Source organism: Oncorhynchus kisutch, linkage group LG30 (assembly GCF_002021735.2).
Source record: "Oncorhynchus kisutch isolate 150728-3 linkage group LG30, Okis_V2, whole genome shotgun sequence".
Lineage (NCBI taxonomy): Eukaryota > Metazoa > Chordata > Actinopteri > Salmoniformes > Salmonidae > Oncorhynchus > Oncorhynchus kisutch.
The window spans coordinates 32,045,833-32,184,846 of NC_034203.2; the positions used below are offsets into that span (position 1 = coordinate 32,045,833).

The 139,014-nt window shown below is 43.2% G+C and overlaps 12 protein-coding genes and 3 long non-coding RNA genes across 24 annotated transcripts; 5 read left to right on the forward strand and 10 right to left on the reverse strand.

Moving 5' to 3' along the window:
* The first annotated feature begins 5,227 nt into the window (after positions 1 to 5,227).
* Positions 5,228 to 9,962, forward strand: LOC109874901 (uncharacterized). Its single transcript, XR_002252756.2, has 3 exons — positions 5,228 to 8,705; positions 9,191 to 9,337; positions 9,505 to 9,962. It is a non-coding gene; the product is annotated as an uncharacterized LOC109874901 (long non-coding RNA).
* Positions 9,963 to 12,597: 2,635 nt separating this feature from the next.
* homeza (homeobox and leucine zipper encoding a) lies at positions 12,598 to 19,062 on the forward strand. Of its 4 annotated transcripts, XM_020466950.2 has the most exons (5): positions 12,669 to 12,708; positions 13,664 to 13,805; positions 14,024 to 14,104; positions 15,333 to 15,442; positions 15,838 to 19,062. In XM_020466950.2, the coding sequence occupies exon 5, from the start codon at positions 15,866 to 15,868 to the stop codon at positions 17,942 to 17,944; it is 2,079 nt and encodes a 692-aa protein (XP_020322539.1). In that variant the 5' UTR covers positions 12,669 to 12,708; positions 13,664 to 13,805; positions 14,024 to 14,104; positions 15,333 to 15,442; positions 15,838 to 15,865; the 3' UTR covers positions 17,945 to 19,062. The 4 variants fall into 4 exon arrangements, with proteins under 4 accessions (XP_020322541.1, XP_031666316.1, XP_020322539.1 ...); XM_031810456.1 differs by lacking the exon at positions 14,024 to 14,104 and having other exon boundaries at positions 12,649 to 12,708; XM_031810454.1 differs by having other exon boundaries at positions 13,664 to 14,104.
* Positions 19,063 to 19,108: 46 nt separating this feature from the next.
* LOC109874899 (RING finger protein 212B) lies at positions 19,109 to 24,423 on the reverse strand. Of its 3 annotated transcripts, none has more exons than XM_020466954.2 (14): positions 24,232 to 24,422; positions 23,770 to 23,907; positions 23,604 to 23,656; positions 23,388 to 23,462; positions 23,136 to 23,242; positions 22,977 to 23,037; positions 22,819 to 22,847; positions 22,670 to 22,713; positions 22,486 to 22,510; positions 22,270 to 22,333; positions 22,072 to 22,135; positions 21,787 to 21,817; positions 20,076 to 20,164; positions 19,109 to 19,883 (listed from the first exon to the last, which is right to left on the reverse strand). In XM_020466954.2, exons 2-13 carry the CDS (start codon positions 23,873 to 23,875, stop codon positions 20,080 to 20,082), a joined length of 744 nt encoding a protein of 247 aa, XP_020322543.1. In that variant the 5' UTR covers positions 23,876 to 23,907; positions 24,232 to 24,422; the 3' UTR covers positions 19,109 to 19,883; positions 20,076 to 20,079. The 3 variants fall into 3 exon arrangements, with proteins under 3 accessions (XP_020322543.1, XP_020322544.1, XP_020322545.1); XM_020466955.2 differs by having other exon boundaries at positions 19,716 to 19,883; positions 22,670 to 22,710; XM_020466956.2 differs by lacking the exon at positions 23,388 to 23,462 and having other exon boundaries at positions 19,716 to 19,883; positions 24,232 to 24,423.
* A 2,002-nt stretch (positions 24,424 to 26,425) lies between these two features.
* LOC116358619 (uncharacterized) lies at positions 26,426 to 29,386 on the reverse strand. The gene is made up of 3 exons (XR_004206386.1): positions 29,279 to 29,386; positions 28,444 to 29,106; positions 26,426 to 28,086 (listed from the first exon to the last, which is right to left on the reverse strand). It is a non-coding gene; the product is annotated as an uncharacterized LOC116358619 (long non-coding RNA).
* Positions 29,387 to 31,648: 2,262 nt separating this feature from the next.
* Positions 31,649 to 34,221, reverse strand: LOC109874800 (uncharacterized). Its single transcript, XM_020466800.2, has 11 exons — positions 34,091 to 34,221; positions 33,747 to 33,931; positions 33,567 to 33,670; positions 33,196 to 33,287; positions 32,860 to 33,040; positions 32,586 to 32,691; positions 32,418 to 32,506; positions 32,255 to 32,346; positions 32,028 to 32,135; positions 31,868 to 31,909; positions 31,649 to 31,785 (listed from the first exon to the last, which is right to left on the reverse strand). Exons 1-10 carry the CDS (start codon positions 34,152 to 34,154, stop codon positions 31,893 to 31,895), a joined length of 1,038 nt encoding a protein of 345 aa, XP_020322389.2. The 5' UTR covers positions 34,155 to 34,221; the 3' UTR covers positions 31,649 to 31,785; positions 31,868 to 31,892.
* Positions 34,222 to 34,451: 230 nt separating this feature from the next.
* On the forward strand, positions 34,452 to 77,464 carry LOC109882580 (NEDD8-like). Of its 3 annotated transcripts, none has more exons than XM_031810462.1 (4): positions 34,452 to 34,573; positions 76,728 to 76,775; positions 76,927 to 77,009; positions 77,115 to 77,464. In XM_031810462.1, the coding sequence occupies exons 1-4, from the start codon at positions 34,556 to 34,558 to the stop codon at positions 77,230 to 77,232; spliced, it is 267 nt and encodes an 88-aa protein (XP_031666322.1). In that variant the 5' UTR covers positions 34,452 to 34,555; the 3' UTR covers positions 77,233 to 77,464. The 3 variants fall into 3 exon arrangements, with proteins under 3 accessions (XP_031666322.1, XP_020330271.1, XP_031666321.1); XM_020474682.2 differs by lacking the exon at positions 34,452 to 34,573 and adding an exon at positions 75,473 to 75,656; XM_031810461.1 differs by lacking the exon at positions 34,452 to 34,573 and adding an exon at positions 76,519 to 76,611.
* LOC116358621 (uncharacterized) lies at positions 52,601 to 55,174 on the reverse strand. Its single transcript, XM_031810460.1, has 11 exons — positions 55,043 to 55,174; positions 54,702 to 54,886; positions 54,522 to 54,625; positions 54,152 to 54,243; positions 53,813 to 53,993; positions 53,539 to 53,644; positions 53,371 to 53,459; positions 53,208 to 53,299; positions 52,981 to 53,088; positions 52,821 to 52,862; positions 52,601 to 52,738 (listed from the first exon to the last, which is right to left on the reverse strand). Exons 1-10 carry the CDS (start codon positions 55,104 to 55,106, stop codon positions 52,846 to 52,848), a joined length of 1,038 nt encoding a protein of 345 aa, XP_031666320.1. The 5' UTR covers positions 55,107 to 55,174; the 3' UTR covers positions 52,601 to 52,738; positions 52,821 to 52,845.
* On the reverse strand, positions 62,644 to 65,224 carry LOC116358620 (uncharacterized). Its single transcript, XM_031810459.1, has 11 exons — positions 65,089 to 65,224; positions 64,745 to 64,929; positions 64,565 to 64,668; positions 64,195 to 64,286; positions 63,856 to 64,036; positions 63,582 to 63,687; positions 63,414 to 63,502; positions 63,251 to 63,342; positions 63,024 to 63,131; positions 62,864 to 62,905; positions 62,644 to 62,781 (listed from the first exon to the last, which is right to left on the reverse strand). Exons 1-10 carry the CDS (start codon positions 65,150 to 65,152, stop codon positions 62,889 to 62,891), a joined length of 1,038 nt encoding a protein of 345 aa, XP_031666319.1. The 5' UTR covers positions 65,153 to 65,224; the 3' UTR covers positions 62,644 to 62,781; positions 62,864 to 62,888.
* Positions 72,717 to 75,297, reverse strand: LOC109882583 (uncharacterized). Its single transcript, XM_020474686.2, has 11 exons — positions 75,162 to 75,297; positions 74,818 to 75,002; positions 74,638 to 74,741; positions 74,268 to 74,359; positions 73,929 to 74,109; positions 73,655 to 73,760; positions 73,487 to 73,575; positions 73,324 to 73,415; positions 73,097 to 73,204; positions 72,937 to 72,978; positions 72,717 to 72,854 (listed from the first exon to the last, which is right to left on the reverse strand). Exons 1-10 carry the CDS (start codon positions 75,223 to 75,225, stop codon positions 72,962 to 72,964), a joined length of 1,038 nt encoding a protein of 345 aa, XP_020330275.2. The 5' UTR covers positions 75,226 to 75,297; the 3' UTR covers positions 72,717 to 72,854; positions 72,937 to 72,961.
* Positions 77,465 to 77,577: 113 nt separating the features above from the next.
* LOC109882577 (AP-1 complex subunit gamma-1-like) lies at positions 77,578 to 91,322 on the reverse strand. Its single transcript, XM_031810458.1, has 20 exons — positions 91,104 to 91,322; positions 90,233 to 90,440; positions 89,268 to 89,939; positions 88,939 to 89,015; positions 88,633 to 88,728; positions 88,447 to 88,527; positions 88,258 to 88,356; positions 88,052 to 88,107; positions 86,236 to 86,349; positions 85,960 to 86,100; positions 85,592 to 85,646; positions 82,555 to 82,677; positions 82,320 to 82,409; positions 82,083 to 82,210; positions 81,801 to 81,905; positions 80,233 to 80,377; positions 79,924 to 80,068; positions 79,566 to 79,720; positions 79,262 to 79,360; positions 77,578 to 79,155 (listed from the first exon to the last, which is right to left on the reverse strand). The coding sequence occupies exons 3-20, from the start codon at positions 89,395 to 89,397 to the stop codon at positions 79,057 to 79,059; spliced, it is 1,938 nt and encodes a 645-aa protein (XP_031666318.1). The 5' UTR covers positions 89,398 to 89,939; positions 90,233 to 90,440; positions 91,104 to 91,322; the 3' UTR covers positions 77,578 to 79,056.
* Positions 91,323 to 92,255: 933 nt separating this feature from the next.
* On the reverse strand, positions 92,256 to 95,535 carry LOC116358622 (uncharacterized). Of its 2 annotated transcripts, XR_004206388.1 has the most exons (3): positions 95,307 to 95,535; positions 94,436 to 94,643; positions 93,659 to 94,142 (listed from the first exon to the last, which is right to left on the reverse strand). It is a non-coding gene; the product is annotated as an uncharacterized LOC116358622 (long non-coding RNA). The 2 variants fall into 2 exon arrangements; XR_004206387.1 differs by having other exon boundaries at positions 92,256 to 94,643.
* Positions 95,536 to 96,458: 923 nt separating this feature from the next.
* On the reverse strand, positions 96,459 to 112,430 carry LOC109882579 (large neutral amino acids transporter small subunit 2). The gene is made up of 12 exons (XM_020474680.2): positions 112,292 to 112,430; positions 111,127 to 111,336; positions 107,735 to 107,939; positions 107,125 to 107,276; positions 106,782 to 106,907; positions 101,651 to 101,804; positions 101,076 to 101,199; positions 100,767 to 100,870; positions 100,258 to 100,354; positions 99,946 to 100,095; positions 99,464 to 99,641; positions 96,459 to 97,723 (listed from the first exon to the last, which is right to left on the reverse strand). The coding sequence occupies exons 2-12, from the start codon at positions 111,263 to 111,265 to the stop codon at positions 97,632 to 97,634; spliced, it is 1,521 nt and encodes a 506-aa protein (XP_020330269.2). The 5' UTR covers positions 111,266 to 111,336; positions 112,292 to 112,430; the 3' UTR covers positions 96,459 to 97,631.
* Positions 112,431 to 114,240: 1,810 nt separating this feature from the next.
* On the reverse strand, positions 114,241 to 120,381 carry LOC109882578 (protein arginine N-methyltransferase 5). 2 transcript variants are annotated; one of them, XM_031810457.1, is made up of 16 exons: positions 120,353 to 120,381; positions 118,764 to 118,882; positions 118,511 to 118,596; positions 118,112 to 118,246; positions 117,835 to 117,947; positions 117,680 to 117,729; positions 117,411 to 117,574; positions 117,134 to 117,295; positions 116,970 to 117,047; positions 116,786 to 116,844; positions 116,547 to 116,669; positions 116,151 to 116,326; positions 115,747 to 115,950; positions 115,516 to 115,626; positions 115,363 to 115,427; positions 114,241 to 115,254 (listed from the first exon to the last, which is right to left on the reverse strand). In XM_031810457.1, exons 1-16 carry the CDS (start codon positions 120,364 to 120,366, stop codon positions 115,102 to 115,104), a joined length of 1,812 nt encoding a protein of 603 aa, XP_031666317.1. In that variant the 5' UTR covers positions 120,367 to 120,381; the 3' UTR covers positions 114,241 to 115,101. The 2 variants fall into 2 exon arrangements, with proteins under 2 accessions (XP_031666317.1, XP_020330268.1); XM_020474679.2 differs by lacking the exon at positions 120,353 to 120,381 and adding an exon at positions 119,633 to 119,897.
* A 5,825-nt stretch (positions 120,382 to 126,206) lies between these two features.
* LOC109882582 (proteasome subunit beta type-11-like) lies at positions 126,207 to 129,670 on the forward strand. Its single transcript, XM_031810573.1, has one exon. It carries the CDS (start codon positions 126,469 to 126,471, stop codon positions 127,636 to 127,638), a length of 1,170 nt encoding a protein of 389 aa, XP_031666433.1. The 5' UTR covers positions 126,207 to 126,468; the 3' UTR covers positions 127,639 to 129,670.
* A 1,070-nt stretch (positions 129,671 to 130,740) lies between these two features.
* Positions 130,741 to 137,401, forward strand: LOC109882581 (proteasome subunit beta type-5-like). Its single transcript, XM_020474683.2, has 3 exons — positions 130,741 to 131,024; positions 131,656 to 131,962; positions 136,771 to 137,401. Exons 1-3 carry the CDS (start codon positions 130,800 to 130,802, stop codon positions 137,055 to 137,057), a joined length of 819 nt encoding a protein of 272 aa, XP_020330272.1. The 5' UTR covers positions 130,741 to 130,799; the 3' UTR covers positions 137,058 to 137,401.
* The last annotated feature ends 1,613 nt before the right edge of the window (positions 137,402 to 139,014 follow it).

Below are 139,014 nucleotides of genomic sequence, written 5' to 3' on the forward strand. Positions count from 1 at the left end.
TGCAAAATGAAGTCTTCTTCACCATTCCAAAGAAATCACATTTATAGTCAATATTCAGCTTGAATCCTTAACCTCCTTTACCTTGTTACTGATACAATATTTGCTAGCAATTTTCCATGCATTCCCCCATTGTATATCACCATAGATATTTGACCAAAATAATATTGCGGAGGGAATTGTAGTATCACAAACAATATTCCTAATCTGTTTATTACTACATTTAATAGTTGATGTTAATATTGCCAATTCATATATTTTCATGTAAATCTAGAGATACAACCCCCCCCCTTGGAATCGCATCAAAAACAATTGCATATTCTTTTGCGGTTATTGGAATTTTAAACTTATCAAGAAATTCCTCATATGAGAGTAGATATCCATCCTCATTCAGTAACTGACCAACCAAAATAATTGTATTCTCAAACCAGTTACGAAAAAAAGAGACTTATTTTTAAATCGTGTATCTTTGTTGTTCCATATAAAGTATCTGTGAGGGGAACAATTGTATTTATACGCTAACATCCAACCTAAAATTGCCTGCTTATGGAATTTGGAAAATTTTACTGGGATTTTATCAACATTAAATAAAATGACCTCGAAGCAAAAACTTTAAACCAACAGTGTCACGACTTCCGCCGAAGTTGGCTCCCCTGCCTGTTCGGGCGGTGCTCGGCGGTCGTCGTCACCGTCCTACTAGCCGCTACCGATCCCTTTTTCGTTTGTCTGTTGGTTTTGTCTTATTAGTTTCAACTGTGTGTATTTTGGTTTAATTAGCTTCACTATATGTAGTAGTTTGACCCGCCCTTGTTTTGTGCGGGATTGTTTTTTGTTACTCTGTTGGTTTTGGTTTCATGTTTGTATTCTCGGGACTGTTTGGTCCTGTGTTTGGGCTGGTCTGTTTGCGTGACCGTTTTTTGCCGGAGAATAAATTTCGATTTACTGAACCCTGCTCTATGCGCCTGATTCCAACCCACCACTCATAGTAGGCTGTGACAGAATCCCACACCTCTACATGGAATCAGCAGGAGCAGCCGCATCTCCTCTCCCATCGATGGAGGAAAGGATCCTCCATCATACCAGCGTTCTCCATAGGATTGGTTCGGCCATGGACCAAATGATGGAGAGGATGGATCGATGGGAGAGGAGTGGCCTTCCCACCTCATCTCCAGCACCTCCTGTTCCTGCTACCGCATCTGGCTCCGGGGCTCTTCGGCTGACGCTCCCACGGGAGTATGATGGAACGGCGGCTGGGTGCCAGGGTTTCCTTCTACAACTGGAACTGTACCTGGCTACCGTGCGTCCTGCTCCCCCCGGAGAGGAGAGCGTGAGCGCCCTCGTCTCCTGTTTGACTGGGCGAGCTCTCGAGTGGGCCAACGCAGTGTGGAATGGTCCGGACTCGGCGAGGGATCATTACCCCGAGTTCACCCGCCGATTCCGAGCTGTGTTTGACCATCCACCAGAGGGTCGTATGGCGGGTGAACGGCTGTTCCATCTGCGTCAGGAGACGAGGAGCGCGCAGGACTTTGCCCTGGAGTTCAGGACCTTGGCCGCAGGAGCAGGGTGGAACGACAGGGCCCTGATAGATCATTTCCGATGCAGTCTCAGGGAGGACGTCCGCAGGGAGCTAGCATGTCGGGACACCACCCTCACACTGGATGAACTCATTGACATGGCTATCCGTCTCGACAACCGGCTGGCTGCCCGCGGGCGTTTGGATCAGGTCCTGTCGTTTCCACTTCCCAGCCCTCCTGCCCCTATCCCTATGGAGTTAGGAGGGGCGGCTTCGAGGGGGACCGGAGGAAGAGTGTCCTCCTGCACCAGTTGTGGTCGGCGAGGGCACACGGCCGACCGGTGCTGGAGGAACTCGTCTGGGAGCCGGGAGGGCAGGCGGAGCACTACTCGATCACCTCAGGTGAGTAAGCACCAGACTCACCCAGAGCTTCCTGTCGGTCATAAGTATGGGTTAACTTATTTCCCTGCGTTTCCTCCCTCTCTACAGCAAAAGGCGCTAGTCGATTCAGGCGCAGCTGGGAATTTCATAGATCGTGGGCTCGCGTTAAGGCTAGGGATTCCCCTGGTGTCGTTATACCTACCTTTCCCCGTGCACTCCTTAGATAGCCGACCATTAGGGTCAGGAGTAGTTAGGGAGGCTACGGTGCCGCTGGACATGGTAACGCAGGGGGGTCATAAGGAGCAGATTAGTCTGTACCTTATAAATTCACCTGCGTTTCCAGTGGTGTTGGGAATTCCCTGGATAGCTCAACACAATCCGGTGATTTCCTGGCGACAGGGGGCTCTTAAGGGGTGGTCAGAGGAGTGTTCAGGCAGGTGTATAGGAGTTGCCGTTGGTGCGACTACAGTGGAGAGTCCAGACCAGGTTTCCACCGTACGCATTCCCTCTGAATATGCCGATTTGGCTATCGCCTTCAGTAAAAAGAGGGCAACCCAATTACCACCCCATTGTCGAGAGGACTGCGCGATAAACCTTCTGGAGAACGCTGCACTTCCTAGGAGTCACGTGTATCCATTGTCCCAGGAGGAGACAGTAGCGATGGAAACATATGTTGCTGAATCACTGGGACAGGGGTACATTCGGCCCTCCACATCACCCGTCTCCTCAAGCTTCTTTTTTGTGAAGAAGAAGGATGGAGGTCTGCGTCCGTGCATTGATTATAGAGGTCTAAATTCCATCACAGTGGGGTTTAGTTACCCACTACCTCTCATCGCTACGGCGGTGGAATCATTTCACGGGGCGAGCTTCTTCACAAAACTGGACCTGAGGAGTGCGTATAATCTGGTACTTATCCGGGGAGGAGATGAGTGGAAAACTGCATTTAGTACTACATCTGGTCATTATGAGTACCGCGTCATGCCATATGGGTTGAAGAATGCTCCAGCTGTCTTCCAATCCTTCGTAGATGAGATTCCCCCGAGACCTGCTCGGGCAGGGAGTGGTAGTGTACATCGATGACATCTTGATCTATTCTGCCACACGCGCGGCGCATGTGTCTCTGGTGCGTAAGGTACTTGGGCGACTGCTGGAGCATGACCTGTATTGCAAGGCGGAGAAATGTGAGTTTCTCAAACAGGCCGTTTCCTTCCTGGGTTCTCGTATTTCCACCTCCGGGGTGGTGATGGAGGATGACCGTGTTACAGCCGTGCGTAATTGGCCGACTCCGACCACGGTGAAAGAAGTGCAGCGGTTTTTAGGGTTTGCCAATTACTACCGGAGGTTTATCCGGGGTTTTGGTCAGGTGGCTGCTCCCATCACCTCACTGCTGAAGGGAGGACCGGTGCGCTTGCGTTGGTCAGCAGAGGCGGGCAGAGCTTTCAGTCGTTTGAAGGAGCTGTTCACCAATGCGCCTGTGTTGGCGCATCCGGACCCCTCTTTAGCGTTCATAGTGGAGGTGGACGCGTCCGAGGCGGGGGTCGGGGCCGTGCTGTCCCAGCGCTCGGGCGTGCCACCCAAGCTCCGCCCTTGTGCCTTCTTTTCGAGAAAGCTCGGTCCGGCGGAGCGAAACTATGACGTGGGGGACCGGGAGTTGTTAGCTGTAGTCAAGGCTCTGAAGGTGTGGAGACATTGGCTTGAGGGGGCGAAACACCCTTTTCTCATCTGGACTGACCATCGTAATCTCGAGTATATCCGGGCAGCGAGGAGACTAAATCCACGTCAAGCTAGATGGGCCATGTTTTTCACCAGGTTTCGGTTTACCATCTCATACCGGCCAGGCTCCCAAAACACCAAAGCCGACGCGCTGTCCCGCCTCTATGATACCGAGGAGCGGTCCGTTGAGCCAACTCCCATCATTTCACCTTCATGTCTCGTGGTATGGGAGGTGGACGCGGAGATAGAGAGGGCCTCACGGTTAGAGCCGGCCCCCCCTAACTGTCCAGCGGGGGCTCAGTACGTGTCGAGGGGGGTCCGGGATAAGCTGATCCTGTGGGCTCATACTCTCCCCTCCTCGGGTCATCCTGGCATCGAGAGGACAGTGCGGAGTCTTAGAGGGAGATTGTGGTGGCCCACACTGGCTAAGGACGTGAGATTTTATGTCTCCTCCTGCTCAGTGTGCGCTCAGAGCAAGGCTCCTCTGCACTTGCCTAGAGGGAAGTTACAACCCCTCCCCGTTCCACAACGGCCGTGGACACACTTATCAGTGGACTTTCTTACCGACCTTCCCCCGTCCCAGGGAAGTACTACAATCCTGGACGTTGTGGACCGGTTTTCTAAGTCCTGTCGTCTCATCCCGTTGCCCGGACTCCCTGCAGACTGCGGAGGCCTTGTTTTCCTCATGTCATCTGGCACTATGGGGTGCCTGAGGACATTGTTTCTGATCGGGGTCCCCAATTCACGTCCAGAGTGTGGAGGGCGTTTATGGAGAGACTGGGGGTCTCAGTCAGCTTAACCTCAGGTTTTCACCCCGAGAGTAATGGGCAGATGGAGCGCGTAAACCAGGATGTGGGCAGGTTTCTGCGGTCCTATTGCCGGGACCGGCCTGGTGAGTTCCAAATACTGTTCTGGTTCTTGATATACTTCAGAATCCAATTTATTTTCAAACTATTATTTAAAGTATTGAAATCTAAAACCTCAAGACCTCCTTGTTATTGGGTATTAGTGAGAATATCTTTCCGTAGATAGTGAGGCTTGTTCCTCCAAATAAAATTATAAAAAATCTTATCTAAGTACTTTACAATTTTAGGGGATAATTCAAGTGATAACAAGACATAAAACAATTTGGATAACCCTTCAGCTTTGGACAATAAAACCTGACCGTATAAAGAAAAACCTCTCAGCAACCAGAGGTTCGATTTCTTCTTTGTTTTCTCAATAATGGGGTTCAAGTTGAATTCACTCCTTTGTTTTTCATTCTCGCATATAACAATTCCAAGATAATTAACCTTATCTTTAATTGGGATACCATATACTTCCTGTAAAACACAGTCCTTGAGTGGAAATAAGACTGACTTATTGATATTAATTTTCAAACTCGAAACTAAGGAAAAATCTTCAATATAGGAAACTGCTTTAGAAATCTAATTTCTGTCTCTCAAAAATATGGTGGTATCAGCCATTTGACATAGTTTAAATTCCTTGCCAAGTGCTAAAACACCTTGACAATTCCCTTTCTTGATATGAAGAGCCATAATTTGAGAAACCAATGAAAATAAAAATAGACTAATTGGGCAGCCCTGCCTAATGCCACGGCCAATATCAAATCTTCGGGATGTCCCATGAGCTAATTTTACAGAGCTAGAACAACCACTATATAAAGTTTGGACTGCTTAAAAAAAAAAAAACACCAAATCCCCAAAAAGCATATTGCTTTGAACATAAACTCATGTTCTACAGTGTCAAAAGCTTTATAAAATACAAACATAAGAAAACTATCATCAAGGATGAGGTCATTATAGTCAATCATATCTAAGATCAACCTGATGTTATTACTCACGTGTCGACAATGCATTAAACCAGATTGTTCTTCATCATATTTACCTTTCATAAATAAAGGTAAATTAAAAATTTAAAAATCTATTATATGATGCAAGCCTTGTTTCAACCTCTTAGCAAATACAAGAGCAAATAATTTCCCATCATTATTCAACAGGCTAATGGGTCTCCAGTTGTCAATATAAAGACTATCGTTATTAGGTTTGGGAATCAAAGTAATTACACCTTGCTTTAAGGAAGCTGGTAACTCCCCTTTTTCGATTGATTCTTGGAACATAGGAAGAATGAAAGGAATCAATTTAACATTGAATGCTTTATAAAACTTGCTTATTAAACCATCATTTCCAGGGGACCTATTGTCCTTAAGGCTTTTAATACAGTCTTGTCTCAATTTCAGATAACTCATCATCACAAAAATCCCTGAAATCATAATCTATCTTCTTAGCAATGTTTGCTACATTGTCTAAGAAAATATCCATATTGGAAGTTGACTGGACTGGTGTATATAGATTCTGATAAAACTGGACAACATGCTGAGAGATTTATTTTTGTCATGCCCTGACCATAGAGAGCCTTTGTTTTTCTATGGTATAGTAGGTCAGGGGGTGACTGGGGGGTTTTCTAGTTATTATTTTCTATGTGGGTTTCTAGTTGAGTTTTTCAATGTTGGTGTTTGTTATGATTCCCAATTAGAGACAGCTGGCTATCGTTGTCTCTAATTAGGGATCATATTTAAGTATAATTTTTTTCCACCTATGTTTTATAGGATATTGTTTTGAGTTAGTGTATGTTACACCTCTTAGTTACGGTTCGTTGTTTGTTTCGTTCTGTCTTTGTTGTTTTGTTCGTTTTTAATAAATAATATGTGGAAACCATATCGCGCTGCAGCTTGGTCCAATAATTATTCAGACGACTGTGACACTTTTGGATTTTCATTGGGAGTATTTTTAATCATTCATTTACATATTTTCACCTGCCCTTTTTTCTAAATTAAAGAAATATTTTGTATTTTGCTCTCCCTCTTCCATCCATTTTCATCTTTATCTTGCTCCCCCAGCCTTTTCCTCGTAGATACAGTCTAAGTGTATTTGCAATGATAGCTCCAGTAATTCCTGATTAGTTAGTTCCGTTTTTTTTGTATGATCCATTACTCCCTTTATGATGTCACATTCTCACTCTCTTGGCATGAGCAATTTCTTTCCCCATTGAAATAGCCAAAAGCCTTATATCAAATTTCACTAGCTCCCAGTAACTTCCAAATGTATTCATAACACAGGCACAATTCCAGGATATCAATAATTCCTGCTACTTCCTTCTTAAATACTTCATTATCTAGTTAAGTCTTGTTCATTTTACAGTAGCATTTACTAACTTTTTTTGTTGACAAAACATGCATATTTATCTTTATTGAGATCCCTTTGTGGTCTGTTAAAAATCAATGGTTCAATTGAGACTATATCAACCTTGTCAGCCATTTCTTCAGATATCAGCCAGAAATCAATACAGGATTGCATAGATAAATCTTTGGTACCCCATGTAAACATAATATCTGGGCTCTTTTGTCTCCAAATATCTAGAACACCTAACCTTAGACATATATTCCTTATCTCACAAACAGAATTGCTATCCTTAGGAGGCCATCTATCTAGATTATCATGTAATACTGTATTAAAATCTCCACCCAGTATTACCTAGGCCAATGGAAATTTAGACAATTTTACTTATTTTCCTCTCAATGTCTCTAAATAAAATACAGTTACTTGACTTGTTATTGGAAGAATAAGTATTTACAACAATGAATTGAATGTGGTTGACATCTACCAATAGTATAATCCATATCCCTGTATTATCTGCTTCATGACTCAATATATGACCCTTAAAGTTGCCTTTTAAAATAGTGACACCTGCTGACCGATTAGTAGCAAATGAAAACCAAATATCATTCCCCCCATTGACACTTCCAAAACGCAGTATCTGTGGAAAAGGCATGAGTTTCTTGAATGAAATAAAAGTCAGCACTATTAATTACCCTTACAATACAAAAAAATATTTCCTTTTCAAAATATGACGGATTTCCCTGGCATTAATAGAAAAAACAGAAATGGACATTTACTATCAGTGACTATATGAAGAACATTACACTTGTTTTCACATGAATCGGGTTCTCACAAAAAGAAAAGGTCTTACTAGTTGCAAATAAAAACAGTCCTATGCACCACGCAAGTGGTTGACCTAAATTATATACATATATATATATATATTGTTTTATACAATTGCAAATAACATTGTACCATAGATTGGTAAAACGAATAGCCATCAAGATAACATTGTCAGTGCAAATTTCCCTGCCATAAAAAGAGATATAAAGTTTTATCAGATGCAAATAAAACTCAGTGCTGCACCACTCACTTGATAAATCCAGCAGTCAACAAGCTAGGCATCAGCGTGAATTTCCCTTTGATTAGCAAAAGCCATGGCTCCCGCAAAGTATGCACTTTTCCCTTCCTTCCTCTGTCATCCTCCACAGATGATTCCGAGCTTCTTTGTCAAATGCTGTCAGATCCTCAGGTTGTTCTTTAAATAGTCCTTTTTCTTTGCACTTTTCCATGTCATATCCCTGGCTGTCCTGGAGATTAATCTCATGATCACTGGTTGTGGTGGCTGGTTGTTTTCCCTATCTCTCAGCCTTCCCAGGCAGTGCACTACATCCAGAGAACCTGCAACAACATTTCGCTCCTCCTCCGCGACTATTGCCCTGCAAATGTCCTTCACTCTTGCTTTGATGTTGTCGTCGGATTTTTCTGCTATTGCATAAATTCAAAGATTCCACCTCCGACCATACCGGTCCTTCTTGTATACATTTGACTCCATTTCAGTGAGTTTTTTCTCCTGCTTTGCAACCTGAATTTTTTATATTGCGTTCTGCTGCTTCAGTTTTTACTTCATCAGCATTGAAATCAATCGCTTTCTTAATGTTAAAATCAAATGTATTTATATAGCCCTTCGTACATCAGCTGATATCTCAAAGTGCTGTACAGAAACCCAGCCTAAAACCCCAAACAGCAAGCAATGCAGGTGTAGAAGCACGGTGGCTAGGAAAAACGATACTGACAGTGTTCTTTTTCACCAAATCCATGATTTCATCTGCGTTCTCTTTGACTTTAACCGTGAGGATACGGACGATGTTGTCCTGTAGCTGGCTCAGTGATGGTTCACTTCTCAGCTTCTTTGGAAGTTGCGCTTTGGTTGGGGTATTCAGGTATGAATCACATTTACCCCATTTTTTACACTGCAAACATGAGTGAGTTTCAACAATGTCTCTTTTCTCCTTGGAGGTTTCAACATCCATTATCTCAGCAACAGTTTGGTCATGTCCTGATTCCATGCTACTAGCTATGAAGACGTTAGCAAGCTAATTTAACTACACACGCTGAAACTTTTCGATAGCTAACGTTAGCTTGTTCGTTGGAAATCGTCAAAAATATATTTCAATGGTTTGATTAATTACAACATTATTCAAAATAGCTACATTGTATGGTTAGATATCATTTGTTTGTGGAAAAACAAACAAATTGCAACTGCAGCCTAAAACTATAAACTTTGTGAGAAAATCCTAAAATTGTTCCTCAGCTAGAAGTGTTACACCCTCTCATGCCATCTTGACCCCTTGGTCAACTTTAAACAAGTTTACCAAACCCTCCATGCTTTTTATCTTGACTGTGATATTCGTATCCTATCCTCCAGTGTGACAGGCTAGCTGCAGACACAGCCATTGAGCTGAGGAGAAGGGGAGTGGCCTCTGTCAGTCTATGACCTTGAGTAGTTCAGACAGAGTTGGTGTCTCAACTCATCATCATTGAGAAGGATTCTCCACCAGGTATTGATCCTAAGGTAGATGATAAACCATTTGACAGTATTGCTCTTCAATATGAGTTTGAAAGACTGATGCTGTTTTCTTCATGATTTTCTGAATTATACATTTTCATAGGCTTTACTAGTTCTTATTATTTCACTGTAGTGACTTTGATAAAGGCATTACCCCGTTTCTCTCAATTCAGAGATGTATTTGCCAATGAAGACACCACAGAGCTGAGTGGGAAGTGCATTGTGGAGATGGCGGAAAGGTACATTACATTTACATTATACTACAGCATGTACATGGTCATGCACCGTTATACACTCAGTGGCTAGTTTATTAGGTACACCACCCCGTTCACAAAAATGGTTAGCTCCTACAGACAGTTAGTCACGTGGTCGTGGCTTGTTATATAAAGAAGGCAGGCAAGCATGAAGACATTCAGTTACTGTTCGATTAAACATTAGAATGGGCAAAACTAGTGACCTGAGCAACTTTGAGCATGGTATGATCATCAGGTCAGGCGCGCTGGTCCCAGCATCTCAGAAACAGCCGGCCTCCTGGACTTTTCACGCACAACAGTGTCTAGGGTTTACTGAGAATGGTGCGACAAACCAAAAACATCCTCGGTCCTCTGCCAGGACCTAGGATCAAGGGAGACACTCAAGTGTTTTAGTACTATATCTCTTGACACAATGATGAAAGTAATCATGGCCTCTAAACCTTCAAGCTGCATACGGGACCCTATTCCAACTAAACTACTGAAAGAGTTGCTTCCTGTGCTTGGCCCTCCTATGTTGAACATAATAAACGGCTCTCTATCCACCGGATGTGTAACAAACTCACTAAAAGCGGCAGTAATTTCTCATTTAAATTTAATTGTACCTTTTATTTTACTAGGCAAGTCAGTTAAGAACAAATTCTTATTTTCAATGACGGCCTAGGAACAGTGGGTTAACTGCCTTGTTCAGGGGCAGAACGACAGATTTGTACCTTGTCAGCTCCGGGATTCGATAATAAAGCCTCTCTTGGAAAAGCCAAACCTTGACCCAGAAAATATAAAGAACTATCGGCCTATATCGAATCTCCCATTCCTCTCAAACATTTGAGAAAAAGCTGTTGCGCGGCAACTCACTGCCTTCCTGAAAACAAGCAATGTATACGAAATGCTTCAATCTGTTTTTAGACCCCATCATAGCACTTGTGAAGGTGGTAAATTACCTTTTAATGGCGTCAGACCGAGACTGCATCTGTCCTCGTGCTCCTAGACCTTAGTGCTGCTTTTGATACCATCGATCACCACATTCTTTTGGAGAGATTGGAAACCCAAATTGGTCTACACAGACAAGTTCTGGCCTGGTTTAGATCTGATCTGTCGGAAAGATATCACCTTGTCCTCTGACAAATCAACTGTACATTTCGGTGTTCCTCAAGGTTCCGTTTTAGGACCACTATTGTTTCCACTATATATTTTACCTCTTGGTGATGTCATTCGGAAACATAATGTTAACTTTCACTGCTATGGGGATGACACACAGCTGTACATTTCGATGAAACATGGTGAAGCCCCAAAATTGCCCTCGCTGGAAGCCTGTGTTTCAAACATAAGGAAGTGGATGGCTGCAAATGTTCTACTTTTAAACTCAGACAAAACAGAGATGCTTGTTCTAGGTCCCCAGAAACAAAGAGATCTTCTGTTGAATCTGACAATTAATCTTGATGGTTGTACAGTTATCTCAAATAAAACTGTGAAGGACCTCGGTGTTACTATGGACCCTGATCTCTCTTTTGACAAACATATCAAGACTGTTGGCCGGTTCCCCTCTCCACTGGGATTCTCTGCCTCTAACCCTATTACAGGGGATGAGTTAGTGGCTTACTGGTGCTCTTCCATGCCGTCCCTGGGAGGGGTGCATCACTTGAGTGGGTTGAGTCATTGACGTGATCTTCCTGTCTGGGTTGGTGCCCCTTGAGTTGTGCCATGGCGGAGATCTTTGTGGGTTATACTCAGCATGGTCTCAGGATGGTAAGTTGGTGGTTGAAGATATCTCTCTAGTGGTGTGGGGGCTGTGCTTTGGCAAAGTGGGTGGGGTTATATCTTGCCTGTTTGGCCCTGTCTGGGGGTATCGTCGGATGGGGCCAGTGTCTCCCGACCACTCCTGTCTCAGCCTCCAGTATTTATGCTGCTAGTTTGTGTTGGGGGGCTAGGGCCAGTCTTTTATATCTGAAGTATTTCTCCTGTGTGAATTTAAGTATGCTCTCGCTTTCTTTCTTTCTCTCTCTCGGAGGACCTGAGCTCTAGGCCCATGCCTCAGGACTACCTGGCCTGATGACTCCTTGCTGTCCCCAGTCCACCTGGCCGTGCTGCTGCTCCAGTTTCAACTGTTCTGCCTGCGGCTATGGAATCCTGACCTGTTCACCGGATGTGCTACCTGTCCCAGACCTGCTGTTTTCAACTCTCTAGAGACAGCAGGAGTGGTAGAGATACTCTGAATGATCGGCTATGAAAAGCCAACTGACATTTACTCCTGAGGTGCTGACCTGTTGCACCCTCGACATACAGTGTGATTATTATTATTCGACCCTGCTGGTCACCTATGAACATTTGAACATCTTGGCCATGTTCTGTTATAATCTCCACCCGGCACAGCCAGAAGAGGACTGGTCACCCCTCATAGCCTGGTTCCTCTCTAGGTTTCTTCCTAGGTTCTGGTTTACAAAAGTTGGGAGATGCTACCACGTCTAAACACAAAATGACTGATAAAGCATACTTTGTTCAAATGAGCATTGTATGAAGAGACATGCCAGCTGTGATTTTTAGCTGCACCTAAAAACACTAACCAAATGTGAATGTATTTTGTAATACTGATAGCAATAAAAGTATCTACATTCCTATACCACTTAACACTAATATGTTGTGTCTAGCAGGGTAATTGTTATTGCATGAGTTTACTTTGGGCTCTTGTTGTGCACTGTCACGAACCAGCTTGAAGCTCGTAACAAAAGGGAGACAATGCGGAGATAAGGAATAACAAAATATATTAACTAAGGTAACCTAAATGCAATTAACAATGGGGTGTGTGTAATTTAGTGTTTTGCATGCATAAATGTGAAATCTATGAAGGTGTCTGCATGGAGAGTCTTCCCCCAATGAATCTGGAAGACTGGGACTCACTCGGGCCCAGGTGTTTCCCATGTAGCTGACGACCCTCCCAACTCCTCCCACTGGTATCCTAATAAGGAAACAAGAACAAAGAGAGAATATGGCAGAAGGAGTGGGAGGGTCTTCACAGCACTTATTTAAACAGGTATTTAAATGTTTTATTAATAGCCTCATCAGAGAGGAATGTGAAGCCAGATGTTTTACTCAGCCCAAAATCTGTACACGAAAAATAAGCCCATTGAGGTGAGGAATTTTGGTATTTTTTTGGATATCAATGAGTGTTGAATTTGGTCAACAAAAATGGAATTGCTAATTTGCTACATGAGACTTATTTGATAAAATAGAAGTTCGGAAACCTTTAGGTTGTTATTAATGTACTGATGTAAGTGAACGCACATTGCATTCCGGCAATTTAGAAAAAAACGACTTTTAATCTGAATTGTGCCTGTTGTCATGGAGATAGTCATCGTGGATATAACCAGAGGTTTACCTTGCGAACGGTTTGTGCTGAACGACATGTTTCTCCAAAACATTCTTGAACAGACTTTGAGGTATGTGTGGTGAGGTGTGGCTTGAAGTAACGTGTTTAAAGGGCAGTGGCCATGCAGACAGCGTTCCACAACCCAACCCCTCCCCGTTTTTCAACTGGTTTAGTACAGCAACGTTTCCGTTCAATTGAACGTCCCAGAGCGTAAAAACGTACTGAACGCCGCTCCACTTTAGCATGGACATTGCCATCGAGGGCTTACACATTTTATGTAGTAAACTAGGTAGGGAATCCTATGAGTTGGAAGCAATCAGCAAATTAAGAAAATTGACTAAGCCTTGCTCAATTGCGCTGCCCATGCTGTCACAGGGACTATATTGGCACAGATACAAAGATGCGTCATCTATCTCTGGCCTGTTGTTCACACGCGTCTCTGCCCTCTCATTGGCTAGAATGGTCCCACCTGATCTCGATCCTCCCGTCTGCTTTCGATGACATGTACTTCTATTGTTAGAGTGGTCACTTGACTATCTTGTCAATATAATAGACCATCGTTGGTCTAATGGAATCTGAACGTACTCTTTCTAAGCAACTAAGATAACCTTACAAACATGGCGATTGCGATTCCTATAAGTGTGTAATGGAAGAGTTATTTTGCCGACCAGTCCCAATGACCGGCACCTCCCTCCTCCAATCCCTGTCTTTGCATAGAATGGCACACCCTCTTTACCGTCACTCAGGAGATACTGAGGGAGGGGGGGTGCTCTGAGTTCCTGGTCCTCCTAGCCTCGATTTGGCCGGACACGACACACTTTCGGATTTACAGAACAAAAGCAACAACGGACCGAAGGGGGTAGGTACAGTAAGGAAACAATTTCAAACAATTAACAAATCGATTATTTAATTCTAAAGGCGTATCATATCAAGTATCAGTTTGGGTCTCAACTTGAGACCGCTACAAAGTTCTAGAATTGTTTCCGAAACGAGAACCCGTTTTGAGGTTCGACGGATAAATAAAGCATCAGGGTCAGACAAACGGTATTGTTCCCCCGTTTTGTTCTCCAACTTCAGCCATTAACAAAAGAGAAGATTGGGATATTTTGTTTTCACTTTACCCAACTCCAGAGTGAAGGGGTGAAGTACACGATTCCGGTAAGTTTTAATTTTTTGTTATTACTGAAGCGTGTCCGTGTGAGTGCGCTTGTGCAGTCTGACCATTTTAGCTAGTACGCCACAAAGGCTCAAGACATCGGAAGGGTAGGCCTATTGTCATGGCCACTACTCCAACCTGTGAGCTGTTTAACATCGTATACTGTCTTGATGTATGATATGAGGCCTGGTTACCGTTAGTAAAGCGATGAATATCTTTCTGTCGTCGGCAATATAAAATGTTAACGGGCTAATAGTTTGCTCGCTCCCTGGTTGGCCCAATCATTTTTGGGATATGAACGAATAACTTCCGAGAACCAGAGTTCCAACAGACCACAGCAGGATACATTTAGTTCGCTAATCACTTAAGTGATTTGGTTCTGGGTTTCGATACTAGATGTTCCTGACCGTCTTAAATTGGTCAACATAACTTGATCAAATTTTTCAAATACTTGACTCCCAGTTTCTTTTCCTGTTTGTTTATTATTAAGCAATCGTAGGGTTTCCCAAACTCGGTCCTGGGGCCTCCCAGTGGTGTACTGGTTGTTTTTTGCCTTAACACTACACATCTGATTAAATAATCACCTCATCAAGCTTTGATTATTTAAATCAGCTATGTAGCACTAGGGCAAAAACTAAAACGTGCATCATTGGGAAGACCAAGGGCTGAGTTTGCTGTGGTAATCATCATGTGAACTCCTAGCTGGAAGGACACAGGATGTGCGTCATTTGTCACAGTCCTGCACACTTATTCATTCATCATACACACCTGATTCCGCTAACAAACTTTCGGTATTGGTCGTCAAAGTAAGTTGAATCGGGTGTTACACTGCCAGTCTGGGACATGCACACTGCGGCCCGCCAGGGTAAATAGACCGCTTGAGTATGGGCACTTGGAATAAATCCCAGTTTTGTGTGTTTGTCAGGGGGAAATTACTTTAAATTTACACCTGTTGCATGTCTTAGTTTGCTCTGTGAATTGGCAATGAACTTATGCTTTTGGTCAGATAAGTACAGAGGTTGCACATAAATTCCTTCAAATAGCCGGTCTCAAGTTGGCCTTTTGTATATAGTCAATGCCTCTGCTTCAGATGTTTTTTAATAACGCAGGTTATTATACAATACTTTCCTATATAAATGACAATGTTTTATTTATGTATATATTTTATCATGTATAAATTGCCTACACATTGAATATGTCAATTGCTCAATCTCTTTTGTCTTTCCAAAGGTGTTTCTGCTGTGCCTCACTGCCTCTGTCAGGGGGGGTCAAACTTGATTCTGAGGACTGACGACTTGAAGGGAAACAAGGACGACGGAACAAAGCCAGTGCTGGAAAGGGTAAGAGAAGCGCCTGTGGCAGATTTCTCACACCCCACCCTCACAACACAAAAGTCAATCACCACACTTTGGTTCCAAGGGGGAGGGGAGCACAATCTGGACAGAGGGTATACAACCAGTTTCATGGTGAGACTTTGAGAAGGGAGTGTGACTTAGAGGGGGGAGGGGAAACAGCTGTCAGGTCTTTGACTTTGGGAATAGAAAGTCCTCCTCTAGATACTTTCATCTAGACTGTGACTCATATACTGCTCCTTTGACACTTTTTCCCCTAAAGCACATGACACCATTATAGTATCTAGACATTGGCAACCTCCAGTGCGATTTCTCACTGTTAATGTTATAATCAATTTATAAAGCACACAATGTATTTGATATCTTTATCATATCTCTACCAGACTGGAGTGACGGGCGGTGACATCACCGATGGCAACACAGGTTGACCGTAACAGGAGAATAGGACTGGAGGTAAACATGAAGGAGTCATCCCAGTGTGATGTCACATGGACAGAGAATGAAGGCAAGCATGCCTCCCTGCATTTCTCCAAGACTTCACACTATCAGATCACCAATGGAAAGAGCAATCTATCCTCTGACCCCAGTGCAACAGACAGTGATGTAAGTGAGGGCAGAGATGGGGGTGTTAGTTTCAGCACCAACCATAACTCTGTGGTGTGCCTACCTTTGGTCTCCGAGGGCCTGAAGCTAGTATGGACACAGTCAGATCAGACACGTGAGCTTGACACCATCCCAGAGCTGGTCCAGGCATTCAATGTGTTCCCATACCCAACATCTCGTGAGGTGAATGCCTTGGCACGGCTCTGTGCCCTGCCTCTGGACAAAGTCAAGGTCTGGTTCATGGTGCAGAGAATCAAATACGGTATCAGCTGGGCCTCAGAGGAGATTGAGGAGACGCGTCGCAAGTTGGCCGGACCTGAGCGGACTAACGACAATGCAAATGAGAAGGAGATAAAAATGAGGAATGGGTGTGGGGAAATATCTGTGGAGGCAGAGGATGATGATCAAATTAATAATGGTCTTCACTCCTATCTGCTTCACCCAAGAAAACGAGCCAGACATGAGACCCCAGAACCCTGCAAACCAGCCGCCACTGTCCAACATTTCAGTTCCTCTCTCCCACCCCCGCAGGATTCATACTACTACCGCCCTCCAGTGGACATGCCAGCAACTACCGCAACTGATGCTTCCCTGAGCCTCTCTGAGACCTCACTTGGCTCTCCACAGCAACAACGCGGACGCTACAAAAAGACCAAAGCCCAACTTGCAGTCCTTCGCAGCAGCTTCCTGCGGGAAAACTGGCCCGCAGAGACTGAGCTCCGACGCCTGCAAGAGGAAACCAGCCTGAGCCGCAATGACATCCGCAAGTGGTTCAGCGACAGCCGGTACCAGCTTAGAAATGGGCGTGGACTGCTTGGAACATCCATGGTCTATCCTCAGTTGACCACAGGAGAAGCAAAGAACGAGTCTCAGCAACTTCGACCTCTTCCACTCGTAGCACACAGGCCTCGGGATCAAGAAAATGGTGTTGAAATGCAGGGAAGGGCTCAAGAGAAGGGAGCTCGCAGCAACGGGGTGAAAGATTCACACTTCTTCCAGAACTTTCTGTCAAACAGCTTGGAGGCATTTGGGGAGGGAGCAGTGGGAGTGGAGGCAGAGGAGGACGAGGTTGCGGAGGAAGCCTCGGTTCACACTGAAACTGTTAAGGAAGAGAACGAGGCGGTGGTGAAACAAGAAAAGCCTCTACACTTTAGGGGCAGTAAGAACCCAGAGATTAAACAACCACCATCAGCCGTTACCATCTCCACTTCCCCTCCCCCCTCTCATTCTACCACCCCTTCAACTTTGACCGCTAATAAGCGTAGTTCTACTAGCACGGTGCAGAGGTCTGCTCGCTCAGCCAAAGCCTCACTGACAGCCCTGTCTCTCTCCAGTCCTTCCTCATCCTCATCTCCTCTTCTTACACCCGCTGGCCGACCACGGAAAACCAAGGAACAACTGGACATACTAAAGGAGCACTTCTTGCGTTGCCAGTGGCCTAAGAGTGAGGACTACACCCAGCTGGTAGAGCTCACAGGCTTGCCTCGTGCAGACGTCAGCCAGTGGTTTGGGGATACGCGCTATGCTGTTAAAAATGGTCAGCTACGTTGGGTGCAGGGGGTCCGTGAGCAATTCCGAGAGCAATTCCTGGCTGAACTAGCCACACAGCAAAATGGCAGTGGTGGAAACGGTTCCAGTGGAACTCCTCGGGTTACGGGTAGCCGCAAACGAAAGTCTCAAGTGAATGGCGCAACAGCACCAACATCCACTGCAGATTCCCCGGACATCAATCCGCTGGAGGTTTACCATCGCTCGACAGGGGTTCTTCATGAGAAAGACCTAGATGCCCTTTGCAAAAAATCACGAATGAGCTACCAGCAGGTGCGGGACTGGTTTGCATCTCAGGAGAGCAAGGCATTTGACCCAGAGCCCAATGTTACTGATTGAGAAGAGGAACTTGTGGAATGGTAGGGGTTGGAAAATAGCAGTGTCTCTTTTTTTCCCACTTTTTTGAGGACAAGACTGATCATGTTTTACCCAGAATTTCTCATAAATTTGACAAACTTTTCATATTGAATTACTTTGCTTTAATGTGAGCAGGTGTGACTCTTAAATGCTTAGTATCAGCACAGATTTTGCGACTGTGCTGAACTATTGCGGCATTCTCTTTTTTTTCCCCCATAAGTTTGGACTTTAAATCCTGATGGTGCTGCCTACTGTAGACAGGACAGTACATAGTACACTGGTTCAATCCCCCCCCCCCCCCCCCCCCCCCCCACATACCTATTTTGTTTGTGCTATATCATTTGTAGTCCAGTATTGTAGCAACATATTAACTGGATAAAAAGTATGTATTGGTTGGAGCTCCTTAGGTACTGTAGTTTAGTTCTGTATTTTACAGAAGTGAAACTGCACTGGAAAAACCTAAAAATATATTTTATGAGTCTTAGGGTAAAGACACTGATTAATCACTTAATGTAGAAATCATTCCTTTACAACCTACATGTCCTTCTTACAACAACCAACTGGACATCCACACAATACTTCTGAATAGACAGGTTGCACTTGAATTTTTGAGCCCTAACATTTTAGCTGTGATAATGTTTATTAAATGCATTCCTTTTCAGAAAAATTGAATTCCCATTAAAATTGTTATGCAGTTTGCACTGACCTGCAATGTTTTAAAGTGAATTTCAATGTCCACGAAGACTACAAGTTCAAACCATATTTTGGATAAACTGAAGAACTGCACTCTTTGGTCCGGTATAATCCTGTATTTTTCACTCTGCTCACCTGTCTCAATTTCTGTTTACCTGTGAAGGGCTGCAATACAGGCTTATTTTATCATTGGGTTTTCAGTTGATTTCACCTAGTCCATGCCCCAGATTAGTGGGAACAGTATTCTTCCTATATTGAGCATTTGTGTGAGGTGATTGAGGGGCAAAAGAAGGCACTGGAATTGTGTAATCCAACCAAATTCAGTTCAGCAGAGAAGGGATTGAAGCATAATAGATTGTCTTAGTCCACTTTAATCCAAAGCAATAAATAGTGTTTTGTGCAGGCCATTTTCTATACCTCTGAGAGGAAAATTACTTGTTACAGTCATCCAGGTATACGAGTAAAAGTATTTTAATCAACATTAAGCAACATTTTCTACAGTGTATATGTTTTTTCTATTAGCTATGAGAACATTACAAAGTACAAGAATGCTGAAGGAGAAATGTTTGTCTGAACACTATTCTCAGTTGCCAATCCCTTTAATTGTAGTTGTGAACAGTTTTTCAATGTTCTACTTAACTGGACACATGGCACTCATTTCAAAAGTCAGATTCTCCAGTACTTTTGTATCTTTTATATCTAGTAGTTGTGAAAGTAACACTCCAAAGCCAAAAGTGGTCCCTGAAAATTGCATACTACGTCACATATGTGCACCACCTCATTGCTCTCTGTTTCCCCTGAGTTGTTGGGCCCGTCCTGCAACCTCATTGGATAATGCTGGGCAGGCCTCTTGCTAGCTTCCACTCAATGCAAGGGCTAGAACTCAAATTGTTAAGGGGCTGGCCCACGTGGGGTGAAATGTAGGGGAAATGGTGCTGCACAGTTTCAAGAAAAGTATTTTCAAACTAGGGATTTTGTGGCTAATTGAATTGAAGACAGTAATTCTGCTCATAGATTATGCATATATGAAATACACTTTGACACATCCCAAAGCGGGAGGTTTAAAAAAATATATATATACTTTATTTGCCAAAGTACCGGAGCATGTCTTTTTAATGTTGTATTATGTTCAATTTAACATTTGCACAACTGCATCACTCGAAACAAGTAAATAAAAAAAACTGCTTCCCTGCACTTTCTGAGATCGGGGTCAGCTGTTCATCAGATTCTGCAGAAAAAAAAGTAAGAACTATGCCAAAATGCTTAAGGACACGTACTGAAATCAAAGTTGGGTCTTTGCCATTTCAACTCCAGTCACTTTAGGAGCTACTTAATTTAAAACCTAAATTCAACTGGATCTCAATTTTGTCACTGGAATTGAAATTAAGTCAGTATGAGACGGTATGAAACAATAACCTACCAGTTTACTGGCCATTTCTGAAAGGCCTTGGGGAGTGCAGTAATGACCCAGTCAAGAACTGGAAAATGTTTGGAGTCAGATTCTCAGACCTGAAAATTGGGGAGAGAGGTTTGCTCATTTAGCTTTACACGAAACTACTTTGACGACACAGTCCCAGGAATGATACTTTTGTAGTATAAAGAGACAGATCTAGATTCAACTCTCTGTTTGAGAGATGTCTCCCACACAACTCTTCTGCAAAGGATTCAGGTAGGGCAGTTGTGCTTCATAGATCTGAGGAGGTGAGGACAATCCTCCATTCGCCTATTAATTATAATGAACAAAAATATTCCAACATGCAAAAATTTCAAAGATTTAACTGAGTTACAGTTCATGTAAGGAAATCAGTCAATTTTAAATAAATTCATTAGGCCTTAATCTATGGATTTCACATGACTCGGAATACTGATATGCATCTGTTGGTCACAGATACTTAAAAAATAAATAAAAAAAGGTAGGTGCATGGATCAGAAAACAATGGGCCTCAGGATCTTGTTGCGGTACAGTTACCCAGGATTCATCCGCAAAGAGCACATTTTTCCAGCGTGACAGTAGCGATCGAAAGTGAGTTGTCCACTGAAGTCAATTTCGACGCCAAACTGCAGTCAGGTCGACATGCTGGTGAGGACGACGAGCACCCAGATGAGCTTCCCAAGACTGTTTCTGACAGTTTGTGTAGAAGTTCTTCTGTTGTGCAAACCCAGTTTCATCAGCTGTTCGGGTGGCTGGTTTCAGACGATCCAGCAGGTGAAGAAGCCGGATGTGGAGGTCCTTGGCTGGCGTGGTTACACGTGGTCTGTGGTTGTAATGCCAGTTGGAAGTACTGTCAAATTCTCTAAAATGACGACGGAGGCAGCTCATGGTAGAGAAATGTTAATTCAATTATCTGGCAACAGCTCTGGTGGAAAATCCTGCCGTCAGCATGGCAAAACTTCAGACGTCTGTGGCATTGTGTGACAAAACTACACATTTTAGAATGGCCTTTTTTTTGTCCCTGGCACAAGGTCCACCTGTTTAATGATCATGCTGTTTTACCAGCTTCTTGATATGCCACACCTGTCAGGTGGATGGGATTATTTTAGCAAAGGAGAAATGCTCACTAACAGGGATGTAAACAAATTTGAGAGAAAAGCTTTTTGTGCGTATGAAAATTTCTTTACATGTTGCTTTTATATTTTTGTTCAGTGTAATTGACACTCAACCAATTATCAGTTTCTGGCTGACTTTTGTCCAAATGAGAATCTCCCACACTACATGTACCTGTAAGAATTACCTTAATACCAGTAGATAGCATTTTTGCTGTTAGCCAAATTGCTAATTAAAGGCTTAAAATATTAACACATTTGTGAATCATTGCATTAACCAAGAGTGCAACATTATGGTTTAGATGAGAAGCTCCTGTATAGTTTGATGTGCGTTCCTTATTTTGTTTGTCTATATACTATGGTATTTACGGTACGCTAATAGGTGCACACACATGCATGAAGCAGGAACGTGGCTCTGGTCACAGAACATCCAAAGGATGAAGTAAGGATAGTGAAAACAGAAAAGTAGCAAATCTGATGTTGAAGAGCGATCTTACTACAACATTACTAATGTAAATCCACCCTTACCACTACTTTCAACGATGCACCATGGAAATGGAAATCAACTGATATTCATCAATTCTTACCGGGTGGGAGTGCTAATAATGGTGGGAGTCCCTATGAGAAGAGAGAGAGAGAAAAAAAAAATTCAGTCCCACATTAGACAGTTTGATGCTCAAAGTGATTTACAGAAAAATAGTTGTGTTGCTTGAATGAACTACCATGGTATACAATTCTATGCCAATCTGTAACCATCTGTTTGTGGATTGTTGATATATTTCTGTGACATCTTTCAAAAATGTTTGGCATGAAAATGTGCCAATTTTTTTTTTTTTTCATGACATTAAGTTAATCTGTTATGTGCCACTCACTGAAGCCACCACGCTCGTGCAGAGAGCCAAGGCTGGAGATTGATGTGGCAGAACCAGGCGGAGTCTGAGAGCGGGAGCAGGAGAGAAACATAGACCATAAGAAAATATACTTACTGGAGGAGTGTTTCTCAGTCTGCTACAGTTAAGACAGAGAAGGGACATGAAAACTGCTTTAGCAAAGAAGGAATGAAAACTCACTGCGAGGGTGAGCCTAGGGTTTCTATCTCTGAATCTCTCCTGGGTTTCAGCAAAGCCTTGGTGGCTGAAACAGTTATTGACAGGTGAAAATATCTCTGAATTTAATAAATTGAGAGAATATAGGACATTGTGTTTGAAAGACTGCTGTTAGACAGTCAGTGTGATGTGTGTATGCATACATGCTTGTCTGTGCAACCACATTCATATATCTCCTACCTAACAGGACGTGAGCGAGGGGTGACTGTAAGTGTAAAGACAGATAAGGAAAGTTACACACCATTGCTCATCTGAGGTTTAAAATGGATTGGAATTTCTCCTATTGGGGATTCATTTAAATTGTATCGTCTTGCTAAGATCTCTGAAATGCCTCTGACCACAACCCATCAACATTCATCTTTACCTGGGGAGGTAACAGCCACTGGGAGAGACATCCTTTGGGCACTGCTAGGGGAAACAGATCAGTTGTCAGTAAACGCTTTGAACTAATGAGATAATGACAACATATTGAAAATATATTTCTCAGATGTGATAAATATTTGAGACTCTTACCCATTTGTTTGAAATTGTCCAGGTGATGCCTGTGAAAAAAAGAGGAAAGTCTAAAATGAGTATTGTGACAGCAATAGCGTACTTGATTAATCAAAGTCAAAAGACAGTCTTTACTAATGCTCAAAGACATTCGATGCTAAACACACTGAAAATCATACCCTCCTCTGAGAGAGAGGTTTCTTCAACTCGGCATTCTCTCTTTTCAGCTCTAAAACTTGCCTGCATAAAGGTTATGCGAGAGAAAGAAATGTCACTGTAATTGACTGAAGTAAGACAGAAGAATAATAGTAACATACTATCAGTTGTTGTTACTGAACCTGTAACACTGATCTGTGACATCCTTCAGTCTCCTCTCCAGCTCCATAGATTTGTTTTTGAAGTAGACAATGACCCTTTCCTTCTGCCTTCGCTGGAATAGAGCAATCTGACAGGCAGATATATCATTGTTCAAATAGGTATTGCGCTGGTAGGCCCATAATAAACATGTTTAACTTTCATTTTTACACTGCTTTTACCCCGCAACTTTTCTATCAAATACACCTAACACAAAATGTAAAACAGAGTTGAACCTGTGCTATGTGCTCCAGACGAGACTGAATGAGCTTAACAGGGTCTTTGAAGAACACCTGCTCCTGAGGCTTCATCTTCCAATATAGGAAGAGTGATGTAGGGAAAAGAAAGTGTTATAAGTATGTAGAGATGAGGGACATTTGATTTACTGGGTAGGCTACATGTTGCTGCTGATGAATCAGTGACAGTCATTGAATTGAACAAATTAAACCAACCTGGTCTGAGATGGCCAGGTAATTGCAGCTGGCTCCACACACAGTGCAATGTTCTGAGGGGGAAAAAAGGCAACATTTCGAGACAACACAACAGTATGAAATAAGAACAGATCTGGGACCATAGGATGGGTGTGGGCGGGGGACAGGGAAATGACAACAGTCATACTTTTATTAGGGTTGATGCAGCCTTCACAGCAGATGTGACCACAGCTGGAGACAGCAAAGTTCTGCCCCTCTCTTCGGAAGCAGCTGTTACAGTGGAACCAGTCCATCCTAATGCCTTGTTCTTGACTAGCTCTTGAATCTTGACACAAAACCGTGGAGAGAAAAGGTTAGAATTCAGGATGACTGGATTCCATCATGATAACGTTAACTAGTTATGTTCACGCGATTTTAACCAGGTTTATTGTCTCAAGTTTGCGTATCAATTGGACTTTTGTGTCGCTAGCTAACATTAGATATGATCAATGACTGGTTTGAAACCTAGTCTGACTAGCCAGTAATGCTAGCTTAGCAGCTAACGTTACCTAGCAAACCAGCTAGCTAGCATAAGGTTGTAAAGTGATGCAGGGCAGAGAAAACACGTCAGACACAATCAAATATGACTCATTTCAATGTTGTTGACTACCTTAGTTTTGAAATGTTGACCATCAACCGAAGATGAGGAGCTGAAAAGTCTGCTTTATTTCATATTTTTACTGTAGCTACTAGTCCTGTTCCCCTGCACTGCAGGGTGTTGGTACCGTTGAATGCGCGCGCGTCGTTGATTGGTAGAGTCCTCCGTAGCGCGCTAAATTAGTAGACGTTTGGATGGTTGCCCAATTTCATCCCTTCACATGATACCGTAACCGTGCAGAGAGAAATCCCAATGAACAAAATGTCCTGGACTCCCGCTAAGATATGTCTTTGATGATAACTATATGGTTTATAAAATATTAAAAGTGTATTCCATTGTCAATATTGTATGACAAGACTGAGCAAAAACAGGTGCGCAACAGATGTATATATTTTTTTTTTTTAAGTACAAATTACATTTACATAAGTATTCAGACCATTTACTCAGTACTTTGTTGAAGCACCTTTGGCAGCGATTACAGCCTCAAGTTTTTTGGGGTATGACACTAATCTTGGCACACTTGTATTTGGGGAGTTTCTCCCATTCTTCTCTGCAGATCCTCTCAAACTCTGTCAGGTTGGATGGGGAGCATATTTTCAGACCTATTTTCAGGTCTCTCCAGAGATGTTGAATCGAGTTCAAGTCCAGGCTCTGTCTGGGCCACTCAAGGACATTCAGAGACTTGTCCCGAAGCCACTCCTGTGTTGTGTTGTCTTGGCTGTGTGCTTAGGGTCGTTGTCCTGTTGGAAGGTGAACCTTAATCCTAATCTGAGGTGCTGAGCGCTCTGGAGTAGGTTTACGTCAAGGATCTCTCTGTACTTTGCTCCATTCGTCTTTCCCTCAATCCTGCCTAGTCTCCCAGTCCCTGCTGCTGAAAAACATCCCCACAGCATGATGCTGCCACCACCATGCTCCACCTTAGGGATGGTATTGGCCAGGTGATGAGCGGTGCCTGGTTTCCACCAGATGTGACGCTTGGCATTCAGGGCAAAGAGTCCAATCTTTGTTTCATCAGACCAGAGAATCTTGTTTTCTCTTGGTCTGAGAGTCATTTAGGTGCCTTTTGGGAAACTACAAGCACGCTGTCATGTGCCTTTTACTGAGGATTGGCTTTCGTCTGGCCATTCTACCATAAAGGCCTGATTGGTGGAGTGCTGCAGAGATGGTTGTCCTTCTGGAAGGTTCTCCCATCTCCACAGAGGAACTATGGGGCTCTGTTAGAGTGACCATCAGTTTCTTGATCACCTCCCTGACCAAGGCCCTTCTCCCCCAATTGCTCAGTTTGGCCAGCTGTAGGAAGGGTCTTAGTGGTTCCAAACTTCCTCCATTTCAGAATGATGGAGGCCACTGTGTTCTTAGGGACCTTCAATTATGCAGACATTTTTTGCTAGCCTTCCCCAGATCTGTGCCTCGACACAATCCTGTCTCAGAGCTCTACGGAGAATTCCTTTGAAAAAGTGAAGGGGTCTGAATACTTTCCTAATACACTGTATAAAGGAATGCTATGACTCAAAAGGTTTTAAGTGAGGAGGTTAGGTAGCGGTGGAAAAAGTACCCAATTGTCCTACTTGAGTAAAAGTAAAGATACCTTAATAGAAAATGACTCAAGTAAAATTGAAAGTCACCTGGTAAAATACTACTTGGGTAAAAGTATAAAAGTATTTGGTTTTAAAATATACTTGAGTATCAAAGTAAATTTAATTGCAACAATATACTTAAGTATCAAAAGTAAAAGTATAAATCATTTCAAATGACTATATTATGCAATCCAAATGGCACATGTTTTTATTTTTATTTAACGGATAGTCAAGGGCACACACCAACACTCAGACATAATTTACAAATTAAGCATTTGTGTTTAGTGAGTCCACCAGATCAGAGGCAGTAGGGATGACTTCTTCAAAAAAGTATGTGAATTAGAAAATGTTCCTGTCCTGTTAAGCTTTCAAAATGTAACGGGTATTTTCCTTAGTAATGTAGTTTAGTAAAAGTAGTCAAAAATATAAATAGTAAAGTACAGACAGCCTGAAAAACTAAGTAGTACTTTAAAGTATTTTTACTGAAGTACTTTACACCACTGAGGTTAGGTATAGGCCTACTATAGTATGGAGACCGTAGTTCTGTTGGTACTGTGCTGCTGTCTGTCAGTGGCAGACAAAGTGAATGATATCACCTGGTAGCAGCCCATGCCTGACATCTGGAATGAGCTGAGACAGATGAGATGTTGGTAGAGCAAATTGTTGAACTGAAATACACCAAGATGGAACTTGCTGAAGTGGAAGTCAGCCTGAAAACCAGGTGGCAGACCTGATCAGACAGAATGAAGGTAGGGGATCTCACAGCTGCTGAGCTACATGCCTACACACTGCATTACAACTAAATAGCCTTTGTGTGATATTGATTGGTTTTGCTTGCGTGTTTAAGCACAAGATGTTGAACTGAAAGCCATTGAGGTCAGACTACAGGCAAGTGAACACCTAGTAGAAGAACTGGAGAGCAAATGAAGGTAAAATATTTTGTGGATAATAGGCAGAATCTCCAGCACACCCAAAACCGATTAGTGAAGGTGCAGGAGGCAAAATGCAAAACGCCTCAGAACACTTCCAGTAAGATCCTAAATTTATTTTAATAGTAGCTGAACTTTCAGGTAGTAAACCATCAGAACAATATTGGGAAAAGGTATATTTTGTTTCTTCCATTGTTGCGCTATTGCTCTTTTTGAAAGCATGGGTTCCTTATACAAATCATTTTTTTCTAGTATTTGTAGTGGAAATATTCATCTAGTATTTGTATTTCTGATTGTGTAAGTGGATTTTTTGGGTACTTCAGATTACCACAGGTGTCAAATTATTTCTGTCCCACTGTAGAGATATGCTCTGCAGAGCAACTGACTGAAAGCTCAGCTAATATTAAAATAAGTCATCTGACTGAAAGTGAGACTTGTTTTTCAAAATAGTGTAATGAAGTGACTTGGCTCCGGCTTCCCGTGACTGGTTAGTGATCTGTAACAAATACCTCAGTTCATAAAAGGTAGCCTTCTCTGCTAGGTCAATATAGGCCCCGCCAATCAGGACATTACCTTGACCTACAGAAACAGCTTAAATACTGCAACGCTTACAGATTCATCTGCATTTTTTAACATTGTAATAACCAAGACAACGGCACTCAATTATTTCACAAATACAGGCATTTTCAGACAGTGAAGGTACTGCAGAGTCAATCGCGGCGGTTATGAAGCACATATCTAGGCTGTCGTAGAAACAGCATCTATGAATATCAAAACGCTGGCGACTACAGACAATGCAGTGGTGCGACAACTGGAGAGAGAATTACATGAGCCTTGAAACAAGTCATCTGGTTTGAGATCATGAAGACAAGTCTAGCACAATCCATGGATTTCTGATCTCCTTTTAAGCATAGTTGAACTATACAATTGCCTAAGCGTGCTTGGTTTAATAAAAGGCTTCAAACCATTTACTAGCATCACATCGGCACAATGACCTGCTTGCAAAATTGAGTTTAAACTCATGGCACAGTCAAGTTTAATGTGCTTGACCTTAGGTTCTTGTTAGATAACAAGTGAGAATAAAACCAAGAAAAAGCAACACATTATTTCAAATCACGTCAACCATTCCAGAGTCAGGACATGCACGGTAGATGGCTGCCCATCTCCCAGGAAACCCAGCTGTACTCAGGGTCACACCTGAAACAAACACAAGTACAGTTCGGCTAACATGTCAATGAAACAGAATATACAAAAATTAACTTTGACATGATCATTTGGGGTGTAACAAAACCACGTTCACATCATAGGCCAGTGAATTGTCAGTGGTTATAAGTGGTCCAAGGACAGCATTTTGAGTTGACCTAAAAAAAAAAAGAAAAAGAGTTTAAGCATTGAAAAGGGTGGCTGGACATGCCTTTTTTCTCCCCTGACATCCCATTCTAGTGCCCTGGGATGATAAGTAAATGAATCTTTCTGCACCCCACTCAAGTCATGTAAAACCTGATGTTACTCCCCTTCTGGGACTTGCAGCTGAAGTCACAGCAGCTACAGAGTTTACTATGAGAGGGGTCATCAAGGAGGTCCCAACTGATTTTTAAAAAATTAAGTCAGGATTTAAATGGCACTGTTTCTCTCCAAATTAGAGACTTTAGGCAAGTTGAGGTCCCTCCTTTCAGTAAAAGTAGTTCAATTGAATAGGCGTATACAATATTTTTTACCCATGCCCTTGCACATAATGGCAGGCCTTCCTGCTGGTATCAAGGCCGCTGGAGTTCCAGGCCAAAAGTTTACAGTGTATATAGACCTGAGAAGAAATTAGGGATCAGTGCTCATATTCATCAGTGTCAAAATGTAAGTCACATAAGTTTACCACTGCAACGGTAAACTTGAAGGCTTGCAGAGAGACGGATTTCAGAAATGTCTTGGTTCAAATTGAGTTTGAAGTCATGCTATCCACCAGACATGTCAAATGGTTTGCCATCAATCAGGAATGGTTCGCCACATGAATCCACAGCGCACAAAGCACCAGTCACATCCTGCTGTATAACCCAATTGTAAAACTCCTTGGCGAAGAGGTACACGGAGCCCACCGGATGCAGCTCTGGTGTTGCGGTCGCCACACTCAGCAGCAAGGGCTGATGGTCCTTCTGCTCCACTGTTGCTAAGATATGGATGAAGGAGCCAAGGAGGTATTCCCTAGACAAATATGATCCAGAGAAGTCATCTGCAGGATACACATCATATGGGCAGTCTTGCATCTATTAACATCAAGCTTACTAGTAGTCTCAAAAACCTATCTGTCATAAGTCCCATGTGGTAGACCGCATCTCCTTCACCATTTGTATGAAACAGCACTAGGTCAAGTATGGGAGGTGCTCAATCTAAAGTACAAAGGAAATATTAAACATGTAGCTGATCATGCAAGTGGCTTCTGCCATTTCTGGTAGGATAATTGTTTATAATATTTTTTACAAACTAACATCTGCTGCTTTTTGGTCTAGTACAGTTAAAATTAAAAATGCAATAGGAATGAAAGACAATGATACAAATTACCTTCTTGTGCCACAATGGCAGAAACAGCCATGCATAGGAGAGCCACACTGCGGCAAAATAAAGCCATCATGATTGACCGCTAAGGTTCAGTTGGGATGCCTATAATAATTGTCAGCAAGCAATCACGTTAACCGCTGCCATCTGTGTGTTTTGCAATATTAAAAACCTCCAGCTGCAGGCAATCAATCACTGATCTGGAAATCATTAGTATGAACTCATTCCAGTCTTGCAATTAATTATCAGATACTTATGCTGTGTTTGTAACCAAGTGGGAGTTATTAATTTACCAGTTGTGAAGTCGTAAATACTAGTTGGATCCATTCCAGTGTTTTGAACTCATTGAGAAACGCAGATTGGCTAATGGCCAACAAGCTGCACAAACAAACTAAAAGTACGGCAATCATGCTTGTAAACAAGTTATAGTGTTCAAAAACCATATTAGATTGCTTTTTATGTTTTGTTGCATTTAACTGAAGAAAATCCAATTATCGAGAATTTTCATGGTAGATGACAAAGGTCAGCATGTGGGAGCTCAGGATGATCGACAATTCACCCACTGGTTTCTGTACAGCACTTTGGGCCAATCGTGCGACACACGTAGGGACTCCCAATCACGGCCGGTCGAACCAGGGTCTGTAGTGATGCCTCCAGCACTGAAATGCAGTGCCTTAGACTGCTGCACCACTCGGGAGCCCATTATTATTGAACCAATAGTCAAGAGTTCCTGTTCAAAAGTACCAGGTCTACAAACAGCCATATTGGAGTCGCCCCCCCAGGCCAAGGAAAAGGCCAAGTCAGCTACAGTCGACATCTTCACCCCACAAGAGGTTCCTGGAGGACAACGCAAATAAATAATTTTAAAAAGGGAGAAAGAAACCTGTGACGAGTTCTGTTACCAGATACAGTGCAAGTACTGGGCTCGTGAGCTATGATGAAATTTAACTGGGGTGTGATTCATTTGTGACCTGTCAGAGGGGAAATGCCAGTGTTATGAAATGTTTCATCAGTTATATGTCAATGAATGTGCCAAAACCAGTTTGCTCTTGAACTGGTAGATTTTCAATCTTGCCTTATGCGAATGATAGTCTAGTTAAACTGTTAGAAAGTGTTGGGGAATAATCAGAATTATGTTATATGTTTTATTTTCATTATGTTTGTGAGTTACTTCTCATCAGAATGTCTATTTTTGTATAATACTGTGGCTGGGTTGCAGTCATCTGTTCTCTGTCAGGACTAAGTTACTTGGGCCGCAGAGAGGTCAAGCGTGTCATGTGTAAACGTATATTTTAAACCAGGGATGATTGATGGGGAACAAATCTCTTGGCTCCACTGTGTTTGTGTGCAAGTCACTCCCTACTTTTCCCATCGGGGAGAGGAAGAATGGTTCCAGACACTGCCATCCATCTTAACCTAAAGGCTCACTTTCCTCTCTGTGAGCTTGTCCAGAATAGGAGTATCTAAATTGACAATTAATGTATCATTGGATGGGGGTAATGTCTTGGTACCATTTTGTACAAAGGATGAGATAAGAGCTTTGTTTAGGAGACAAAACTGAACGATAATTTATAGCCAATGCTGTCTGGCTAGGGGATATTCCTCTGAAGTAAAGTCTCTGTAAGTTCCTAAGACCTGTGGTTTGTCATGTCGTCTAGGGGGGAGGGTGGTGTCTTTCCTATAAAGGATCTCAGTTGCAATGTGTAAGGACTAAGAATTCATTTATAGACACTGAATTGGTCTGAGAGTCACAGGGTTGTGATGGAGCTCATAATTAAAGATGGACTTTATGATAACTCTGACTTGTGTGGTTTGCTCTCAGGATTTGGTAAATACAGGACATTTCCACAACAAAAGGTAAACATTGTTGCTGGTGAGGTATGAAAGACACTGAAACCAAGATCATCTTTGGGGTAAATTCCCCTGATGGGCACTCTACAAAAAAAAAAATATAGAAAGAATTCAAAGGTAAACTACAGCCATTTTCCTGAATTGTTACCTAAGCATGGCCATCAGCCACCTACAATCCCTAAAATTGTCTTGTCAATTTCATCTTGGGGTGGGCTACTGCTGAAAAAGTATAGCCAACAATAAGCAGGTTCACTTATGACAATCTTTCAAATAGCGCTACCACTGCATGAACACCTGCTGTGACTATCATTAGCAAACTAATTTATGCCAAGAGAAGAAAGTGTTACAGTTCAAGAGTAATCAGGACACGAAGTCACAAAACACTGAGCACTCTCATTGAGATCATCTTCTTACAACCAGATGGTCACATCTTGGCTATTTTGTGTAGATACCGGCTCCGCACTACTGGATTTAGGGTACATCTCATCAGGATCATAGCATTTTGACAACCATTAGAAACAAACACCATTGTAAAGTACTCATTTTATTGAAACATGAAGTCCTTTGACTTGAGCATATCCATACTGGGGATAGTGGAAAGTGATGCACCCTTCAGGCCACCTACAATTAGATGGCTGTAGAGACAGAAAAGACAGCCATCCCTGTAACAGGTTGAAGAATTGTTAGTAACACGCATCTCATTGCCGTTGGGGGATTTTACAGTAAAATAACCAGCACACACACCTGACAAGCAAAGTGTTCCAGACCATTACACCAACCAGTCAACTGAATACAGAACACAATGACAGATGAGTAGGTTACAGGTTCAAGTTCATTTGGCATCAAAGCTGATACAATTAAAAGCCAAGTGTAAACTATAGTCTTCAATGCCAAAATCACCAACCTTGTTCTACAGTAGGATATTTTACAAATTCACTGGGGATCCAGGTTTCAGAGTTTTCCACTATTGTGAGCGGTCCAAGAACAGAGTTTTGAACCAGGCCCTGGGGTTCTGAGAAAAAATATATAAATTACTTCAAGCTGCAGTCCCATCAGAACTCAAGAGTGATCAGCTCAAATGAATATGGAACTACAGTTTAGTCAGGCTTGAAATGAAGTGCCTCAAAATACCTGAATCCACACCCCTCTTCAACCGAGGCTTGCAACTCGAGTCACAGCACTTGCAGAGGTCACTTTGAGACGGGTCGTCCAGCAGCTCCCATCTATGAATAAAAAAAGTTGGCTGTTGCATTGGCACTAACGTCATTATGGTCGTTATGTGACCAATACTTACTCTCCAGTCTCTTTAATGTAGTGGCAAGCCTTCTTTTCTATATCAAAAACCTCAGGGTCCCATGCAACAAGCTTACAATGAATATACACCTGGGGTGAAATAAGAGAACAGTCAAGAGCTACAGTATGAAAACAACCCAGTCATACCGAGAACTTGTGGTCCACTCACTTCCTCGCCTAAGGCAAACTTGAAGGACTGCAGGTAAAGCAGAATAGCAGACGAGTGGTACCTAGGCAGGAACCTGGAGTTCCCAGTCTTCCCATCTGCAAGGCAACTGAAAATGCATTGTGCAATGAGCAGACAAACAGAACTTCCATCCAGCAAATAAGCTAACTTTAAAATGTATTCAATACTTTTCAACATTTGAGTAGGCTGTGTAGCGCTAGGCAGTCAAAAACCAAAACGTGCACCCTACATGGCCATAGCCAGGTCTGGTACACACCCCTTGTTGGTGATGATGGGGTACACCAGGCTCGCAGACTGCAGTTCTGGTGTTGTGGCCGCCACACACTCCTCCAAGAGCAGCAGCAAGGGCTGATGGTCCTTCTGATCCACTGCTGCCCAGATGGGGATGAAAGAGCCCAGGGGAAACAGGCTGCTCTTAGCCAGACCAGTAAGGTCTTCTACATTCAGAGAGGGGAAGGGGCGCAATGCTCATCGTACTGTACAGCCACAGGTTTCAACTAGCTTTGGGCAGTGTCCTCTGCTAGGAATTTCTTTACCAGGTAAGTTGACTGAACATATTCTTACAATAATTGATGTTGTATGAGTCACTCACCATTGAGGAGTGCCATGTGGAAAACCAATCCTCCATGACCCTCAGCACTACCATAGGCAGGGATAAGGAATGGGGGAATCCATCCCTCAGGTCTACATACAAGGGGGAATGTTTAGTTTAATAATGAAGGTGGCAAAGGCTTAGGAAGATTTGATTCCAACACCATAGCTAGAGTACACTACACCCAATAGAGCCCTAAAACTCAACTCAGTTCCACTGCATTTAAAAAAAAACTTCATTCCCCTCTAATTAGGGACTGATTTAGACCTGGGACACCAGGTGTGTGCAATTAATGATAAAGTAGAACCGAAAGACAGCAGGCGCCAGACCTCTTAGGGTAAGAGTTGAGTACCCCTGGCATAGATGCTTACCTTATGTAAACACACTTAATATGGTGACTAATAGCAGCAGGTTTGGGCTTTCGGTTAGGTCTGTAAGTCAGGCTGGTTGAATAGATGTGTTTTTTGCAAGTCACCTGGGGAATAGAAGGAGAAGCATTAGTTGTCGCAGGATCCAAAATGAAATAATTTGGGTCAAGAGTTAGACATTACCCGTTTCTTGATGGCACAGCCATTGAGGTTGTAGTGGAATGTCGCCATCCCTTCTCCCGTGGGAAGAACAGAAAATGTGGACGGAACACAGTGTCCAAGGAAAAGACGGGCAGCATGTTCAACCAACTCTGGACTGACCTTCCATGTCACTTTAATGGAGTGTTTCTCACAATCCACATTAAAATCTAAAAATATAAAATGTGATAATGTCATCATTCACATCTCAAGAGCCAACACCACAACTTGGCTAGTCTGTTAGGCGGTCAGCATGAGATAATAGCCTATTCAAGTTAACATGGTATCAGCGCTACATAATCATATTATACGTTCATTATTAGACGTACCTTCGTTGGCAACGCTTGCTGCTACGACAGCCAAAAGAATTGCACATTGCCAAAGGAGAGACATGACTGAATGATCTAGGAGTGCCTACAAACTAGAAATATTTATGGACCAATTGATCCTAATCATCTTAATTCTGAACACCTGTGAGAGGTCAAGGAGCGATAATTATAGACCTAAAAACATACCAACATCATCAGTTTTGGTATTTCCTGGTCTGAAAACATCCTTGAATTTTTATGGGTTTTAAAAGTAAAAATTGTAATAGTCACATCTTTTCCCAAATAAAGTAGTCTGCAAAGCGTCTCACAAAACACGATGGACGGACGGAATAGTGACTTACACAGGAAATAAATTTGAATCAAAAAGATTGAACAATCTGGTTTGCTCAATTTGACAGTACCACACTAAGTGTGGATTAGGTATTTTATACACCGATTTAAAGCGTATTTTATGCGACAGTCAAAATGCTGATCAAGGTTAAGGTAAGGACCAGCCATTTAATTGGTGGCCAAGACCGCTAGTTTACATACTGAATGATCATCTCATCACCGATCTAGCTATCTGCCGTAGCTAAATATATGAATAGATCTGAAAAGCGCTATATAGTGGGCATCGCAGCAGGCCATTGGCATACCCGTATATAATGCAGAGTTCGCTAACATTAACTATACTGAACCAAAATATAAACGTCGCAAGCAACAATGAAAGATTTTTCTGAGTTACATTTCATATAAGGAAATCAGTCAATTGAATTAAATTCATTAGGCCCCAATCTATGGATTTCACAGGACTGGGCAGGGGCGCAGCCATGGGTGGGACTGGGAGAGCAGGGGTGCAGCAATGGATGGGACTGGGAGGGCAAGTGCGCAGCCACAGGGGAGCCAGGCCAGGCCAAGCCAATCAGAATTAGTTTTTCCCCACAAAAGGGCTTTATTACAGACAGAAATACTCCTCAGTTTCATCAGCTGTCAGGGTTGCTGGTTTCAGAGGATCCCTCAGGTGAAGAAGCCAGATGTGGACGTCCTGGGCTGGAGTGGTAACACGTGGTCTGCGGTTGTGAGGCCGGTTGGACGTACTGCCAAATTCTCTAAAACGACATTGGAGGCGGCTTAAGGTAGAGAAATTAACAGTCAATTCTCTGGCAAAAGCTTTGGTGGACTTTCCTACAGTCAGCATGGCAATTGCATTTTGTATGCTATTTTGTATGCTATTGTATGTGTGAACGATGGCTAGCTCCTCGAAATCCCAGTCCCTCCTATTGTGCATCTGTTGTAGAAAGAGGCAACGATTCTCAGAACATATGTTCTCTACAAATGTTTTATTTCCTTTTGGATGCAGGTATGTGGTTTTATCTATGTAAAATATGTTATGTATAAGGAGAGTCTTTATTAATTTTTGTATTCGAAAATCATTTTGATGCACTGAGAGAAAGAGGTGACGATTCTCAGAACATATGTGCTCTACAAATGTTTTATTTCCTTTTGGATGCAGATGCAAGATGCAGAGAGTGAGTTCTGCTTAATTAAAAGTACCTGGTCTCCAAAGTCCACGTCTATAGTCTCAATCAACCACACACAGCGCAGAGTTACAGTGGTGCAGTATAGCACTGGTTACATTGGTGCCTTCTAGACCCGGATTCATCGTTGATCGACGTCAGCTCAATCACCGCGGCGTTGCTGCTCTAGAGACTAATTATATCATTGAGGTACTCTTGCCGCCTTGTGGCAAAAATCGGAACTACAGTATTTTTTCCTGTTTATTGTTTTTCTGACAACGATGTATTGAGAGCGCTGTTTATAGTTAACCAACATAGAAGTGTGTTCATCAACAGACATTTTAACGTAACATTAGTGGTTTAGTGGCATGGCATCTTATAATGGTGATGAACCCAAATTCACTGCTGGTCGGGAGAGGTTTTTCTCATACTCTGATCAAACCACTGTAAAGTGTGTAAGTGCAGGAGGTTCCTCCATGTTTTGCTCCACAAAAAAATTGGATGAAATCCCTTCATCTAGTGTTAATTCAAATGCCCCTGTAGATGGTCTAGCTGAGCTGGTCACTCAGCTAGCCCGGGAAATAGGGAGCTCCACAAGTCTGCTGAGAAATGGACTGCGAGTGAAGTACAGGAGAGAATCTATGAACATGAATGCCGCAGGAAGGCCACCATGTGTCAATCTACCGCTGTATCCTCAAAGCAAGTAACAGTACATTCCCAGATAACTCCATGTGAAGGCGGGGTCAATGCTGGTGCGTGCAGTGACACTTCTCTCACATCAAGTGCCAAACAAGATGGGCAGAGTGCAAGCATCGAGAGACTCATTCACCTGCTTGAACGTACCTTAGAGAAGAGCACACCACCCATTATCAAATCAAATCAAATCAAATTTATTTATATAGCCCTTCGTACATCAGCTGATATCTCAAAGTGCTGTACAGAAACCCAGCCTAAAACCCCAAACAGCAAGCAATGCAGGTGTAGAAGCATGGCTAGGAAAAACTCCCTAGAAAGGCCAAAACCTAGGAAGAAACCTAGAGAGGAACCAGGCTATGTGGGGTGGCCAGTACTCTTCTGGCTGTGCTGGGTGGAGATTATAACAGAACATGGCCAAGATGTTCAAATGTTCATAAATGACCAGCATGGTCCAATAATAATAAGGCAGAACAGTTGAAACTGGAGCAGCAGCACGGCCAGGTGGACTGGGGACAGCAAGGAGTCATCATGTCAGGTAGTCCTGAGGCATGGTACTAGGGCTCAGGTCCTCCGAGAGAGAGAAAGAAAGAGAGAAAGAGAGAATTAGAGAGAGCACACTTAAATTCACACAGGACACCGATTAGGACAGGAGAAGTACTCCAGATATAACAAACTGACCCTAGCCCCCCGACACATAAACTACTGCAGCATAAATACTGGAGGCTGAGACAGGAGGGGTCAGGAGACACTGTGGCCCCATCCGAGGACACCCCCGGACAGGGCCAAACAGGAAGGATATAACCCCACCCACTTTGCCAAAGCACAGCCCCCACACCACTAGAGGGATATCTTCAACCACCAACTTACCATCCTGAGTCAAGGCAGAGTATAGCCCACAAAGATCTCCACCACGGCACAACCCAAGGGGGGGGGGGGGCGCCAAACCAGAAAGGAAGATCACATCAGTGACTCAACCCACTCAGGTGACGCACCCCTCCCAGGGACGGTATGAAAGAGCCCCAGTAAGCCAGTGACTCAGTCCCTGTAATAGGGTTAGAGGCAGAGAATCCCAGTGGAAAGAGTGGAACCGGCCAGGCAGAGATAGCAAGGGCAGTTCGTTGCTCCAGAGCCTTTCCGTTCACCTTCCCACTCCTGGGCCAGACTACACTCAATCATATGACCCACTGAAGAGATGAGTCTTCAGTAAAGACTTAAAGGTTGAGACCGAGTTTTCGTCTCTTACATGGGTAGGCAGACCATTCCATAAAAATTTAGCTCTATAGGAGAAAGCCCTGCCTCCAGCTGTTTGCTTAGAAATTATAGGGACAATTAGGAGGCCTGCGTCTTGTGACCGTAGCGTACGTGTAGGTATGTACGGCAGGACCAAATCAGAGAGATAGGTAGGAACAAGCCGATGTAATGCTTTGTAGGTTAGCAGTAAAACCTTGAAATCAGCCCTTACCTTGACAGGAAGCCAGTGTAGGGAGGCTAGCACTGGAGTAATATGATCACATTTTTTGGTTCTAGTCAGGATTCTAGCAGCCGTATTTAGCACTAACTGAAGTTTATTTAGTGCTTTATCTGGGTAGCCGGAAACTAGAGCATTGCAGTAGTCTAACCTAGAAGTGACAAAAGCATGGATACATTTTTCTGCATCATTTTTGGACAGAAAGTTTCAGATTTTTGCAATGTTACGTAGATGGAAAAAAGCTGTCCTTGAAATGGTCTTGATATGTTCTTCAAAAGAGAGATCAGGGTCCAGAGTAACGCCGAGGTCCTTCACAGTTTTATTTGAGACGACTGTACAACCATTAAGATTAATTGTCAGATTCAATAGAAGATCTCTTTGTTTCTTGGGACCTGTTTTGTCCGAGTTTAAAATTAGAAAGTTTGCAGCCATCCACTTCCTTATGTCTGAAACACATGCTTCTAGTGAGGGCAATTTTGGGGCTTCACCATGTTTCATTGAAATGTACAGCTGTGTGTCATCTGCATAGCAGTGAAAGTTAACATAATGCTTTCGAATGACATCCCCAAGAGGTAAAATATATAGTGAAAACAATAGTGGTCCTAAAACGGAACCTTGAGAAACACCGAAATTTACAGTTGATTTGTCAGAGGACAAACCATTCACAGAGACAAACTGATATCTTTCTGACAGATAAGATCTAAACCAGGTTAGAATTTGTCCGTGTAGACCGATTTGGGTTTCCAATCTCTCCAAAATAATGTGGTGATCGATGGTATCAAAAGCAGCACTAAGGTCTAGGAGCACGAGGACAGATGCAGAGCCTCGGTCTGATGCCATTAAAAGGTCATTTACCACCTTCACAAGTGCAGTCTCAGTGCTATGATGGGGTCTAAAACAGGACTGAAGCATTTCGTATACATTGTTTGTCTTCGGGAAGGCAGTGAGTTGCTGCGCAACAGCCTTTTCTAAAAGTTTTGAGAGGAATGGAAGATTCGATATAGGCCGATAGTTTTTTATATTTTCTGGGTCAAGGTTTGGCTTTTTCAAGAGAGGCTTTATTACTGCCACTTTTAATGAGTTTGGTACACATCCGGTGGATAGAGAGCCGTTTATTATGTTCAACATAGGAGGGCCAGGCACAGGAAGCAGCTCTTTCAGTAGTTTAGTATAGGGTCCAGTATGCAGCTTGAAGGTTTAGAGGCCATGATTATTTTCATTTTTGTGTCAAGTGATATAGTACTAAAACACTTGAGCATCTCTCTTGATCCTAGGTCCTGGCAGAGTTGTGCAGACTTAGGACAACTGAGCTTTGAAGGAATACGCAGATTTAAAGAGGAGTCCGTAATTTGCTTTCTAATAATCATGATCTTTTCCTCAAAGAAGTTCATGAATTTATCACTGCTGAAGTGAAAGCCTCTCTTGGGGAATGCTGCTTTTTAGTTAGTTTTGCGACAGTATCAAAAAGGAATTTCGAATTGTTCTTATTTTCCTCAATAAAGTTCGAAAAATAGGATGATCGAGCAGCGGTAAGGGTTCTTCGGTACTGTCTTTCCAAGCTAGTCGGAAGCCTTCCAGTGTGGTGTGGCACCATTTCCGTTCCAATTTTCTGGAAGCTTGCTTCAGAGCTCGGGTATTTTCTGTGTACCAGGGAGCTAGTTTCTTAATGAGAAATGTTTTTAGTTTTTAGGGGTGCAACTGCATCTAGGGTATTGCGCAAGATTGAATTGAGTTCCTCAGTTAGGTGGTTAACTGATTTTTGTCCTCTGGCATCCTTGGGTAGACAGAGGGAATCTGGAAGGACATCAAGGAATCTTTGTGTTGTCTGTGAATTTATAGCACGACTTTTGATGTTCCTTGGTTTGGGTCTGAGCAGATTATTTGTTGCAATTGCAAACGTAATAAAATGGTGGTCCGATAGTTCAGGATTATGAGGAAAAACATTAAGATCCACAACATTTATTCCATGGGACAAAACTAGGTCCAGAGTATGACAGTGAGTGGGTCCAGAGACATGTTGGACAAAACCCACTGAGTCGATGATGGCTCCGAAAGCCTTTTGGAGTGGGTCTGTGGACTTTTGGAGTGGGTCCATGTGAATATTAAAGTAACCAAAGATTTGAATATTATCTGCTATGACTACAAGGTCCGATAGGAATTCAGGGAACTGGGAAATGCTGTATATGGCCCAGGAGGCCTGTAAACAGTAGCTATAAAAAGTGACTGAGTAGGCTACGCCATTTTTTTTTTGTAAATTGAAATTTGCCATCGTAAATGTTAGCAACACCTCCGCCTTTGCGGGATGCACGGGGGATATGGTCACTAGTGTAGCCAGGAGGTGAGGCCTCATTTAACACAGTAAATTCATCAGGCTTAAGCCATGTTTCAGTCAGGCCAATCACATCAAGATTATGATCAGTGATTAGTTCATTGACTATAATTGCCTTTGAAGTAAGGGATCTAACATTAAGTAGCTCTATTTTGAGATGTGAGGTATCCTGATCTCTTTCAATAATGACAGGAATGGAGGAGGTCTTGATCCTAGTGAAATTGTTAAGACGAACACTGCCATGTTTAGTTTTGCCCAACCTAGGTTGAGGCACAGATACGGTCTCAATAGGGATAGCTGAGCTGACTACACTGACTGTGCTAGTGGCAGACTCCACTATCCTGGCAGGCTGGCTAACAGCCTGCTGCCTGGCCTGCACCCTATTTCATTGTGGAGCTAGAGGAGTTAGAGCCCTGTCTATGTTGGTAGATAAGATGAGAGCACCCCTCCAGGTAGGATGGAGTCCGTCACTCCTCAGCAGGTCAGGCTTGATCCTGTTTGTGGGTGAGTCCCAGAAAGAGGGCCAATTATCTACAAATTCTATCTTTTGGGAGGGGCAGAAAACAGTTTTCAACCAGCGATTGAGTTGTGAGACTCTGCTGTAGAGCTCATCACTCCCCCTAACTGGGAGGGGGCCAGAGACAATTACTTAATGCCGATACATCTTTCTAGCTGATTTACACGCTGAAGCTATGTTGCGCTTGGTGATCTCTGACTGTTTCATCCTAACATCGTTGGTGCCGACGTGGATAACAATATCTCTATACTCTCTACACTCGCCAGTTTTAGCTTTAGCCAGCACCATCTTCAGATTAGCCTTAACGTCGGTAGCCCTGCCCCCTGGTAAACAGTGTATGATCGCTGGATGATACGTTTTAAGTCTAATACTGCGGGTAATGGAGTCGCCAATGACTAGCGTTTTCAATTTGTCAGAGCTAATGGTGGGAAGCTTCGGCGTCTCAGACCCCGTAACGGGAGGAGTAGAGACAACAGAAGGCTCGGCCTCTGACTCCGACTCCGACTCGCTGCTTAATGGGGAAAACCGGTTGAAAGTTTCTGTCGGCTGAATGAGCGACACCGGTTGAGCATTCCTACAGCATTTCCTTCCAGAAACCGTGAGAAAGTTGTCCTGCTGCGGGGACCGTGCGAGGGGATTTATACTAACGTTACTATCTGTACTTACTGGTGGCACAGACGCTGTTTCATCCTTTCCTACACTGAAATTACCCTTGCCTAACGATTGCGTCTGAAGCTGGGCTTGTAGCACAGCTATCCTCGCCGTAAGGCGATCGTTCTCCTGTATATTATGAGAACAGCGACTGCAATTAGAAGGCATCATGTTAATGTTACTACTTAGCTTCGGCTGTTGGAGGTCCCGACGAACCATGTCCAGATAAAGCGTCCGGAGTGAAAAAGTTGAGGGAAAAAACAAAAATATAAACGGTAATTAAAAAGTAAAAACTGTAAAGTTGTCAGGTAGCAAAATAGGTTGGAAACAAAACGCACAGCAACACGTAAACAAGACTGCAAGTTGTGACCGGAAATGGCGTACCAGAGGTTTCACAGACACAGGCCAAGGCACCATCTTTCCACACCCAGCCCTCCAGGCGTAGGGAATGCAGGGTTTGTGGCTCAACAGATCACTCCACTGTGATGCACTGTAGACATGAGAACCTGTGCCTCCGGTGCTTTTCCCCAGATCATTGGAAGTCAAATTGTCCAAAACCGGGGGAACGCTATGCCAATCCCGGTGGTGAGAGACGCCCACCACAACAGCAGAGAAACTCACCACCACAGCAGCAACCATTAAACTGACAGGCCCACAGGTGAAGGGGGGAAATGTGGGTGTTCAACTGTCTACCCCCGAAAAAGAATTTGATGATCTCGAGAAAACGTATGAGATTTTGTGCTCTGATGCGAAAGAAAATTGTTATGTTAGGTTCACAAGAGGTTGAGGCCTTTTCAGATTTGTTTTTCACCTCTGTGTCTGTACATGGGAAAGTGCAGCTTAAGGGCATGCTTGACACTGTGTCTATGGCCTGTACATTGAGTGAACATGCGGAGCAGAGACTTTTGGAAGCAGGTGCCCTTCCTCAGCATTATCAGCCTCCCACAGAATTAGTATTAGTGGGGTGTGGGGGTAAGAAGACCTCAACAAAGTGTTTCTATGATTTGGAGATGCTTGATTGATGTTAAAGTGCCCACTCTAGTTGTTCCTGGACAGCGTGATGATCTCATCCTGGGATCGAATGTCATTAAGCATCTATTGCATGAGATGAAAGACACTGAAGAATACTGGAAGCTCGTCAACAACATTGATGGCCAGACCCACTCACCAGAGGGTGAGCAGTTTCTGCAGATGATGACAAGTGTCACAAGATGGAAGGGACAGCAAGTCGATGGCAAGGTTGGGACAGTGAAGCTCACTCAAGCTGTGACTCTTTCGCCCAAGACTGAACATTTAGTTTGGGTTAAACTTCCTAAAAATGTGGCATTGTCTCCAGGCAGCACTGTAATAGTCGAACCTACCAGGTCAAAGGTCATGCCCAGAAACATACTCGTGGGTAGAGTTATTACACCTATGTGGGGAGATGGCTGGGTCCCTTTAAAGGTAGCAAACTGTTCTGACAAACATCTCACCCTAAGACGTAACATGAAGTTGGCCGATGTGTCTACATGCTTGCCTGTTGAGGATGCAACAGTCTTTCAGGGCCTTCATGAAGTGAGGAAAACCCCAATGGAACAGAAGCAGGATGACAATGGTCGCCACAATCTGAAACAAAGACTGTCTGATCTAGGATTAGTAGACATTGACATTAATGGATGCCAGGTAACTGACCAGTGGAAGGAAAAGCTTGTGAATACCATCACAAAATATGAAGAGATCTTCTCAAGACATAATCTGGACTGCGGAGAAGCCAGGGGTTATGTTCACCGTATCCACCTGGTTGATGACAGACCCTTCCGGCTACCATACAGAAGAGTTCCGCCTGCTCATTACCTGAAGCTGAGGAAGGTATTGACAGATATGGAAGAAGTAGGTCTTATACGCAGTCAGTCAGTTAGTGAGTATGTCTCCCCTTTAGTCATGGTATGGAAGAAAGACGGGAGTCTCAGGTTATGCACTGACTTCAGGTGGATGAATGCACGAACGGTGAAGGACTGTTACGGATACAGGTATCCTGTGTCTGTGTGTATATGTATCCGGTGTTGTTTTCTCTCCTTCTCCCCTCACAGGTGAAAATCATCACTCCCCAATCAGTCACCAATCCAATCATCAATCAGAAGACACACCTCCTCCTGTTTCCTACCCTATCACAGTTCCTTTCCCTTGGTTTAAAAACCCCATCAATTGTTTGCTCTTAGAGCTCAATCTCTCTGTAAATGCCATGTCTGTAGGTCTCTGTGTTTCACTCTCTCTTTGTGTATTAACCTCTCTTTTGTTTGAGCACCTCCATAGCACTTTGTCATCACCTGTGAGTATTGTTTTGGTTATGGTGTTTGTGTTTGATTGCTGGTGGGAAAAGGGGAAACCAAGACAAGTCGCCCATGGCCATACACTACCCGTAGGTAGACTTTGTTAAATACACTAGTTAGAATTGGGCGGACCACCCCCTGTATTTTTGGTTAGTTAGTTAGCTGTTGTTAAAGTAGGCTAGTCTAGCTTAGGGGTGTTTTTGAATACTTATTGTTTCTTTCCTTGGGTCCAGCTCAGCCCCTTTTCCTGCTCCCCCCATTACCGTGTGTTTACAAATAAACCTTGAGTTTGACGGTAGATTTCAGTTGTCCTGGTTATTTCGTTCACACTTTTACTTTGTCACTATTATAATTTGCATGAGTTATGTTACTGGTCTCATTACCATCCCCCCTAGACTGTCGGGCCAAAAGGGATTCGTAACAAGGTCCCCTTCCTCATAAAGCAGATTGCCTCGCAGCCCTTGGTGGCAGTGCATTTTTCAGCACCATGGACTTGACCTCAGGATTTTATAACATTCCAGTTCATGAAGAGGACAAGAAGTACACAGCCTTTACCACACCGATGGGACTTTATGAGTACAATCGCATGCCACAAGGTCTGTGTAACAGCCCGGCCTCTTTCATGAGAATGATGTTAAGTATACTTGGGGACCTAAACTTCTCAAATCTCCTTTTTTTACCTAGATGACTTGTTGGTCTTTGCACCCACCGAGGAACAGGCTCCACAGCGACTTAAAGTTGTGTTTAGCCGTCTAAGAGCCAACAATCTCAAACTAGGACCCCAAAAATGCCACTTCCTACGAAGAACAGTGAAATTCTTCAGATATATCATTAAAGAGTGGATCTTGAGAAGGTGGAGGCCATTGCCAAGATTAGCCTTGCTCAGCTGATGGATGCACTCCCTCTGCTCGGAGGCTGAAATCCTTCTTGGGTATGGTATTATATTACCAGCACTTCATTCCTGACTGTTCTGCTATAGCCAGACCTTTGTTTGCACTCACTGGGGGTCAAAAGAGAAGAGGAAGAGATGGGAAGAAGGGCACCAGTGGGATTTTCCGGAAGCTGACGCTATCGGATTAGACTGAGGAGTGTGTCATTGCATTCCAGAAGCTGAAGGATGCTCTTTTGAATTGTGTCGTGCTAGCTCACCATGATTTCGAGAGGCCGTTCATTCTCTTCACTGACGCTTCCTTGGATGGTCTTGGGGCTGTGCTTTGCAAAGTACTTGAAGGTGAAGATAAGGCAAGGCATAGCATTTGCGAGCAAGACCCTGAGTAAGCGCAGAGAAGGTATCCGGCACACAGACTTGAATTTCTAGCACTGAAATGGAGTGTGTGTGAGAAATTCAGTCACTGGCTTAAGGGGCACGAGTTCACTGTCTGGACAGATAGTAACCCGTTAACGTACATCATGACAAAACCCAAGCTGGACGCTTGCGAGCAAAGATGGGTTGCCAAGCTGGCACCGTACAACTTTGATTTGAAGCGTATCCCAGGCAGCAAGAATACAGTAGCAGATGCACTGATCTGCAACCCCTTCGCAGTGACTGTCGCACAGAGACTGATGAGGGAGTCCTACCTAGCACTTCTGTCTGAGGCTGTTGGGACATTGAATGATGATGTCCAAGATGCCTTCCGTTGGGCTTCTTATCCCCAGGAGATAACCTCCTTGACCACTGCTGAAGTGAAGGCCATATGTCAGCTCCATATCGACTGGGAATGTTCAACGGAGATGCAAGCAATCCAGCTTGGTTCCAACACCCAATGGCTGCTTTCTGCTGCTATTGACACTTTGCCTGAACTCTCGCACAAGGAACTTCGAGATCTCCAGCTGCAAGACTCTGTGACTTCCAAGGTCATCCCTTTCGTCTTCAATATGAAACGGCCCACCAGACGAGATCGATACAATGTTTCTTCTAAAGTGTTGTTGCTGATGTGGGACCGCTTGATCCTAAGAGAGGGAGTTCTGTATCGTGTCATTAAGGAGAGTCACACAAACTGGAAAAAGTTCCAGTATGTCTTGCCAGAGGTGTTGAGACTCAAAGCGATGACTGGCATTCACGACCTTGCAGGACATCAAGGCCAAGCTAGAACTCTAGCTCTGGCTGGACAGAGATTTTTCTGGCCTGCAATGGAGAGAGACATCAAGGAGTATGTGCGCTGCTGCCAGAGATGCGTTCTAGCAAAGACTCCAGAGCCAGCAGCTAGAGCCCCGTTAGAGAGCATCAAAACTTGCTCTCCCATGGAGTTGGTGTGTTTGGATTTTTGGACAGCGGAAGACCGTAAGAAGAACTCAGTTGATGTTCTGGTGGTGACTGACCACTTCACTAAACTTGCCCATGCATGGCCATGCAGAAACCAGACAGCCAAGCAAGTAGCTCCTAATCTGTTGGATCATGTCTTCTGTGTCAACGGATTTGCATCAAGGATCCATACTGATCAGGGCGCAAATTTTGAGAGTGAGCTAATAGCAGAACTGCTTAAGCTCTCCGGTGTCCAAAAGTCAAGAACCACAGCATATCACCCAATGGGGAATGGAGAAACTGAACGCTTCAACAGGACATTAGGTAGCATGCTCAGGAGTCTGCCCTTGAAAACCAAAGAACATTGGCCTGAACAAATCCAGTCATTAACATTTGCCTACAATGCCATTGTTCACGAGACTACGGGCTATGCTCCATTCTTTCTCATGTTTGGTAGAGTCCCTCGGCTACCAGTGGATGTTATGTTCCGCAATGTTTTGGACAACTCCAGTGTTGTGGATTGCAACAAGTATGTCGAGACTCATCACTGGGCTGAAGGAAGCTATGAGTGTTGCCCAAAGGCACACTGACAAGCAACAGAGACGACAAGGTCGGGAGTATGACAAGCGGATTAAAGGCATCAGTTTGTCCATGGGGGATCGTGTCCTCATCGCCAACAAGGGTGAAAGGGGCCACCGCAAGTTGGCTGACAAGTGGAACCCCTGAGATTTTCACAGTGACATCAGTCAATCCACAAACTCACACGTACATAATCCAAGACCGTTACGGCAGAGAGAAAGTGGTTCACAGGAATTTACTGCTGCAGGTGAATTTCCTGACATTTGAAATTGACGATTCAGTGCACTTCAATGACAGTGATGCTGCAGGGCCTTCAATCAATGTAGATGCAGGAGAGGTCACCCACTCCGGCGATGGACTGGACAGGACTCTGGGGAGGAAAGTGCATCCTGGCTGGCGGAGGATTCAAGCGATTACTCCGAGCTCTGGACATCAGATGGAAAGTCAGAGCCAGAAGAACCTTGTTTGCTTGAGGAAAATGACCTGGGAAGCACCTCTGAGATCCTGGAGCTGATTCCTTCAAACCCACCTCTGATCAATGATCTAAGGCCAGAGCCACTGTTTGTCACCATGGCCCCTAGCCCAGTGGCAGGTCGCACAAGGGCGGCGAGGGTAGTTAAACCAGTCAAGAGACTAATAGAGTCAATCCACCAGAAGGTGTAAGTTTAACAGTACAGAGAGATGATTTAGTACAGAATTGCTGTTTTTTTTAAGGCTAAGAAGGTAGGTATAGTGTAAGAGGCACTATGCATCTAGGGGCAGTTGAAGGCCTGACCAACTTTCACTTGCCCTGAACCCTATGGGTAGCTTTGAGCTGAATTCAGAATTAAGCCTTGAGCTTGGTAGATAATTTTGTTGTCTTACAAGGTTGGTGAAATTCAGGAGGGGTGAATGTAACAGTTGTTAAAGTACTATGTGAATTTCACCAGGTTCATATATTAATATGTCGTGTTGATTTGTTATTATGCATGCCTGCATCCTGGGCGAAGGGGAGTGTGTACTTACGTTTTGCCCTGCGTGCTCGTGCTCAAATCATTTTGATGCACTGAGAGGTAGGCACGCTTTTTCTGTCTTCAGAAAATGTGATTTTTTTTTAAGTACAAAGACATACACAGTGTTTTGTTCATGAATAATGATGTGTATTTAGAGGCTACTCATAAGAGGATGGTATTAAGATGCACTTGTAATTGTACTTTTTAGGATGATATCAACATTCTTAATTCAACATGTGGTTTATAGCTAGCTAAGGTATTAGCAAGCTATTGTATCTGTGAACGATGGCTAGCTCCTCGAATGATCCCAGTCCCTCCTATTGTACATCTGTTGTAGAAAGAGGCAACGATTCTCAGAACATATGTGCTCTACAAATGTTTTATTTCCTTTTGGATGCAGATGCAGGATGCAGGGAGTGAGTTTTACTTAATTAAAACTACCTGATCTCCAAAGTCCACGTCTATAGTCTCAATCAACCACACACAACGCAGAGTTACAGCGGTGCAGTATAGCACTGGTTACATTAACAACCTCCAGCTGCAGGTGTAACCGGTAAGGTGGAGGTGGAAGATAAGGCTTTGGACACAATTCAGCCAGTTGTCTCTCTTTAAATGACTGCATGGAATGGATACAAATACAAGGCAAAAGTTACTGCTGCAGTCTGGACTCCATACAAGTATATTTGCCTCTCCTCATCACGCTCTGAGCAAACTGAGGAGTAAGAGCATGGCTCCCGTTGATGACATCACAGCATTAACACAATTTAGAAATGAAATACAATAAAATAATTCACTCTTGAAAGTAATGTAATACATCTTAAAATAACCTTCAAATAATACATTAAAATAAATATGAGGGATTTTCGGTGAAATACATCAAGTATATTTTACACCTGTTACACAGGCAATCAATCACTAATCATTAGTTTGAACTCATTCCACTCTTGCAATTAATTATCCGATACTTATGCTGCGTTTGTAACCAAGTGGGGGATGTGAATTTACCAGTTGTGAAGTCGTATCTAGTTGGATGCATTCCCGTGCTCTGAACTCGTTGAGAAACGCCGATTGGCTAATGGCCAACAAACTGCATAAACAATAAACTAAAAGTACAGTTATCATGCTTGTAAACAAACTATAGTGTTCAAAAACCATATTAATAGATTACTTTTTTATAAATAATGTTTTGTTGTTGCATTTAACTGAAGAAAATGCAATTATCGAGGTAATTTTCGTAGTAGATTTGATTTGATTTGATTTATTATTTATTTCACCTTTATTTAACCAGGTAGGCAAGTTGAGAACAAGTTCTCATTTACAATTGCGACCTGGCCAAGATAAAGCAAAGCAGTTCGACACATACAACGACACAGAGTTACACATGGAGTAAAACAAACATACAGTCAATAATACAGTAGAAACAAGTCTATATACGATGTGAGCAAATGAGGTGAGATAAGGGAGGTAAAGGCAAAAAAAAGTAAATACAATATAGCAAGTAAAACACTGGAATGGTAGATTTGCAGTGGAAGAATGTGCAAAGTAGAAATAAAAATAATGGGGTGCAAAGGAGCAAAATAAATAAATAAATAAAATAAAATAAATACAATAGGGAAAGAGGTAGTTGTTTGGGCTAAATTATAGGTGGGCTATGTACAGGTGCAGTAATCTGTGAGCTGCTCTGACAGCTGGTGCTTAAAGCTAGTGAGGGAGATAAGTGTTTCCAGTTTCAGAGATTTTTGTAGTTCGTTCCAGTCATTGGCAGCAGAGAATTGGAAGGAGAGGCGGCCAAAGAAAGAATTGGTTTTGGGGGTGACCAGAGAGATATACCTGCTGGAGCGCGTGCTACAGGTGGGTGATGCTATGGTGAACAGCGAGCTGGTGACATCAGAGGTCAGCATGTGGGAGCTCAGTATGATAGACAAGTTTCCCACTAGTAATTACCAGTTGGAGGGCCATTCAAGTGGAATTTTCCCAGTCATATATGGTGAATTACCACTTGGTTACTGAACACAGCATTAGGTTGCGATCCCTTGCTCAGAAAGTACATGCATCAACCAATGAGTGTGTCAGGAACCAGATTGCTATAACATATGTGGTTAGCTGATATTTTGTTGTAAGATCTGGCATGCCTCAACAAAGCCTGGTCAGAGGAACACACCCTTAATCAAGTGCCAATAAAACTGAATGTGGTTTCTATGGCTGCGTTTACACAAACATCCCAATTCTGATCTTTTGCCCAAAATCTGATCTGATTCAGCAAAAGACCAATGAGTGGGAAAATACCAGAATTGGGCTGCCTGTTTAAACACAGTCATATCTGTCTTATCAGATCAGTAGGCAGGTTTCCATTGACCCAGGCTTATTTGACAAAAGCAATGTTGCAAAAAATATCATTGCTACAAGTGTAGAAATGGCAGATATAGGAGACATTTTCTGAAGATTGACACATTTTTTATCCATTTGACATGGGGCGATTTTTGTTTGGTCAAACTTTCTTGCATGATGGAAACTGTGTTTTTTCTAATAAATGATGATTGCCAAATAATTTTGAAGGTAGAACATCATCCAGTAGGTCTAACTATAAAGTTCCAATGCATTTAATTATAAATGCCTACTGCTTGCAAAATTATTTTTTTTCTACAAAAAAAATGTTTATTTGCAGGACAAGGATTGTCCAGACTTTCAAGAATGCCTGAATTGCTTTGGCTTGCATTTACGGTTGACTGGGTGGATGCAAGCTTCACCATTCAATTATTTCAGATCTAGAGGGATGCAATTATAATATGGCATGAGACAATTATTGCATTCTGTCCATGCTGGCTTTCGAGGGCTACCTGAGACATGAAACAGATAGCCTGTATGCACTGCCACCTTTCTCAAATGTATTAATTCACATTTTTTCCTAAATGGGTAATAAAAACACTTCAACCACTTAAGTTATATTTGACACTGGGTTTTAGCCATTTTTGTTGTTGTTGATGTGACGAGATATACGAGACAAGAAATGAAAGCGCATCGTAGCAGGCAATTCAATTGTCGGGATATTTTTTTATGCCAACTTTCTAAATGTACATTTTTTAAAAACAAAAAATCACTGGAAAAGTAATGGAATAGCTAGTGATCTCATGGAAGGAAGAAAGCAATACTGCATTTCCAGAGAATTTGAACAGGTACAGAAAGAGACTTAAGCTTGTTTGGAATTGGAACTTTCCCATTTCTTATTCATCGCTCAGAAGTGTTGTAAATTTACCATCAAATCAACTGGGATATAGGATACTATGGGGCGAGACGCACCCTGGGGTAAGGCGTGCCCTCCCCCCTGAAATTCTCACAACAACAACAAATGTCCTCTATTTCAACATTTTTGAAGTCATGCCATCAAACAATTTTGAGTTAAATGTATTGAATTATTTATCATTTAGAAAAAGTTGTATATATAATCCAATGAAGTTAGATACATTTAGTTTTTTGATATATACATGTAAGGAAGCCTTAAGATAAATCATCCATTTGTTTAGAGGGAAACATTTGGATTTTATTAGTAAAGTGGTAATATGTTAGGTTAGTATGTTGAGGGCAGGAATCCGTCTGCCACACCAATGCGGCAAGATATCTCTCTTTATTGTTTATTGATCATTTGTATCTAGCTGTAATTTAGGCACTGACTAGCCAAGTTAGCTAGCTAGCAACCTAACTAGCAGAACGTCTGAGGTGAATTAAATGCGTGCCACCTAGTTAGCATAATATGTCTGTTATCATAGTCAGATAATCCCCCAGTTATCAGGATTAGGGGTCGGAATTAGAATAGGAGCCAGGGTTAGGATAAAAGCATATGCTAAATGGCATATGAATAGGGTTTACGGTTAGGCTAGGTTCAGAATAGGAATTAGGTTACGGGTCAGTTGACCTGGCGGAGAGGATGGGAATCCAAAACACATTGAATAAGGAAAGGCAGTTGGCAGGCATAGACTGGTTTTAACAGTTTTATGAAGCAGCACCCAGGATTATCCATCCGTATATCCCACAAGCAACCAGTCTGGCTCGAGCTGTAGGCTTCACACCCACCATGACCTCTACCCCTGCCACATCAACCTCCAACACAACTTCCGCCTGTTGTGTCAGAATCCAAATTCTTTAGGTAACATTAATAAATAAGATGTTTTATCAATTTTCATAAGTATGCTTATGTGGGGAAAGTTACTTGTGCCCCAGGGAGGGGAGAGGTTAGGCTTGTCTTCTTATGGAAATGTGTCTGTAACTATTACATGTCCCCTCTGAGGTTGTCCTTATCTTGATTTAGTGTAAAGCCTAGGAGTCTCACTGTCTTTTCTGATCTTGTCCAGGAGGGGGTGTATTTGAGATGGGAGTATCTCAAATTGACAATTGACATATGCCATTGGATGAGGTAATGTTTTGGTCCTAAGTGGTACCAAGAAGTGGATAGGAACTTTGTTTAGGAGACCAAACGGAACGATAATTTATAGCTAATGCTGTCTGGCTATGGGATACTCCTCTCTCAAGTAAAGTCTTCCTTTGTAATGTTCCTAAGATCTGTTATTTGTCATGTGAGTTGAGAGGGGTGTGTCTTCACTAGAAATGATACTAAGAATTGTTTTGTAAGCACTGAGAATTAATTTATAGACACTGAATTGATCTGAGAGTCACAGGGCTATGGTGAAGCTCATAATTAAATATGGACTTTATATAACTGACTTGCGTGTGGTTTGCTCTCATGATTTGTTAATACAGGAAATTGCCACAACACACCTCACAGGTCTCCAGTGACCTTCCTCCAAATATTGGTAAGGGAAACGTCAGCACACATTTAACTAGGCAAGTCAGTAAATAACAAACTCTTATTTCAAGTGACCGCCTACCCCTTGTCAATTTCATCTTGGGTGGGCTACTGCTGAAAATGTATAGCCAACAATAAGCAGGTTCACTTATGACAATCTTTCAAATAGCGCTACCATTGCATGAACACCTGCGGTGACTATCATTAGCAATCTAATTATGCCAAGAGAAGAAAGTGTTACAGTTCAAGAGTAATCAGGACACTGGGAAGTCCAGAACAAAGTCGCAAAACACTGAGCACTCTCATTGAGATCATCTTCTTACAACCAGATGGTCACATCTTGGCTATTTTGTGTAGATACCGGCTCCGCACTACTGGATTTAGGGTACATCTCATCAGGATCATAGCATTTTGACAACCATTAGAAACAAACACCATTGTAAAGTACTCATTTTATTGAAACATGAAGTCCTTTGACTTGAGCATATCCATACTGGGGATAGTGGAAAGTGATGCACCCTTCAGGCCACCTACAATTAGATGGCTGTAGAGACAGAAAAGACAGCCATCCCTGTAACAGGTTGAAGAATTGTTAGTAACACGCATCTCATTGCCGTTGGGGGATTTTACAGTAAAATAACCAGCACACACACCTGACAAGCAAAGTGTTCCAGACCATTACACCAACCAGTCAACTGAATACAGAACACAATGACAGATGAGTAGGTTACAGGTTCAAGTTCATTTGGCATCAAAGCTGATACAATTAAAAGCCAAGTGTAAACTATAGTCTTCAATGCCAAAATCACCAACCTTGTTCTACAGTAGGATATTTTACAAATTCACTGGGGATCCAGGTTTCAGAGTTTTCCACTATTGTGAGCGGTCCAAGAACAGAGTTTTGAACCAGGCCCTGGGGTTCTGAGAAAAAATATATAAATTACTTCAAGCTGCAGTCCCATCAGAACTCAAGAGTGATCAGCTCAAATGAATATGGAACTACAGTTTAGTCAGGCTTGAAATGAAGTGCCTCAAAATACCTGAATCCACACCCCTCTTCAACCGAGGCTTGCAACTCGAGTCACAGCACTTGCAGAGGTCACTTTGAGACGGGTCGTCCAGCAGCTCCCATCTATGAATAAAAAAAGTTGGCTGTTGCATTGGCACTAACGTCATTATGGTCGTTATGTGACCAATACTTACTCTCCAGTCTCTTTAATGTAGTGGCAAGCCTTCTTTTCTATATCAAAAACCTCAGGGTCCCATGCAACAAGCTTACAATGAATATACACCTGGGGTGAAATAAGAGAACAGTCAAGAGCTACAGTATGAAAACAACCCAGTCATACCGAGAACTTGTGGTCCACTCACTTCCTCGCCTAAGGCAAACTTGAAGGACTGCAGGTAAAGCAGAATAGCAGACGAGTGGTACCTAGGCAGGAACCTGGAGTTCCCAGTCTTCCCATCTGCAAGGCAACTGAAAATGCATTGTGCAATGAGCAGACAAACAGAACTTCCATCCAGCAAATAAGCTAACTTTAAAATGTATTCAATACTTTTCAACATTTGAGTAGGCTGTGTAGCGCTAGGCAGTCAAAAACCAAAACGTGCACCCTACATGGCCATAGCCAGGTCTGGTACACACCCCTTGTTGGTGATGATGGGGTACACCAGGCTCGCAGACTGCAGTTCTGGTGTTGTGGCCGCCACACACTCCTCCAAGAGCAGCAGCAAGGGCTGATGGTCCTTCTGATCCACTGCTGCCCAGATGGGGATGAAAGAGCCCAGGGGAAACAGGCTGCTCTTAGCCAGACCAGTAAGGTCTTCTACATTCAACAGAGAGGGGAAGGGGCGCAATGCTCATCGTACTGTACAGCCACAGGTTTCAACTAGCTTTGGGCAGTGTCCTCTGCTAGGAATTTCTTTACCAGGTAAGTTGACTGAACATATTCTTACAATAATTGATGTTGTATGAGTCACTCACCATTGAGGAGTGCCATGTGGAAAACCAATCCTCCATGACCCTCAGCACTACCATAGGCAGGGATAAGGAATGGGGGAATCCATCCCTCAGGTCTACATACAAGGGGGAATGTTTAGTTTAATAATGAAGGTGGCAAAGGCTTAGGAAGATTTGATTCCAACACCATAGCTAGAGTACACTACACCCAATAGAGCCCTAAAACTCAACTCAGTTCCACTGCATTTAAAAAAAACTTCATTCCCCTCTAATTAGGGACTGATTTAGACCTGGGACACCAGGTGTGTGCAATTAATGATAAAGTAGAACCGAAAGACAGCAGGCGCCAGACCTCTTAGGGTAAGAGTTGAGTACCCCTGGCATAGATGCTTACCTTATGTAAACACACTTAATATGGTGACTAATAGCAGCAGGTTTGGGCTTTCGGTTAGGTCTGTAAGTCAGGCTGGTTGAATAGATGTGTTTTTCTCCAGTCACCTGGGGAATAGAAGGAGAAGCATTAGTCGTCGCAGGATCCAAAATGGCATACATTGGGTCAAGAGTTAGACATTACCCGTTTCTTGATGGCACAGCCATTGAGGTTGTAGTGGAATGTCGCCATCCCTTCTCCCGTGGGAAGAACAGAAAATGTGGACGGAACACAGTGTCCAAGGAAAAGACGGGCAGCATGTTCAACCAACTCTGGACTGACCTTCCATGTCACTTTAATGGAGTGTTTCTCACAATCCACATTAAAATCTAAAAATATAAATTTGATAATATCATTCACATCTCAAGAGCCAACACCACAACTTGGCTAGTCTGTTAGGCGGTCAGCATGAGATAAGTAGCCTATTCAAGTTAACATGGTATCAGCGCTACATAATCATATTATGCGTTCATTATTAGACGTACCTTCATTGGCAACGCTTGCTGCTACGACAGCCAAAAGAATTGCACATTGCCAAATGAGAGACATGACTGAATGATCTAGGAGTGCCTACAAACTAGAAATATTTATGGACCAATTGATCCTAATCATCTTAATTCTGAACACCTGTGAAAGGTCAAGGAGCGATAATTATAGACCTAAAAACATACCAACATCATCAGTTTTGGTATTTCCTGGTCTGAAAACATCCTTGAATTTTTATGGGTTTTAAAAGTAAAAATTGTAATAGTTACATATTTTCCCCATAAAGTAGTCTGCAAAGCGGAACCTATGTCTCACAAAACACAAAATGAGGGATTTTCGGTTTACAACTGTTACTTTCACCCCTCCTGAATTTCACCAAAATCCTGAATGCATATCAATCAAAATATGGAACACAAGGGATAACAAACTCTACTGAGTCATTACTAGGCTACCCTGCCGCCCCAATCTTTGACCATTCTACACATCACTTAGATGGCTTTACATATTCATGAATATTCCTTAGAACAACAGAAGAAATAAAGAAAAACTTTTTTGAAACAGAGTTGGAAGAGACTGGGACTACTTTCCTAGTTTGGTGGCTAAGCCCTCCATAGTGAATGGTCTCTGAGCCATTGTCTCAATAAGACGACTTACAGATTTCACTACCCTGCCTGCCAGTGCGTGTTCTGACCACATCTTGCGAATCACGTGATCCCGGTCTTTGTAAGTCTTGGTCACTAGCTAAATCAGTGGGTGCAATTGAGTCAGGAATACCTGAAGGTTCTGTGTCAGGGACTACAGCTAACCTGTCATAGTCAGGAATGCTAATAGCAGTCTCATTATTGAGAGATAGCTGAGCTTGACGGTCTTGATTTGGATTGTCCCTGCAGCTGTACGCTGACTGTTCTTGCTCCATCTCATCTCTGACTGTCTCCTTTCTCTCCGAAGAGTCCTGATTTGCGGGGTCATCTCCTCCACTGAGTATCATATCTCCAGAGCTTTCCTCTTCATCAAAGCCTGAAAGGTCCATTGACTGACCCTCATACTCTGGATCTACAGCTCCATCTGATTGAGATTCACGTGAATCATCCTTAGGTGTTTCTACCGGCAGAAAGCTGATGTCTAGAAGAAGGTTCCGATGTACCACCTTGGTGTTTCCTTTATCATCCACCACCTTATATATGTGTGTATGTAAGTTTCTGTCAATGACCGTGTACACCTTAGCTTCCCACTTGTCGGCAAGTTCTCTTTTCCCCCTTTCTCCTTTTTTAGCGAGAAGCACTCTGTCTCCTTTGTTCAGGTGAGTGCTTCTGACTTTTCTGTCATAATGTTTGACCTGTTTCTGTTGTTCTTTAACTGTATGCCGTTGAGTGATGCTCACTGCTTCATGGAGATGGGACTTCAGTGTTTTTACATAGCTACTATAGTCAACAAGCACAGGATCCCTCAAAACTTGCTTGAACATTATATCAACAGGGAGTCTCGGAACGCGACCTAACATGACTTGGAATGGAGCATAGCCAGTGGTTTCGTGTACAGTATCATTGTAGGCAAACGTTAGAGTTTGTATCTGCTGCGGCCATTTCTATTTAGCTTTTAGAGGGAGTGAGCGAAGCATATTACACAGAGTTCGATTGAACCTTTCCGTTCCCCCATTCCCCATGGGATGATACGCAGTTGTGTGTGACTTGGCGACACCAGAGAGCTTGAGAAGTTCTGTGATTAGCTCTCAAAATTGGCACCTTGATCCGTGTGGATCCGCTCAGCAAATCTATAAACACAAAATACCTTGTCCCATATCTTTCTGGCAACTTCCTTTGCCGTTTGATTTGAGCATGGAAAGGCGTGAGCTAACTTGATGAAGTGATCTGTCAGAACCAATACATCCACTGAGCGTAGCTTGTTGTCCTCAGCACGCCAAAAGTCGAGACATACCAACTCCATAGGAGCAGAGGTTCTGATGCTTTCCAGGGGAGGTGGAGCAGACAGCTCAGGAGACTTAGCCAGGATGCGTCTCCGACAGCATTTGACATACTCCTTCACATCATGCTCCATCTTGGGCCAGAAGAAATGCTGCCTTGCCAAATGAAGATTCCTAGCTTCCCCTTGGTGGCCAGCATGGTCATGCACACCACTCAATGCTTTCTCCTTCATATTTTTGGGCATCACACATGCTTTTGTTTGCTCAGGGGATCCTTTGTCACCCTGTAAATCCATCTTGGACCCTGATCCTCTCTCCCTGCTTGACGAGTGCAAGGGTTTGTGAATCAAATCCATCACTCTCTCGTCTTGAAGGATGTCTTTTGCAGATGACAAACAGGATAGCCTTAGAAATCGTACGATCAAGTTCTTGACACCGCTGAAGCGTAGTTGCACAGACTGCACTAACTGTACTGCTCAAGCTTCGGTCGCTACATCACACTGATCATAGACTTCACAGATTGCTTTCACTACTGCAGAGCCACAGGTTAAAGGACAGCTGTCAGACTGATTCGTAGAGATGGTCTCTGCTTGTTTTTTCACTATGTGACTCTGGACCTTCAAGCGAAACACATCTTGAATCCCATCCTCTTCTATAGCATCGTCTTCAGCAAGCAGACTGACATAGTTCTCAATGATCAGCCTGTGACTAACTAACTTGGCAAATGGGTCCCTACTGAGGGCATCAGCCACAACGTTCATTGTACCTGCTATGTGCTTCAGATCGAATGAGTAGGGCGCCAATTTGGCTACCCATCGTTGCTCGCAGGCGTCAAATTTTGGTTTTGTCATTATGTATGTCAGGGGATTATTATCAGTCCAAACTGTAAATGAATGTCCCTTGAGCCAGTGGCTAAACTTTTCAAACACACTCTTTTCACACACACAGGCCAAAAACTCAAGTCTGTGGGCAGGATATTTTTTTTGTGAGTCACTCAATGTTTTACTGGCAAAAGCGATGGGACGTGCTCTATCTTCACCAGCAGGTATTTGAGACGGTACAGCGCCCAACCCGTCCAGGGAGGCATCAATTGACAGGATCAATGGCCTTGTTAAATCCGGATGACCAAGAACAGCACAGTTTAACAACCTCTCCTTAAGGCTGTTAAGTGAAGAATCACACCCATTAGTCCAGTCAGTAGGTTTCAACTTTCTGAAGCTACCAGCTTGCTTCTCAGGCTTCACATTCCCCATTCTCTTCTGACCTGCGGTGAGAGTGAAGAGTGGCTTGGCAATAGCAGAACAGTTTGGAATGAAATGTTGATAGTAGAATATCATTCCTAGGAAAGATTTGATCCTTCGTACTGAAGGAGTGCACCCATCTTCCTCCATTAGATCCGACTTTGTCATTTTGGATATCACATCCACCTTGGTTGGGTCCACAGCCACCCCGTCACCATTAATGACATGACCCAAAACTTTCACAGACATCCGCAAGAAATTGCATTTCTTTGGACTCAGTTTCAGGTTGTGCTGTCTCAGTCTCTGGAACACCAGCTCCAATCTATCCAAGGCTTGTCTTTCGCTTGGTGCAAACACCAAGAGGTCGTCTAGGTAACACAGCAGGCTACTGAAGTTTAGGTCTCCAAAAATGCTAAGCATCATCCTCATAAATGAAGCTGGACTATTGCATAGGCCCTGCGGCATTCAATTGTATTCATGCAGACCCAGTGGGGTAGTGAAGGCTGTATACTTTTTGTCTTCCTCACACATAGGTATGTTGTAAAAGCCTGACGTCAAGTCCATCGTACTGAAGAAGGTGTAGCCCCCTAGAGCTGCAAGACAGTCAGATTGGTGTGGAAGTGGGTGTGCATCTTTGTGTGTCCTTACATTTAGCCATCTGACATCTGTACATATACGAAGCCCACCATCTTTCTTCCACACCATTACTAGAGGGGAAGCATATTCGCAAACGGATTTCCTGATTATTTCCTGTTCCTCCATTTCCGTCAACACTTGTCGTAGTTTCTGGTAATGGGCAGGCAGAACCCTCCGATATGGTAGGCGAAATGGTCTGTCATCTGTGAGTCGAATGCAATGCTCAAAGCCCTTGGCTTTGCCACAATGCAGTGCGCTCTTGGAGAACAGATCATAAGAAGTAACTGAACTAATTCCTCTCTTGATGCTTGACTGGTTTTACAGGGTTTGATGTCAATCTCTCCCAACCCTACATCAAGCAGTTTCTGCTTCAAATCCACGAAGTCGGTTGTAATGGGCTGCTTTCCTAGAGTTCCCCCTTCCATTTTGCAGGAGCCTTGGAAAACGGTGAAGTCCTCCACAGCCAGACAGGGGGACACATCAGCCAGCTTGCAATTTGTCTTTAGAGTTTGTCCGATAGGTTAGTGACTTTCATGGGCACACACCTGTCACCCCACATGGGTGTGATGACTCGACCCACCATGATATTTCATGGCATGGTGCTCCCTGGAGACATTGGCACGCTGTTGGGAAGCCTCCCCATACTAGCTGCTCTTGTTTAGCGAGGAGTGTGACAGCCTGGTTGAGTTTGACTGTCCCTATTTTTTCTGGGCATTTCTTCACTCTGCCAACATGTCAGGTTAGTCATCATGTTCAAAAAGTATTCACCTATAGATGATGGCTGCGAAGCACATTCTGATATGAGGCTCCAGTACTCGTCAGTACCCTTCATTTGATGCATAAGGTGTTTTATCAAGTTTGTACCGAGGATGAGATCATCATGCTGACCTGGGACTATGAGCACAGGGACTAAACAACTAATCCCATACACATTAAGGTCAACTTCATACATGCATTTTATTTTCCCCCCTAAACCAATGAGAATGACTGGCTCTGATAGTGGCTTCTTCTCTCTCACGTCAGACTGCATGACCAAGTTCAGTGAATGTCTCGCCTGCACTGGAGCTCTGAGCATGTCCTCCTTCTTCTCACCTTCCTTCCTAATTTGAGATGATATAGACTGTCCTATCTGATGGGCTAGTTGTGTGATAAGATTTCCAAAGTCAGGACTGGCCACCTGGTGACCAAGCTGGTGTTGATCAACGGCGATTCACAATGATCCACGTTGATCCGGGCCACGGCACCAATGTAACCGGTTCTGCACCGGTACCTTTCTGCGTTGGGTTCTGGTAAGGTGTAGGTGGAAGATAAGGCTTTGGACACAATTCAGCCAGTTGTCTCTCTTTTAATGACTGCATGGAATGGATACAAATACATTGCATTCTGTCCATGCTGGCTTTCGAGGGCTACCTGAGACATGAAACAGATAGCCTGTATGCACTGCCACCTGTCTCAAATGTATTAATTCACATTTTTCCTAAATGGGTAATAATAAAAACACTTCAACCACTTAAGTTATATTTGACACTGGGTTTTAGCCATTTTTGTTGTTGTTGATGTGACGAGATATACGAGACAAGAAATGAAAGCGCATCGTAGCAGGCAATTCAATTGTCGGGACTATTTTTTTATGCCAACTTTCTAAATGTACATTTTTTTAAACAAAAAATCGCTGGAAAAGTAATGGAATAGCTAGTGATCTCATGGAAGGAAGAAAGCAATACTGCATTTCCAGAGAATTTGAACAGGTACAGAAAGAGACTTAAGCTTGTTTGGAATTGGAACTTTCCCATTTCTTATTCATCGCTCAGAAGTGTTGTAAATTTACCATCAAATCAACTGGGATATAGGATACTATGGGGCGAGACGCACCCTGGAGTAAGGCGTGCCCTCCCCCCTGAAATTCTCACAACAACAACAAATGTCCTCTATTTCAACATTTTTGAAGTCATGCCATCAAACAATTTTGAGTTAAATGTATTGAATTATTTATCATTTAGAAAAAGTTGTATATATAATCCAATGAAGTTAGATACATTTAGTTTTTTGATATATACATGTAAGGAAGCCTTAAGATAAATCATCCATTTGTTTAGAGGGAAACATTTGGATTTTATTAGTAAAGTGGTAATATGTTAGGTTAGTATGTTGAGGGCAGGAATCCGTCTGCCACACCAATGCGGCAAGATATCTCTCTTTATTGTTGATCATTTGTATCTAGCTGTAATTTAGGCACTGACTAGCCAAGTTAGCTAGCTAGCAACCTAACTAGCAGAACGTCTGAGGTGAATTAAATGCGTGCCACCTAGTTAGCATAATATGTCTGTTATCATAGTCAGATAATCCCCCAGTTATCAGGATTAGGGGTCGGAATTAGAATAGGAGCCAGGGTTAGGATAAAAGCATATGCTAAATGGCATATGAATAGGGTTTACGGTTAGGCTAGGTTCAGAATAGGAATTAGGTTACGGGTCAGTTGACCTGGCGGAGAGGATGGGAATCCAAAACACATTGAATAAGGAAAGGCAGTTGGCAGGCATAGACTGGTTTTAACAGTTTTATGAAGCAGCACCCAGGATTATCCATCCGTATATCCCACAAGCAACCAGTCTGGCTCGAGCTGTAGGCTTCACACCCACCATGACCTCTACCCCTGCCACATCAACCTCCAACACAACTTCCGCCTGTTGTGTCAGAATCCAAATTCTTTAGGTAACATTAATAAATAAGATGTTTTATCAATTTTCATAAGTATGCTTATGTGGGGAAAGTTACTTGTGCCCCAGGGAGGGGAGAGGTTAGGCTTGTCTTCTTATGGAAATGTGTCTGTAACTATTACATGTCCCCTCTGAGGTTGTCCTTATCTTGATTTAGTGTAAAGCCTAGGAGTCTCACTGTCTTTTCTGATCTTGTCCAGGAGGGGGTGTATTTGAGATGGGAGTATCTCAAATTGACAATTGACATATGCCATTGGATGAGGTAATGTTTTGGTCCTAAGTGGTACCAAGAAGTGGATAGGAACTTTGTTTAGGAGACCAAACGGAACGATAATTTATAGCTAATGCTGTCTGGCTATGGGATACTCCTCTCTCAAGTAAAGTCTTCCTTTGTAATGTTCCTAAGATCTGTTATTTGTCATGTGAGTTGAGAGGGGTGTGTCTTCACTAGAAATGATACTAAGAATTGTTTTGTAAGCACTGAGAATTAATTTATAGACACTGAATTGATCTGAGAGTCACAGGGCTATGGTGAAGCTCATAATTAAATATGGACTTTATATAACTGACTTGCGTGTGGTTTGCTCTCATGATTTGTTAATACAGGAAATTGCCACAACACACCTCACAGGTCTCCAGTGACCTTCCTCCAAATATTGGTAAGGGAAACGTCAGCACACATTTAACTAGGCAAGTCAGTAAATAACAAACTCTTATTTCAAGTGACCGCCTACCCCTTGTCAATTTCATCTTGGGTGGGCTACTGCTGAAAATGTATAGCCAACAATAAGCAGGTTCACTTATGACAATCTTTCAAATAGCGCTACCATTGCATGAACACCTGCGGTGACTATCATTAGCAATCTAATTATGCCAAGAGAAGAAAGTGTTACAGTTCAAGAGTAATCAGGACACTGGGAAGTCCAGAACAAAGTCGCAAAACACTGAGCACTCTCATTGAGATCATCTTCTTACAACCAGATGGTCACATCTTGGCTATTTTGTGTAGATACCGGCTCCGCACTACTGGATTTAGGGTACATCTCATCAGGATCATAGCATTTTGACAACCATTAGAAACAAACACCATTGTAAAGTACTCATTTTATTGAAACATGAAGTCCTTTGACTTGAGCATATCCATACTGGGGATAGTGGAAAGTGATGCACCCTTCAGGCCACCTACAATTAGATGGCTGTAGAGACAGAAAAGACAGCCATCCCTGTAACAGGTTGAAGAATTGTTAGTAACACGCATCTCATTGCCGTTGGGGGATTTTACAGTAAAATAACCAGCACACACACCTGACAAGCAAAGTGTTCCAGACCATTACACCAACCAGTCAACTGAATACAGAACACAATGACAGATGAGTAGGTTACAGGTTCAAGTTCATTTGGCATCAAAGCTGATACAATTAAAAGCCAAGTGTAAACTATAGTCTTCAATGCCAAAATCACCAACCTTGTTCTACAGTAGGATATTTTACAAATTCACTGGGGATCCAGGTTTCAGAGTTTTCCACTATTGTGAGCGGTCCAAGAACAGAGTTTTGAACCAGGCCCTGGGGTTCTGAGAAAAAATATATAAATTACTTCAAGCTGCAGTCCCATCAGAACTCAAGAGTGATCAGCTCAAATGAATATGGAACTACAGTTTAGTCAGGCTTGAAATGAAGTGCCTCAAAATACCTGAATCCACACCCCTCTTCAACCGAGGCTTGCAACTCGAGTCACAGCACTTGCAGAGGTCACTTTGAGACGGGTCGTCCAGCAGCTCCCATCTATGAATAAAAAAAGTTGGCTGTTGCATTGGCACTAACGTCATTATGGTCGTTATGTGACCAATACTTACTCTCCAGTCTCTTTAATGTAGTGGCAAGCCTTCTTTTCTATATCAAAAACCTCAGGGTCCCATGCAACAAGCTTACAATGAATATACACCTGGGGTGAAATAAGAGAACAGTCAAGAGCTACAGTATGAAAACAACCCAGTCATACCGAGAACTTGTGGTCCACTCACTTCCTCGCCTAAGGCAAACTTGAAGGACTGCAGGTAAAGCAGAATAGCAGACGAGTGGTACCTAGGCAGGAACCTGGAGTTCCCAGTCTTCCCATCTGCAAGGCAACTGAAAATGCATTGTGCAATGAGCAGACAAACAGAACTTCCATCCAGCAAATAAGCTAACTTTAAAATGTATTCAATACTTTTCAACATTTGAGTAGGCTGTGTAGCGCTAGGCAGTCAAAAACCAAAACGTGCACCCTACATGGCCATAGCCAGGTCTGGTACACACCCCTTGTTGGTGATGATGGGGTACACCAGGCTCGCAGACTGCAGTTCTGGTGTTGTGGCCGCCACACACTCCTCCAAGAGCAGCAGCAAGGGCTGATGGTCCTTCTGATCCACTGCTGCCCAGATGGGGATGAAAGAGCCCAGGGGAAACAGGCTGCTCTTAGCCAGACCAGTAAGGTCTTCTACATTCAACAGAGAGGGGAAGGGGCGCAATGCTCATCGTACTGTACAGCCACAGGTTTCAACTAGCTTTGGGCAGTGTCCTCTGCTAGGAATTTCTTTACCAGGTAAGTTGACTGAACATATTCTTACAATAATTGATGTTGTATGAGTCACTCACCATTGAGGAGTGCCATGTGGAAAACCAATCCTCCATGACCCTCAGCACTACCATAGGCAGGGATAAGGAATGGGGGAATCCATCCCTCAGGTCTACATACAAGGGGGAATGTTTAGTTTAATAATGAAGGTGGCAAAGGCTTAGGAAGATTTGATTCCAACACCATAGCTAGAGTACACTACACCCAATAGAGCCCTAAAACTCAACTCAGTTCCACTGCATTTAAAAAAAACTTCATTCCCCTCTAATTAGGGACTGATTTAGACCTGGGACACCAGGTGTGTGCAATTAATGATAAAGTAGAACCGAAAGACAGCAGGCGCCAGACCTCTTAGGGTAAGAGTTGAGTACCCCTGGCATAGATGCTTACCTTATGTAAACACACTTAATATGGTGACTAATAGCAGCAGGTTTGGGCTTTCGGTTAGGTCTGTAAGTCAGGCTGGTTGAATAGATGTGTTTTTCTCCAGTCACCTGGGGAATAGAAGGAGAAGCATTAGTCGTCGCAGGATCCAAAATGGCATACATTGGGTCAAGAGTTAGACATTACCCGTTTCTTGATGGCACAGCCATTGAGGTTGTAGTGGAATGTCGCCATCCCTTCTCCCGTGGGAAGAACAGAAAATGTGGACGGAACACAGTGTCCAAGGAAAAGACGGGCAGCATGTTCAACCAACTCTGGACTGACCTTCCATGTCACTTTAATGGAGTGTTTCTCACAATCCACATTAAAATCTAAAAATATAAATTTGATAATGTCATCATTCACATCTCAAGAGCCAACACCACAACTTGGCTAGTCTGTTAGGCGGTCAGCATGAGATAAGTAGCCTATTCAAGTTAACATGGTATCAGCGCTACATAATCATATTATGCGTTCATTATTAGACGTACCTTCATTGGCAACGCTTGCTGCTACGACAGCCAAAAGAATTGCACATTGCCAAAGGAGAGACATGACTGAATGATCTAGGAGTGCCTACAAACTAGAAATATTTATGGACCAATTGATCCTAATCATCTTAATTCTGAACACCTGTGAAAGGTCAAGGAGCGATAATTATAGACCTAAAAACATACCAACATCATCAGTTTTGGTATTTCCTGGTCTGAAAACATCCTTGAATTTTTATGGGTTTTAAAAGTAAAAATTGTAATAGTTACATATTTTCCCCATAAAGTAGTCTGCAAAGCGGAACCTATGTCTCACAAAACACAAAATGAGGGATTTTCAGTGAAATACATCAATTATATTTTACAACTGTTACTTTCACCCCTCCTGAATTTCACCAAAATCCTGAATGCATATCAATCAAGATATGGAACACAAGGGATAACAAACTCTACTGAGTCATTACTAGGCTACCCTGCCGCCCCAATCTTTGACCATTCTACACATCACTTAGATGGCTTTACATATCCATGAATATTCCTTAGAACAACAGAAGAAATAAAGAAAACCTTTTTTAAAAACAGAGTTGGAAGAGACTGGGACTACTTTCCTAGTTTGGTGGCTAAGCCCTCCATAGTGAATGGTCTCTGAGCCATTGTCTCAATAAGACGACTTACAGATTTCACTACCCTGCCAGTGCGTGTTCTGTCCACATCTTGCGAATCACGTGAACCCGGTCTTCGTAAGTCTTGGTCACTAGCTAAATCAGTGGGTGCAATTGAGTCAGGAATACCTGAAGGTTCTGTGTCAGGGACTACAGCTAACCTGTCATAGTCAGGAATGCTAATAGCAGTCTCATTATTGAGAGATAGCTGAGCTTGACGGTCTTGATTTGGATTGTCCCTGCAGCTGTACGCTGACTGTTCTTGCTCCATCTCATCTCTGACTGTCTCCTTTCTCTCCGAAGAGTCCTGATTTGCGGGGTCATCTACTCCACTGAGTATCCATGAACTGGTCATATCTCCAGAGCTTTCCTCTTCATCAAAGCCTGAAAGGTCCATTGACTGACCCTCATACTCTGGATCTACAGCTCCATCTGATTGAGATTCACGTGAATCATCCTTAGGTGTTTCTACCGGCAGAAAGCTGATGTCTAGAAGAAGGTTCCGATGTACCACCTTGGTGTTTCCTTTATCATCCACCACCTTATATATGTGTGTATGTAAGTTTCTGTCAATGACCGTGTACACCTTAGCTTCCCACTTGTCGGCAAGTTCTCTTTTCCCCCTTTCTCCTTTTTTAGCGAGAAGCACTCTGTCTCCTTTGTTCAGGTGAGTGCTTCTGACTTTTCTGTCATAATGTTTGACCTGTTTCTGTTGTTCTTTAACTGTATGCCGTTGAGTGATGCTCACTGCTTCATGGAGATGGGACTTCAGTGTTTTTACATAGCTACTATAGTCAACAAGCACAGGATCCCTCAAAACTTGCTTGAACATTATATCAACAGGGAGTCTCGGAACGCGACCTAACATGACTTGGAATGGAGCATAGCCAGTGGTTTCGTGTACAGTATCATTGTAGGCAAACGTTAGAGTTTGTATCTGCTGCGGCCATTTCTATTTAGCTTTTAGAGGGAGTGAGCGAAGCATATTACACAGAGTTCGATTGAACCTTTCCGTTCCCCCATTCCCCATGGGATGATACGCAGTTGTGTGTGACTTGGCGACACCAGAGAGCTTGAGAAGTTCTGTGATTAGCTCTCAAAATTGGCACCTTGATCCGTGTGGATCCGCTCAGCAAATCTATAAACACAAAATACCTTGTCCCATATCTTTCTGGCAACTTCCTTTGCCGTTTGATTTGAGCATGGAAAGGCGTGAGCTAACTTGATGAAGTGATCTGTCAGAACCAATACATCCACTGAGCGTAGCTTGTTGTCCTCAGCACGCCAAAAGTCGAGACATACCAACTCCATAGGAGCAGAGGTTCTGATGCTTTCCAGGGGAGGTGGAGCAGACAGCTCAGGAGACTTAGCCAGGATGCGTCTCCGACAGCATTTGACATACTCCTTCACATCATGCTCCATCTTGGGCCAGAAGAAATGCTGCCTTGCCAAATGAAGATTCCTAGCTTCCCCTTGGTGGCCAGCATGGTCATGCACACCACTCAATGCTTTCTCCTTCATATTTTTGGGCATCACACATGCTTTTGTTTGCTCAGGGGATCCTTTGTCACCCTGTAAATCCATCTTGGACCCTGATCCTCTCTCCCTGCTTGACGAGTGCAAGGGTTTGTGAATCAAATCCATCACTCTCTCGTCTTGAAGGATGTCTTTTGCAGATGACAAACAGGATAGCCTTAGAAATCGTACGATCAAGTTCTTGACACCGCTGAAGCGTAGTTGCACAGACTGCACTAACTGTACTGCTCAAGCTTCGGTCGCTACATCACACTGATCATAGACTTCACAGATTGCTTTCACTACTGCAGAGCCACAGGTTAAAGGACAGCTGTCAGACTGATTCGTAGAGATGGTCTCTGCTTGTTTTTTCACTATGTGACTCTGGACCTTCAAGCGAAACACATCTTGAATCCCATCCTCTTCTATAGCATCGTCTTCAGCAAGCAGACTGACATAGTTCTCAATGATCAGCCTGTGACTAACTAACTTGGCAAATGGGTCCCTACTGAGGGCATCAGCCACAACGTTCATTGTACCTGCTATGTGCTTCAGATCGAATGAGTAGGGCGCCAATTTGGCTACCCATCGTTGCTCGCAGGCGTCAAATTTTGGTTTTGTCATTATGTATGTCAGGGGATTATTATCAGTCCAAACTGTAAATGAATGTCCCTTGAGCCAGTGGCTAAACTTTTCAAACACACTCTTTTCACACACACAGGCCAAAAACTCAAGTCTGTGGGCAGGATATTTTTTTTTGTGAGTCACTCAATGTTTTACTGGCAAAAGCGATGGGACGTGCTCTATCTTCACCAGCAGGTATTTGAGACGGTACAGCGCCCAACCCGTCCAGGGAGGCATCAATTGACAGGATCAATGGCCTTGTTAAATCCGGATGACCAAGAACAGCACAGTTTAACAACCTCTCCTTAAGGCTGTTAAGTGAAGAATCACACCCATTAGTCCAGTCAGTAGGTTTCAACTTTCTGAAGCTACCAGCTTGCTTCTCAGGCTTCACATTCCCCATTCTCTTCTGACCTGCGGTGAGAGTGAAGAGTGGCTTGGCAATAGCAGAACAGTTTGGAATGAAATGTTGATAGTAGAATATCATTCCTAGGAAAGATTTGATCCTTCGTACTGAAGGAGTGCACCCATCTTCCTCCATTAGATCCGACTTTGTCATTTTGGATATCACATCCACCTTGGTTGGGTCCACAGCCACCCCGTCACCATTAATGACATGACCCAAAACTTTCACAGACATCCGCAAGAAATTGCATTTCTTTGGACTCAGTTTCAGGTTGTGCTGTCTCAGTCTCTGGAACACCAGCTCCAATCTATCCAAGGCTTGTCTTTCGCTTGGTGCAAACACCAAGAGGTCGTCTAGGTAACACAGCAGGCTACTGAAGTTTAGGTCTCCAAAAATGCTAAGCATCATCCTCATAAATGAAGCTGGACTATTGCATAGGCCCTGCGGCATTCAATTGTATTCATGCAGACCCAGTGGGGTAGTGAAGGCTGTATACTTTTTGTCTTCCTCACACATAGGTATGTTGTAAAAGCCTGACGTCAAGTCCATCGTACTGAAGAAGGTGTAGCCCCCTAGAGCTGCAAGACAGTCAGATTGGTGTGGAAGTGGGTGTGCATCTTTGTGTGTCCTTACATTTAGCCATCTGACATCTGTACATATACGAAGCCCACCATCTTTCTTCCACACCATTACTAGAGGGGAAGCATATTCGCAAACGGATTTCCTGATTATTTCCTGTTCCTCCATTTCCGTCAACACTTGTCGTAGTTTCTGGTAATGGGCAGGCAGAACCCTCCGATATGGTAGGCGAAATGGTCTGTCATCTGTGAGTCGAATGCAATGCTCAAAGCCCTTGGCTTTGCCACAATGCAGTGCGCTCTTGGAGAACAGATCATAAGAAGTAACTGAACTAATTCCTCTCTTGATGCTTGACTGGTTTTACAGGGTTTGATGTCAATCTCTCCCAACCCTACATCAAGCAGTTTCTGCTTCAAATCCACGAAGTCGGTTGTAATGGGCTGCTTTCCTAGAGTTCCCCCTTCCATTTTGCAGGAGCCTTGGAAAACGGTGAAGTCCTCCACAGCCAGACAGGGGGACACATCAGCCAGCTTGCAATTTGTCTTTAGAGTTTGTCCGATAGGTTAGTGACTTTCATGGGCACACACCTGTCACCCCACATGGGTGTGATGACTCGACCCACCATGATATTTCATGGCATGGTGCTCCCTGGAGACATTGGCACGCTGTTGGGAAGCCTCCCCATACTAGCTGCTCTTGTTTAGCGAGGAGTGTGACAGCCTGGTTGAGTTTGACTGTCCCTATTTTTTCTGGGCATTTCTTCACTCTGCCAACATGTCAGGTTAGTCATCATGTTCAAAAAGTATTCACCTATAGATGATGGCTGCGAAGCACATTCTGATATGAGGCTCCAGTACTCGTCAGTACCCTTCATTTGATGCATAAGGTGTTTTATCAAGTTTGTACCGAGGATGAGATCATCATGCTGACCTGGGACTATGAGCACAGGGACTAAACAACTAATCCCATACACATTAAGGTCAACTTCATACATGCATTTTATTTTCCCCCCTAAACCAATGAGAATGACTGGCTCTGATAGTGGCTTCTTCTCTCTCACGTCAGACTGCATGACCAAGTTCAGTGAATGTCTCGCCTGCACTGGAGCTCTGAGCATGTCCTCCTTCTTCTCACCTTCCTTCCTAATTTGAGATGATATAGACTGTCCTATCTGATGGGCTAGTTGTGTGATAAGATTTCCAAAGTCAGGACTGGCCACCTGGTGACCAAGCTGGTGTTGATCAACGGCGATTCACAATGATCCACGTTGATCCGGGCCACGGCACCAATGTAACCGGTTCTGCACCGGTACCTTTCTGCGTTGGGTTCTGGTAAGGTGTAGGTGGAAGATAAGGCTTTGGACACAATTCAGCCAGTTGTCTCTCTTTTAATGACTGCATGGAATGGATACAAATACATTGCATTCTGTCCATGCTGGCTTTCGAGGGCTACCTGAGACATGAAACAGATAGCCTGTATGCACTGCCACCTGTCTCAAATGTATTAATTCACATTTTTCCTAAATGGGTAATAATAAAAACACTTCAACCACTTAAGTTATATTTGACACTGGGTTTTAGCCATTTTTGTTGTTGTTGATGTGACGAGATATACGAGACAAGAAATGAAAGCGCATCGTAGCAGGCAATTCAATTGTCGGGACTATTTTTTTATGCCAACTTTCTAAATGTACATTTTTTTAAACAAAAAATCGCTGGAAAAGTAATGGAATAGCTAGTGATCTCATGGAAGGAAGAAAGCAATACTGCATTTCCAGAGAATTTGAACAGGTACAGAAAGAGACTTAAGCTTGTTTGGAATTGGAACTTTCCCATTTCTTATTCATCGCTCAGAAGTGTTGTAAATTTACCATCAAATCAACTGGGATATAGGATACTATGGGGCGAGACGCACCCTGGGGTAAGGCGTGCCCTCCCCCCTGAAATTCTCACAACAACAACAAATGTCCTCTATTTCAACATTTTTGAAGTCATGCCATCAAACAATTTTGAGTTAAATGTATTGAATTATTTATCATTTAGAAAAAGTTGTATATATAATCCAATGAAGTTAGATACATTTAGTTTTTTGATATATACATGTAAGGAAGCCTTAAGATAAATCATCCATTTGTTTAGAGGGAAACATTTGGATTTTATTAGTAAAGTGGTAATATGTTAGGTTAGTATGTTGAGGGCAGGAATCCGTCTGCCACACCAATGCGGCAAGATATCTCTCTTTATTGTTGATCATTTGTATCTAGCTGTAATTTAGGCACTGACTAGCCAAGTTAGCTAGCTAGCAACCTAACTAGCAGAACGTCTGAGGTGAATTAAATGCGTGCCACCTAGTTAGCATAATATGTCTGTTATCATAGTCAGATAATCCCCCAGTTATCAGGATTAGGGGTCGGAATTAGAATAGGAGCCAGGGTTAGGATAAAAGCATATGCTAAATGGCATATGAATAGGGTTTACGGTTAGGCTAGGTTCAGAATAGGAATTAGGTTACGGGTCAGTTGACCTGGCGGAGAGGATGGGAATCCAAAACACATTGAATAAGGAAAGGCAGTTGGCAGGCATAGACTGGTTTTAACAGTTTTATGAAGCAGCACCCAGGATTATCCATCCGTATATCCCACAAGCAACCAGTCTGGCTCGAGCTGTAGGCTTCACACCCACCATGACCTCTACCCCTGCCACATCAACCTCCAACACAACTTCCGCCTGTTGTGTCAGAATCCAAATTCTTTAGGTAACATTAATAAATAAGATGTTTTATCAATTTTCATAAGTATGCTTATGTGGGGAAAGTTACTTGTGCCCCAGGGAGGGGAGAGGTTAGGCTTGTCTTCTTATGGAAATGTGTCTAACTATTACATGTCCCCTCTGAGGTTGTCCTTATCTTGATTTAGTGTAAAGCCTAGGAGTCTCACTGTCTTTTCTGATCTTGTCCAGGAGGGGGTGTATTTGAGATGGGAGTATCTCAAATTGACAATTGACATATGCCATTGGATGAGGTAATGTTTTGGTCCTAAGTGGTACCAAGAAGTGGATAGGAACTTTGTTTAGGAGACCAAACGGAACGATAATTTATAGCTAATGCTGTCTGGCTATGGGATACTCCTCTCTCAAGTAAAGTCTTCCTTTGTAATGTTCCTAAGATCTGTTATTTGTCATGTGAGTTGAGAGGGGTGTGTCTTCACTAGAAATGATACTAAGAATTGTTTTGTAAGCACTGAGAATTAATTTATAGACACTGAATTGATCTGAGAGTCACAGGGCTATGGTGAAGCTCATAATTAAATATGGACTTTATATAACTGACTTGCGTGTGGTTTGCTCTCATGATTTGTTAATACAGGAAATTGCCACAACACACCTCACAGGTCTCCAGTGACCTTCCTCCAAATATTGGTAAGGGAAACGTCAGCACACATTTAACTAGGCAAGTCAGTAAATAACAAACTCTTATTTCAAGTGACCGCCTACCCCTTGTCAATTTCATCTTGGGTGGGCTACTGCTGAAAATGTATAGCCAACAATAAGCAGGTTCACTTATGACAATCTTTCAAATAGCGCTACCATTGCATGAACACCTGCGGTGACTATCATTAGCAATCTAATTATGCCAAGAGAAGAAAGTGTTACAGTTCAAGAGTAATCAGGACACTGGGAAGTCCAGAACAAAGTCGCAAAACACTGAGCACTCTCATTGAGATCATCTTCTTACAACCAGATGGTCACATCTTGGCTATTTTGTGTAGATACCGGCTCCGCACTACTGGATTTAGGGTACATCTCATCAGGATCATAGCATTTTGACAACCATTAGAAACAAACACCATTGTAAAGTACTCATTTTATTGAAACATGAAGTCCTTTGACTTGAGCATATCCATACTGGGGATAGTGGAAAGTGATGCACCCTTCAGGCCACCTACAATTAGATGGCTGTAGAGACAGAAAAGACAGCCATCCCTGTAACAGGTTGAAGAATTGTTAGTAACACGCATCTCATTGCCGTTGGGGGATTTTACAGTAAAATAACCAGCACACACACCTGACAAGCAAAGTGTTCCAGACCATTACACCAACCAGTCAACTGAATACAGAACACAATGACAGATGAGTAGGTTACAGGTTCAAGTTCATTTGGCATCAAAGCTGATACAATTAAAAGCCAAGTGTAAACTATAGTCTTCAATGCCAAAATCACCAACCTTGTTCTACAGTAGGATATTTTACAAATTCACTGGGGATCCAGGTTTCAGAGTTTTCCACTATTGTGAGCGGTCCAAGAACAGAGTTTTGAACCAGGCCCTGGGGTTCTGAGAAAAAATATATAAATTACTTCAAGCTGCAGTCCCATCAGAACTCAAGAGTGATCAGCTCAAATGAATATGGAACTACAGTTTAGTCAGGCTTGAAATGAAGTGCCTCAAAATACCTGAATCCACACCCCTCTTCAACCGAGGCTTGCAACTCGAGTCACAGCACTTGCAGAGGTCACTTTGAGACGGGTCGTCCAGCAGCTCCCATCTATGAATAAAAAAAGTTGGCTGTTGCATTGGCACTAACGTCATTATGGTCGTTATGTGACCAATACTTACTCTCCAGTCTCTTTAATGTAGTGGCAAGCCTTCTTTTCTATATCAAAAACCTCAGGGTCCCATGCAACAAGCTTACAATGAATATACACCTGGGGTGAAATAAGAGAACAGTCAAGAGCTACAGTATGAAAACAACCCAGTCATACCGAGAACTTGTGGTCCACTCACTTCCTCGCCTAAGGCAAACTTGAAGGACTGCAGGTAAAGCAGAATAGCAGACGAGTGGTACCTAGGCAGGAACCTGGAGTTCCCAGTCTTCCCATCTGCAAGGCAACTGAAAATGCATTGTGCAATGAGCAGACAAACAGAACTTCCATCCAGCAAATAAGCTAACTTTAAAATGTATTCAATACTTTTCAACATTTGAGTAGGCTGTGTAGCGCTAGGCAGTCAAAAACCAAAACGTGCACCCTACATGGCCATAGCCAGGTCTGGTACACACCCCTTGTTGGTGATGATGGGGTACACCAGGCTCGCAGACTGCAGTTCTGGTGTTGTGGCCGCCACACACTCCTCCAAGAGCAGCAGCAAGGGCTGATGGTCCTTCTGATCCACTGCTGCCCAGATGGGGATGAAAGAGCCCAGGGGAAACAGGCTGCTCTTAGCCAGACCAGTAAGGTCTTCTACATTCAACAGAGAGGGGAAGGGGCGCAATGCTCATCGTACTGTACAGCCACAGGTTTCAACTAGCTTTGGGCAGTGTCCTCTGCTAGGAATTTCTTTACCAGGTAAGTTGACTGAACATATTCTTACAATAATTGATGTTGTATGAGTCACTCACCATTGAGGAGTGCCATGTGGAAAACCAATCCTCCATGACCCTCAGCACTACCATAGGCAGGGATAAGGAATGGGGGAATCCATCCCTCAGGTCTACATACAAGGGGGAATGTTTAGTTTAATAATGAAGGTGGCAAAGGCTTAGGAAGATTTGATTCCAACACCATAGCTAGAGTACACTACACCCAATAGAGCCCTAAAACTCAACTCAGTTCCACTGCATTTAAAAAAAACTTCATTCCCCTCTAATTAGGGACTGATTTAGACCTGGGACACCAGGTGTGTGCAATTAATGATAAAGTAGAACCGAAAGACAGCAGGCGCCAGACCTCTTAGGGTAAGAGTTGAGTACCCCTGGCATAGATGCTTACCTTATGTAAACACACTTAATATGGTGACTAATAGCAGCAGGTTTGGGCTTTCGGTTAGGTCTGTAAGTCAGGCTGGTTGAATAGATGTGTTTTTCTCCAGTCACCTGGGGAATAGAAGGAGAAGCATTAGTCGTCGCAGGATCCAAAATGGCATACATTGGGTCAAGAGTTAGACATTACCCGTTTCTTGATGGCACAGCCATTGAGGTTGTAGTGGAATGTCGCCATCCCTTCTCCCGTGGGAAGAACAGAAAATGTGGACGGAACACAGTGTCCAAGGAAAAGACGGGCAGCATGTTCAACCAACTCTGGACTGACCTTCCATGTCACTTTAATGGAGTGTTTCTCACAATCCACATTAAAATCTAAAAATATAAATTTGATAATGTCATCATTCACATCTCAAGAGCCAACACCACAACTTGGCTAGTCTGTTAGGCGGTCAGCATGAGATAAGTAGCCTATTCAAGTTAACATGGTATCAGCGCTACATAATCATATTATGCGTTCATTATTAGACGTACCTTCATTGGCAACGCTTGCTGCTACGACAGCCAAAAGAATTGCACATTGCCAAAGGAGAGACATGACTGAATGATCTAGGAGTGCCTACAAACTAGAAATATTTATGGACCAATTGATCCTAATCATCTTAATTCTGAACACCTGTGAAAGGTCAAGGAGCGATAATTATAGACCTAAAAACATACCAACATCATCAGTTTTGGTATTTCCTGGTCTGAAAACATCCTTGAATTTTTATGGGTTTTAAAAGTAAAAATTGTAATAGTTACATATTTTCCCCATAAAGTAGTCTGCAAAGCGGAACCTATGTCTCACAAAACACGATGAACGGACGGAATAGTGACTTACACAGGAAATAAAGTTGAATCAAAAAGATTGAACAATCTGGTTTGCTCAATTTGACAGTACCACACTAGGTGTGGATTAGTTTTTTTTTTTTTACATCGAGTTAAAGCGTATTTTATGCGACAATCAAAATGCTGATCAAGGTTAAGGTAAGGACCAGCCATTTAATTGGTGGCCAAGACCGCTAGTTTACATACTGAATGATCATCTCATCACCGATCTAGCTATCTGCCGTAGCTAAATATATGAATAGATCTGAAAAGCGCTATATAGTGGACATTGCAGCAGGCCATTGACATTGAAACAGTCATCCCCGTATAGAATGTAGAGTTAGCTAACATTAACTATATTGAACCAAAATATAATCTCCACAAGTAACAATTAAAGATTTTTCAGAGTTATATTTCATATAAGGAAATCAGTCAATTGAATTAAATTCATTAGGCCCCAATCTATGGATTTCACAGGACTGGGCAGGGGCGCAGCCATGGGTGGGATTGGGAGAGCAGGGGTGCAGCAATGGATGGGACTGGGAGGGCAAGTGCGCAGCCACAGGGGAGCCAGGCCAAGCCAATCAGAATGAGTTTTTCCCCCAAAAAGGGCTTTATTACAGACAGAAATACTCCTCAGTTTCATCAGCTGTCAGGGTTGCTGGTTTCAGAGGATCCCTCAGGTGAAGAAGCCAGAAACGACATTGGAGGCAGTTTATGGTAGAGAAATTAACATTAAATTCTCTGGCAACAGCTTTGGTGGACTTTCCTGCAGTCAGCATGACAATTGCACGCTCCCTCAAAACTTGACACATCTGTGGCATTGTGTTGTGACAAAACATTTTAGAGCAGCCTTTTATTGTCCCCAAGTGGATGGATTGTTTTGGCAAAGGAAAAATGTCTGCCATCTTTTATATCAGCTCATGAAACATGAGACCAACACTTTACATGTTGCATTTATATTTTTGTTCAGTATAACTAATTTACTTTAGGTAGCTTACTACCATACTAAATTAAGTTGTATGGCCATTGTCCTATGTTTGAGCTGCTTTGCTCACCCAGTCTTCATCTTAATCCAGACAGGATACAAGGCCTCACTTCGTACAATAAACAGGTGCTGTTGAACCATAGCCATTACCCACTAATTTAGGCCAATCCTTATACGATGTTGCTGTTTCGTGCAATATTGTATTTTATGCTCTGAAATGATCAATTATTTTACTGTTACAGACTCTCACTGGCAAAGAAATAGAGATCGACATTGAGCCCACAGACAAGGTATGAAACATCTACATTATTCCGGAGGTTGATGCTATTCATCTCATGGATTTGCTTTCTATGTGTAATATTACTCATGTCAGCATACATTGCTGGGGAGTGACGTCCTAGTAAAGACATTTAGCTCATATGCTTTCTTGTACACATGAAGGTGGAGAGAATTAAAGAAAGAGTGGAGGAGAAGGAGGGGATTCCACCTCAACAACAAAGACTAATCTACAGTGGAAAACAGATGTTAGTGATCAACCCTTCCATCACAATCTTGTCATGAAACATCAGCTCCATTTAATCAAGTGGTGGCATTACATCTTGGATGTTTTATCTGCTCCCATCCCTCAGGAACGATGAGAAGACTGCTGCAGACTACAAGATCCAGGGAGGCTCAGTTTTGCATCTGGTCCTGGCGCTAAGAGGAGGGCTAGTCTGCCACTGTAACAGAATACAACTCATCGTCTAGTGGGCATTGGGGCCGGCCTTGTGCCAACCCACGTTTCTGTCATTGTCACTCACACCATGTTGCAACACAGAGCAGCAAATTGCCACAATGGTGTGGCACTAATGTTATTAGGCCTCCTGTTCCTCAGCAAACAAAGGACCTTCTGCTATAAATCTTCTGTGTAGATTGTTTTTGTAACCACCTCTTGCTTTAAGTTCAAGTATTTTGCTTGTGATTAAAAAGGTAAAGTTGACTTTTTGTTTTGAAGTACATGGCTTTATGGCTGCTATTGTATGAGTGTGTGACTTAGCAGGACATTGTTATACTACTTTCCATATATAGGAAGTTATAGGAATTCTAAACTCATTAAGGTTTGATAACCTTTAATTAGAAATGACAACATGGGAGTCGAAGGCAATGCACACAAACCAAATTCTCTTTCCGCCTCCATTTCTCCAGCTGGTTCCTTTGAGTGTAGTGGTCTAAAGGGTGGATGTTTTGCTTATTTGCACTGAATCCCATTGGAAGCATACACTTACTAATATCCACAAACCAATTTACTTACAAACAATTGCAAGGGCAGCTGGTAATAAGGCCCAGATGTTTGGAATATTGTTACCAAACAATAAAAGTTACCAAATTAATTTAATTTTTTTTAAACTTTTGTAACCTTGTGGAGGCACTTCTCCAATATGCATCAATTATTTGGTATTGCAACAAGATTTGCAATCTCATACAACCCAAGACTATCTAGTGTTTTAAGAACAAGAACATTTTTTTAGCTGAAAGAGGGCAGGGGTCAGGGCCAGTCTTTCCCCGGGCATAAAAAATAACTTTGGAAGCTAAAGCTATGGCAGGGGAAACACTGGTTAGGACTGGCACTGATGCTTCGAAGATACAGCGATATGGGGGAGTTAAATCATTCACAGATAAAACAGCAACTCTCACCTCAATATACACATACACCATAATACCTCAGCTCCAAAAGGGGGTTCTGAGTGACAGGCACAAGGGAAGAGAGAAGCAGCCGATCAGATGGTAAAGAGAGGTAGGGACAAGAGCACACCAACGGAAGGCATGTAAGTATAGATAAGGCGTAGTGTTAAGGGATGCTGATCATGTGGCTCAGACTAGAGAAAATTGTAACAGTAACCTACACCAGTAAGTAGGTCAGTAGTCCTGGAGTGAAAGACAAGTTGTCAAGCTTTTAACTAGTTTACAAGGTTGCACGAGCCAAGACTTCCAACTCCTCTTAAAATGTATCCTGACAGACCCCTTTCATGTGGACAGTCATGATTGCAGTTCTCAGGATTTATTGAGCTTCTGATTGGACGAGTACCACTGGCTCAGGCAGACAGCTGCATATTACTGTTGTTGATTGATGTGACACAGATGACCTGCAACTCTGGAAATACACAGCGAAGCTAGTACCATGTTCAGTGGTGTCATTAATACCGCTATGGGTAATGTAATACCAGTAGTCCGAACAGGAGCTGAAAAGGTAGAATGGTGACAATGGCTTTTAGGGTGACAGAGTCTCTTGAGAGTTCATCTACATGAATCCTTGTCAAACTGTAGGGGAACAATTTCCACAGTTCACGAGGGTCAGCCATTTAGAAAAATAACAGAATTAAGAGTAATTTGAAAAAACATCAGCTTGGACTGACAGCATCAGGTTGTAGTGTGGAATAGTTGATTGACAGAGAGGATCCCCTCGAAATGATTCACAGGCAGCTGTTAGGTAGAATGGGTCCCAACTCCTGGGCCTGGTCAGCTGTCGATCCTTCCACGTACATTGTCTGATGTCTGTGTCGGGGTTGATGGACAGGTTGATTGCAGCGGTCATTACCAGGCAGTGCTTGGGAAGGAGTCGATCTGCACCGTGTCCTGGCAGACAGAGCTCTGGCTGGTGTAGCACACACGCACTCTAATCTTCAGACTCACCTGGGGGGGGGGGGGGGGGGGGGGGGGGGGGGGGGAGTTAATTTTTAGTCCATTGTGGGTGTGCGCATGCATGTGGTGACCATGAACTGACTGAATGAAGACCCACCTTGTTTGGGTTGTTGAGGAGCACAGTCTGGGTCACCTGACCTAAGCCATGCGCAGGGATGACGTCACCACTCGGAGCCTTCATCTGTAACTGGACGCTCTGAGGTGGATGGGAGTGCAAGATAAAGGTCATGAACAGCCTATATCTAGGACCCAGAGTTTTACAAAGGTCACCATCAGCCTATAAGTAGGGCCCAGAGTTCTTCCTGGTCAGTGACATGGTCTAGAGGACCCTACTCATGACGTAAAAGCTTGGAATACCAAATACAAAAGGTACTCCGACACAAAGAGATGGGGAAGCAGACCTTGGGTACTGCTGCTTGCAGGGTGAGGCCAGTGATGTCCCCGTCAGTGGAGTTGGTGGCAGTGAGAGTAACAGTCATCCCTGTGTCTGTCTGTGTGTCAGTCTGTAGTTTCAGCGTCACACCGTTTTTCTCATACACTGTAACACTAGGTGGTGCTATGGCAACAAAGAAGAAAAATCTGTCACTGGAAATCATGGAATTCAACACCAAAAACAGATGATCATTTAATCCATTATGAAGATGTACTGTATATTTTGTATAAAGCTACAGATGTGTTCATTCCAAAACAGTTGATATTTGACTCCATCTCGCCCTCCATCCATCTCTTTCCCTCTCTCAGCTGTTGTGTGTGTCTCACCAGGTGTTACATCCAGGCCTCCCAGCAGGTCCAGTAGGTCTCCCCCAGCCGTGCTGCTAGCTGGGCCGGGTGCTGTGCTGGACAGGGATGGGCTGGGCTGGAAAGGCTCCCCAGAACCACCCAGCAGGTCCAACAGATCACACACCTTGACAAGGTAGAGCAAGGGTAAAGATTACACATCATGTAATATTCAAGAAGTTTAGCTTGAGAAAGTACACACACAGTATACAATAGTAGGTCAGTTATATATATATATATCTCCAGATAGCTGAAATACCTAAGTTTATTGCAGTCATTTTCATCACTTACCTGATTAGAAGGTTCCTGGGGAAATACTATTTCCTGTGTCAGTTTGGTTGGCTCCAACTCTTTGATAGTCCCCCCTGCTGATTCTCCATTGGTATGTCCCGGGGAGCTTTTGTCAATCACCGGCATTCTCTCCAGCACCGCAGCCCTGCGAGCACAGAGAGCTCTCTTAGCAGTGTACTGGGGTGGGATATAGTGGCTTCCATGATGCAATGCCCCACTCACTGGCAATGTACCCATACATAAAATATAATAGTAGAAATCAAAAACTAATTCTATTAGTCACATGCGCCAAATACAACAGGTGTAGCCCTTACAGTGAAATGCTTACTTATGAGCCCCTAACCAACAGGTGTAGCCCTTACAGTGAATAGATTACTTACGAGCCCCTAACCAACAGGTGTAGCCCTTACAGTGAATAGATTACTTATGAGCCCCTAACCAACAGGTGTAGCCCTTACAGTGAAATGCTTACTTATGAGCCCCTAACCAACAGGTGTAGCCCTTACAGTGAAATGCTTACTTATGAGCCCCTAACCAACAGGTGTAGCCCTTACAGTGAAATGCTTACTTATGAGCCCCTAACCAACAGGTGTAGCCCTTACAGTGAAATGCTTACTTATGAGCCCCTAACCAACAGGTGTAGCCCTTACAGTGAAATGCTTACTTATGAGCCCCTAACCAACAGGTGTAGCCCTTACAGTGAAATGCTTACTTATGAGCCCCTAACCAACAGGTGTAGCCCTTACAGTGAAATGCTTACTTATGAGCCCCTAACCAACAGGTGTAGCCCTTACAGTGAAATGCTTACTTATGAGCCCCTAACCAACAGGTGTAGCCCTTACAGTGAAATGCTTACTTATGAGCCCCTAACCAACAGGTGTAGCCCTTACAGTGAAATGCTTACTTATGAGCCCCTAACCAACAGGTGTAGCCCTTACAGTGAATAGATTACTTATGAGCCCCTAACCAACAGGTGTAGCCCTTACAGTGAAATGCTTACTTATGAGCCCCTAACCAACAGGTGTAGCCCTTACAGTGAAATGCTTACTTATGAGCCCCTAACCAACAGGTGTAGCCCTTACAGTGAAATGCTTACTTATGAGCCCTAACAAACAATGCAGTTTAAAAAAATACAGATAAGAATAAGAAATAAAAGTAACAATTCAAGAGCAGCAGTAAAATAACAATAGCGAGACTATATACAGGGGGGCACCGGTACAGTTAGTTGAGGTAATATCTACATGTAGATAGAGTTTAAAGTGACTATGCATAGATGATAACAATGGACAGTAGCAGCGGTGTAAGCGAAGGGGGGGGGGGGGGGGGGGGGGGTCAATGCAAGTAGACATTTGATTAGGTGTTCAGGAGTCTTATGGCTTGGGAGTAGAAGCTGTTTAAAAGCCTCTTGGACCTAGACTTGGCACTCCGGTACCGCTTGCCGTGCGGTAGCAGAGAGAACAGTCTTGGACTAGAGTCTGACCATTTTTTAGGGCCTTCCTCTGACACCACTATATGCATGTATGATTGGCTAACATTGCAAATAGTATTATGTACATTATAGGTTGTACCTCATGTGGTCATATTTCTTGAAGAGAGCGTTATATTCCACTGCTCTCTGCTGGAGTTCCACGTCGATACAGCTGCCGTAGATGCTGACGATGCTCCTAATGCGACTGCCAGAGGGACAGGGGAGAGAAAAACAGGCGGAAGCAAGAGCTATTTTAGTATTTGCTGTATCAGCAATGTAGAGAGTCAAGTCCCAAGACCCCACACAGTGGGAAAAAACAGACATAGCAGTTTTCAGTTATTGCTGTATAGTAGTTCAAGCAGTGTGAGATACTGATGCTTACTCCACGTTATGTGTTATGCGTGTGCTGAGTTTCATGGTTGCTGTGAGAGCGAAGCCCCTGGTTGCTGGCGATGACATATGTGACTGTAGAACCGTTTCCAAGGCGTCCAGGACATCATCCTCTGTCACCTAAGGGCAGGACAGAAAACAAGAACTACTGCCTCGGTTTAATGACAATTACTACTGTATTGTCAATTGGTGTTAACCATGACTGTGTTACAACAACCAAAGCATGTACCTGAACAGGTTCTGTCTCCTCACACTCTCCTCTCAGAAGCAGGTCTCCATACTCCCCAATACACCAGCACGCAACCTGTACCAGGGATTGCTGCGTACACACAAACGTTGCAGTGCCACAGCTGATAATCCGAGTATAACCAGAGCCTTGAGGTTTTCCTGACTGATAACACACACACACACACACACATTCCTACAGAGCATGGCACACAAACACATTCATACTAAAGCCATACCACTGAGATGTCTGTAATCAGGGCTCTGTACAGCTTGTGGACCGTGTAGCAGTGAAGTTCTGTTGCGGTGGTGATGAGCTGGATCAGGTTGGGCACCGTCTCATCCCGCACGTCACCCCCTGCCTGAAAGAGAGTTCTTAGTTTGACTGAGCTTCAAGTTCCTTGGTGTCCACATCAACAACCAACTAGAATGGTCCAAACACACCAAGACAGTCATGAAGAGGGCATGACAAAGCCTATTCCCCCTCAGGAAATTAAAAAGATTTGGCATGGGTCCTGAGATCCTCAGAAGGTTCTACAGCTGCAACCTAACAGTTTTGCATCCCTGCCTGGTAATGACAGCAATTGCTCGGCCTCCGACCACAAGGCACTTCAGAGGGTAGTGCGTATGGCCCAATACATCACTGGGGCAAAGCTGCCTGCAGTCCAGGATCTCTACACCAGGCGGTGTCAGAGGAAGGCCCTAAAAATGTTCAAAGACCCCAGCCATAGACTGTTCTCTCCACTACCGAATGGCAAGCGATACCGGAGTGCCAAGTATAGGACGAAAAGGCTTCTCAAAGTTTTTACCCCCAAGCAATACGACACCAAATGGTTACCCGGACTATTTGCATTGTGCCCCCCCCCCCAACCCCTCTTTTTACACTGCTGCTACTCTGTTTATCATATATGCATAGTCACTTTAACTATACATTCATGTGCATACTACCTCAATTGGCCCGACCAACCAGTGCTCCTGCACATTGGCTAACCGGGCTATCTGCATTGTGTCCCACCACCTGCCAACCCCTCTTTTTACACTTCTGCTACTCTCTGTTCATCATACATGCATAGTCACTTTAACCATATCTACATACTAGCTCAATAAGCTTGAATAACCGGTGTCTGTATACAGTGGGGCAAAAAAGTATTTAGTCAGCCACCAATTGTGCAAGTTCTCCCACTTAAAAAGATGAGAGGCCTGTAATTTTCATCATAGGTACACTTCAACTATGACAGACAAAATGAGAAGAAAAGAAAATCACATTGTAGGATTTTTAATGAATTTATTTGCAAATTATGGTGGAAAATAAGAATTTGGTCAATAACAAAAATGTATCTCAATACTTTGTTATATACCCTTTGTTGGCAATGACAGAGGTCAAACGTTTTCTGTAAGTCTTCACAAGGTTCACACACTGTTGCTGGTATTTTGGCCCATTCCTCCATGCAGATCTCCTCTAGAGCAGTGATGTTTTGGGGCTGTTGCTGGGCAACACGGACTTTCAACTCCCTCCAAAGATTTTCTATGGGGTTGAGATCTCGAGACTGGCTAGGCCACTCCAGGACCTTGAAATGCTTCTTACGAAGTCACTCCTTCGTTGCCCGGGTGGTGTGTTTTGGATCATTGTCATGCTGAAAGACCCAGCCACGTTTCATCATCAATGCCCTTGCTGATGGAAGGAGGTTTTCACTCAAAATCCCACGATACATGGCCCCATTCATTCTTTCCTTTACACGGATCAGTCGTCCTGGTCCCTTTGCAGAAAAACAGCCCCAAAGCATGATGTTTCCACCCCCATGCTTCACAGTAGGTATGGTGTTCTTTGGATGCAACTCAGCATTCTTTGTCCTCCAAACACGACGAGTTGAGTTTTTACCAAAAATTCCTATTTTGGTTTCATCTGACCATATGACATTCTCCCGATCTTCTTCTGGATCATCCAAATGCTCTCTAGCTAACTTCAGACGGGCCTGGACATGTACTGGCTTAAGCAGGGGGACACGTCTGGCACTGCAGGATTTGAGTCCCTTGCGGCGTAGTGTGTTACTGATGGTAGGCTTTGTTACTTTGGTCCCAGCTCTCTGCAGGTCATTCACTAGGTGTGGTTCTGGGATTTTTGCTCACTGTTCTTGTGATCATTTTGACCCCACGGTGTGAGATCTTGCGTGGAGCCCCAGATCGAGGGAGATTATCAGTGGTCTTGTATGTCTTCCATTTCCTAATAATTGCTCCCACAGTTGATTTCTTCAAACCAAGCTGCTTACCTATTGCAGATTCAGTCTTCCCAGCCTGGTGCAGGTCTACAATTTTGTTTCTGGTGTCCTTTGACAGCTCTTTGGTCTTGGCCATAGTGGAGTTTGGAGTGTGACTGTTTGAGGTTGTGGACAGGTGTCTTTATACTGATAACAAGTTCAAACAGGTGCCATTAATACAGGTAACGAGTGGAGGACAGGGGAGCCTCTTAAAAAAGAAGTTACAGGTCTGTGAGAGCCAGAAATCTTGCTTGTTTGTAGGTAACCAAATTCTTATTTTCCACCATAATTTGCAAATAAATTCATTAAAAATCCTACAATGTGATTTTCTGGATTTTTTTCCTTCTCATTTTGTCTGTCATAGTTGAAGTGTACCCATGATAAAAATTACAGGCCTCTCATCTTTTTAAGTGGAAAAACTTGCACAATTGGTGGCTGACTAAATACTTTTTTGCTCCACTGTATAGCCTTGCTACTGTTATTTTCAAATGTCTTTTTACTGTTTCACTGTAAAAGCATTTTAGCATTTCACTGTAAGGTCTACACCTGTTGTATTCGGCACACGTGACAAATAAACTGTGATTTGATTTAGTACTGCCTAGTAGAAAGTTAGACAGCGGGTCCGGATCTAGAACTCTAAATAATGTCACGGGTCTGGGTTGGATCGAATTGTCCCAGGTATGTGTCATTTTAACTGACTTGTCCTGAAGGATCCATACAGATCTGAATGTGACTGCTGCAGTAGAGAGAGAAATTCTAGAATTTATGCTGCTGCTCTTGGTGCGGGTCGGAACGGGTCCTTTCTGGATCAGTGAAGAACTCCACTGTCTAGACTAAAGTCAAACATTGGCAACGTGGGGTGGCCTAGTTTCCACCCAGACGGCTTGAGGTATAGGCTAGTGGGGTGAGACCAGTGAGACATATCATGGGGGTATTTACAATAGATATTCATAGTTAAAAACAAGTTGTAAAGGCTCTGAAACCAGGCGATTGTGGTGCAGTATATAGTGTCATTATTTACCGTGGTGAGGACATGCAGGATGGTGTCAATGTGCCAGCGCTGAGAGGGAGCATACCTAACAGAGACAGAGACTTAGTGGTCAGTGTTGTGGCTCAGACACAAATAGACAGTCACAGAGACTGACACACAGGGAGGGCAGGCCCCTGGCTAGGCCTGTGTATGTTTTATGATAGAACAGCCAAATAGCTGTGAGATATACAGACACTGAGAGCAAGACAGAAACACAGTAACATGTCACTCAAAGAGACAGGGAAACATTCATATAGACAAAGACACAAAATGAGACATCCCAGCATACACAGACCACAAAGAGAGACTTTGTGGCATAGAGATTAAAGCCCATAGCCAGGCGAGGTCCAGCCCTGTACCTCTCTGCAGCGTTGAAGATGCCCGAGGTGGTGTGTGCTCGGAGCTCTGGGGGACAGCTGGAGAGGAAGAGGAGAAGCTCCTTCATCAGAGAGCGGATGTTGACAGCTGACACCAGGGCCAAAGAAAGCTCCAACGCCCGGCTGAGGGATAAACATAAATAATAGAACAATATACTGTTTGCTGTTCTCTACATTACCACAACTCCTTCCATCGTAGCTCATTTATAGGCAGCACATGGCCAGCTGGTAAGATAAGTTCAGAAATCACAACATTACCGTTTGACAGAAGCATCCTGGTCCTTCAGGCAGTCCACTATGGTCCCCCTGTGACGCTGCACTGCATTGTGGTCCGTCTGAACAATTTTCTGAAGGGAAGTCATGGAAATATACCTGTGCATGAATAAAAATAAAGACATTCAGACAAGTTATATTTCTGCATTATATTTGTGTGAGGGCTGTGAATTGATCAACACAATTGGTGCATGGATACATTTCACGGAAAATATACTCTGCTCAACCAAGCAACATGCTTGTGATTCTTGTCTACAAGTATAATTTCCAAGATCTCCCATCTTATATATCTTATGTAAAAAATTGCTGTGTGCTTTCTTCCCTGGTGTTAAGCATGACTGCTCTCCTCCAAGTTCAAGGTCTTTGAATTTTCTTTTAAATATCTACACTACATGACAAAAAGTATGTGAACACCTGCTCGTCGAAAATCAAAATCATGGGCATTAATATGGAGTTGGTCCCCCTTTGCTGCTATAACAGCCTCCACTCTTCTGGGAAGACTCCACTAGATGTTGAAACATTGCTGAGGGGATTTGCTTCTATTCAGCCACAAGAGCATTAGTGAGGTCGGGCACAGATGTTATGCGATTAGGCATGGCTCGCAGTCGGCGTTCCAATTCATCCAAAAGGTGTTCGATGATTTTGAAGTTAAGGGCTTTGTTTAAGCTAGTAAAGTTATTCCAAACCAATCTCAACAAACCATTTCTGTATTAACCTCACTTTGTGCACAGGGGCATTGTCATGCTGAAACAGGAAAGGGCCTTCCCCAAACTGTTGCCACAGTTGGAAGCACAGAATAATTTAGAATGTCATTGTAGTCTGTAGAGTTACGATATCCCTTCAGTGGAACAAAGGGGCGTAGCCCGAACCATGAACAGCCCCAGACCATTATTGTGCGCGGCTGCTTGGCCAAGGAAACACATTTCATGAAGCTCCCGACGAACAGTTGTTGTGCTGACATTGCTTCCAGAAGCAGTTAAAAAAACATATATTTTTTTTTAAACGGTAGTGAGTGTTGCAACCAAGGATAGACAATTTTTACGTGCTAAGCACTTCAAGACCCTGCGTTCCCATTCTATGAGCTTGCCTACCACTTCCCTGAACCATTGTTGCTCCTAGATGTTTCCACTTCACAATAACAGCACTTACAGTTGACCGGGGCAGCTCTAGCAGTGCAGAAATTTGCCGAACTGACTTGTTGGAAAGATGGCATCCTATGACAGTGCCAAGTTGAATGTCACTGAGATTTTCAGTAAGGGCATTCTACTGCCAATGTTATGCTATGGAGATTGCATGACTGTGTGCTCAATTTTATACACCTGTCAGCAACAAGTGTGGCTGAAATAGCCAAATTTGAATGGGTGTCCACATAGTTTTGTATATGTAGTGCATCTGGTGAAACGATATGACAGAATGATCCCATCTAAGCCAGTCTAGCAGCTCTCCAGCAGCAGTCACACTGTCACAGGGATGTGAGCTTAAGCCTAAGACCAGACAAGAATAGCCTGCTGGACCAGACAGACCCTACTGAGGCAATCCCAACAGGAAGTATGCCTCAGAACAGACAGATAAAAGGAAACTTCATATGTGAACGTGAGCCCACGATGTACAGAGAACCCTGTCTGTCATTCTAAGGGCTCTAGCTAAATAATCCCACAAATAGACATTACTGACCGTGTTAAGCATGATCAGAATCCAGATGTTTGTCTGCCTCAGGCAACAATAATCTTCTAGGCAACAGGCCAGAAACCATGAAAAAGGACCAGATGAGATCAAAGGAAGAGAGAGAGGGAAGACTAACCGGATGTTCCGATCATTGTTCAGAAGAAATCTCCCCAGGATGTTCACAGCCAAGACCTGTCACACACAAAACATCTTAGATACGGCTTCTGTTATGCAGAAATGTAAGCTACATTAGCCTCCATCACTTGTAGCACTTCCAATAGATATAAATATATACAAACAAGAAATCTCTTGATGACGCTATGTATGATGCGTGACACTTACCCTCAAGCCACTTTCTGATTTGATGTCCATGACAGTGAGAACAGTTTCATACAAAACAGCACTGCCTGCGGTCTTACTGCTGTCTGTGTTCGTAGCCACCTGAAGGTCAATAATACAAAAGCTTTGATTAAAATCTAAATAGTTCATACAACAACCCTGCATGACTATTTACTGATGGAAATACTGTACCTGGGCCAGCAGATCATTCATGGCATCACTGGCTGTGTCATTATTGCGCCCCAGGATCCTCAGCAACCTAAGAATGCGCACCTAATGATGGAGGAAGTCGGAGGAAGAGAGAGAGAGAAACATGTAGATTCTGTCACAATATGCTTGTTTTTACCCCGATTCCAATTCCCTATTCAAAACACTGACCTGCAGGAATGGGTCACTGATCCCAGCCACATTGTGTTCTGGAGAGTAGCCCGACATCACCAGGCCTTTCATCATCAGGACCAGCTCCGGCACCGCCTGGACCAAACACACACAGAGCAGGAGTCAGGCTCACAGACCATCATCTAGGGTTGTGGGATAATGTGTTCTCTTTTTTGTAATTAGATGTTTAGATGTTTTACAGTGTAAAACCAAATATATACATTACAAGGGACTGAAATGTAATGTCTCATGTTGAGTGGATGTACTGGAATGGAGTAGGATGAGGTGTATGTGTGTGTGTTTTACCTTACGAAACTGCTCTAGAGTGTCTGGGTTGCGCTCACACAGCTCAGTGATCAGAACCACAGCTCCATGTAACACCCCTGCAATAGGACCAAACCATTAGGACAGGGGAATATATGCCACACTGACACCATTTACTATAACATGCATAATAACAGCTCACAGTCAAAATGTAAGACTACGTACTGTCCTCAAATGTAAGACTGAAATAGGTAGAGACGGACAGCCTGGTACAGAGGAGCAGACAGTGAACAGTGGTTTGCTTTATTTATTTGAACAGATTGCTGGTAATAAAAATATATTTTTTAAATGGTTAGATGAAAGTGACTCACCGTGGTTCTTTTCAGAGAGCAGGGATCGAGCTGCAGGGGTGAACAGCTCCCCTAGCTCTGGTACTTTTCTCACCATGTGTACTGCACATAGAGCTGCCTGAAATGTCAATGTCATCACGATCAGATTCATAACTAAAATATCCGGGCAGACAGACAGTGTATGGCGTTGTGTACATCAGTCTGTTGCAATGTCAACGTTGTAAACAGAGTGCCCCACGGAGGTGTTGGTTTATGGTATGGGCAGGCATAAGCTAGAGACAACGAACACAATTGCATTTTATCTATGGCATCCGGAGGCCCATTGTCTTGCCATTCATCAGCCGCCATCAACTCATGTTCCAGCATTATAATGCACATCCCCCATGTCGCAAGGATCTGTACACAATTCCTGGAAGCTGTAAATGTCCCAGTTCTTCCATGGCCTGCATTACTCACCAGACATGCCACCAATTGAGTACGTTTGGAATGCTCTGTATCGACTTGTACGACAGCGTGTTCCAGTTTCCGCCAATATCCATCAACTTCGCACAGCCATTGAAGAGGAGTGGTACAACATTCCACAGGCCACAATCAACAGCCTGATCAACTCTATGTGAAGGAGATGTGCCGTGCTGCATGAGGCAAATGGTGATCACATCGGATACTGATTTGTTGTCTAATCCACGCCCTTACCTTTAAAAAAAAAAAGGTATCTGTGACCAACAGTTGCATAGCTGTATTCCCAGTCATGTGAAATTCATAGATTTGGGCCAAATGAAATGATTTAAATTGACTGATTTCCTTAAATTATCTGTAACTCGGTAAAATCTTTGAAATTGTTGCATTTATATTTTTGTTCAGTGTAGCTACATTCTGTATATATTTGATATGTTGCTTGTTTATTTATATTATTAACACTGAGATGTAATGAAAAGCGCTGTAGAAACTAAATACATAATTACAATCTTAAGAGCACTGTTCACTACCTGACCAAAGTGGGCGGGGTAGCCCAGCATGTGCACATACAGCAGCTTTGCCAGATTGTGAGAGCGGGTCCCATTGTCCGCCTGTCTGAACTGTGCGCGGATGGCAGCACACTCTCTTTGGATCACACCACGCTCCTCACCCTGTGTACGGGCTCCTCTGATCACCCTGATCATCTCCTGCAGACGCACCGAAGGAGACATGGCTCTGCTGTTTGAGTGAGTGAGAGTTCAGGATGAGCTCCAACAACATCAACAAATGTCCTTATTACCTGCCTGGTTCACCGACACGTAAGGCAAGTGACAGACATACAAGAATACATAGTAATCTGAACGGGGAAATGCATTGAGTATCTGTCCAAGCAGGACTAATAACACGTTCATGAGCGCCTGTAAAAACACTCGCATTTCCTGTACAGTCATGAAGAACAACAATATTACTTCCGAGGTGCAAGTGGGGTTAATGATACACCCGAGAAGGTCTCTAATTCGTTTAATAGAGCAGCCGTTCAGTCATTATTTACAGTGAAAAGGAAAATACGAAACGATCATGATGTACAACTAAACAAGCTTTACGTGATACAGGCAGCCGTGAAATATAAAACATTGACGTCAATTTTATCTTGACACAGTCAATGTAGTTAACTATCAAATCCACTCGCCTAACTAGCACTCCTAGCCACACACAACACACGATGTTTTTATGCTGTGATGGCAAGCGAGGAACCACAGCTCTTGCATAGAAATTCAGTTCGTTAGGCGATCTACTTTTAGAACATGTTTAATAGAGATGTCAACCATGCATTTATTTAGCCAGCTAGCTAACGTTAATGCCCGAGGATAACCTCAGATTACATGGGAGCTTGTCTCTTACCTTCAGAAAGTGAAAACGCCCCTATAAAAATACCAAGCCGGTTTCTTTGCTCAATAAACGGAGATGTCAACATTCATTAAACTCTTGCCTCACAAATGAATGGGCAACTAAACCTAGTCGGCGGCTTATATTGGCTGGACGCCTAATGTACGACAGTACCTAAACCCATAAACTTCATCTGAAAAACATAATGGCAGCATCACTTCCGAAATCGGATCTCTGACAAGCCCTGAACTCCGCCCCTTAGGAAAACTGAAGGCTAAAAAAACAAATTATTTATATACACACTAGATGATTTGTAGGGGGTGCTGTGTTGAAGCCTCTTGCCTCCATCTTGGCACTCCCTCGCCGTTGGAAAGAAAAATAGCTATAGAAATGAATGCCTACATTCATTTTTGCCACATTTGTTGTATTACATACACCTTAATGCATGATGTTAGTGTCCCACTATAACAAAAACATACTTAAATATGTAATGTTGTCCTTAACATTTCATTTAAATACAGTACAATTCCATTCATCCTACGTAGGACTGCGCCTACTGGGGGTTGCCAATATGGCCGACCACTGGCGTCAGCCTCTCAATGGCCAATACATAGCATTGTAATCCAGAATTTATAGACACCTTTGCTAGGAACACTGTCTGTTCCTAGGACTAGACTGTAGGCTACGTGGAGGTCGGTGTCCTTGACAACAGGGGTGTATTAAATCGGATTCCGTTGTAAAACGTTTCTTGTTGCAAAACATTTAGCAACAAACTGGTTATCGTTTGTTCAATGAATCAAACGAAAGCAAACATAACTGAATTTGTCCAATACAAACTAGTTGCAAAACAATCCAACTAATTAATACACCCCAGGTGGATGAAAGCTTGAGGTGGGGGTGCTGAGTAAACTGATGGTGCATTGACAGAGAAGCAATCACCTGAACAATTACATTGAAGGTCATGGTCAGTCATCTTTTTCCATATTATAGCAACATTCCTCTCATCAGTCATCCCTATAAATGTAATTTTATTTCCATCCATAACATTGTGTGTAAGTGTCTAAGCATGCACGTTTGCCTTTCTGCGGCTGCACAACTCAATTAACATTTACATGAGAGCTGTATTACATGAAGCAGAGATCGGACCACATAAATGGAGCAGAGAGATAGTGTTTGTGGGAGGATTTTAATGGCAGGAAGGAACTAAACCACCAGCATTGGGCTTCCCAGCACCACAAGGAGACAGTAGGAGCATGCCTGTTCATTTTCATTGCCTGTTGTTGCTTGACAAACAGGGTAACAAAGCATGTAAGATAGATGGTGGCAGTTCAGTGAGGAATTTCTTATCATTCAAATGACTAGTGTGTTACTGTGTTTCATTGCGTGTTTCTATTGATAGAGAATATAAGATGGTTGGTAATGAATCTTGAAAGTGCAAGGAATTAGTGATTCCATGCTGAGCAGCACAGTAATATCAAACATTTCAATCAATGCAAGATGTGTATCACCAAACAAAAAGACCTGTGACTGGCATTAAGGGAATACATTGCATTATTATTGACAATCATACACAGATGAGGTTTGCCCCTTTGAGCAAAACTTAATGTAAATTATATTTTCTATGCAGCATTTCTATGATTATTAATCATTTGTTTACATAAGTTTGGGGGGGGGGGGGGGGGGGGGGGGTCGTTAGGATACAAAAATAGCAAATATACCAACTCTACAGAGTCATCCCCTGACATCTTATGTACACTGAACAAGAATATAAATGCAACATGTAAAGTGTTGGTCCCATGAGCTGAAATAAAAGAGCCAAGACATTTTCCATATGCACAAAAAGCTTATTTCTCTCAAATTTGGTGCATAAATTTGGCTACATCTTTGTTAGTGAGCATTTCTCCTTTGCCAAGATAATCCATCCACCTGACAGGTGTGGCATATCAAGAAGCTGACTAAACAGCATGTTCATTACATAGGTGCACCTTGTGCTGGGGACAATAAAAGGCCACTCCAAAATGTGCAGTTATCACACAATATAATGCCACAGATGACTTAAGTATAGAAGGAGCCTGCAATTGGCATGCTGACTGGAGGAATGTCCACCAGAGCTGTGCCAGAGAATTTAATGTTCATTTCTCTACCATAAGTCGCCTCCAACATCGTTTTAGAGAATTTGGCAGTACGTCCAACCGGCCTCACAACCGCAGACCCGGTGTAACCACGCCAGCACCGGACCTACACATCTGGCATCTTCACCTGCGAGATCGTCTGAGACCAGCCACCTGGACTGCTGATGAAACAGACTGTGGGTTTGCATAACCAAAGAATTTCCGCACAAACTGTCAGAAACCGTCTCAGGGAAGCTCATCTGCGTGCTCGTAGTCCTCACCAGGGTCTTGATCTGTCTGCAGCTCGGTATCGTAACCGATTTCAGTGGTGAAATGTTCACCTTCGATGGCCACTGGCACGCTGGAGAAGTGTGCTCTTCACGGATCAATCCCGGTTTCAACTGTACCGGGCAGATGGCAGACAGAGTGTATGGCGTTGTGTGGGTGAGCAGTTTGCTGATGTCAACGTTGTAAACAGAGTGCCCCACGGAGGTGTTGGGTTATGGTATGGGCAGGCATAAGCTAGAGACAACGAACACAATTGCATTTTATCTATGGCATCCGGAGGCCCATTGTCTTGCCATTCATCAGCCGCCATCAACTCATGTTCCAGCATTATAATGCACATCCCCCATGTCGCAAGGATCTGTACACAATTCCTGGAAGCTGTAAATGTCCCAGTTCTTCCATGGCCTGCATTACTCACCAGACATGCCACCAATTGAGTACGTTTGGAATGCTCTGTATCGACTTGTACGACAGCGTGTTCCAGTTTCCGCCAATATCCATCAACTTCGCACAGCCATTGAAGAGGAGTGGTACAACATTCCACAGGCCACAATCAACAGCCTGATCAACTCTATGTGAAGGAGATGTGCCGTGCTGCATGAGGCAAATGGTGATCACATCGGATACTGATTTGTTGTCTAATCCACGCCCTTACCTTTAAAAAAAAAAAGGTATCTGTGACCAACAGTTGCATAGCTGTATTCCCAGTCATGTGAAATTCATAGATTTGGGCCAAATGAAATGATTTAAATTGACTGATTTCCTTAAATTATCTGTAACTCGGTAAAATCTTTGAAATTGTTGCATTTATATTTTTGTTCAGTGTAGCTACATTCTGTATATATTTGATATGTTGCTTGTTTATTTATATTATTAACACTGAGATGTAATGAAAAGCGCTGTAGAAACTAAATACATAATTACAATCTTAAGAGCACTGTTCACTACCTGACCAAAGTGGGCGGGGTAGCCCAGCATGTGCACATACAGCAGCTTTGCCAGATTGTGAGAGCGGGTCCCATTGTCCGCCTGTCTGAACTGTGCGCGGATGGCAGCACACTCTCTTTGGATCACACCACGCTCCTCACCCTGTGTACGGGCTCCTCTGATCACCCTGATCATCTCCTGCAGACGCACCGAAGGAGACATGGCTCTGCTGTTTGAGTGAGTGAGAGTTCAGGATGAGCTCCAACAACATCAACAAATGTCCTTATTACCTGCCTGGTTCACCGACACGTAAGGCAAGTGACAGACATACAAGAATACATAGTAATCTGAACGGGGAAATGCATTGAGTATCTGTCCAAGCAGGACTAATAACACGTTCATGAGCGCCTGTAAAAACACTCGCATTTCCTGTACAGTCATGAAGAACAACAATATTACTTCCGAGGTGCAAGTGGGGTTAATGATACACCCGAGAAGGTCTCTAATTCGTTTAATAGAGCAGCCGTTCAGTCATTATTTACAGTGAAAAGGAAAATACGAAACGATCATGATGTACAACTAAACAAGCTTTACGTGATACAGGCAGCCGTGAAATATAAAACATTGACGTCAATTTTATCTTGACACAGTCAATGTAGTTAACTATCAAATCCACTCGCCTAACTAGCACTCCTAGCCACACACAACACACGATGTTTTTATGCTGTGATGGCAAGCGAGGAACCACAGCTCTTGCATAGAAATTCAGTTCGTTAGGCGATCTACTTTTAGAACATGTTTAATAGAGATGTCAACCATGCATTTATTTAGCCAGCTAGCTAACGTTAATGCCCGAGGATAACCTCAGATTACATGGGAGCTTGTCTCTTACCTTCAGAAAGTGAAAACGCCCCTATAAAAATACCAAGCCGGTTTCTTTGCTCAATAAACGGAGATGTCAACATTCATTAAACTCTTGCCTCACAAATGAATGGGCAACTAAACCTAGTCGGCGGCTTATATTGGCTGGACGCCTAATGTACGACAGTACCTAAACCCATAAACTTCATCTGAAAAACATAATGGCAGCATCACTTCCGAAATCGGATCTCTGACAAGCCCTGAACTCCGCCCCTTAGGAAAACTGAAGGCTAAAAAAACAAATTATTTATATACACACTAGATGATTTGTAGGGGGTGCTGTGTTGAAGCCTCTTGCCTCCATCTTGGCACTCCCTCGCCGTTGGAAAGAAAAATAGCTATAGAAATGAATGCCTACATTCATTTTTGCCACATTTGTTGTATTACATACACCTTAATGCATGATGTTAGTGTCCCACTATAACAAAAACATACTTAAATATGTAATGTTGTCCTTAACATTTCATTTAAATACAGTACAATTCCATTCATCCTACGTAGGACTGCGCCTACTGGGGGTTGCCAATATGGCCGACCACTGGCGTCAGCCTCTCAATGGCCAATACATAGCATTGTAATCCAGAATTTATAGACACCTTTGCTAGGAACACTGTCTGTTCCTAGGACTAGACTGTAGGCTACGTGGAGGTCGGTGTCCTTGACAACAGGGGTGTATTAAATCGGATTCCGTTGTAAAACGTTTCTTGTTGCAAAACATTTAGCAACAAACTGGTTATCGTTTGTTCAATGAATCAAACGAAAGCAAACATAACTGAATTTGTCCAATACAAACTAGTTGCAAAACAATCCAACTAATTAATACACCCCAGGTGGATGAAAGCTTGAGGTGGGGGTGCTGAGTAAACTGATGGTGCATTGACAGAGAAGCAATCACCTGAACAATTACATTGAAGGTCATGGTCAGTCATCTTTTTCCATATTATAGCAACATTCCTCTCATCAGTCATCCCTATAAATGTAATTTTATTTCCATCCATAACATTGTGTGTAAGTGTCTAAGCATGCACGTTTGCCTTTCTGCGGCTGCACAACTCAATTAACATTTACATGAGAGCTGTATTACATGAAGCAGAGATCGGACCACATAAATGGAGCAGAGAGATAGTGTTTGTGGGAGGATTTTAATGGCAGGAAGGAACTAAACCACCAGCATTGGGCTTCCCAGCACCACAAGGAGACAGTAGGAGCATGCCTGTTCATTTTCATTGCCTGTTGTTGCTTGACAAACAGGGTAACAAAGCATGTAAGATAGATGGTGGCAGTTCAGTGAGGAATTTCTTATCATTCAAATGACTAGTGTGTTACTGTGTTTCATTGCGTGTTTCTATTGATAGAGAATATAAGATGGTTGGTAATGAATCTTGAAAGTGCAAGGAATTAGTGATTCCATGCTGAGCAGCACAGTAATATCAAACATTTCAATCAATGCAAGATGTGTATCACCAAACAAAAAGACCTGTGACTGGCATTAAGGGAATACATTGCATTATTATTGACAATCATACACAGATGAGGTTTGCCCCTTTGAGCAAAACTTAATGTAAATTATATTTTCTATGCAGCATTTCTATGATTATTAATCATTTGTTTACATAATTATTACATTCAGTGTATGGGTCATGCTAGTTCTTTTGCAAGAATTGAAAATCTAATCTTGAAGATCAACATATCAAGTTATGTGAGTGGTATAACATGACTTTGAAGTGGCTTTATCACGTAAAAGGATCTAATCATTCAGGAGTACACCTACCCTCTAGTTCATTGAAGAGCAGCCTACAGAAGACATTACACTCATGTACAACAATAACAAAACAAGGGGTTTTAAATTAAATGCAGTAAACAAACATTTAGGGAATGACAGTTAGTTTAGTGTTATGTGGAAGACTATACATTAAGATCACTATTCAACTTTGCCACAACCAAAACAGAAATTAAACCGATACCAAAATCTAAATAAAAACAGTACAACATTTCCCAAAACAGATCCTACAGAAAATTCTCTTTATATCTGAACATCAACATTACTTATCTGTCCAATATATTGATATTGCAGCTCAGACTCATGGGAATGGGCAGTAGTATTGCATTGAGGCAGATGTGTAAAGTCTTAAGGCCAGTCAACATTTACAAGAGAAAACCAAGTGCTGTAGCATATCTCCTTGAGTGCATCCGTCCATCTTTTGATGTCTCCCAGTCTCTCTCAACACCCTTTTAAGAGTGACTGTCTGTGCCAATGTCCATTCAGATGGGTTGAACACATCCTCTAGATTTGTCCCTATTCCGTTCCCTGGTTTCCTACATTTCTGCTTTCACCCATGTCTGGGTACACCACCACACAGAACTTTTGGCACACATGGGTCATCTTACCTGGGTGGGAGAAAGAAGTGAGGAGTAACCAAGTGTAGAAGAGGAAAAAAATAGATTTCATATCAATACAGTCGTGGCCAAAAGTTGAGAATGACACATTAACTTTCAAAGTCTGCTGCCTCAGTTTGTGTGATGGCAATTTGGATATACTGCAGAAGGTTATGAAGACAAGTTATGATAGATTAATTGCAAAGTTCCTCTTTGCCATGCAAATGAACTGAACCCCCCCCCCCCCCCCAAAAAAAAACAGACATTTCCACTGCATTTCAGCCCTGCCACAAAAGGACCAGCTGACATGTCAGTCAATCTCTCGTTAACACAGGCGTGAGTGTTGACAAGGACAAGGCAGGAGATTACTCTGTCATGCTGATTGAGTTCAAATAACAGACTGGAAGCTTCCAAAGGAGGGTGGTGCTTGGAATCATTGTTCTTCCTGTCAACCATGGTTACCTGCACGGAAACGCGTGCCGTCATCATTGCTTTGCACAAAAAGGGCTTCACAGGCTGCCAGTAAGATTGCTCCTAAATCAAGCATTTATCAGATCATCAAGAACATCAAGGAGAGCGGTTAATTTGTTCTGAAGGCTTCAGGGCGCCCAAGAAAGTCCAGCAAGTGCCAGGACCATCTCCTAAAGTTGATTCAGCTGCGGGTTCGGGGCACAACTAGTACAGAGCTTGCTCAGGAATGGCAGCAGGCAGGTGTGAGTGCATCTGCACGCACAATGAGGTGAAGACTTTTGGGAGATGGCCTGGTGTCAAGACAGGCAGAAAAGAAGCCACTTCTCTCCAGGAAAAACAGGGACAGATTGATATTCTGCAAAAGGTACAGGGATTGGACTGCTGAGGACTGGGCTAAAGTCATTTTCTCTGATGAATCCCCTTTCCGATTGTTTGGGGTATCCGGAAAAAAAGCTTGTTTGGAGAAGACAAGGTGAGCGCTACCATCAGTCCTGTGTCATGCCAACAGTAAAGCATCCTGAGACCATTCATGTGTGGGGTTGCTTCTCAGCCAAGGGAGTGGGCTCACTCACAATTTTGCCTAAGAACACAGCCATGAATTAAGAATGGTAAAAACACATCCTCCGAGAGCAACTTCTCCCAACCATCCAGGAACAGTTTGGTGACGAGCAATACCTTTTCCAGCATGATGGAGCACCTTGCCATAAGGCAAAAGTGATAACTAAGTCGCTCGGGGAACAAAACATCGATATTTTGGGTCCATGGCCAGGAAACTCCCCAGACCTTAATCCCATTGAGAACTTGGTCAATCCTCAAGAGGCAGGTGGACAAACAAAAACCCACAAATTCTGACAAACTCCAAGCATGGATTATGCAAGAATCAAGAATAGGCTGCCATCAGTCAGAATGTGGCCCAGAAGTTAATTGACAGCATGCCAGGGAGGATTGCAGAGGTCTTGAAAAAGGATTGACACTGCAAATATTGACTCTTCGCGTCAACTTCATGTAATTGTCAATAAAAGCCTTTGATACTTATGACATGCTTGTAATTATACTTCAATAGTCCATAGTAACATCTGACAAAAATATATAAAGACACTGAAGTAGCAGACTGAAAATTAATATTTGTGTCATTCTCAACTTTTGGCCACGACTGTAATCCCGAAGGCTAAGCATTTTGCACAACAATAAATAGTACAGGTACTGTCATTTAGCACTTTACTAGAAAGAACTAGGGGTCGTAGTAATGAGCATCATCACTAGTGAATATGGTTTCCATACCGATGAAGGTGTTGAAGCATTGGGGCTTGTTGTCCCAGAAGACCCCCAGGAAGTAGACAGGGACTCCAGTCAGCATGATAGCCATGCCGAGGCCACACACCACAGGCTCAGAGTACAGCGAGAAGAGGAGCAGGAAGGCCCAGAACAACAGATAGATCACTGGCCACACCAGGCTCACCTGAAGACAGGACAGCCAACAATCTATACTATCTCATACATGATGAAATGTACACAAACAATGTAATGCGTACAGAGTAAACAATTGAACAATCCACAGGGGGAACACAACACATGCTTTGACAATTATGGCATTGTGCATGTGTCAGCTTGTAACTTGTCATAAACAAGAGTAGACCCATGACTGCAATCAGGACAGTATTGAGTAAAGAATTCTTATCAAAACCATGCTCCTCCCAAAATGTGCAAGCAATAACCTTGTCCAAACGGATTGAGTGATGGAAGCACAGACATGAAGGGTTTACCTTGATAGGCCGATATAGGTCTGGCTGTTTGATGCGCAGCACAATCTGCCCAGCGACGGTGACCCCATAGAAGAGGTAGTTTATGAAGCCCACATAGTTGATGAGGGTATACATGTCACTGGTGCACAGCATCAGTAGGGTGGATATACACTGTAAAGAAGCAGGGTGGTGGGGCAAAAGTCATCCATTCATTTTAAAATCAAATTAAGCATTAAAGACTCGAGAGACTACTGTACATAGAGTGAACTGGGATGACACGTTTGTAGGTGTGAGAGAGGAAGAGAGGTTATGCCGGGTAAAGTTAGGACTCACGGTGAATAGTAGGGCTGGGATTGGGGTACAGCGTTTCACATGAATCATTGCCAGTAGCCGGGGGAGATGGCCTTCCCTTGCGCCAGCAAAAAACAGCCTGAAAGAGATGGTGAAGAACATGAACATAAGGTCAGCACTGAGATACTGGAAAAACAGTCCTCTCTCGTTGCTTTCGGGACTCACAAAGAATGAGGGGTAAAAAAAAAAGAAACTGTCCATTGAGGTGTAGAAAAACAAACAAGTGATAACAAATGGGACAAAGAAATTAAGACAAAGCAAGGCAGTGATGGTAGAGGCACACAGAGGTGCAACATATGGAATAAAAAGGGGTTAGAGAGTGCAGAAAGAACAGGAATCATAGTGACTAGATGTGATCATTCTGTGGTCTGATATATCCACACGTATGAAGGACGCACTACAGACAGGAGGCAAGAATGGGGAATGTAATTACAGACAGCGTGAGAGCAAAAAGACAAACCGAGAGCGAAGGATGGGGTGCATAAACTGACCTCGACGAAGTGAAGAGGGAGCCATTGACCCCCCCAAAAGTAGACAGTGCGACAGAGATGGGCATGATCCATGACATCACTCCAAGTAACTTCTCACCAAATGTCTGGAAGAGAATTTGTGGACATAGGAGAGAGGAGAGTTTCAACAAACAAATTCTACTAACTGATGTTTCAGGATGACTTTGAAATCCAAGACTGGTGACTAAAAGTATTTTCTACTGATAACCAGACTTTAGACCAAGCTGCATGAGTCCCAAAAGCAGCCATTCCCAAAAGCAGCTACACAAGGGCAGCGCCGGGGCATCTCACCACAGCGACGGCATTGGAGGCCAGCAGCTCCTGAGGACTCATGGCGGTGACATAGGCGATGTTGGCGAACACATAAACAAAAGTCACCAGAGGGATGGAGATGAAGATGGCCCGAGGAAGGTTCCTGTTATACAGAGAGAACAGGGTTGAAGAGCTGGGGTTCTGGTGGGGGTGTATTTATGGTGTGAATTACCATCCAAATTGATAACACAGTCCTAACAGGACACAGTCTCATCTGTAATACAGAGTTAAAAGGTACAGATCATGGTTGACTAGGATAACCAGTGCTAGACTTGGACTGAAATAGGTACCGATACTCATTTTGGGTGCCGGTACCGTATATATTTAGGTACAGCATTTCCACAATACATTTGAGCTACTATTCTATAAGGAGGTGCAGGAGCTCAAGCAGTAGAACATTTTTGGTGCCGGTACTCCACTCCAGTGAGCTCCTGACCAAGTCGGGCACTAATGATATCCAGACATGACTGGCTAGATTGGGTGTGTATGTAATGCTACCCTGTTGAGACCATGTGCAACTTGTGATTTCGGTCAGGTTGGGGGATCTAGCTCACTTGTAGGGGTCGACAAGCTCCTCTGTGACATAGTTGAGGAAGTTCCATCCCCCGTAGGCAAAGGAGCCTTGCAGGAAGGACAGGGCTATCTGGCCAATGTCATAGGGCTGGAACGTCTCAAATGCATGCGCAGGCTCCAGCCAGTAATACTCCCCTGGGCACAGACAACACAGACAACACAGAGTGGGTGATGGAATTGTGTGTGGGGTCCATGGACATGAAAACCAGTAGATCGTGACAGCGCTGACGTCATCCATGTATTAATATGGGAAAAAAGCAGCTGGCGCATGAAGCCAGAAGTATTTTAATTTGAAGCGCGCAATATTGCTGAATTGAGCTGAATGGCACCAACAACAGAAAATCACTAAGGATCATGTTGAAAGTGGCTGTCACTGCAGGAAAAGATTGTGGTCGATGTAGTCATTTTCATCCTGCCTGAGAGTCAACCTTAATGTCTATGGCATGAGGGCGTGGCCCTCCTCAGAGCCTACTGGCCAGTGATTTGTCTGTCAGTACGTGGTCCTGCGTCACAACAAATGAGGTCAGAATGGATAACTACACTGAACAAAATTATGAATCAACATGTAAAGTGTTGGTCTCATGTTTCATGAGCTGAAAAATAAATCCCAGAAATTTTCCATAAGCACAAAAAGATAATTTCTCAAATCTTGTGCACAAATTTGTTTTATTCTTTGTCCCCAATGCTCTAGGCGACCAGTTTTGATAGCCTTTAGTCGCACCCTCATACTACTCCTCCTTTGTTCAGAGGGTGATGTGGAGGTAAACCCAGGCCCTGCATGTCCCCAGGCACCGGCATTTGTTGACTTCTGTGATCGAAAAACTATTGGTTTCATGCATGTCAACATCAGAAGCCTCCTCCCTAAGTTTGTTTTACTCACTGCTTTAGCACACTCTGCCAACCCTGATGTCCTTGCCGTGTCTGAATCCTGGCTTAGGAAGGCCACCAAAAATTGAGATTTCCATACCCAACTATAACATTTTCCGTCAAGCTAGAACTGCCAAAAGGGGCGGAGTTGCAGTCTACTGCAGAGAGAGCCTGCAAAGTAATGTCATACTTTCCAGGTCCATACCCAAACAGTTCGAACTACTAATTTTTACAATTACTATCTCCAGAAATTAGTCTCACTGTTGCCGCCTGCTACCGAACCCCCTCAGCTCCCAGCTGTGCCCTGGACACCATTTGTGAATTGATCGCCCCCCATCTAGCTTCAGAGTTTGTTCTGTTAGGTGACCTAAACTGGGATATGCTTAACACCTCTCACAAATCATCAAGGAACCCACCAGGTACAACCCTAAATCTGTAAACAAGGGCACCCTCAGACGTTATCCTGACCAACTAGCCCTCCAAATACACCTCCGCTGTCTTCAATCAGGATCTCAGCGATCACTGCCTCATTGCCTGTATCCGCTACGGGCCTGCAGTCAAACGACCACCCCTCATCACTGTCAAACGCTCCCTAAAACACTTCTGCGAGCAGGCCTTTCTAATCGACCTGGCCCAGGTATCCTGGAAGGTTATTGACCTCATCCCATCAGTTGAGGATGCCTGGTCATTCTTTAAAAGTAACTTCCTCACCATCTTAGATAGGCATGCTCTGTTCAAAAAATGCAGAACTAAGAACAGATATAGCCCTTGGTTCACTCCAGACCTGACTGCCCTCGACCAGCACAAAAACATCCTGTGGCGGACTGCAATAGCATCGAATAGTCCCCGCGATATGCAACTGTTCAGGCAAGTCAGGAAAGCAAAGGCCAGCTTTTTCAAGCAGAAATTTGCATCCTGTAGCTCTAACTCCAAAAAGTTCTGGGACACTAAAGTCCATGGAGAACAAGAACACCTCCTCCCAGCTGCCCACTGCACTGAGGCTAGGTAACACGGTCACCACTGATAAATTGAAAACTCCAACAAGCATTTCTCAACGGCTGGCCATGCCTTCCTCCCGGCTACTTGTTTATTGTTTACTCCATGTGTAACTCTGTTGTCTGTTCACACTGCTTTATCTAGGCCAGGTCGCAGTTGTAAATGAGAACTTGTTCTCAACTAGCCTACCTGGTTAAATAAAGATTAAATAAATTGATTTATTTGAAAAATATATTTTTCCAAGATAATCCATCCAAATAGTTGATTAAACAGCATGATCATTACACAGGTGCAGCTTGTGCTTGGAACAATGAAAGGACATTTTAAAATGTGCAGTTGTGTCACAACACAATGCCACAGATGTCTCAAGTTGAGGGAGCGTGCAATTGGCATGCTGACTGCAGGAATGTCCACTAGAGTAGTTGCCAGAGAATTCAATGTTAATTTCTCTACCAAAAACTGCCTCCAATATTGTTTTAGATAATTTGGCAGTATGTCCAACCGGCCTCAACCGCAGACCCCGTGCCCAGGACCTCCGCATCTGGCATCTGGCTTCACCAGCCACCTGGACCGCTGATGAAACAGTTTGCACAACCGAATAATTTTTGCACAAACAGTCAGAAACCGTCTCAAGGAAGCTCATCTGCGTGCTCACTGTCCTCAGTGTCTCGACCTGACTGCAGTTCGGCGTCATAACCGACTTCAGTGGGCAAATGCTCACCTTGCCCAGTCAAGTGAAATCAACAGGTTATGGCCTAATGAGTTCATTTCAAATGAGTGATTTTCTTATATGAACTAACTCAGTAAAAATGTTGAAATTGTTGCATGTTGCGTTTATATTTTTGACAAGTACAGTTGAAGTCGGAAGTTTACACAACAGAGTTTGAATATATTTGGCTAAGGTGTTTCACAATTCCTGACATTTAATCCTAGTAAATATTCCCTGCCTTAGGTCAGGATCACCACTGTTTTAAGAATGTTAAATATCAGAATAATAGAGAATGATTTATTTCCACTTTTATTTCTTTCATCACATTCCCAGTGGATCAGAAGTTTACATACACTCAATTAGTATTTGGTAGCATTGCCTTTAAATTGTTTAACTTGGGTCAAACGTTTCAGGTAGACTTCAACAAGCTTCCCACAATAAGTTGGGTGCTTCTACACCTGCATTGCTTGCTGTTTGGGATTTTAGGCTGGGTTTCTGTACAGCACTTTGAGATATCAGCTGATGTACGAAGGGCTATATAAATACATTTAATTTGGGCCCATTCCTCCTGACAGAGCTGGTGTAACAGTCAGGTTTGTAGGCCTCCTTGCTCGCACACGTTTTTCTGTTCTGCCAACAAATTTTCTATAGGATTGAGGTCAGGGCTTTGTGATGGCCACTCCAATACCTTGAATTTGTTGTCCTTAAGCCATTTTGCCACAACTTTGGAAGTATGCTTGGGGTCATTGTCCATTTGGAAGACCCATTTGCGACCAAGCTTTAACTTCCTGACTGATGTCTTGAGTTGTTGCTTCAATATATCCACATAATTTTCCCTCTTCATGATGCCATCTATTTTGTGAAGTGCACCAGTCCCTCCTGCATCAAAGCACCCCCACAACATGATGCTGCCACCCCTGTGCTTCACGGTTGGGATGGTGTTCTTCAGCTTGCAAGCCTCCCCCTTTTTCCTCCAAACATAACGATGGTCATTATGGCCAAAGTTCTATTTTTGTTACATCAGACCAGAGGACATTTCTCCAAAAAGTACAATCTTTATCCCCATGTGCAGTTGCAAACCGTAGTCAGGCTTTTTATGGCGGTTTTGGAGTAGTGGCTTCTTCCTTGCTGAGCGGCCTCTCAGATTATGTTGATATAGGAATCGTTTTACTGTGGAAATATATACTTTTGTACCCGTTTCCTCCAGCATCTTCACAAGGTCCTTTGCTGTTGTTCTGGGATTGATTTACACTTTTGGCACCCACATACGTTCATCTCTAGGAGACGGAAGGCATCTCCTTCCTGAGCGGTATGATGGCTGCTTGGACCCATGGTGATTATACTTGCGTACTATTATTTGTACAGATGAATGTGGTACCTTCAGGCATTTGTAAATTGCTCCCAAGTATGAACCAGACTTGTGGAGGTCTACCCAAAAAAATTCTGAGGTCTTGGCTGATTTCTTTTGATGTTCCCATGATGTCAAGCAAAGAGACACTGAGTTTGAAGGTAGGCTTTGAAATAAAGGTACACCTCCAATTGACTCAAATGATGTCAATTGGCCTATCAGAAGCTTCTGAAGCCATGACATCATTTTCTGGAATTTTCCAAGCTGTTGAAAGGCACAGTCAACTTAGTGTATGTAAACTTCTGACCCACTGGAATCGTCATAGTGAATAAGTGAAATAATCTGTCTAAACAATTGTTGGAAAAATGACTTGTCATGCACAAAGAAGGTGTCCTAACCGCCTTGCCAAAACTATAGTTTGTTAACAAGAAATTTGTAGAATTTGTAGAGTTTTGGCACCGCTAGGTTGCTACGCAGGAGCCGACCAGCAGAGCTCGTGACTTCACGCTCTAGACAGGACACTGGGGTCCTGCTTTGGTCAGAGATGTGAGATGAAGAGGTAAGTGGACTTATCACCTTTCTCACATAGGGACAATGCAAATCCTGTGGGAAGCACGAGTTAACAGTATTATGGTGTTCTGGCACTATGTTTATTCAGCCATACTTCCCCCTCTCACATCTTGTGATTATTCTTGTGTAAAGGTTCTGGGTGAAGAACAGATTAGACTAGTTTTGCAAACTTCTAGTGGCCTCAGACACTTTGTCCAGCAGGTGGAGACAGATTAAGACCGTAAAGTATGTGTCAGTGGGGAACGATAGCACAGAGTTTGTAAACCCGAGGCGCAACTTTGCGAGACTTCCAGGAACAACACGGTCAAAAACAACTTGGAGTGCCTTTGATTTGACAGCCTGCACATGGGCAGGTCCGCACAAGACTACAGTTAGACCCCATGACATGTTTCTACGCATGAGTTTCGCTTGCCAACGTCACCATGATTTCTCTTACAAGTGTGATCTGGGATTTCTATTGGAAAAGCTTTTTTTTCTATTGGAGAAGCATCTCCATAGTGTACTGTCTTTGCCAATACTCTACGTACAGTAGGCCTATCCTGTAGACATCCCAATGACTAATGAATGATGAAACAAATCAACAGTTACAGATCAGAATCAAAATCAAAGAGAACGAGTCTACCTTTGCAGATCTGCACAAAGCCCATGATGATGATAAGACCCAGGGCTAGCAGCTTCCCAGTAGTGAAGACATCCTGAACACGAGTGGCCCAGCGCACACTGGAGCAGTTCACCCACGTCAGCAACACTGGGACGAAAGGAGGAAGCGTCACATCACGCATCATAGCAACTTACCACACATGGAATACAGTAACACTATACTAGACTGGGTAATACGGTATATTTGACCTACAAATATACCTCAAGTCTCAAATTCAGCGAAGAGAGCCAGGAGGGCCAGTGATCAGGCTGAAGTAAACAAAGTAGTCCAAAAACAACTAAGGCATGTTCTCTGAGGCGCTCACATAGACAGACAGCAGCCAGCAGGCGGAGGCCATTCTCTGGGGGGAAGCAGGAGGGAAATAGGGGCTGCAGGACGTAGTTGGAGAAGGTGAGGGCGATGACCGCTTGGTTGGTGGGGTAGATCACCAATACCGCGATCCACAGACGCAGGAACCTGGGAGAGGTAGGTAGGGAAGGAAGGAAGGGAGGGAGGGGGTCAGAGAATCACACGTCAAAACACCTCAATCACGTATATCAACATCTACATTTCTGATGTAGAGCAAAAACCTGTCAGAATACTTGAGATACTGTATGTGAGGAAAATAAATACCAGTGCTCATTAGAGGACAGTGTGAACACAAAGAACCAACTAGCAGACATTCAATAATATGGGCTGATGCATGTGTACAATAAAGGGCAGACACTAAAACAAGGTTAATGACATACAGGAAATGGTGGGGGACAAAAGGATGGAAATGTACTGCTTCGTGGGGGGGGGGGGGGGGGACCTTTGTACAGTATACTGTCAATTTGTGTCTGAGAAAAGGGTGGCTCAAAATGACGGATGGTACCAGCACTTCTCTTGCAGTACTCTTACAGTAGAATTCTCTCATCGCCATGCATTTCCCTTACCCGGCAAGTCCTCCAAATATGTCCTTGACGTATGAGTAGTCTCCTCCAGACTTGGGGATGGTAACGCCCAGCTCGGCATAGCAGAGTGCGCCAATGGCTGTGATCACTCCAGTGACAATCCACACGATGAGAGCCAGCCCCACAGAGCTTGCATTCTCCAGAACGCCCTTTGGGCTCACAAAGATCCCTGAACCGATGATGTTACCTGAGACCCAGACAAAGAGACAGGGAGGGTAAGGAGGAGTGGAAAATGCTGCATCAATCTTTCAAAAGTGGAGGGTAATATTACACAACATTGACTAAGGCCGACATGGTCCCTTTGGCTGACAAACAAGTGGAGTGTGGACTGGAACGGAAAGTGAGCGTTTCCGTTTTCCTGCTTAGTGGCCAAGTAAGCACAACATCACAGGAACCCTTTGTCAACTTCTCATACTGTATATAACTCACTTTCCACTACCTCTTCTCATTTACATCTGTCTCAACACAGCAACTACATCTTCAGACTACTTGTTGTGACTCAAACATAAGATCAGGATTATCAGAATGTTTTTGGGAGTCTGAGATAATACAGTAGCACAAACAGGACAGCAGGGCAAAACCACCAACTGCTGACTAATCACACTCAGGAACAGACTGCTGACACTCATGTTTCCCCCAGGCTTATCTGACTGATCCCTTCACCACAAAGACCACCCAGGAAGGAAGATCCCAGTCAGACTCAGACTTCAAAAGTAATTCTAAAAGATCAGATCTACATGCAGAGAAATTGTTATGAAGTGTGATTCTACAGCACCGGTCTGGCTCTCTAACCCGGTTCCTGGAGCGCTATACTGTCCTGTAGGTTCACACTTCAACCATGGAGCCCAGTTACATAAAACATCTTAAGTATTACCCTTAAAGGAAAGGGAGCACGAGTTTTTACTTGCCAAAGTAGCAGTGGTCAAAGACTTAGTAACTTAGTTGTAGTCACGATCTGGTTACCTAAAACTACAAACAAATGTAAAAAAGCTTAAACATAACTTATTTACGGATATCTTCGGAACTACCCACAATGCATTTCTCAGCGTCATATGGAGAACCGGTGCTACCTAGCTAATTTCAGCTGGCTAACACTACCTACTACCTGCTAGCATGTAATTACATTCCAAACCAAGTGTTGGCACTGGTGAGCTACTATGTACATCCACAAAGAAGAAACCATATAAAGTAATGTTTGTTAGTGGTAGTCGGGTGAGTGTTGTAGTTCTGTTTGTCGCTAGTGCAGTAATACCCACAAGGATGGGGTTAGGACTCATTTGTGGTCCAAAAAGGAGAAGCAAGCTTTGAAGTCGGAACAGTTTGTCCGGTTGAAGTCAGCAGGTTATAATCAGTAGAAGGCAGGATTCAGAATGAGTGACAAACCAGGTGAATGTGAAGCCTGCAACCTATTTCCTACAAACCTATATGGCAAGTGTCAACAGTGGAGATAAACCAGGTAAATGTAATGTGGATTTACCTCACTATATTGCTATTGGATTAGCTAGCTCTCCCTCTGGTCTCTCCTTAGCTCTTCTTTGACTTTGGTAACCAACTCAGCTGTCATTTTTTGGGGGTGTTCTGTGGGTTCCTGCCTATGCTAGACTAATTTCTCTGGCTTACTACTTAGCTATGTAGACCATGGTGGTTGGCTAGCTAGGTTAGTTAGCTGTCAGGCTAAAATAACTTTAGGTGGCTGGATAAGAACTACATATACCGGTAACATTATTGGATAACTAGTTAGATGGCATTATGCATTTTCAAAAAGTTGGTTTACTTTAATGTTGCTGGAAGGTAGGTGCTGATAGCATCTGGCTGACTCACAATATTAATGTAACATTAGCAGATTGTAGGGCTAACGTTAGCAGGCTAGTAACCTTGCAAGCTGATTTGTAACATTCATATTTGCTTGTAAATTGGCTGAATTTAATTAATTTAATTGAAACCAGTAGTCATGAGTGCAATTGATTTGGTATAATTTGAAGTTATACATTTGAAGTTCTGTTATTTCTGTTGGAGTTTACATATAGGGAATAGGCTGACTTGTCGCATCCTCCATATTAAGTCACACCCCACAACTTATTTTTCTTTCCCGGCATGACTGCCGATCAGTTTTATGTAACAACTCAAAATGTAAAAGTGAAGGGTAAGGTTGCACTGGGACCTTTGCTGCGTATTCTAATGCAAATTCATGTTACATGTGGTTACGTTTATGCTACATACCCTTTAAGGGTTTACCTTAAAGCTGCAATATGCAACTTTTTGGGTGACTTGACCAAATTCACATTGAATGAGATCTAACTCACATTTCTTTGAAAGCAAGTTTAAGAGGTGGTAGGTCTGTTCTGTGTGCTATTTGTGTGTGCCATTTCTGCAGTGCACCTTTAAAGATGCACTACTATACAGAAATAGCTCCGCCATTTCCTGGTTGCAAAAATTCTAGTAGTTAGTCTAATTTCAGTTTGACAAAACAAGCGAGTCCAGTACATTCTGAAAGTTTTCAGACCCCTTAACTTTTTCAAAATGTTAAGTTACAGCCTTATGAAATTGATTAAATATTTGTTTTCCTAAATCTACACACAATACCCCACGATGACAGTGAACACCGGTTTTTAGAATTGTTTGCAAATGGATTATTTACATAAGTATTCAGACTCTTTGCTTTGAGACTCGAAATTAAGCTCTTGTGCATCCTGTTTCCATTGAGCATTCCTGATGTTTCTACAACTTGATTGGAGTCCACCTGTGTTATATTCACTTGATTGGACATGATTTGGAAAGACACCTGTCTATATATAAGGTCCCACAGTTCAGTGCATACCAGAGCAAAAACCAAGCCATGAGGACGAAGGAATTGTCCGAAGAGCTCAGAGACAGGACTGTGTCAAGGCACATATCTGGGGAAGGGTACCAAATAAATGTATGAAGCATTGAAGGTCCCCAAGAACACTTTGCTGATCCATGCTGATGATTTAAAGTGCAGCTGGTACACAGGCCAAGCATTATTGAGATGACTTATTGACTTCCTCTGCATGTGGGTGGGATGGATGCTGCTCTGTGACAGCCATTTTAGAACAAATCCACATACCAGTTAAATAGACAACCTCACACAGGCACAATGTATTGAGCCCTGTGGATTTTCTTGCAATCACACAACTTTCAGGAAGTAGTCTGGCCATTAAAGAATGTACAGATTGAAAACAGGTTTTTCAAGACCAGTTCATATCAGCTACAAAATTAGCACTGTTTGTGCAATCCATGTGGACCATACATTTCATCACAATCTATTTAGGTTGGATTTTAGGTAGACACACCCATACCTACATTGAGGAAGACATAATAGATAGCAAGAACGGATGAGCATAATAATGACTTGCCCACAATAATTCCACATGCGCTGACAAGGCCAATCTCCTTCTTCAGGGCCACTCTTCCGGAGCCCTCTTCAGTGGATTCGGAGGAAAGCGTATCCCCATCTGCCGATGCATTGCCCCGCAGCCTAGGACCATCGGTCATCTCGTCTCCAAGATTACTTTTGTTGGATGAAAAGCGCAGGTGCGGTGCAACCTAGCTCAGTTTGGTGTTACCTGCATTAATGGAGAACAAAAATCGTTTATCTACAGAAGCACTAAATCAGTGTCAAAGTTATCTTTGATGCCATAAAAAAAACATAGCCCGTGGCACAAATGTGATATACAAATAACAATTGTCAGTGAGAATTCTCTAGTTAACTAAAACATAAATGTAAGCGTTCAGACTGATGAAGCGTACAATATACCGCCCTATAACGTTTCCCTGCCATTCGAATAGTGTGCGGGCTACACCGAGATTACTGCTATTATTAGAAACTACATTGCTTCATAAATAATTCAGTTCGACGCAACGCGGTGCGACCAGCCAGCCCAGCCCCACCTGCGTAAAGTAGGCACAAGATCACCCAGCAGTAATAGGCTTTGTAGAGGAAATAGGCCACTGAAGATAATCTTATAGGCCTACTATACACAGCGGCAGGTCGACCACATTGAAAATAACATTGGCAAAGGCAAGCAATTTACAGTAGGCTATATCAGTACCCTAAATGTTCCCAATAACCCATACTGTGTGCCAGACTACTACATTCCTGTTGCCTATAACAGTATGTATTATTTCTCATTTGCCCCTAAAGTTAATTTATTTGTTTAAAAAAAATTATACAAAAAATAATGCATGATATAGCCTAGTGGGGGCGCAACTTTGGTTTTAGAAGTGTGGGGGGGGACATATTTATTTGTTTTCCAGTCGGATAAACACTCCAAACAGCCTACCGACCGCTCACAGGCGTCCGCATGGTCCTACGGCACAATTGTCTCGTTTTGTATCGTGGACAAAAAGGCAATTTCAGAATGTGGGGAACGTCCCCCGTCCCCAGTGACAGTAGCGCCCCTGTAATTTAGTGATGAGGGCGATTCACTTTGGATGGATACAATATAGCCTATGCCATTGTAATCCTTGACACTGTTTTACAGCCTCAAATTCAAGCAATTGACAAAATGATCGACCCACCTCTTCTTCGGAGTAGCCGTGACTTTTAAAATGACGAATCACCAGCATCCTGTTATCAGCACACCCGACAGCTGTTCTACATTAGCAAGTGAACAAGATCTCCGCCTTACCAGAACATTTAACACAATTTGCTTGAAATGCTCAACCAATCAACGTGGCCGAAATAGTCAACACAGGGTTAGCCCCTCCCCTCCACGTTTCAGCAGGGTTGTCAATTTATTATTTTACTGTTATAATGCTTTAGTAAACTCAAATACAATTTAAGAATGTTAGTTTCAATTAGTTTGTGAAAGGTCAAGAGGAAGTAGAATGATATAAATAATTCAAATGCATTAAATAGGAAGGGTGTGAGTAGCCATTATATTATATAGCATTGACACTGATTTCAGTGTTTTCTGTGAGTTGTCTGGAAACTAGATTGATCTGAGAAACAAAACGGGTTCCTCTAAAACAACCATGCCTTTGGGGTGGAGGCTACAACCTGCCCTCCTTCACACCTGTGTTTACAGCTGGATATTTGTTTTCTCTTAACATGAGCAACTCTGTCATCACAAGAAATCTGTCAAAACACCTTATTAGGGTCACGCAGACGGACAGATGGAAACACTGACTTTGAGTTGGTCAAATTCCAAGCTATGCCTCAGTGAATTAATGTTTAATTGGGGGAAAAACATCTTATACTTGTGTCACTTACTACCATAATGACAATTATCATGTGTGCACACATTACGTACACAGCTTGTTGGTAAGACAGCAGCCAGAGTGAGTGTGTGGTTGAGCTAGCGTTGCTGCTGGTCTTCTCATGGTAAAACAGCGTGGGACAGAGACAGCAACACAGTCAGCATTTGAGAATGAAAACATCAATGGCGGTTAGTGAGCAGTTTGGTTTGTGATGTGGATTAAGGCCAACATTTGAGAATATTTTAGAGCTTGTTTTGCATTAGTGTTTGTCCCACCCTAAAATGGCAGGGTACCTATATATCTAGAGCAGACACTATTTACAGGAATATGAGAGGGCCTAAGTATTCTGGTCAAGAAAGGTCACTTGGTGCCAGAACTGTGTTGAAATACGTGTATTAAATTCTTTATTTAAATTCAAATTTTTCTGTGTACAGTATGAGTATTTTCAAATAATGCAGCCGAAATCAGCTAATTCTATTGAAGTATTTTCAAAAAATGTCCAATTTCCTATTTGAAAATACTTATTTCCAATTACATTACAAATACTCCTAGGACATGAGTTCAAATGCATCAGAGAATTAATTTGAAAATTATTGATGTGGGAATAGGTGAAAGTATTACCTAGAGGTCTGCACTGCAGCAATAACACTCTCGTCTTGGAGACGATTTTAAGAGAGGTCATCTTTTCCAGAAGGAAACTTGGTGTTTACCAGCAATTCCAAGAATCTGTGATAAACGTTCCTCTGTTGGTATAGCTGTGTTCCTTCTCCATTTCTATTGGACCTGATCCCTAAATGACAGCATGTGTGGCGTAGCTACCTACTTGTGTTATTTTGATAGGTTTGCCTCTAATGGTGTAGGCCATCATTGTAAATAAGAGTTTGTTCTTAACTGACTTGCCTGGTTAAATAAAAAAATAAAATGCTAATTACATTCAATGCCAATATTTGATCCTGACCTCTCCTATGGTGACACCTACTGGACAGAATACATCACCACAGTACATGCCATGGTGCAGTCAGACATTAAAACCAGGGTGCAGTCTGATCAGACACAAAGGAATAGATCGTTTATATACAATTTCTTTGTGTACATGCATGCATTTAAGTTTTCCATTCCAAATATCCTTTTGATATGCATACCCGGAATTCAAAATAATTCAGTGGAATAACAACCTTACCACACAGCCTGCCATTTAACCCACGAGGGAACATGCTAAATAAGTAAGTAGATGCAAGAGGCACATATACAAACAGGGCAAAGAGCAGCAAGTTGCTAGTAATTGTCTTTATTGACAATATGGATTCGACAAACATAACAAAAAGAAACGAACACCTGAAAAACATATGACATGAACAGCCCATCTCCTACACACTGCTGTATCGGAGTTGTAACCAGTTTAAGTGTGAGTTACAATGTAGAGCCATTTCATCGATCCGTTATAGTATGGAATAGGTCTTTTGACCAATCACATCAGATATTTTTCATAGATGATCTGATTGGTCAAAAGAACAATTATTGAGAAATATCCAAATTCAGCTGCCTGTCTGAATACTGCCATTGGGGGTCTCTTGACTGCCGGCAAAATAAGTAACTTAAACTCAATAGGTATGGGAATGTATGTGGATGATAGTCCATGCCTGAAACTGACTCCTAACTATACTGTAAATTAACAGCCTCAAATCGGTCCCCATCTAAACCATTGATTGGGTTCTTATTCCCAGCTCTAAAGCCTCACTGTGACCCAGGTCTGTAGGTTTCTAAATCTTCAATTTGGCCCTGGTCTGTAGGTTTCTAAACCTTCAATTTGGCCCTGGTCTGTAGGTTTCTAAACCTTCAATTTGGCCCTGGTCTGTAGGTTTCTAAACCTTCAATTTGGCCCTGGTCTGTAGGTTTCTAAACCTTCAATTTGGCCCTGGTCTGTAGGTTTCTAAACCTTCAATTTGGCCCTGGTCTGTAGGTTTCTAAACCTTCAATTTGGCCCTGGTCTGTAGGTTTCATAGTATGAGCAGGCTCATGATTACAGGTGAATAGGTAAAATGCTAGACCTTTTGAGCAAGACTACCTCAACTTCATTTGCAACTAAGTGCCTGTTTAATTGCGTCTGTATGCATGTGTGTGTGAGATTTTCACAGGCCGATGGTGTAGGATCGTCCTGCTGGGTTGTGGATAGCGGAGCATGAGGGCTCTGTCACGGCCCATTCGTACCACACCTTCTTCCCATTGTTACACCTCCAGAACCTCACCACGACGTCATCATCCTTCGTCACAGGGATCGGTTGCTGCAGGTGGGAGGGGGAAGGAAAAGAGTAAATACACTACATTCTTTTGGGTAATAAAATGTGCTAAATGTAAAGACATTTTACATGACCGTATGACAGTCAACTTACTTTGAGAGGGAAGAGGATGGGGAACCAGGAGAACATTCCAGGAGAGTGGGTCTCTGGCTTGATACCTTGACCAAACAGATGCACACATTGATGTTAATGTTATCCAAACACCTTAAAACCTCATCATCATCGTTGTCCCCTCTTACTACTTACTGAGTGTGACATCTCCGTAGAGTGTGGTCTCAAAGTATCCAGCAAAGCCATGCAGCACTGTGTTACACCCCACAGAGAATCTGAGGCACTGATACCGGTTGTTGTTCATATCTGAAGGAAAGGAGAGAAGCGCATTTAGTACATATCTTATGTGTGATCATTAACCGTGTTAGCTAGGGTGCGTAAGCATTAGCCATGTAAGGGTGTTTTACGTGTGTATGCGTGTGTTACCTGTGGTAGGGTGAATGAAGGTGAAGCAGGCCTTGGGCTCTGCCAGCTGGTGGAAGTTGTGGAGTCGGACTACGTAAGGGGTCTCAAAGTGGCACTCAGGGTCCTTGTCCCGCTCCCTGCACCCCCGGACCTCGTTATACAGCTTGGAGGAAGAGAGGGGGGCCAGGAAGGAGGTGTAGGAACAGGGGATGCTCACCCCGCCATCTGAGAGGAACAAGAGAATGGGTACACGTAAGAAGAAAGGGTAGAGGTGGATGAGGCAAAATAAATGGTAATTGTCTTTCAATGCCCATGATATGTATAGCTATCAAAGATTTCAATCTTTATTGAAATTTTGATGAGCAAAATTTCAATATCAACGAGTTGCAAATGACTGCAATTAGAAAGACTCTCCCCCCCCCTACCTTTGAGAAAGTTCTGTGCTCCATCTAAACACTCTGGGGACAGCTCATTGTCCCCGAAGGACCCGAGCAGCTCGCTGACGATGATGTCCGCCTTCTCAGGTGCCGCCCACTCCCTCATGTCACATGACACTACGGTCACCTGATCGCCCCACTCCTCAAACTTCCAGTTCTCAAGCCTGGGAGTGTGTGACAGGATCAGTACAGGGAATTTTTAGGAGCTCAGTGGAGATTAATGTTGCCAACCTCCCATTTTCATCTGGATTTATTAATCTGCCAGAGAGTATTAAAGCTATCCGGGGAAATTACTCCTAACTCATTATCTTCTGGAATGAGTTTAGTCTGTGCTGGCAAATCTTTTAGAGGTCAGGGTTCAAAATGAGAAAAAGTTCCACTCACGTTACGACAGCGTTGGGGTTCTTCTCCACGGCGTAGATACGGAGCTTTCTGTCAGCCTGCTTGGCGGCCCGCAGTGAGGCATTGACCAAAGGACCTCTCCCAGCACCCAGTACCATCAACACCCTGGGGTTACAGAGAATACATACCGTTACCCACCAGATACAGAGGGGGACGGTGATTGTCAGGAGAATAGATACTCATTAACAGAGGACAGACAGTGAGGTGTTAGAGCTACTCACTGTGTATTGGTCTCTTTCTGCTCCTCTGGGACTCTGTCCATTAAACACTTATACACAGCCTGCATAAAGATCAGGAGAACCCAATCGGAACTTAATGATATTACTGTGTTAAACCCTACCAGCCACATCACTAATACTGTTAGTGTATTATACTGTGAGAACATGCATGTCAAAGGCTCCTTACCTGCTGGTACTGGGAGTATTTGATGGGATCCTTCTCAAACACTTCATATGTCTGAGACTCCAGATTGTCCATGAGAGGCTAATGGGAAGAGAACAGTTAGACATAACAAAGAATCCAATGCATACAGACAATAGGTATGCCTATTTACAAACTTAAACACAAACCTGAAGAGGAGACTGTAGGTAATCCTCGTAACCCTTGGCGAACAGTTCATAGGCATTGGGGGCAGGGCGGTTCTGGTTGAGGTATTCAAGGTACTGCAAGTAAGAGCGGAATTCCTTCTCACTGTGACGACTGGTGCCAGTGAAGATGAACTGGGCCTCAAGCTGGGAGAACAAGGAAATGTTTTGTAAAATACATTTTCAAGAACAGAAGACAGACTGAAGATAAAACGGTTGTAGTTGCTATAACAATTGCCATATAGCCTAGCATTTACAGTACCTTGAATAGACGGAAGATGATTTGCTGGTGGGCTTTTGAAAGGACTGGGAACCCTTTTTTATTGGTCAGAAAGATCCTGGTGGGAAGAATAGCTGCTTTAATTGGCTCTCCAAGCCACTTGTCGATCACAGCGTTGGTGGGCATGTTTGCTCCAACCTCAATGGCTTCAGGGAAAGGAAGGGAAGAAAGGTCAGTATCAATTGTGACCAAAACAATTCCTTATCCGTTTGTCAACACTCCAACCATGTTTCCCTGTCCTGCTTCCTTACCTAAACAGATTCTCTTGTTGTAGTCACAAAGAGTTCTGAATGAATGCCACCTGAAAAATTAAAAACAGAAGGTACATTTTTACAAAAAGCAAAAAAACAAGGCTGAAAACCTTGATGCCGTAGCCACGTGGCCCTAGCTGTGATGGCAGACCCACCAGGCCCAGGTCTTCTCGTCATTACTGCCATCATCTGTGTGTTTCGATTGCTCATTCTCGATGATGTCATCACGCATATCATCAGAGGAAATCAGGGGGACCCGGATCCAGAACTGATATGACACAATCCACAATTTCTTAGTCGTAGGTTTCATAACTTCAATTTTAAGTTCACTGAAATACCATGAAATTGCCAGTCACAACACAAGCCAAGGATTAAGAATGAGTTATAGTTCTTATATGGTACATATAGATAACTCTTGACTGCTGTAGCTACCATGCAGGAGTGGTGTCCAGTCTGGATGTGGTTGAGCAGCACGCGGGCCAGGTTGGCACAGTGAGGGCCCTTCAGAGGGATCATAAAGGCTGGCAGACCCAGATACGCTGAGAAGTTCAGCTCCTGGACCAGAGCCTGAGACATGACAGAGGGATGAAAGGAGAGCAACAATTCAAACTGTGGCAAAGATGTTTCAAATGTTCTGCTTGAGCGGACAAAGGAGGCCATGGTGTATTCACTCAAATTCAAACGGAATCCAAACAGAACAAAATGGGTAGGGACCTACCTGAATTTAAACAATAGAAACAGTCATTTTCATAGTGAAACTTCCTCCATTGCAAAGCGTTTTGCTACTTTTTGTTACGGTGTGAATACGTATTTTCATGATGTCCAACTCACCGCTTCTGAATTCCTGCGCTCCGTCTCCACCTCTGAGTCTGTCTCGATCCACGGAGAAAGCTTTCCAACAACCAGAGTGTTCCAGTCTGGGTAAGGAAGAATTGTAATTCAATATCCTGACACTTAATAAAACATTTGATTAGATATTTATGTAAGTAGATGCTCCTGTGCTCAGTGGAACTTGGGAATGAGAATGTACTGTCTAGTTCCTACCATTGAGGCCAGTATAAATACAGGTTGCCTCTGATCTCACCTCGCCCACAAAGTAGCAGGTCCGAGCGTGTATGTGCTCCAGATCGGACTTTGGCGGGATCCAACTCAAACTCCCTCCTGAACCTCGGGTGGAAGAGGGGCATGCACAAGAAGTCAAACCTGTAAGAGAAGGGACAGATGGGACACTTTAGTTGAGTTGTCGATGATCTACAGTCCCTGGTTCTAATCCAGGCTGAATCACACCCGGTCGTGATTGGGAGTCACATAGTTTGTCCGTTTGTTAATTGTTTACTCCATGTGTAACTCTTTGTTGTATGCTCACACTGCTATGCTTTATCTTGGCCAGGTCGCAGTTGCAAATGAGAACTTGTTCTCAACTAGCCTACCTGGTTAAATAAAGGTGAAATACATAAAAAAAACATAGGGCGTCGCACTACTGGGCCAGCGTCGTCCGGGTTTGGTCTGGGCAGGCCGTTATTGTAAATAACAATTTGTTCTTAACTGACTTGCCTAGTTAAGTAAACGGTTAAATAAAAAATAAATAACATTTTAAATGTAAAAACTTGCCTGATGCTCTTGCAAAGTTTATTGTACGAAAATTACTTTACAAACGTAGTTAACATTTAATGGATAATACATTCAAGTAACGTCATGGATCTACAGTCAAATGTATTCTCAACAGATCATATTGATATTAATGGCCAGGCGGAGCATTTCTTAGCCATTGTGATAGTGCACGTGCTAATATTTCACCGGCAAATGAACCTAGCTAGTTTGCTGTTACTGCCGCGCTAAAATATTTAGCTAGTTAGCTGGCTACATCACGTGTAGAAATGAAGCCGAAGGGTAGATAGGCATATCCTACTCGTCTCCAGTATTTGACTGCTTGAACGAAGCAGTTTTACTTACCCAAGTTTAGCGACCGCTGCGAGTGTGTCAGCAACCTCGGGCACACAATTCAAATCTCTCCCGCAAGACACCCTGCCCCCTGTACTGTGGGACGCCATCATTAACCGAGGGAATGGGAAAGAAGGGAGTTGCAACTAGAATCGGGGAAACTGACGCCATTTTGGCTCTAGTCAAGCGTATGCTGTCATAGCGTGGATATGGAGCGCAGAATCAAAATGACTTCCCCCGGAATGCAGTTTCATCAACTGTCGCGACACTTGTACATCCAGCGAGATTATGGTACACCCAGACAACGTAAGTAAGTATCTAGCTGCATAATTTTGGGGGGTGGTTGTTAATTAGATTCGTCCCGCCGTTCTTGATTTTCCAGTTTCTTTAATTTATATATAAAAAATATGTTGGCTCTATAAATCACATTTTCAGTAATGTTAAGTACTTAAGTAAATATACTTTAAAGTACTACTTAAGTAGTTATTTTTGGTATCTGTACTTTACTATTTATATTTTTGACTACTTTTACTTCACTGCATTACTTAAGAAAATATTGTACTTTTTACATTTTCCTTGACACCCAAAAGTACTCTTACATTTTGAATGCTAAGCAGGACAGGAAAATAGTAAAATTCACACACTTATCAACCGAACATCCCTGGTCATCCCCACTGCCTCTGATATGGCAGACTTACTAACTAACTTACTAAGAAATGCTAATATAGGTACCATTTGACTTCCATTAGATTAATGACACAACTGTTGAAAAGTTTGCATTTGAAACAGTGGCCAGGTAAATAAAACCGAAGCGTTGCTGTGATACCGGGGCATATTCAATACACAGATTCTGTTTCAAAACGGAAGCAAACAAAATGGGGCGGGACCTATCTGAATTTGTCCAATAGTAACTCTCATTTTTATTTGTTCGCTTCAGTTTGGTTCTTAAACAGTGAACGATTTCCGTAATGAATATGCCCGTGGGCCATAGACTGCTTACAGAGTAAGAAAACCAATATGTTTTTTGTAATTTGAGTGAACTATCCCTTTAAAAAAAAGAATCACAGAATAGTAGGAATAGCACCATCTTGTGGTCAAGAACCTGGTAATATCAGGATGTGGGATGGTACATAAACCCAACAACTCCAATGCCAAATTTCTCTAAACAAACAAACAAAACAAAAAAAACAAGTTCACTGAGAATACACTACATATGATGAAGAAACCATACTGTGAGCCACAGCTCCATACTATTTGTCAAACAGAGAACTGATAGTATATACTCGTTGTTGGGCTGAGATTGCGGGGGGTCTGTGGGTGTCTTTTGTCAATTCCTCATGTCTAACTCATTAGCTAGGTTTCCATCCAATTGGCCACAGATTTCTGTGCGAATATAAAAAAATCTGCATAAAAGCAATGTATGCATTTTACCACCAGAGATGAGTTTCCATCAAATGTACTTTTTGCGGATAAAAGGCTGTGTGTGATGATGTAGTGCACATTTAAAAAACCTTTTCAGTTTAATTCCCATGAACCGAATAACAAATACAGGTTAAATGGGTTTCCATTGCATTTTCAACTCCACTGATGGTTTTGTCACAAAATGTTTTGCATTATAGCGAATGTGCCCACTCTGGTATTGGCACATGTGCTCTAGCTAACAGATCACAGCTACAGTGTGGGTATAGTGTACATTATGAGATTATTATGGACAGAGTGAGATTATTTTTATTTGTCAAACCTCAGCCAAGCATCAACCATCATGTCACAATAAAACCCTCGATACTGTGCAGTATTCACACCCCTTGACTTTTTCACATTTTGTTGTGTTACAGTCTGAATGGAAATTAAATTCAATTAAGATTTTTTTTTCACTGGCCTACACACAATACCCCATAATGTCAAAGTGGAATAATTGTTTTACAAATTAATTGGAAATGAAATGCTGAGCTATCTTGAGTCAATAAGTATTCAACGCCTTTATTATGTCAAGTTCAGGAGTGAACATGTGCTTAAAAAGTAGCATAAATTCACACTTTGTGCAATAATAGTGTTCAACGTGATTTTTGAATGACTACCTCATCTCTGTACCCCACACATACGATTATTTGTAAAGTCCCTCAGCCGAGCAGTGAATTTCTAACACAAATTCAACCACAAAGATCAGGGAGGTTTTCCAATGCCTCGCAAAGAATGGCCCCTATTGGTAGCTGGGTAAAAAAATATATATATATATTGATTATACAAAGTCGTTCAGCCTCTGAGCAAGGCAGTTAGTGGATGTCGATTAAGGCAGACCCCCGCACCTCTCTGATTCAGAGGGGTTGGGTTAAATGCGGAAGACACATTTCAGTTGAAGGCATTCAGTTATACAACTGACTAGGTATCAAATCTCATTTTATTTGTCAAATGCGCCGAATTCAACAGGTATAATACAACAACATTTCACCTTACAGTGAAATGCTTACTTACAAGCACTTAACCAACAATGCAGTTTTAAGAAAAGACCTAAACAAAAGTAAGAGATAAGAATAACAAATAATTAGAAAGCAGCAGTAAATAACAATAGCGGGGCTATATACAGGGGTACCGGTACAGAGTCAATGTGCAGGGGCACCGGTGTCGAGGAAATTGACTGCACGGCCAGGCACGACTCCAACACCATCATTAAGTTTGCTGATAACACAACAGTGGTAGGCCTGATCACTGACAATGACGAGACATTATACATGTAGGTAGAATTATTAAAGTCTCTTGGATCTAGACTTGGCGCTCCGGTACCGCTTGCCGTGCGGTAGAACAGAGAACAGTCTATGACTAGGGTGGCTGGAGTCTGACAATTTTTAGGGCCTTCCTCTGACACCACCTGGTATAGAGGTCCTGGATAGCAGGAAACTTGGCTCCAGTGATGTACTGGGCCGTATGCACTACCCTCTGTAGTGACCTTGCGGTTGGAGGCCGAGAAGTTGCCATACCAGGCAGTGATGCAACCCAATGCTCTCGATGGTGTAAATGTAAAACCTTTTGTGGATCTGAGGACCCATGCCAAATCCTTTCAGTCTCCTGAGGGGTAATAGGTTTTGTTGTGCCCTCTTCACAACTGTTTTGGTGTGCTTGGACCATGTTAGTTTGTTGGTGATGTGGACGCCAAGGAACTTGAAGCTCTCAACCTGCTCCACTACAGCCCCGACAATGAGAATGGGGGCGTGCTCAGTCTGCCTTTTCCTGTAGTCCACAATCATCTCCTTTGTCTTGATTACATTGAGGGACAGGTTGTTGTCCTTGCACCACACGGTCATGTCTCTGACCTCCTCCCTATAGGCTGTCTCATCGTAGTCGGTTACCACTGTTGTGTCATCAGCAAACTTAATGATGGTGTTGGAGTCGTGCCTGGCCGTGCAGTCATGAGTGAACAGGGAGTACAGGAGGAGACTGGGCATGCACCCCTGAGAGGCCACCATGTTGAGGATCAGCATGGCGGATGTGTTGTTACTTACCCTTACCACCTGAGGGCGGCCCATCAGGAAGTCCAGGATCCAATTGCAGAGGGAGGTGTTTAGTCCCAGGGTCCTTAGCTTAGTGATGAGCTTTGGGGGCACTATGGTGTTGAACCCTGAGCTGTAGTCAATTAATAGCATTCTCACATAGGTGTTCCTTTTGTCCAGGTGGGAAAGGGCAGTGTGGAGTGCAATAGAGATTGCATCAACTGTGGATCTGTTGGTGCAGTATGTAAATTGGAGTGGGTCTAGGGATTCTGGGATAATGGTGTTGATGTAAGCCATGACCAGCATTTCAAAGTATTTAATGGCTACAGACGTGAATGCTACGGGTCGGTAGTCATTAAGGCAGTTTACCTTCGTCTTCTTGGGCACAGGGACTATTGTGGTCTGCTTGAAACATGTTGGTATTACAGACTCAGACAGGGAGAGTTTGAAAATGTCAGTTAAGACACTTGCCAGTTGGTCAGCGCATGCTCGGAGTATACGTCCTGGTAATCTGTCTGGCCCAGCGGCCTTGTGAATGTTGACCTGTTTAAAGGTCTTACTCACATCACACGCAGAGTGCGTGATCACACAGTTGTCCGGAACAGCTGATGCTCTCATGCATGTTTCAGTGTTACTGGCCTAGAAGTTATTTAGCTTGTCTGGTAGGCTCGTGTCACTGGGCAGCTCTAAGCTCTTAGCTGTGTTTCCCTTTGTAATATTTTGCAAGCCCTGACACATCCGATGAGCGTCGGAGCCGGTGTAGTACGATTCGATCTTAGTCCTGTATTGATGCTTTGCCTGGTTGATGGTTTGTCGGAGGGCATAACGGGATTTCTTATAAGCTTCCAGGTTCGAGTCCCGCTCCTTGAAAGCGGCAGCTCTACCCTTTAGCTCAGTGCGAATGTTGCCTGTAATCCATGGCATCTGGTTAGGGTATGTACATACAGTCTCTGTGGGGATGACGTTCTCGATGCACTTATTGATAAAGCCAGTGACTGATGTGGTGTACTCCTCAATGACACCGGAAGAATCCCAGAACATATTCCAGTCTGTGCTACCACTTTTTTATAGACCGAGTCACTGGTGCTTCCTGATTTAATTTTAGCTTGTAAGCGGGAATCAGGAGGTTAGAGTTATGATCAGATTCGCCAAATGGAGGGTGAGGGAAAGCTTTGTACGCATCTCTGTGTGTGGAGTAAAGGTGGTCTCTAATTGTTTTTCCCCTGGTTGCACATTTAACATGCTGATAGAAATGAGGTAAAACTGATTTAAGTTTCCCCGCATTAAAGTTCCTGGCCACTAGGAGCGCCGCCTCTGGATGAGTATTTTCCTGTTTGCTTATGGTAGAATACAGCTCATTGAGTGTGGTTTTAGTGCCAGCCTCGGTCTGTTGTGGTATGTAGCTACGAAAACCTCAGGCGAGAAAAACGTGCACCAGCTATTATTTGCAAATATGAATAGGCCCCTGCCCCGTGTACCAGAGGCTGCTGTTCTGTCCTGCTGATAGAGTGTATAACCCACCAGCTGTATGTTCTTAATGTCGACGTTCAGCCACGACTCGGTGAAACTACAGTTGAAAAATTACAGTTTTTCATGTCCCGTTGATAGGATATACGTGCTTTCAGTTCCTCTCATTCATTTTCCAGCGATTGGACATTAGCTATCAGAACAGAAGGAAAGGGCAGATAAGCCACTCGTCGCCTGATCCTCACAAGGCATCCTGATCTCTTTCCGCGAAACCTACGTTTCCTTTTCCAGCGAATCACGGGGATCTGGGCCTGGTCGGGTGTCTGTAGTATATCCCTTGCGTCTGACTCATTGAAGAAGAACTCCTTATACAATTTGAGGTGAGTAATCCCAGTTCTGATGTCCAGAAGCTCTTTTCGGTCATAAGATCCGGTAGCAGCAACATTTTGTGCAAAAAACACACAAAAAAAACTAACAAAATTGCTTGGTTGGTTAAGAACCAATAAGATGGCAGCCCTCCCCTCTGGCGCCATCTTGTATATATCCCCCTTTCCCTATGGGTTATTGTGTGTAGATAGGTAACAAACAAAAAACATTTAAACCATTTTAAATTCGTGCTGCAACACAACAAAATGTGGAATAAGTCAAGGGGCATGAACACTTTGTGAAGGCACTGTATTTATTGGAAAGGAGCATCAAGCTCATCACTGTGCACTTTCACCACCCTGTGAAGTTCATCATAATTTATTTCATCTGTAGCCTAATAACCTGCATACTTTCCTGAGCCGTAGTGGGAGGACCACACAACTAGTCATCGCATGACTCCAAGTTGACTTCAATATGATTGTTAACATATCAATATTTGAGCATAAAAGCATTTCCACCGTTATTTCTCACATAATTAATTGTCTAGCGTATTTTGTTTTGTCGGGATTTGGAACATTTACCGACAAGGTCTGTCGTGACATTTTTTATGCAACATGTACTTTACTCGCATAAAAAGGTTGGATGGTAAACTGGTCATAGTTAGAAAAAGGTTTAGTCCAAATCAAACGTTGGGCATAATATTTATTTAATATTATGAGTCCTATAAATTAAAATGGCCAATTTTGGTGCAATTAATTAGCTTAATTTCTGAGATCAAATTATATTTCAACAAAATAATGTTGCATGAATGCTAATCTTATCTGTTTCTAACAACAGAAACGATTTCAGAACAATATGAGATGGTGTCGAAGTCCTCTTTCTTGTTCTTTTTGAAGGGTAACGACCCTTTTGTGAAGAATAATAATAATTGGATTTACCTTCAAATATAACTCACAGATATAAAATGACATTAAATGTGAAGCAAAAAATCTAACAAGAGGACATGTTTATGCAAGTACAAGTGTCGCTTCACTAATGTGGCCTATTGACAAGCTGCCTCAGAATTGGCCCTGTAGTGTTTGTAGAGTCGCTTCTCTATATCGTATCACCATCACAACAGAAGCACTATCATATATCGCTAAGTCAAGCTAAATGCTTGTGAGAAATATTAGTGTGTGTGTGTGTTTGTGCGCGCATGTGTGTGTCAGCCTGCTATATAAAAACAATTCAAGTTCAGTGTCATTGTATTTGGGGAGAGAGTTGATACCAAGCAGGACTGTCATATACAAGGCCGTAAAAATGGATTTCACTGGGAGAAATTGAACAAGCCTAAGGACAGTTTCTCTGGATTATGGATTGCTCTGAGCTGTTAAATGTTATTGCCTCTCCTTATTGAGAGATTACACCGAGCATCAACCTTTTACTCAAATTCAAGGGACAGTAAATCTGTTTTTGTAGGGAGATTGAGTCTGTTTTGTGATCTTTATTGCATTGATATCTACCACAATCCGTCAGCAAAAGACCATCACAATGGCTTTACAAGACGTCAGTGGCTTTCAGGACACCCCTATGTCTCACATGTGGAACACTCCTGCCTCACTATCTGGGCCTATGGGAGATACCACTCCTCTCCTGGACATGGCTGATGAAAGGATCCTTGGTTGGGGAAGGTTTAAATCATCTGAGAGAGATGGAGGGGTCCCTCTGTGCTTTTTCATACCTACTCCTCAGAGCTCTGTTCCTTTCCGCTGTGACAACAGACACACGTCCCTTTCTTCCCTGTCCACCTCCTCATCACCGCCCACCCGCCGCCCATTCCCTTTGTCTCATGGAACCACTACCCTGGCCTTTGTGTTCCAAGGAGGAGTTATAGCAGCGGCAGACACACGTGCCAGCTGCTCAGGGCTTGTCGCCTGTCCCTCTGCCCAGAAGATCCTGCCCATCCACTCCCATTTACTGGTCACCACTTCAGGCAGTGGTGCAGACTGCATGCTGTGGGAGAGAATCCTGGCCAGAGAGATCCGCCTTTACCAGCTACGCCACGGCCGCCGCTTGTCAATTACTGGCTCTGCCAAGCTCCTCTCTCATATGCTGCACCCCTTTAAGGGGACTGATGTGTGTGTGGCAGCCATTCTTTGTGGCTGGGATGTAGAGGAGGTTAGGGTGGAGGAATTCAAGGGACAAAGAGTTGATAGGATGGGATCAGGCAGAGACGACAGCATCTCTCCAGCAAAACGGCCCATTGAAGAGACAGTAATGTCAACTAGTGATGCTTGTAGTCAAGATGACTTGACTGACTGTGCCTGTGAGAGAACAAGACATGCAGTAACTGATGTGGACCTGACAAGATCCCCTGTCAGGGATCGTTGTGGCCCAAAGCTGTTCTATGTGTGCAGTGATGGCACCCGGCTGCAGGGAGAGCTCTTCTCGGTTGGCTCAGGTTCGCCTTATGCTTACGGAGTGCTGGATGGAGAGGTGCGGTGGAGCCTGAATGAGGAGGAGGCTATCTCATTGGCCAGAGAAGCTGTGTACAGGGCCACACACAGAGATGCATATTCAGGGAACTGTGTGGACCTTTTCCACATCACTGCCCAAGGATATTGCCGAAGAGACAGGGAGGATCTGAGAGAGGAGTACCACAGAAATAGGGAGAGGGTGCTGAAGAGGGGAAAAGAAGAGAGTGAGGAAGATAAGAAATAGGGATTGATAAATAGGGAAGGGGGATGGTTGGGGTTAGAGGGTAGGGGTAGAATTAACCCATTCATAGCTGCTAATTACCTTTAGGGTCTATTCATATTTTGGCCGGGGGAGTTTAATGAAGAGCCCCGACACTCGTGCTGAACGTTAACATTCATCGCTTGCAGTACGGTTTTGGAAACATAAGTATATTTCATATCAGCCATATTTCCATGTTAGAGCTCTTGTTTACAGAAAACAGATGTAAGACAGAGGTGACTACCTCTGCTAAATAGCTATCTGCGTCTCCGAACACCTGTGTGTAAACGGAAGACGGACACCATAATTGTATTGTCACAAAGAAATACTGTCGGCGGCAACTCTGTTAAAACCGGTTAAAATAGTGTACAGTAAATGTAGCCTATATTTAGCATTTGGGAATTTATTTTGATGTGATATGAAGGTAGAGGGCTTTATGTTTCTAGAACTGTACCGCAATTGAGAATTAATTCATGTTTACATGGAGTATTTGGATGTTTGGACTGCCAGAGCCAATTCGCCTAGAAACAGAACATGTCAGTTCCTTGGACTATAGGGAGTAATTTTATGCTTCTTTAGTTCATTCTTGGGCTAGGGTAGATTTAAGGAAAATGTCAAGTAAATAGAATCACTGGCCACTTTTTACAGAAAGTAAGGGAAATGCATGCAGAGATGGTGGGGCAGATACAGGGTGTGGGTGGAGAGGGAGAGAATGTAGAGGAAAGGAATAAATTAGATGAGAGCTGCTGCCACAGTCTGCCAGTGAGATACTATTTCTTCTTGGATTAAGTTTAACAGCGGTTGGCATCCTGCCAGTGCAATAGTGGCCACTCTTAGCATTTGGCGTCTTCGATTCAAAGAAGACAGAAAAGAAAGATGCCGGGAGTCATGCAACATCTTGACTCTAGGTGTGGGGAAGAGGAGATCAGTAGAGCGAGAGAAAATACAGAGAGGTGGAGTAAAATGGCATGGAGTGGAGTGAAAGCTGAGTTCGAATCGAGCAGAGCATCAAGCAAAGTTGGTGAAGATGAGTCTTGAATGGACAACAGCAGTGTCAAACTAGAACAAAAAGGAAATGGTCTAAAATTGGAGTGAAGGATACGTCTACGAATGATAGTGATTTGCCTACTTTTTTTTTGGGGGGGGGGGTGTCTTATTTTGATTCATTGTATTTCTGAAGAACAGAGGAAGATTGCAGTGGGCCTCAAAAGAATCCGGACAACAGAAGTTTGTGCTTTGAACTTCGGAGTAGATCACCCGTCAAAAGAGTCATCTCAGGGGTGACGATGGATGGTCATGTTGAATACCTAAGGAGAATTCCTGGTGTGGTTGGTGCCCGGCTTCTGACTTGCTGGGTGAATGGAGAGAAGAAGAAAGTCTGTTGGTCCTATTGGTTTTTTTGACAAAGAGCATCTACCTACGCATGTAAAGCTTGGTTATGTAAGATACAGTGTTAGAGCTTTCGTTCCCAAACCACTGCAGTGTAAGAACTGGATTGTTGTTTCAAGTGTGTGCAGACGGACAGAGTATACTGAAGAACGATGTGTAGAAGGACGACGGTGTTGCAATTGTGGTGGGGTTCATGATCCCGAGTTCCTGGAGTGAAGGCGATTGAGTTGGCAAAAGTTGGAGTGATCAATCGAATCTCCTATGCGGAGGCGATTAAAATAATTTATGTGCTAGCTTATGTGCAAGTGATGCTAGTGAACTTAGGGTAGTGGATGCACCACAGCCTGTAGTAAAAGTTTGCTGCCAGTCAAACAATACCCTGTGTGTTAAAAAGGTAGAGTTCCTGGCCACAATTATAAACTGTACAACTCAAGTCTCAACAAAGTCTATAAAACTGGACATTGTGACTGCAGCAGGAAAGACTTTGGGACATAAAGATTTTACATCTGAAGACATGCAAGGGGTACTGGTGCCAGAAGAAGACCTGCCCTCCGAGGCTCCCCTTGTGCCTGTGTAGGGATCAGATCTATACATTTTTTTAACAGTAAAGTTGTTTGATTTATTTAATAACATTTTAGGTATACACTACCGTTCAAAAGTTTGGGGTCACTTAGAAATGTCCTTGTTTTTTAAAGAAAAGCACATTTTTTGTCCATTAAAATTACATTAAATTGATCCAAAATGCAGTGTAGATATTGTTAATGTTGTAAATGACTATTGTAGCTGGAAACGGCTGATTTTTTAAATGGAATATCTACATAGGCGTACAGTGGCCCATTATCAGCAACTATCACTCGTGTTCCAATGGTGCACTGTGTTAGCTAATCCAAGTTTATAATTTTAAAGGCTAATTGATCATTAGAAAACACTTTTGAAATTATGTTAGCACAGCTGAAAACTGTTGTTCTGATTAAATAAGCAATAAAACTGTCCTTCTTTAGACTAGTTGAGTATCTGGACCATCAGTTCGATTACAGGCTCAAAATGACCAGAAACAGAGACCTTTCTTCTGAAACTCGTCAGTCTATTCTTGTTCTGAGAGATGAAATCTTTTCCATGAGAGAAATTGCCAAGAAACTGAAGATCTCGTACAATGCTGTGTTCTTCTCCCTTTACAGAACAGTGCAAACGGGCTCTAACCAGAATAGAAAGAGGAAGTTGGAGGCCCCAGTGCGCAAGAGGACAAGTACATTAGAGTGTCTAGTTTGAGAAACAGACCCCTCACAAGTCCTCAACTGGCAGCTTAATTAAATAGAACACGCAAAACACCAGTCTCAATGTCAACAGTGAAGAAGCGACTCCGGGATTTCTCGCATGGAATAGCATTAATTTCTCAGAACAAGATAATGGGTCTCTGTACGCCTATGTAGATATTCCATTAAAAATCAGCCGTTTCCAGCTACAATAGTCATTTACAAAATTAGCCACGTCTACACTGTATTTCTGATCAATTTGATGTTATTTTAATTGACAAAAAATGTGTTTTTCTTTCAAAAGCAAGGACATTTCTAAGTGACCCCAAACTTTTGAATGGTATATATAAATCCCAGAGTCGTTAGTACCGTTCAAAAGTTATGAAGTGTTATCGTCTTTTCATCCCGTACAGTAGGTGGCGGGATGCACATCCAATTGTGCATTCGCAAAAATACCATAGAAGGAGACGTGTATGTCGGTTGATCTCCAAAACACTTTCAAAGATGGCGTTGTCTAGTGTCTTGCAGAGTGAGTCTGCGGATTTTTCATTTAATAATGACCGGTCTTTTTCATTTGGTTGTCGATTCGGTCAGACCGACTTGGGATTTGGGGCTGCACCGGGCGACAGACTTAATTTCGCCATAAAAGCTTCACTCGGCCCTGACGACAAGGACGGACCGGAGAGAAAAATAGAATTTCTCCATGGGACTACCACTCTGGCTTTCAAAGTAAATTAAGATTGCTAGTTAAAGCCTTTTTTTTAATGTAAAATAACTCACACATTAACTAAAATGATATCCGTGATAATTGTATTTGATATCAGCTATATCTAGCTATTTTGGTGACGTATTCTTGAGTTTCTTGCTTTGTCTGTTTTTCAGTACTCTTGATGGTTAGCTAGCTAGCTAGCTTATGTTAGCGTGTTAATTGTGCTTGCTCATTGCCAACGCTAGCCAAGCTTGCAAGCTAGCTATTTATATAACTGCCTACAGTAGCTTGACAACACTGACAGTTCTCCAGCTAGATTACAAGTTTGCTTTATCCAAATGTGTCACATACTAGCTAGTAGCCACAGTTTATTTGCTTGGCATTTGTCAGTAATTTCAATTCCACTTAGTTAGTTACGTGGTCCTATCCAGGGCAAAGGTTACTTGCTAAGTATACATTACATACGGGCCTAAACGTTGTTCATGAGAAGTGAATTTGAGTGAATTTGTATCCTTCTAAAAGTGTTGGATCAACTTCTCTGTAGCAGAAAGAAACCATCAACGGACAGCCAGTAAGGCCACCAATTTCTCAAGTCAAGAGCAGCTGGCCCTCCTTAACCAACCTGCAATCCCATTTGTCATCATTCCACAGTTCCAACATGGCGTCATCGTGGCGGTGGACTCTCGGGCCACAGCTGGCGCCTACATCGCCTCCCAGACTGTAAAGAAGGTTATAGAGATTAACCCGTACCTGCTGGGCACCATGGCTGGAGGTGCAGCAGACTGCAGCTTTTGGGAGCGCCTGCTGGCCCGCCAGTGTCGCGTCTATGAGCTTCGCAACAAGGAGCGCATCTCTGTGGCAGCTGCCTCCAAGCTTCTGGCAAATATGGTGTACCAGTATAAAGGCATGGGCCTCAGCATGGGCACCATGGTGTGTGGTTGGGACAAGAGGGGGCCAGGTAATTGAAACTCCTACACTCTGAGCACACGTGTTACCCCAATTGACGTATCTATGTTACAGTGGAACCCCAGTCATACCTGTACATGTATTTGTATTTGTTTACACTATGATCCGGTGAACTAGCTAACTATGTAAACTGTTTTCCCATACTCATACCAAAGGCAGGCAACATACAGCATGAGTTAGTAGCTGCTCAGAGTATGAGGTGTGTGTGTGTATATATTGTTTTTTTTCATTATTTTTTCATAATAGCAATAGTTAGCAGGGATTGAGTGAACTTCTCCTGTCTCTGCTACTTGTGAAAATGTTTACAACACATCAGCTGTCAACAGTTACCAACACAGTTCAGAAAGTAGGCTAAGTACTGGATTGAGTGCATTTTGGTTGTCTCCCACTAGATGGCATTGCTGTCACACTTGCATACTTTTGTGTATTTAACTTGTGTTTTTAGATGCTGTGAGGTAATAATCAGTAGCCTACATTACAGTACATGAGGTGTGCTTAAAGAGGGCTGCACCATGACGCTGTGATGGGAGATTGATAGGGCTGGGACTGTGGGCCAGGGAGAGCCGGCGTGGTGATTGACGCAAGGTCTCGGCCCGGACAATTGGGTCGCATGCATAAAGTGGTTCTGCTTGATCGATGAGCTTTGTTCACAATGTGTGGAGTATGTGTGGACTTTCAGACTGCCTGGGACCTTGGTGACTCGTATTAAATCCTGCAATCAATCGCGTGAATAATGATCCCACTATAAGTGCAGTAGGAATGGCAGCAGCTACAATGCCAGTGATTGAATGGAGAAGTAAATGCCATCTAAATTTAAATCAATCTCGATTAAGAGAAAGCTCATTAGCGGTTACAATGATGTCAAGCACTGTTATTCTGGTGATTAAGTGTCTTAAGTGGCACAAGAAATATATCTAATGAAGTATGTTAAGATCTTGACTAATATGACTAATAACATTCAATGCCATGGCTCTCATATGGTGAACAGGCTTAGTGCCTGGTAATAACATTCAATGCCATGGCTCTCATATGGTGAACAGGCTTAGTGCCTGGTAATAACATTCAATGCCATGACTCTCATATGGTGAACAGGCTTAGTGCCTGGTAATAACATTCAATGCCATGACTCTCATATGGTGAACAGGCTTAGTGCCTGGTAATAACATTCAATGCCATGACTCTCATATGGTGAACAGGCTTAGTGCCTGGCTGCTAGATGGTGTGAGTTAACGCACACCTCTCGTGGTCGTGTTCTGTTGCTGGTTTCTAGGGCACAAATCGTCTCATGTTTTGTGATCAGTGGACTTAAAGTAACTGTCCAGTGAAAAGCTTACTTTTAAAAGTTCTTATTCTGTTAACTCGTATCCAAATAATGTTGTTGACTCGTACTATACTCCTATTTGTGGCTAAAGGGGAAAAAAACACTTCAAAAGCAAGAATAATTTTTAGTGACACATTCTGTACGCCCACACCATTCCAACACAATTAACATACTTAATTACAATTTTTGGGGGGAATGAAAACTTTCACTATTAATTATATTTCAAAGAAATCTGGGAACATTGAACAGTTACTTTTAAAGGGTAAGCGTCATAAATGGAGAGAGACTATATGATGCATTGACGGCCAAGTTAATGCACTGTAATACCAAACCACATAGGCTCCTGAAGTGAGTGAGTCAGTGGATTTGCACAGGTAGCAGGAGCTGCACAGTATAGGTAAGCTGCTGTTCCCTAGTGAGTGTGAGGCTGAGCATCTGTTTTTGAAGCCCCTGGCCTCCTTTCCCTTGGAGCGGAGCCAGTGATGTGTTTAAGTGAGACAGACACATTCAGACAGACAGACACTCTGCTCGTCCGTCTGATGCCAGCCCCTGCTCTTCTGAAGGCTGTCACTCTGATGTTCCTCAGCGCTGACATGAAAAAGAGCTAGAGCTTAACCGCCTGTCACCTAACTGGTGGAGTGGAAGGCGAGGCGCTATGCCGGAACGTTCCGCCTTTCGCAGCCCGCCGCCTTCCTGCAGGTTTATGTGGGCTCGTGAATTTAAGCCCTTTTGTTCTGCCATGATGAGCGTCCCCCTCTCCCCTCATCTTCTGTGCCGCTTCTCAGTGACGCTCTCTCCCTCCCCCTCCGTCATCCCAATCTACATTCCTGCATTCTCTACATAGATCCCAGGTGTGTTATGGATGTGGAGGTGTTGGTGCTTTTATCCCTGCCTGGCCCTGAAGAGCCACCCTCCTCCTTCCTCCCTGCCTCTTTGCATGAGTGCCTGCCTTTAGAAAAGTCTCTTCTATTACATTTTTAACCAGTCCTCAGTCTTCACTCGCAGCTCCAAAATGGCAAATTATCCTGGCGCATAGGCAGGAGCTTAGTGATTATCAGAGAGAGCTAACGACGCGTATAGAAGGTGCAATTTGCCAGTTGAAAGCAATTGTGACTTCTTAGAGCAATTTCTTAAAGAAGTGTGCTTTAATAGGCTGTCCTTAACTGGCCTGGGAGCTGTACTGTGTGTGTGTGTGTGTGTGTGATTCAAAATTATCATAGGTTCATGTTTTGATGGTGTTGAGAGACTGGCTTTTTCCCTCCCTGATTCACCATCTGTAGGTTGGCTCTCTGGTGGAACAGCACAGGCTGGTGGGGCTAGTCACTGCTGCTGCGTCACTGTGATCAAGCCCTCTGCGTGTCACATTGGGGATTAAACTGTCTCACAAGTCATCCTTGCAAATACACCAGCCTGAATTTTGTGTGTGTATGTGTGCTTGCATTATCAGGTGTAGCGTGTGCGAGTGTGTATATATGAGTATGGTTGTGATTTTGTTTAGTTTTTCCATCTTTCCTCTGAGTTCGGGTCACCTGCTTGGCCTGGTATGGGTCGATAGTTAATTTGGGTGTGTTGGGAGGGATCAATAAGGCCTAGAGCAGCGCCCCGGGGTAGACGGGCAGGCAGTGTTTCGGGATGTGCCTCGTCAGCAGGTTCTGCTGGGCTTGGTTTACTCTGAGAGGATGCAGCTGTTCACATTCCCTCTGGAGGTCACCGCATGGTGTGTGCACTTGGATCTATTACGTGTTTGTGTGTGTGAGAGAGAGAAGTGTGTTTGTGGATGGTAGGGCTGTCCCTAACTAAAAAATATCTTGGTCGACTGAGTTGTCTGTTCTTTCAACCAAGCGATTGGTAGACATTTTGTTAAAGTGTATTTTTAAATATATATTTGGACACATCCTATGTTTTTATAAAAAATCATCTAAATGTGGGCTACTGAGCTTGCCTGATGCTTTAAGCACTGTTATTTAAAAATAAAGTAAAACAAATGACTAAGAGTCCGAGATCAATGTAGGCTAACCAGATGGAAAAAAACCTGTTCCCGACCCTCCTCTTCCGCTGCTGGCCCTCGCAGATTCTGCCGTTATGCTCCTGAAGTTGCCGGTAAGCCTACACCAGCAGTTTGGAGTACCAAGTTATCATACCCTTTCTACTGATCTGCGTGCAAGTTATGATTTTCATGTGCACATTTTCGTGGAACAGTTTCATTTAATTTATAATAGTCTATATATCAAAAAAAAAATCTGGTTCAAGTTTGTCATTGAGTGACCCAGCCAGAGTCCATTCAGAGACTTGTCCCGAAGCCATTCCTGCATTGTCTTGTCTGTGTGCTTAGGGTCGTTGTCCTGTTGGAAGTGAACCTTCTCCCCAGTCTGAAGTTTTGAGTGCTCTGGAGCAGGTTTTCATCAAGGATCTCTCTGCGTTTTGCGCCGTTCAATTTTCCCTCAAACCTGACTAGTCTCCTAACCCCTGCCACTGAAAAACATCCCCACAGCATGATGCTGCTACCACCATGCTTCACCATAGGGATGATGCCAGGTTACCTCCAGATCTGACGCTTGGCCTCTTGGTTTCATCAGACTAGAAACTTGTTTCTTATGATCTGAGAGTCCTTTAGGTGCCTTTTGGAAAACTCCAAGCAGGCTGTTATGTGCCTTTTTACTGAGGAGTGGCTTCTATCTGGCCACTACCATATATACCTGATTGGTGAAGTGCTGCAGAGATGGGAGAACCTTCCAGAAGGACAATAATCTCCCCAGAGGAACTCTGTCAGAGTGACCATCAGGTTCTTGGACACTTCCCTGACCAAGGCCCTTCTCCCATCTCCCACTCCCCCGATTGCTCAGTTTGACAGGCCGGCCAGCTCTAGGAAGAGTCTTGGTGGTTCCAAACTTCTTCCATTTAAGAATGATGGAGGCCTCTGTGTTCATGGGGACCTTCAATGCAGCAGAAATGTTTTTGGTACCCTTCCCCAGATCTGTGCCTCGACACAATCCTGTCTCGGAGCTCTACGAACAATTCCTTGGACCTCATGGCTTGGTTTTTGCTCTGACATGCGCTGTCAACTGTGGGACCTTATGTAAATAAGCTATTTTTTATAAGTCTGCAAATTCTAAACCTGTTTAAACTTTGTTATTATGGGATATTGTGTGTAGTTAGATTTGATTTGAGGGTAAAAAATGTATTGACTGACGGACGTGTTGAACTGTGTCAGGGAAATTGAGGTGTAGGCTACACACTAGGGTTATTTTTTTCCCACTGCTAGTCTAAAAACAGTCTAAAACAGTCTAAAAACAGGCCGACCAGCGGCCTGTCCACTTAATGGGGTCAGCCCTAGTGTGTAGCCTACACCTCATTTTCCCTGACACAGTTCAACACTTGATTCCGAAAGTCTGTTAAATTAACCCACTTTACCTTGCTCTCCTCCTACCCCTCCCTGAATGTCAGATGGTATAGACTGATTCCGGTCTCTGCTTCCTCAGGGTTGTACTACGTGGACTCTGAGGGGAACCGTGTGTGTGGGGACCTGTTTGCAGTGGGCTCTGGGTCCATGTATGCGTACGGTGTGGTGGACAGCGGGCTGAGACAGGATCTATCTGTGGAAGAGGCGTGTGAGCTGGGCCGTAGGGCTATCTACCAGGCCACATACCGAGATGCCTACAGCGGAGGACAGGTCAACCTATACCACGTCCACAGTGAGGGCTGGACCAGAGTCTCCCAGGAAGATGTATTGAAGCTGCACCACCAGTACCAAGAACCAAAGAAATAGTGAGGGGAAGGAGGAATGGTCGAAGAGTTTTTGAGAATTATAAGAATTAGGGATGGTTGATAAGGATATCGCAATAATTTTCTTCCGTTTTGGATGAATTTCACTTACTCGTCCGTTATGGTTTCCTTTCAGATATGTTCCTAGCTAATTTAAATGTTTGAACATTTTTCCCAAACAATGGGCTGCAGTTCCCCCACACGGTGTTTGATATGGGGGGCTCAATATACGGCTCACTCAGTCTTCGAGTAGTCTCTCTCTTACACTGTTATAGCTCTACCTTGTAACCAGAACTGGGAAAGCAAATATTTTCTCAATAAATCCTGAGATGTTTTTTTTTCAGCTTGGAATGTGTCTTTTTATTTGTGTCCTTTTTGTTTTTCCTCCTGTGTTTACTGTAGATGTGCATGTTATTCATGTACACAACACATTCTCACCTGTCATTTAATAGTTTTCCTTGACATTGCTCCTTTCCCCAAAATGTTCATTTTCTGTTGACATTTTGTCATTTGCATCCGAGATCCTGATGTTTTCTGTTCCTCTACCGATAGCGACCCTTCTAACCCTGCTCTGTGATCCATTGGGGAGTAGCTGCAGTGTTTACCTTTTAAACCATTGGAGTTGCTAATTACATATCTATCATTAATTGTGTTTCCTGTGTGGAATACAGTGTATTTTCCCCTCACGTGTAACTTCCCCTCCACTGGTTTAGCAACGATTTATTTATTTAATTGGAAGGGAAATGTATTGTTTAATTTCTCTATGACACATTTAGCTTCTCAATGCTAATATTATGTGCCGCTCTGTCACTGTGCTTTACAATGTAACGATCTGCGTTGGGCTGTGAGGCCCTTCAGCAGTTTTATGGGCGGGAAACCACGGCAAGGGGTAGACGTCTAAGCCCCTACCCCTTCAGCCAGGGTTAGAATCTAGTTTCACAGGTGGATAGTTGGCAGATGGAAAAATGAACAAATGGGATTTCAATACATGTAAACGAGCCTTTTCCAGCGCTCTGCTCTGAGTAAAAGGAAGAGATGTGAATTGCAATCTCACAATGGCACTGTGTGTTGAGCTGGATTCATACAGAGCATTTAACTTACTGGTTAGTGGACCACTGATGAGAGAGCACGGTCATATGAGTGAGCAAAGACTATTTTAAGGATAAGCACAAGATTCATAATTCAAATATTGAACTAATCTTGGTCTTCTCTTTCTAACATGATGAACTTGAGTGTGTAGAAGAACTGGAATGGAACAAAAGCTTGTACAACATGAGGGGCCTGTGGCCAGTCATGACTGAAGTTCTCCACCAGTGGAGGATGAACGGTTGGAACATCCTCAGTGAATTTCATAATTTAAATAATGAAACAAAGTTATCCTTTTAATATTAAACTATACTAAATATATTTACGTCACCAAATAATTCATTCAAATACTATTTTGCAAGGAAGGTCTATAGTAGTCTCAACAGCACTGTAGGGTAGCACGGAGGACAGCTAGTTTCCATCCTCTAGGTACATTGACTTCAATACAAAACCTAGGAGGCTCATGGTTCTCACCCCTTTCCATGAACTTACACAGTAATTATGACAACTTCCTGAGGACGTCCTCCTACCTATCAGAGCTCTTGCAACATGAACTGACCTGTCCACCCAATCAAAGGATCAGAGAATGAATCTGGTACTGAAAGCATAAGCTACATCTAGCTAACACTGCAGTGCATAAAATATGGTGAGTAGTTGACTCAAAGAGAGAGAAAGATAATAGTTACATTTCTTAAAAAACAAAGAACCAATAGAGAGAGCTAGTTATATTTTGTTGTATTTTTTTCACATTCACGTAGCTAGTGAATGCAGCTAGCTAGTCTAGCCTCTTGAAAAAATGGCTCACACAGAGAGGCACCCTATGATATCTACCTGGCTATGGCTATCCAACACTGGAACTCTTCCAAGTCAAGGTA

Excerpts from the sequence above, each read along its gene's own strand:
- homeza (XM_020466952.2), top strand. The coding sequence starts at position 15,866 with ATGGCAACACAGGTTGACCGTAACAGGAGAATAGGACTGGAGGTAAAC.
- LOC109874899 (XM_020466954.2), bottom strand. The coding sequence starts at position 23,875 with ATGGACTGGTTCCACTGTAACAGCTGCTTCCGAAGAGAGGGGCAGAAC. Across the intron at positions 23,243-23,387 it reads GTCTGGAGCACATAGCACAG|ATTGCTCTATTCCAGCGAAG; the intron begins GTTCAACTCTGT and ends TCTGCCTGTCAG. Across the intron at positions 22,848-22,976 it reads AACCTCTCTCTCAGAGGAGG|GCATCACCTGGACAATTTCA; the intron begins GTATGATTTTCA and ends TTTTTTTCACAG.
- LOC109874800 (XM_020466800.2), bottom strand. The coding sequence starts at position 34,154 with ATGTCTCTCCTTTGGCAATGTGCAATTCTTTTGGCTGTCGTAGCAGCA. Across the intron at positions 33,041-33,195 it reads CCACATGGCACTCCTCAATG|AAGACCTTACTGGTCTGGCT; the intron begins GTGAGTGACTCA and ends CTCTGAATGTAG. Across the intron at positions 32,136-32,254 it reads GAAGAGGGGTGTGGATTCAG|AACCCCAGGGCCTGGTTCAA; the intron begins GTATTTTGAGGC and ends ATTTTTTCTCAG.
- LOC116358621 (XM_031810460.1), bottom strand. The coding sequence starts at position 55,106 with ATGTCTCTCATTTGGCAATGTGCAATTCTTTTGGCTGTCGTAGCAGCA. Across the intron at positions 53,994-54,151 it reads CCACATGGCACTCCTCAATG|AAGACCTTACTGGTCTGGCT; the intron begins GTGAGTGACTCA and ends TGTTGAATGTAG. Across the intron at positions 53,460-53,538 it reads AGTTTGCCTTAGGCGAGGAA|GTGTATATTCATTGTAAGCT; the intron begins GTGAGTGGACCA and ends ATTTCACCCCAG.
- LOC116358620 (XM_031810459.1), bottom strand. The coding sequence starts at position 65,152 with ATGTCTCTCCTTTGGCAATGTGCAATTCTTTTGGCTGTCGTAGCAGCA. Across the intron at positions 64,930-65,088 it reads AGCAAGCGTTGCCAATGAAG|ATTTTAATGTGGATTGTGAG; the intron begins GTACGTCTAATA and ends TTATATTTTTAG. Across the intron at positions 63,503-63,581 it reads AGTTTGCCTTAGGCGAGGAA|GTGTATATTCATTGTAAGCT; the intron begins GTGAGTGGACCA and ends ATTTCACCCCAG.
- LOC109882583 (XM_020474686.2), bottom strand. The coding sequence starts at position 75,225 with ATGTCTCTCCTTTGGCAATGTGCAATTCTTTTGGCTGTCGTAGCAGCA. Across the intron at positions 74,742-74,817 it reads GCTGTGCCATCAAGAAACGG|GTGACTGGAGAAAAACACAT; the intron begins GTAATGTCTAAC and ends TCTATTCCCCAG. Across the intron at positions 73,205-73,323 it reads GAAGAGGGGTGTGGATTCAG|AACCCCAGGGCCTGGTTCAA; the intron begins GTATTTTGAGGC and ends ATTTTTTCTCAG.
- LOC109882580 (XM_031810461.1), top strand. The coding sequence starts at position 76,534 with ATGTTTGAGCTGCTTTGCTCACCCAGTCTTCATCTTAATCCAGACAGG. Across the intron at positions 76,612-76,727 it reads TCACTTCGTACAATAAACAG|ACTCTCACTGGCAAAGAAAT; the intron begins GTGCTGTTGAAC and ends TTACTGTTACAG. Across the intron at positions 76,776-76,926 it reads ACATTGAGCCCACAGACAAG|GTGGAGAGAATTAAAGAAAG; the intron begins GTATGAAACATC and ends GTACACATGAAG.
- LOC109882577 (XM_031810458.1), bottom strand. The coding sequence starts at position 89,397 with ATGAATCTGATCGTGATGACATTGACATTTCAGGCAGCTCTATGTGCA. Across the intron at positions 85,647-85,959 it reads ATCTTCAACGCTGCAGAGAG|GTATGCTCCCTCTCAGCGCT; the intron begins GTACAGGGCTGG and ends TGTCTCTGTTAG. Across the intron at positions 80,378-81,800 it reads AAGAAATATGACCACATGAG|GGCTGCGGTGCTGGAGAGAA; the intron begins GTACAACCTATA and ends CTGTGCTCGCAG.
- LOC109882579 (XM_020474680.2), bottom strand. The coding sequence starts at position 111,265 with ATGACCGATGGTCCTAGGCTGCGGGGCAATGCATCGGCAGATGGGGAT. Across the intron at positions 107,940-111,126 it reads CGCATGTGGAATTATTGTGG|GTAACATCATCGGTTCAGGG; the intron begins GCAAGTCATTAT and ends TCTGGGTCTCAG. Across the intron at positions 99,642-99,945 it reads ACCTATATCGGCCTATCAAG|GTGAGCCTGGTGTGGCCAGT; the intron begins GTAAACCCTTCA and ends TCCTGTCTTCAG.
- LOC109882578 (XM_020474679.2), bottom strand. The coding sequence starts at position 119,733 with ATGATGGCGTCCCACAGTACAGGGGGCAGGGTGTCTTGCGGGAGAGAT. Across the intron at positions 116,327-116,546 it reads AACCCCAACGCTGTCGTAAC|GCTTGAGAACTGGAAGTTTG; the intron begins GTGAGTGGAACT and ends ACACACTCCCAG. Across the intron at positions 115,255-115,362 it reads CCATCCTCTTCCCTCTCAAA|CAACCGATCCCTGTGACGAA; the intron begins GTAAGTTGACTG and ends TCCCACCTGCAG.
- LOC109882582 (XM_031810573.1), top strand. The coding sequence starts at position 126,469 with ATGGCTTTACAAGACGTCAGTGGCTTTCAGGACACCCCTATGTCTCAC.
- LOC109882581 (XM_020474683.2), top strand. The coding sequence starts at position 130,800 with ATGGCGTTGTCTAGTGTCTTGCAGAGTGAGTCTGCGGATTTTTCATTT. Across the intron at positions 131,025-131,655 it reads CTACCACTCTGGCTTTCAAA|TTCCAACATGGCGTCATCGT; the intron begins GTAAATTAAGAT and ends ATCATTCCACAG. Across the intron at positions 131,963-136,770 it reads TTGGGACAAGAGGGGGCCAG|GGTTGTACTACGTGGACTCT; the intron begins GTAATTGAAACT and ends CTGCTTCCTCAG.